The sequence below is a fragment of the Megalobrama amblycephala genome, linkage group LG6 (assembly GCF_018812025.1).
Source record: "Megalobrama amblycephala isolate DHTTF-2021 linkage group LG6, ASM1881202v1, whole genome shotgun sequence".
Lineage (NCBI taxonomy): Eukaryota > Metazoa > Chordata > Actinopteri > Cypriniformes > Xenocyprididae > Megalobrama > Megalobrama amblycephala.
The window spans coordinates 17,553,442-17,697,620 of NC_063049.1; the positions used below are offsets into that span (position 1 = coordinate 17,553,442).

At 37.2% G+C, this 144,179-nt stretch overlaps 4 protein-coding genes across 9 annotated transcripts in view; 1 reads left to right on the forward strand and 3 right to left on the reverse strand.

Moving 5' to 3' along the window:
• Window positions 1-12,946: 12,946 nt before the first annotated feature.
• Window positions 12,947-89,828, reverse strand: nck2a (NCK adaptor protein 2a). Of its 5 annotated transcripts, none has more exons than XM_048193142.1 (5): window positions 89,583-89,828; window positions 83,813-83,886; window positions 29,181-29,422; window positions 16,593-17,383; window positions 12,947-14,528 (listed from the first exon to the last, which is right to left on the reverse strand). In XM_048193142.1, the coding sequence occupies exons 3-5, from the start codon at window positions 29,404-29,406 to the stop codon at window positions 14,334-14,336; spliced, it is 1,212 nt and encodes a 403-aa protein (XP_048049099.1). In that variant the 5' UTR covers window positions 29,407-29,422; window positions 83,813-83,886; window positions 89,583-89,828; the 3' UTR covers window positions 12,947-14,333. The 5 variants fall into 5 exon arrangements, with proteins under 5 accessions (XP_048049099.1, XP_048049100.1, XP_048049101.1 ...); XM_048193143.1 differs by having other exon boundaries at window positions 83,756-83,886; XM_048193144.1 differs by lacking the exon at window positions 83,813-83,886 and adding an exon at window positions 88,283-88,361.
• Window positions 89,829-114,092: 24,264 nt separating this feature from the next.
• fhl2a (four and a half LIM domains 2a) lies at window positions 114,093-130,417 on the forward strand. 2 transcript variants are annotated; one of them, XM_048193147.1, is made up of 6 exons: window positions 114,093-114,236; window positions 121,857-122,033; window positions 123,203-123,377; window positions 125,460-125,629; window positions 127,509-127,695; window positions 129,852-130,417. In XM_048193147.1, the coding sequence occupies exons 2-6, from the start codon at window positions 121,878-121,880 to the stop codon at window positions 130,001-130,003; spliced, it is 840 nt and encodes a 279-aa protein (XP_048049104.1). In that variant the 5' UTR covers window positions 114,093-114,236; window positions 121,857-121,877; the 3' UTR covers window positions 130,004-130,417. The 2 variants fall into 2 exon arrangements, with proteins under 2 accessions (XP_048049104.1, XP_048049103.1); XM_048193146.1 differs by lacking the exon at window positions 114,093-114,236 and adding an exon at window positions 119,436-119,732.
• Window positions 130,418-133,048: 2,631 nt separating this feature from the next.
• lg6h2orf49 (linkage group 6 C2orf49 homolog) lies at window positions 133,049-137,398 on the reverse strand. Its single transcript, XM_048193148.1, has 4 exons — window positions 137,228-137,398; window positions 136,841-136,998; window positions 133,973-134,327; window positions 133,049-133,854 (listed from the first exon to the last, which is right to left on the reverse strand). The coding sequence occupies exons 1-4, from the start codon at window positions 137,351-137,353 to the stop codon at window positions 133,798-133,800; spliced, it is 696 nt and encodes a 231-aa protein (XP_048049105.1). The 5' UTR covers window positions 137,354-137,398; the 3' UTR covers window positions 133,049-133,797.
• Window positions 137,399-139,619: 2,221 nt separating this feature from the next.
• Window positions 139,620-144,179, reverse strand: part of gpr45 (G protein-coupled receptor 45) — an 8,892-nt gene continuing 4,332 nt past the window's right edge. The window contains exon 3 of the mRNA XM_048193150.1: window positions 139,620-141,015. Coding sequence (XP_048049107.1) covers window positions 139,808-140,935 — 1,128 coding nt within the window. The 5' untranslated portion in view covers window positions 140,936-141,015 and the 3' untranslated portion in view covers window positions 139,620-139,807. The remainder of the gene's footprint in view (window positions 141,016-144,179) is intronic.

Here is a 144,179-nt window from a genome sequence, read left to right on the forward strand (position 1 = left end):
TTGGCGAATTCACATTTACTTAGGTTCAGCGTTAAAGACGCGTTAGCCAAACGTTGAAGGACAAGCTCAAGGGTATGTAAGTGGTCCTCCCACGACATGGAGTACACCACCACGTCATCAAGATACACTTCACAATTCTGTACTCCAGACAATACTGTTCGCATCAATCTTTGGAATGTGGCAGGTGCGTTGCGCATCCCGAAGGCCATTACCGAATATTGCATAAACGCATCAGGTGTCACAAAGGCAGAGATCTCAGATGCGCGCGGTGTCAACGGCACCTGCCAATATCCTTTCAGAAGATCTAGTTTGGTAACATAACGTGAAGAACCCACTCGGTCAACGCAATCTTCTATCCTAGGAAGCGGAAAGGAGTCAGGTTTAGTCAAACTATTTACCTTGCGAAAATCAGTACAGAATCGGAGCGAGCCGTCAGACTTGGGCACAAGTATACAGGGCGAACTCCATGGGCTCTGACTGTCTACAGCAAAACCGTTACGCACCAGATATTCAACTTCATCTTTCATAACTTGGCGTTTGTATGGGTTAACTCGATAAGCGTGCTGTTTAACGGGCGTGCTTTGACCTACATCGATGTCGTGTACCAGCACATTAGTTTGTGAGGGAACATCGTTAAATAATGCTGGGTATTTTCTGATCAGAGCAGTGATATCATCGCGTTGCTCCTCAGACAAGTATGAGAGATGAGACGATAGGGTGGACAGAATGGCAGAATTTAAAAGCCTTCCGCAAGATATTTGAACATGTGTGTCGATCACATCATCTTCAGACACATCACTAGAGGGCAGACTGACAGAAGTTACAACAGACACATCTTTGATCACAGAATTTCTGTTACACTCATCTCTGGCAAAGTATGCTTTGAGCATATTCACATGGCAAACTCTGCTTTTGCGCCGCCGATCAGGAGTTAAAACAGTGTAATTGGTCTCACTAAGTTTCTTTTCTATTTTATATGGACCAGAGAAGCGAGCTTGCAGAGGAGAGTTTGGTACAGGCAGTAACAAGAGTACAGAGTCCCCAGGTTGAAAACTGCGAACGACACTCTTTTTATCATACCTAGTTTTCATTTTAGACTGGGAATCGGACAGGTCGAATTCCTCTAGCGTGGGCGAAGAGTAAATTTAATTAAATCGAACTCCATCTTAAATCCTACACTTCCTTCCCCACCGAAAATTCAAAGCAGCCAAGCAACGTTCCTAATATACGGGAAAAAAACGAGCGGACGAGCCCCCAATTGTCACGATCCGGCCGTCTAGGGCTCGGTCGGACCGGAGACAAAAGTAAAAAAAAACACCTTAAAAAGCCTCAAGCGGGCAACGGTTCCTGGTCTCCTGTCCCAGCTCACAATAACCACAAATTTCTCAAATCACAGTTCTTTTTATTATGATTATTTTGTATGAAACGATAATATTTTCAGGGTTTCATCGGAAGGGGTTACAGGCCAAAACAACAAACAAAAGGAGAGCTAACTAAGGGTTTAGGAAATACTAACTTACCTGACCAAAGAAAACAACAAATAAAATACAAAGAATTTACCCTGGCTCCCTAACTAAACGTAAACAGGAGAAAACTAGATTGCACAAAGTAAAAGTGGCACTCCCCGACCGTAACGTAACCAAATAATGAATAACAAAACTGCTTTTTCAGAACGGATTAAACAAAGGAAAAGCAGCAGAAGGTCTCAACTCGCAATACGGCTCACTCCACCGTCCTTCCCAGATAGCACACGTACGTCGCGGAGACGTCTGTGAAAGATCGTAACGTCTGGTAAACATTGCATTCCATCGACCGTTTTTAGTGGTTAATGAGCCGTCATCCTTACCTCTATACGACGTCTATACGACGAATCTTCAATATTTGAAATCCGTCTTCCATCTTCCGTTTTTAGTGGTTAATGAGCCGTCGTCCTTACCTCTATACGATGAATCTTCAATATTTGAAATTACGTGCAGCCATGCAGCGCCGGATCAGCAGATCAGCAGCTCGCTCGATTAAGTTGTCTGCTGTGAATACCTATGTACATGAGATTTTTAATTTTTTATTTTTAATATATTTGCAAAGATTTCAAACAAACTTCTTTCACATTGTCATGGTGGGGTATTGTTTGTACAATTGAGGAAAATAATTAATTTAATCACTTTTGGAATAAGGCTGTAACACAAAATGTGGAAAAAGTGAAGCGCTGTGAAGACTTTCTGGATGCACTGTAAGTCGTAATTAGGGATGTCAATTTACACAAATACCCATGACTGATCATCGTTTAAATGAATTGATCGATTAATTGATCGATTAATCATTAGCCTTAATACTGTGATATGCGTTACTGCAGTGGCATATAGCCAACAGCATGACAGGGAGTGCACATGCAGCTTTTTAATCTAAATAAAGGGCTAATAGGATTGTAAAATGAGGTGATGTGATTGATCATTTATTAAATCACTTATTTAATAATCAAATATAACAACTAATACAACGTGTCACGAACGCTGCCTCAGATGCTTGATTGTCAGAATGTGAGCTGAAAACAGCAACTAAAACTCAATGAATTCACAATGATTTATTAAAGGGTTAGTTCACCCAAAAATGAAGTTTCTGTCATCAAGTATTCACCCTCATGTCAGCCGAAACCCATAAGACCTTCGTTCATCTTCAGAACACAAATTAAGATATTGTTGATGAAATCCAATGGTTTCTGAACCACACATAGGCAGCAACATCATTGCACCTTTTGATGTCTGTAGTCAAGGTAGTCAAGACATAGTTAAAATAGTCAACCTGACTGCAGTGGTTCAACCTTAATGTTATGAAGCGATGCGAATACTTTGTGCGCAAAACGAAAATAAAAACAGTACTGGCTGAAGCTGTACACGTGAGCACAACGATGGATGCGTGTGATGCTGGACACAGGATTCGGCCAATACTGAGCTGGTGTTCGGACATAAACATGGAAGACTGCACTACATCAACTCTGTATGACAACAGTTCAAATTGTTAAAGTCACTTTTTGTTTTGGTTTTGCGCACAAAAGGTATTCTTGTCCCTTCATAACATTAAGGTTGAACCACTGTAGTCATATTGACTACAGAATAGGGATGTCTCACGATTTTCGAATATTCAATTCGTTGATTTAATAATAGAATATCGAACAGGTTGTGCGATTTTCATCTTTAAAAAATCCTCGTTTTCAATGGTGACACGTTCATGTAAACAGAGGGTGGCGCGTGGCATGTAACAGAGACGTTAAAATCAATGTTCACACAAGTGCCGTCATTCAGGCTGTTCACAAGGCCTGTTCTGTTATAACGCGTTTAGTCATTAGTTAATCATTATATGGCTTGGGTTAAGACAGCCTATTCCCCAATGAAAGTGCGAACTCTCTCTCTCTCTCTCTCCCTCCCTCTGTGTGTAGTGTATTATAGTAGGCCTACATGCATGTGTGTATGCAGGGGAGGGGTGCGATTTTCGAATAATATTTGAATAATTCCCAGCGATCATCGAATATTATTTTTGCTTGAAATGCCCATCCCTACTACAGAAACCCCCAGATTTCATCAAAAATATCTTAATTTGTGTTGCGAAGATGAACAAAGGACTTACAGGTGTAAATTTCTGGGTGAAGTAACCCTTTAAAGAGGAAAAGATGATCACGTTCTCTCTCACACTTTGCGCTGCCTCTTGAAATGAGGCGCCTGTACAGAGATCTGTCATGCCACATCAAGGAGTGTAAAAATGGACATTTTTGTTTGAATTTTGAGAATGGACAGGGGTACGTTCGGTACACCATGAGAGTATCGCGGTACGTACCGTACCCTAGACCAGACCAAAGCTGCAGGGGGTGCCAGGAATAAATCACACTCAAATATGGACTACAACACATCCCCAGTGTAAAAACTACATTAGAGTCCTTAATGTACTCAGAAAAACCCTGATTTACTGACTGGAGATTGTTGGTAATGCCAGTGTAATAATGAATAAATGAACCATACTGTTATTATAAGAAGTGAACCAAAATCTGTGTTATGCTTTTCTGTTAAAATTTTAGTGTTTGTTAACTTGTGTTGGTAACAAGCAAATCTTACCTGCTCCACCTTTCTCAGCGACACTGGGCATCTCTCAGCCAGACCATCACGGAGCCGGCTATGGTGTTGATCCACTTAACACACAAGGTACAAGAGCATTAATTAGGCCTGAGGAAATCAAACACATTCACAACATTTAAACAATCTAATACTTATAATTACATCTGTTCAATCCATAGAGCACACCTTTTCTGTCCTGAGACCCTCAGGTGGCCACCAAGGAAGAGAACAGAGTATGTTACCTACAAAGTATTTTTGTACATATATTGTTTTATGCCATCATGAAAACTTAAATAAGCTGAGGCTGATGGTTTTTACTTTCCAACTCCCCCATTTTCAGCTCCAGTATGTCTCTTAAAGGGTTAGTTCACCCCAAAATGAGATTTGTCATTAAGTACTCACCCTCATGTTGTTCCACACCAGTAAGACCTTCGTTCAGAACACAAAGTAAGAAATTTTTGATAAAATCTGAGAGATGTCAGTTCCTCCACTGACTGTCTTTGCATCTGACACTTTAACTCTTCAAAACGATAAAAGGCCTGTTTACATCTGGTTACTTCATGCGTTTTTACAGACCGGACGATTTCATTTACACTTGGCCACATAAATGTGTCACCGCAAAACGGATATAAATCCGATCTTCAATTCCCATGCTATATGCAAATTTAATGGATTATACGTCAGTGAAAGAAACAGATATGAGCTGCATTTTATTGATCATCAGCAAGCTAATTTCAGAATCAAAGACCGCAATAGGAGAGAGAGCGGCATCAGCACTGGTAAGATCAATGGTCAAGGTTTACATGCAAGTAAAAACCTAAATTGAATCTGTTCATCATATAAAGCAATCGAGTCTTCAGAAAATTTGGACTGAACTGCTAAATTCATATGGATTAGTTTTCTGATCTCTTTATAAACTTTCTAAAGAGTCAAAGTGTTCATTGCAAAGGCAGTATGAAGGAACTGACAGCCCTCGGATTTCATCAAAAATATCTTAATTTGTGTTCTGAAGATGAACAAAGGTCTTACGGGTTTGGACGTCATGAGGGTGAGTAATTGAGGACATGATTTTCATTTTTGGGTGAACTAACCCTTTAACCAAACCAGGTAAAAGAGTGAAACTAAAAAAAAAAAAAAAAAAAAAAAAAATTATATGAGTGGGGGTCACTTCATGAAAATGTCACATTATTTAGAGTGAAATGTAACCCAGACATGTTCTTGGTAACATCCACCAAGTCAGAGGCACACGTGACAATGAAAACACAAAAACATGTGACAATGTCACAAAACATTGAAAACCTCACAGTAAATTTTTACTTACAGGTACTTCTGGCGTGAGACAGGAAAATCCAGTCTTGCGTCTGGTTCCAAATCAATGTACATGTAAGTTATTTATCAAGTTAAAAAAAACATTTTTTTTTAAATTTGTAAAATGCATTATTTTATTAATCAAAACTACATGCCAAATTAAATGTTCTTCTGTACTGCAGCTGTAGAAAGGGCCATTCTAGAAACACTAGAGAAAATGGACATGAAGATAAACCACCTGACTTCACTGGTCCAGTCTCTAGTGGGAAACAGGCGCTTTTTACCCCCAGTGGCAGAGCAAAATGAGGAGGAAGATGGCATCTTTCCTCTTGCATCCACTGAGGATCTAGACCGGCTGGAGCAAAGTCTGTCAGACAGAGGTTTTATGCAGAGAATGGTAAGAAATGGAATTGTCAACCTACAATTACTAATGAAATGTAGTGTGTATGTTTATATGCTACTTGCCAAAAGTTTGAAATGAAGATTGAAAACATTCAAGGGTTAGTTCACTCAAAAATGAAAATTGTGTCATTGATTACTCTCCCTCATGTCGTTCCACACCCGTAAGACCTTTGTTAATCTTCGGAACACAAATAAAGATATTTTAGTTGAAATCCAATGGCTCAGTGAGGCCTTCATAGCCAGCAATGACACTTCCTCTCTCAAGATCCATTAAAGGGTTAGTTCACCCAAAAATGAAAATTATGTCATTAATGACACACCCTCATGTCGTTCCAAACCCGTAAGACCTCCTTTCATCTTCAGAACACAGTTTAAGATATTTTAGATTTAGTCCGAGAGCTTTCTGTCCCTCCATTGAAAGTGTTTGTATGGTATACTGTCCATGTCCAGAAAGGTAATAAAAACATCATCAAAGTAGTCCATGTGACATCAGTGGGTTAGTTAGAAGTTTTTGAAGCATCGAAAATACATTTTGGTCCAAAAATAACAAAAACTACGACTTTATTCAGCATTGTATTCTCTTCCGGAATCCTTTCCACTGAATTGATTCCACTGAATTGATTCCATTGAATCCTTTCATCTGTCGGCGTTGGTAATGCACTTTTACGTCGTTGTTTTTGGCGATTAGGACATCCGCGACATGCACACTTACGCACAATTTTAAAAAATAGCTTGAATACAGCGTGCGTCTCCCTCATACTGTAAACAAAACTCTGGCGCACCAGATAACACGTCAGCAGCGTCTTACGTCAGCAGTGCGCTGCGGAGTCGTGAACCCGGATTGACAACAGACCCGGAAGAGAATACAATGCTGAATAAAGTCGTAGTTTTTGTTATTTTTGGACCAAAATGTATTTTCAATGCTTCAAAAACTTCTAACTAACCCACTGATGTCACATGGACTACTTTGATGATGTTTTTATTACCTTTCTGGACATGGACAGTCTACCGTACATACACTTTCAATGGAGGGACAGAAAGCTCTCGGACTTAAATCTAAAATATCTTAAACTGTGTTCTGAAGATGAACGGAGGTCTTACGGGTTTGGAACGAGGGTGAGTCATTAATGACATAATTTTCATTTTTGGGTGAACTAACCCTTTAATGTACTAAAAACATATTTAAATCAGTTCATGTGAGTACAGTGGTTCAATATTAATATTATAAAGCGACGAGAATATTTTTGGTGCTGCCAAAAAAACAAAACAAAATAGCGACTTATATAGTGATGGCCGATTTCAAAACACTGCTTCAGGAAGCATTGGAGCATAATGAATCAGTGTGTCGAATCATGATTCGGATCGCGTGTCAAACCGCCAAACTGCTGAAATCACGTGACTTTGGCGCTCCGAACAGCTGATTCAATACTCTGATTCATTTGTGCTCCGAATCTTCCTGAAGCAGTGTTTTGAAATCGACCATCACTAAATAAGTCGTTATTTTGTTTTTTTTGGTGCACCAAAAATATTCTCGTGGCTTTATAATATTAATATTGAACCACTGTACTCACATGAACTGATTTAAATATGTTTTTAGTACATTAATGGATCTTGAGAGAGGAAATGTCATTGCTCCCTATGGAGGTCTCACTGAGCTATCGGATTTCAACTAAAATATCTTAATTTGTGTTCTGAAGATGAATGAAGGTCTTACGAGTTTGGAACGACATGAGGTTGAGTAATGACAGAATTTTCATTTTTGGGTGAACTAACCCTTTAACAGTTAAAGGAACACTCCACTTTTTTTGAAAATAGGCTCATTTTCCAACTCTCCTAGAGTTAAACAGTTGAGTTTTACCATTTTCAAATCCATTTCATGATATTACGCAGCAGCTGTGACCCCGTTTGCACAGGGAGCGTGCCTTGCAACCAGGGAGACATTTGTGAGAGGCGCTGCGTAATATCATCGCTCCTGCTGCACCAACAGTACGGCAGCAAAGTTCCTTGATTATTACGCCAGAATGAGAGTATAGTTCCTAGCTATATCGGCCTAGAAAATCATAGCTTTTCATTTTCCGTCAGTCTTAATACACGATATAACTACAGAAGTGTCAAGTTTTAAATAGGAAAAATATCGAAACTCTTTGGTCATTTTTGAGCGAGATGCTAACGGTCTAATCAGATTCAATGAACTATGCTAAAAGTGGTACCGCCAGACCCGGAGATCGACTGAATTGGTTTGAAAACGGTAAGTTTAGGGGAGTTGGAAAATGAGCCTTTTTTCAAAAAAAGTGTTCCTTTAAATATTATTACTATTTTAAATGATTTTTCTGTTTGAATATATTGTAAATTTCATTTATTCTGATCAAAGCTTGATTTTCACCATCATTACTCCAGTCTTCAGTGTCACATGACATTCTCATAAGTCATTTTTATGCTTGGATATTAGCAATTACTATTGGTGGTCAATTATTGATGATGGTTCTTATTATCCACATTAAAATAGTTTTTTCCACTTCATGTTTGAGAAAACAGTGATTTTTTAGGATTCTTTGATGAACAAAGTTCAAATGAACAGCATTTATTTGAAATGTAAATCTTCTGAAATGTTATAAATGTGTTTGTCATTTTTGATTTTGCTTATTAAAATTTTTACTCACCCTAAACCAGGGGTCTCCAAACTCGGTCCTGGAGGGCCACTGTCCTGCAAAGTTTAGCTCCAGCTTGCCTCAACACACCTGCCTCAAAGTTTCTTGCATGCCTAATTAGACCTTGATGGGCTGGTTCAGGTGTTTAATTGGGGTTTGAGCTAAACTCTGTAGGACAGTGGCCCTCCAGGACCAAGTTTGCCCATCCCTGCCCTAAACTTTTGAAAGGTAGTTTATCACAGTTTCCACAAAACTATGAAGCAGCACAACTTTAAACATTAATAATAATCAGAAATGTTTCTTGAGCAGAAAATCAGCATATTAGACTGATTTCTGAAGGATCATGTGCTGCTGAAAATTCAGCTTTGTAAAGCAAGAATTGCTTTTCAAAATAGAAAACAGTTCATATGAATATTAACAAAAAATGTTTGCTGTTGGATTAAATTTTGTATCAAATCAATGCAATCGGTGAACATGAACAGACTTTCAAAAACATTACAAAAGATTAATTCCAAACATTTGACAGGTACTAGTGTTTAGTATAGTACAGAAGAGGTCCATTTCTTTGCTAAAACGTATTTTAATGTACCTGTTGAAGGTGAACAGATTATCCATCAGCGGCGGGCCAAATATGAAGAAGACCGTCTGGAGAATCTGCTCCAAGGTGTTCAGCACCAACGTCGCCCGCCAACTTAACTGGTGTGGGAGAGGAGACAAGCGGGGGATAAGAAAATCGAATATCGGGTCTCTACTAACCGGTAAGTTCAAAAGTTGTACATGCATTAGATCCAATGGCGGGAAGTTACAGCGTTAAATTAAATAAGTACTTGGCTAACATGTTCATGAGTCAAACATAATCAAACATGTGGTAAAACTAACAGCAAAGTGCCATTTTAAAAAATAGTTAGCAAATATAATGGCTTTGTTTAACGAACCTTGGGTTAACCGATCAGTTGCCCAACCACAGAAACGGTCACAACTCGCTCGTTAGTAGCTAACTAAGGTGATTATCATGATCAACCTAATCAACATAACGTCATTTCAAGGTTATTGTATAATCGATCACAGACACCACACATAATTAGTATTAAAATATAACGTTATTTGTTTTATACTTACCCTAAGCACATTTTCCCTCACAACTCGTCAGGACACGTGTCTTCTCCACGCAGCATCAGCGTAGACTCGCGCAGGAAGAAAACTCGCTGATAGGCTGTCTTTGACAAATTTATTCGTTTTAAAAAATAAAGTGTTTTTGTTTGTTTGTTTGTTTTTTTACATGCAGCTTCAGCCATGAGGAATCCCGTCCTGCCGTCACCAACGGAAGCAGAGGCGGAGAAATATATCAAAGATTTCCTCCGCTTGGCCCCAGGGAGGGTGTAATTGTTTATTTAATTTTAATCTTAATTTATTTAATTGTTTTGTTTGAATATGGCGTTATGTTAATATATATATTTTTTAATTTTAATCTTAATTTATTTAATTGTTTGTTGTTTTGTTTGAATATGGCGTTATGTTAATATAGATTTTTATAATTAATTAAAAGTTGTAATCAATATAATGAATTAGAAATACGTTTTTGCCTAATAAATATTTTTAAAACCATCAACAAATGCGTGTTTTATTGTGGTTATTTAATCATGTGAAGATGTGGCTGGATTTTATGGGGGTTCAATTTTATTAATGGGAGGAATCATATCTTAAAACGATGTCTGGGCTACATAAATCAGATGTCTTGCAGACGTATAAACATCTGATAAACGTCTGTAAAAGAGCGGATTGCCGACGTTCTAAATTATTAACGTCTTATAGACATCGCCTAGACGTCGTTCTAACAGCTGGAAGGGACGTCTCGGCGACGTATTGCAGATGAGCAAACGCTCTAAAATATACGTCTTCCAGACGAAAATGACGACGTCGCACAGATGTCTGCACGACGTACGTGTGCTATCTGGGTTGTTTGCTGCCTTTAAGCGCTCCCGCTCTTCCACCTGACTCGCAACACCTGGTCCCAATCAAGCGGCGCTACCAGAGAGCGAGAGAGAGAGGGGAGAGAGAGAAAGAGAGAAAGACAAAGCAACAGCGTGCACAGTTACAAGATCACATTCTACATTACAATAGGCTAATGTATACACTTATACAGACGTAACATTTATAAAGCAAGAAAGAAAAAATAAACATAATTATTTGTAGAAAATCAAAAACAAGATATTTAAGGAATACCTGGAATAAATGAATGATAAAATACATTTCTTTCAAGGATTCAGCAAAGAAACACTCAGTCATGACTGAAATACCATAGGAAATGAATACGGGTCATTTTTGACCCATGTGTGTAAAATTGATGTAGACAAACAAAAACTGTGTTTGTTTATAAAGTAAGAAAGAAAAAATGAACATAATGATTTTTTACAATCAAAAACAAGATATTTAAGGAATACCTGGAATAAATGAATGATAAAATACATTTCTTTTAAAGATTCAGCAAAGAAACACTCAACCGTTATTGAAATTACATAGGAAATGAATACTGGTCATTTTTGACCCATGTTGTGCATTAGAAGGGTAGCGATACAAAAATGATTTTTATTAAAAAAGTAAGAAAGAAAAAATGAAAATGAGGATTTGTGATGATCAAAAACAAGTTAATTGAGGAATACCTACTGAATGATGAAATTAATTTCTTGCAAAGATATAGAAAATAAAAACTCAGCCGGGTCATTTTTGACCCATGTTGTGCATCAAAGGGTTAAACAAAATTGGCTAATTTACTTATTTTAGAGATATTAATGACATACATTTCTCTGTCTTTGTTAAGTAATAATGGCAATTTTGCCATCATTCCATGAATTGTATTAATGGTCATTAAGAAAATACATCTTTACATTATATATATATATATATATATATATATATATATATATATATATATATATATATATATATATATATGTCCTCAATACAGAATACAGTACCATAATGCTGGATCTAAATGATTCATATATGCACCATATTTTTTTTTTTTTTTTTTTTTTTTTTGTTATATGTACGTAATCCGGCCATCTGCTCTGAAGGATCAAGGTTAAGGGGTCATTCCTTGTATTCTGTGTCTTTTGACTATTATAAAATATAGGAAATCTAACTCATTTTTTAAAAGAAATTTTTGTGTAGTCATGATAGGGTGATGTAAAAGATTAGAAAAATGATTTTGGTCAAGCTCTGCAAAATTAATTTAACCATTAATTAAACAAAATAAATGAAATGGAAGATCAAAAATGTCCACCCTGTTAGGGACAAATGAAAAAGAGTTTCAAATACATATGATTCTAATTCATGGGCACATTTTAGACAACTCTTTGTCCCTTTAAAAGCATATCAGTTAATAAATTATAAGAAAATATAAATATTGTGTATGAATGACCTACTTTCTCACAAACACATCATTTTACATTTTTCGATTTCAGATAGAAATGCCTAAAAGGCATTTTTGTTTACTTTTAAAGTACTGTATTATTGATACTACAGTACATTTTCATTGTCACTTAATTATTAGTATGTTTTTTTTTTTTTGATTTTATGAAATTATTCTAAAAAATGCATAACAGGGTGGGCAAGTGGCATAAAGGATGGATGATTTCCTGTCTCTTAAATACAGCCAGTTATATTGTTACTTTTATTTGAACTGGATTTAGATGGGAAACAATATGTAATACAATGCCAAAGAACTTTAAATACAGTAGTTTGTCAACTTTAAACATACATTACTTTAACAATAACTGTGTCCACTCTTAGTGTCCACTCTGTTAGTTTTTCTGACTTAACAGAGTGGACATTCTGACCTAAAGTTGTAATTTTAAAACTATGATTTTTCCCTCAACAGGGTGGATATACTAAGGTTGACCACATCAAATTTAAGATAAAATTGGTAAAAATAGACAATTATTTTGAATCAATTTCCCAAGTTGTTTTCCTTCTTAAGATGACAGCTTTATGATATGATATTAATCTGTCAATTATTTTTTCTAACTTTCATTTAAAGGGTAAGTAGTGAAAAATAACAGGGTGGACAATAAATTAAGGGACAAATTAAAAACCTTTTATAATTGCTAAATTAAATTTAATAATTTAAAAAGGGGGGTGGGGATCACATATAGTAAATGCTTTATTTATCATGAAATTGGGATTGACAGGCATGTGGACATTGGGAAAATGGATATATATGGTGGTGCAAAATGCTGTAAAATGTCCCAAATTATTATTATTTTTCAACTTCATATATATGGTCTGAAAAGACTGGCAAGGAGCATTGTGTTAGTTTTCTGCTTTACTCTGCTTTCTGATAGTGACATCCACTGGTAAACTGTACACATGACATGCAGATTTTTAAACCGTGAATTTATTATAATTTATTATTGATACATTCTCTGCACCATAAAAATCAGTATTGCTGGGAAAATGAGAAAAAGCACAGGCAACCGCTGAACATCCTTTTACGTTATTCTGCAAAACTTTTATTGAACAAAAGTATTTCAATTCTCACCACACTGTCCTCAATACAGTACCATAATGCTGGATCTAAACGATTCATATATGCACCATATCTTTTTTTTTTTTTTTTTATATATATATATGTACATACAGTGGAAAGAGGAATTAAATAACATTGCTCAATAACATTCAGACAAATAGATTTTTTTAAAAAAAAATCTGAAAACCCCTTGACCAACACACTTATTGGTAAACATAGTAATTGACAAAAGTACAGAAATAAAATCATATTTTTGTTTTATTACTCTTGAATTAGTGTTCACAATCAACTATGTGTTACTGAGAGCAGAGAAGACATGTTGGTGAGGTGCAATAAGACATCAATAGTAGCAGAACTGGAAGTGGGTGGCACATTTGGTTGAAAGGACACACATTCAAACTCTCTTCTGGTCTACAGAAACTACTCTCTCTTAGAAGCTACAATCTCTTGGTTTATCCCTGTCTCTTTTGACACCTCTTATAACTGCGGCATTTATCTCCCTTTATGAAGAACCCTGATTCTGAAGAAACCCTGAAGTGACTCTGATCCAAGAGAAATACCTGTATGTTCGCATTGTAAGAGCAGAGAAGTCCAAACACTGCCTTCATGAATGCTGGACGGACTGTAGATGCAAAAACAGTGTCTTTAAAGGCTCAGAGGATGGGACAGCACCGCTTTATTTCAGGGTGAAACCTGACATTCGAACTATTGATTTGGATTTGGATTCAACCAGTGTGAACACAAAGAAATGTTACGTGGCCGTTGGATGAGCGCTATGAATGGAGAACCAAATCACACTCCTCATTCTTCACATGGCCATCTGCTCTGAAGGATCAAGGTTAAGACATGCACATGAATGTATTCTCCTCTGCTAATTCAGTACAAGACCTACAATTGTACATACTGTAATGCTTTTTTGGGCAAATAAATGTAAACCAATATAATGTGGGTTGAGGTTGTGAATTAACCAGCAACAGGAAGAGCAGAAGAACAGCTGTCCAAAGGCTGCAAAAGAGTTCTACAGATGTTGCTTAGTGAAGATGGCATTTTGTCTGTCTTTACTAAAACCTCCAAGGTGGCTGTAAATCACTTAAAAAAAAAAAAAAACAGAACACATATCAAGGATGGAATCTCTTTTTAAAAGAATGATAAAGTTGCTACTGCGCCCTACTAGAGTGGAGGCGACGCAGGGCTCTGAAATGTCAAAGAGTCCTTGAAGTTGCTTGGGAAAGGAGCCTATCTTCATCCTCTTTAGTAAAGTCAGTGGAGTGTGCAGGAAGAGAAAAAAAGAAAGACGAGTAGGAAACGGGGGGAGAGGTAATGTCTGTTGAAACAGTGGCAGATTCAGGCAAGGGGCTTGACAAGGTAGAGTTTGTCTCCTTGCTCACTGGTGAAGATGGGCGCTTTCTTGTAGTGCTCTACAAGCTCATCCATACTGCTAAAACGCCGCTGACCGATGCAGTACACTGCGTCCAGCAGCTGCACCTTAAAGTGCTTGTTCTTCCCAACAGCCTTCAGAGAAATGGAGAAATCACTGGGCTGGAAAACAACAGAGAGATAAATTGGTGGGATTAATGTTGCCGCTGCTTTCCCATGCATAAACACCAGATGGCAGCATTGATTAAAATGAAATAAGGCCACATCACTGCTGAAATAGAACAGGCAAGAGAACTTGATTCAAGATCTCTTTAATGAAATAAAAATAAATAACAGAGGGACATTTTGCTATACTATGGCATGATTTTAAAAATCCAACATGCAGAAAACTATGGCATATAGTGAAAATTGTTGCAGAAACAGCTTTGTTAATTATAATTGGAGTGATTAAGTTTTTCTTGTTGCTACGATCCCCTCACATCTGGTTGCCAAGAAATATTGTAACTTGAAGCATGAGTATTGAATTCAAATGACATTCGAATGACAAAGGCCACAGGTGTGTGTAATACAGTTGCAATCAACATTATTCAACCCCCTTAACCTGCAAGACATTTTGCTGCTGAGAACAAAATTTTATGAAAACAATTCATCAAAGTCATCAGTAAACTATTATACAAAGTTTTTAATACACATTTGAGTGATTCCAAGAATGTAAAGTTGATGAAAAATAAAAAATAAAATAAACTGGCTCTAAACTTGCGTGTACAAAATTATTCAACCACCAAAAGACAAATTTTGTGCAGAATCTTTTATTCTTTATAACCTCCAATAAACACTGCCTGTGCTTAGAAGCTTCTTTCATCTCTCTACTGCAATATTGGACCATTCCTCGCTTGAAAAAGCTTCCAGATCACTGATAGTCTTTGGTTTCCATGTTACCACTGATTTCTACAAATTCCACCAAATATTTTCAATAAGATTTCAATCTAAAGACTGTACAGGCAGGCCACTAAAGAACATGATCCCTGAACCAAGCTTAAGTAGATTTGGATGTATACTTTGGGACGGATGTCCTGCAGGAAAGTCCATTAATCATCAAGCTTCAGTTTCTACACGGAAGGCATCACCATCTTTGCCAAAATGGCTTGATACTTCAAAGAATTCATGATGTCCTTCATACAGTCAAGATTTCTACTTCCTGCAACAGAGCCCCCATAACAAGACTGGAGCACCTCCATGTTTGACCATGGAGATGGAGATCTTCTGCTCATAAGCGTTGCTTTTTTTGCACCAGATGTACCGCTGATCCATGGGTCCCAACAGTTCCAGTTTGCTCACATCCAGCATTAAAACATTCTTCCACAACTCCAGTTATATATTCCAATGAATTTAAGCATATTCAAGTCAGCCTTTTATGTTCTTCTTGGTCAAGAGTGGCATTCGGCAAAACTGCAAAGCTTATGAGTGAGGTTATAAAGAATAAAAGATTCTGCACAAATTTGACTTTTGGGAGGGCGAATAATTTTGTGTACGCAAGTTTAGAGCCAGTTTGATTTTTTTCATTTTTCATCAACTTTACATTCTCAGAACTACTCAAATGTGTATTGATAAATTTTGTATAATAGTTTACTGATGCCTTTGATGATGCAACTGTGTATATATATATATATATATATATATATATCTTTTCACAAAAAGTTTCAAAGAAAAAAATACAAGATTAGATTACCAGATACCAGATTATCAAACAGGGTATGCAATATTGTATAAACAGTTTTGGAATGAATTTTTAGCTAAAAATATGTGTAATATGTACAATTAATATATTGTATTACATTATATATACTGTATGTAATATGTGATATGACATTTGTGCAAGATTTTGGTCATACTGTCTAAACCTACACAATTTGTCTATGGTAAATGAAAGTCTCGATGGAATTCAAATAAGTTGCGCAAGTTTCATGGTTTATTCAGCACTGTCCAAATTGGTCTGGCGTCACACAATACAGTCAGTGGGATGTGGGAATAAACTGATTCACTATCCTGTGGGTCGACAAATAATTGGTTCACACTGTGCGGTTCAGTTGGCTAGAGTCTTTTTTTACTTTGGTTTCCCATAAATTACAAAACTAAAAAATAAGGCTGCATTACTATGAAAGGTTGTTCCATCAGGTAGTTTGGCATTCAGATGTGAGCGAACTGTTCAAAATCGGTTGAACTTACCGATGACTCGCTGTCCCGTATCAGAAAGTCCCCTTCCGCTCCTCTCTCATTAAGCGCACACTCTGCTTGGTGCCGTGTCACGTTACCATAGTACCAATCCTTTCCAGCAAATTTGCCTGTGCGTGAGGGCACTGTGTGACTGATGTGAGGCGAGCCATGACTTGACCCTAAGCTCTTTGCTACTGGTCCATCACTGAGCACTACCACATAGTTCTTGGGCACAAGGCCGACCATGCCGCGGCTGTTTTTACACCTCCACCACTCTGGGTCATTCTCTGGCTTTTCCAAAACCTCCATAGTCTCACCCTTCTCAAAGTTTAGTTCCTCCTCTGTAACTGAGCTGAAGGGGTACAGAGTCTGGACCACATGCAGAACGGAGCTCCCGGAGCCTCCTGGCCGGCCGTTGGCCATCGCCGCCCCTTGGCCCACCTTCAAAGACCGGAAGCCCCCCAACGTGTCACTAAAGACCCCGTCATGGTCTGCGTATCCCACCTCCTCTTGGACATAGTTGGATGGAAACCAACCAACACGGCCGGCATGGCTGCCCCTCCACCAGCCGTCACTGCACTTCTCCATGACGACCACCCTCTCCCCTTTAATGAGGTTGAGTTCATCTTCACGCTCAGCTGCGTAAGAGAACTTCACCAGTGCGGGAATGTTCAGGTCATAGATCCGCTCGGCCCCGCCCCCTCCACCTCCTCCTGCGCTGCCATTGGATGGGTATTCTGCCTCTGTGCTGGGTGTGGGAGATGGATCACGAGCACTGGTCTTCCTTTTCGTTTTTCCCAGGCCTGAGAGGAATAGAAAGAGGCAGAACAGTAAGGAAGTGAAAATCTTGAAGAAAGCTGTCAAAACTAGGGGTGTAACGGTACACGTATTCGTACCGAACCCTTTCGGTACGGTGCACGTGTGTACCGAAGCATTACATTGCAACATTGTAGCCTAACCACTAATAATCGCAATAAGCTCTGTGTTTTGTTACTTTCGATAAGAAGAAACAAAGTGTCTTCCTTCAAATTCTGTACACAAAATTACGAAATTCAAAGTGAACGCGATCATCTCTTCCTTACAGAATAAACATGAAAGAACATCTGAAGGTATTGTTGAAAGATACAGTACAACTTACTGAAATGGTCATATCTCTTGTAATTGCTCAATCAGTTTCAACAGCGGAAAGACATTAATGAAAACTTGTAAACAATATGTCATGTAGCATTTACTTCAGAAAAGCCATTCAGTGTCCGCAGTTTGTTAGTTCACTAGAGAAATGAAATCTTTGGCTAAATACATGTACTGTTTTATTTTACTTAACCTTTTAGTGATGGTTTGATTGAAAACCGTACCGAACCTTGACTTAAAAACCAAGGTACGTACCGTTACACCCCTATTCAAAACAGAAAAAAACCAAGGTGATTCATTTGAGTCTAGGCAGATCATTGATATGATGATAAACATATGATATGCCTTTCTATTGCAATGTACTTGCTGGTTGCAAACACAACAATAAACATTTAGTGTGACCAGAAAGACACTTAGTGAATGGTTCTTTTGAATGAATCGGTCACAAAGACAAAAAGAAAATTTATTGGTTGCCAAATGGGAGAAAAATTATTTGCCAATATGTTGGTGAAGCGAGTGGTGCAGAAATCACAGACTTCTTTAAATTCCTTACGATTTCCATTCCTACTCTCCAATGAACCGCAGACTGCCAAGTACCTTTAAGTTCCCTGATGTCTTAAAGCATTACATTTTCTCCTACTATAGAAAAATGCCACCACTTCAGGGCAAATAGAAGCTGATCTACTCAAGACTAGGGATCTGACAGAGAAGGCTGTGTTAAAGGCCACGGAAGAAAGTAAACACTTGAGTCCTTAGGGGTGCATTGGGAACCATGGAAGAAAAGAGAGATTAAGGATTACAGACATTCAAATTCAGCTTTAAAGAGAAATGGGATTACTGTGATCTGGTTATCTAACATAGGAACCTAAGAAACAGACAATGGTTTGAGCACAGATCATAAAGACATACACGTACACCACTATCACAAAAAAATAAATAAATAAAATAAAATAATACAAAATAAAATAAAAGTGAAATCTTGTACAGATTATGCTTAATAACTAGAGATAAATTGGTATGAAAATTTCATATCGATTATAGTGACCAAAATGATCATGGTTATTGATATTATCACGGTATTTTTAAAATATGCTGGAAATATTCAAAAAGTACTGATACACACACTGGAACATATTTCAAATATGGTTTTAATGACAATTAAAATATGAAATGGTAATACTAAATGTCGGGAATTTTATTGTGGTTTATCGTCAAACCGGTAACCGTTTCATCCCTATTAATAATCAATGTGCAAGATTAAAATCTGTTGTTCTTTTATATAGGATAGAGTTGTCAAATGTACTGACTTCGGTTCCAATCGGTTCTGAAATTTTAAAAAATGTGAAGCTTTGAGCGCTGTTGAGCGGCTTGGTAAACACCTCTGATATGTCATCGGATATGTCTGTAATTGGCTACAATGATCAATTCACAGGAGCGTTTGAAAGAGCAAGGAAGTGTTTGAATTTAAAAGAGTTTTGAAAGCGGGAACATTTGACATTTCAAAGCAGGCGTCTATCAGCGGACTAGTCCACGACAGACGCCTGCTATCAGACGCTCCCATGTGTATCTGTGTAAGCGCTTGGCGAAGAGCATCATTGATGACTATTTACAATGATTTTGAAGCGTTGATCATTGAAGCCAATCACAGACATATCCGATGAGCGCGTCAATACAATGGCCAATCAGAGGTTTTTACGAATCCGTGCTCAAAGCATCACATTTTTTAAATTCCGGTACCGATGTGGTACCGAAGTCAGTACTTCTGACAAATCTAATATAGGACAGGTCAAAAACTGTTCTAGCAAAACCAGATACACACATAGGTATTTGCCCATTTTCCAATTTTGCTCTGCATATAAACACAATAACCAGGATTCTTGCTGCCTATTCAATGTGTGCATGTCTTGTGCATGTTTTGGTGACAAAACTGGAGAAAAGCCTTAAGATTTAAAAATCTTGTTGTTTGGTTTTTTTAATGAGCTGATTTTTGTCCGTTATCAGTATTTCGCTGTACATGTCAATACATTTATTCTCTAAAAATGCCACTGAAACAGACAGGTACCCTGCTGTATCCCAAGTAGGGCCCTGGTTTGCATCTGAGTGTCCTGACAAGGCAGCCAAAAATAAGCCTTCTCGCTTGTTTCCAGGTAACAGAGGAGATCTGCCACCGTCTCCTCTACTGATCCCTTGTGGACACGTACAACACATAATCAAAATCTTCATGTGTGTGCATGACATGTGCACGTTCAGTACATAGTGTAGTGAGGTGTGGATATTTTGAGCTGAGGCCTGGTAACTCCTTGCATATTCCTAACCCTAGCTGTCTGTGAGCAACTCAGTCGCAATGGGCCTCCCAAGCAACCGGGGCAGTATGCTGGAGCTGCTATGTACTGATAAGACTGGGAAAGGTGCAAGGAGAAGACACAAAAAAACCACAACCACCCTATAATGATAAAAATCCACCCACTCCTCATTTTTTAATCCCCATAAATTATAAGCAGTGTCTCAGAACAAGCCATTTGCATATTCTGGGCAAAGTGACGACACTTTGCACAGGCCCCACCCACGACTGCTGGCGGACTCTGCCGTATCCACATAGACCTCTACCTGAGCAAGTTGTACACTGTCTGCCATTTTCTCCAGTCCGGAGCAGCTGTAGCAACAACAATGTCTAGTAAGCAACTCAGGTGTTTTGTTGTTGGATGTAAGAGTGAACATAAGTCTTCTTGTACTCCCAGAGCCGCTGAAGACGCAGTGGATTTGTTTTGTTTTTGAAGAGAATGCGCCCCCACCAGTGTTGGGCACGTTACTTTAAAAAAGTAATTAGTTATAGTTACTAATTACTTCTCACAAATAGTAACGGCGTTAGTAACTGAGTTACATCATTTTAAAAGTAACTAATTACCAGGGAAAGTAACTATTGCGTTACTTTTTTTTTAAATATGTCAAATAACTTGAATGCCCCCAATATTAAATTTAAGTCTAAGAATAAGTTATTCTTGATCCGACTCGTGACGATGAGCTCTTGCTTATGAAATTTCTCTGTAGGCCTACTCTACAATAGGTGTTGGTAGCCATTAAAGAAAATGTAGTTTCATATTTATGTTTAAATAGTCCTATGTTATGTTTTAAATTAATTTACTTGATTATGAAAAGTGAATAGCATGAGTGAAATGCATCATAAGATGCGCAATTGAATCCAATCATGGAATGGGTCAGACATGATTTTAAACACATCATTAGGTTCTGTTTTGTAGAAAGCCTTTCTTTAAAGTGGATTTCGTTTTGTAAAAATTGTATCTTAATTTTAATCAATGTTTCATCAACCAATTGCCTGGATTTAATAAATAAGAAGCAAATATAGCAGACAATATAATCATGGCAGGCGCGGACGCGATCACTGGCGCGTGAACTGGAGCGCGACTTATAGGCTAAATAAACCGAAACTCAGCGGCTGCTTGCCTCACATACATGAGAAATACATCTATAGAAAGCTTGAAATATCTAAAAACGAAAAGAAATAGGCTACTCTGATTATGTAGACTAAACCGAAAGAAATGTGCATTCTCTCTCAAGGCGCGCCCACAATGAGCAGATAACGAGAGTCAGCAATGTCAACTTCATCTTCACAGCCGACACTGATTAAGAAAACATTACTTTATTAATAAACAATTAAAATGTCTCCTTGCTGTTTTGGTCACATTCATAATTATTACTTTTGCCGTGTTTTTATGGCAAGCTTTATGCGTGCGCTTGAGTTCTATATAGCCTATATTACATAAACGCATTATTATGGTTTATTCGCTCCAGTATTTAAGAAATTAAATTAATATAAATGTGATTAGTCAACTAACGGCTTAAATTAATAACTACTAGTCGACTAGAAAACTTATTTCACATATAGGTATCCTGCATGTTCACAAAGGGTATTCTGGCTTGAGCTCGCGTTCCGCTCGAATGCTCACAGACACATACACACAGAGCAACGTTTATTATTATCAGTTTAAAATTATATTTGTGTATGGCTATCCGCAGCACACCCCAGAGAAAAAACTTTGCAGGTCCTATGGCTGCAGAGCCTACTCGGATGAAAACCGCTTCAGTGAGCTCAATTATAGTAACGCGGCATTTTTTTTTGCCAGTAACGGTAACGGCGTTATAACGGGAGAAAAAGTAATTCGTTTGATTACTCGTTACTGAAAAAAGTAACGGCGTTAGTAACGCCGTTTATTTATAACGCCGTTATTCCCATCACTGGCCCCCACATACCAAAATTCTTTTGTGTCCGTGCAAATCATTTTGCACCTGACTGCTTTGTGAACGAGGGTCAATACAAAGGGACGACAGAAAACAGGTTCTGCTAAAAAGTTGTTACTAAGGATGGATCAGAACCAATTGTTCGTGATCCAGCTTATAGTCTCCGGATACTGGTTACGACAGTAATGAAAGGTAGAGCGAGCACTTTATAACATTTCATCTGAGTTGTTTTATGGATAAAAAGTTTATCAGTTTATTAAGCGGCCCCGGAAAAGGCATAAGGTCTGTATATATTTGTTTACTGTTAGTTGTAACGAGTGTTTTTGTGTAATTCGTTGTGTATGTTGATGATAATGCAAGGGAGAGAGAGAGTTTATGGATAAGACTTTAATGCGCACTTCTTGTACTGTGTTTTATTCAGCTCTTACTGTGATTTTCTAGAGTGAAAACAGATGCTTCATCTTTTGTGTGAAGTACAATAAATGTCATAAAACAAAAGTTTTGGCCATCATTCGGACAGGGGCTGCTACAACAGGCTTGTACTAATAGTGGATAAAAGCAAGATGACAACATAATTTATAACCGTAATTAAACTAAACTATACCTGTTCTATCTCCATGCAGCATATATTCTCTTGCTCTGTAGGCATCATTGTCCGACTCCGGTTCGAACTGAACACTGCTAAACACCGCAGTGCATGAAATTGTCCTGTTTATTTGTTTGTTGCATGAGCTCTTGAAGCCCCACCCTCCTCTTGAAAGGGGGCATTTGCATTAAAAAGGACACACACAAAAACAGCGTCTTTTTGCAAGTGATGCACAGAATAACAGAACATTTGATATCTGTCACAATTCTCTAGGAGCCTATCAAATGAACTGCAAAGCTTTCACACATGCATCCATGTGTGCTTGCACACGCATACACACAAACATCTCTTGCACATGAGTCATATGTGTGAAGACAACAAAAGAAAGAAGCAGCCCCATTTTCCATTAGTCCTCAACTCCTGGGTCCTTGACCACTGAAGTACACTTAACAGGTAATTCCCCTAGGGATGTCAGTCTCACACCACACTGCACATTTACCTGGAAATACCTCTGCCAAAGGCTTTCTGAGGTGAGAATTAACTGGAAACAATTCCTAACTTTAAAGTAAGATATATCAACCCTTTGCAGTCTGGAATAGGGATGGGCTTAAGTACCTAACTACTCTGAAGTGAATACAATAATCAATCATGATATGAAGTTATTCATGTGAATTAAAATTTGAGCAAATGTAGTTGTTCTTACTGATACTATACATGTTTATTTGGGAATGAGGGTTACACAGAACTTTCAGACCCTGTTTACACCTGGTTTAAAGATGTGTTTTGGGCAATCAGATCACAAGTAGACAAGGGAGACACATTCCCATTTACACCTTTAACCCATCTCTTTTGTCCATCTTCAACCACTTCTGTCCTGATTTCTTTGAGGGGAGGGTCTATACCATTTGCGTGTTACAAATCAGGAATGGTGAGAGAACATTGTGCTTGGTACATTTTTCATCTTCAAACCAAACTTGGGTCTTCAGTCGACAAAGTGTAAATCCCGTCTGGCTAGCATGCTTCCCATCATGCATTAGGTCAGTAGGTGGAGAGTAGGCGGTCTTTTGTGACGGTCTGAACCCAATCAACCACATGAGCATCTACACTATGAAAGCAATCTGGTCGAATGAGTTTTCGACTACCTCTGGAAGTGGTTGAAAGTGGACAAGCTCAAAACGTTTTAAACCCCGTTTACACCTGCATGTAGCATTGTCCACTTGTGATCCGATCGACCAAAACACATCTCCAGGTGTAAACAGGGCCCCAGCTCCTTGTGTCACTTTTATACATGCCCTGGCATTGACAATATTCTTAGATAATGTCAGGAAAAGTCTGTTTAAACTATCCAAACGCTCATCTGATAATATAATGGAATGGAAATAGTTGCTAAGATAGGATTGGTCAGTAACGTTTTTATCGCGGGGCCTAACATTAGTGCTCTAAACAGTGACTTTCAGTTTGTAGTAGTAACAGCGTTCAAATCTCTATGATGGGGGAGTGACCTGGACTGCAAACAAGAACAGTTAGAAGTTAATCTTCCAGTTCAAAGGGAGTACAAACTTTTTCCCTATACTGGAACTCTGAGACTGTGTTGGCTGATAGTGGTATGAACTTCTGAGGCTCGTGCTGACAGGGAATGAATGCTGCAACACAAACAGAACAAAGACCTTTTGGGAAATCTCGAAATAGAAGCACGTCCCACCACCAGTGACAAATACGTGAGAGGAACGCCTGAGAAGGTGTAAAAAAGGAGGAGAAAGAAGACAGAAAAATCTATGAAAAGTCTTTGAGGTGAAAATGTGAAACCTCTTTTCAAAAGTCCCAGAGAAGTATGAAGCTGTTGATTTGAGCAGAGGAGATTTAAAGAGCTGATCTGGTCCATCTCAAATGACAAAAACATGGCACACCAAACTACTGCAAGTAATACAATAACAAAAACTCCCTCATGGCCGTTCCAACACATTCATTTTAACAGAGCCAGACAGGCATATTCATACCCCATTCCACAAAGGTACTCACACAACTGTACACACACAAAGCCCTGATTTCTGCTTTTCCCATCTTTATTTACAAGTTGGCAAAATAATCACCCATTAACTCACATTTCCAGAAATCAATCACTCCTTTCTCCTTAACCTTTACACCTTCGGTTTATTGTACATCTACTGTCCAATATAAAATTGACTTCTTAGCAGGCAAAATCATCCAACCATCAAAGCTGCAATAATGGTGCTCCCCCTACCATTATGCTGTCCATTAAGCTCCATACCACAATACTACCCAAATATCTCTTCATTAAATTAACTCTCCATCTATGTGATTAGCTTGGAACTTAACCCACAGTAAACCTGCAGACTCCATTCACTGAGTCCTGCCTCTATTAGGGAAATAAAATGTTGCAGATGAAGAATGTTTTTAGACAGGGGGACTGTTCCTATCTTAGCACATCTCAACATCCACATAGTGCAGTATTGATATTTTAGAAGGTGATAGAATCCCCAAAAGTGACAGAAAAAGGAATAAGCTAAAATAAATGCAGGGAAAATAAAAATGGCAAGACTTTTGTCAAAAGTACTAGTAAGTCAATACTAAAGTTAGTGCATGTATGAGTATTCATGCTGTGCTATAATGTGCGTGTGAACAATCAAATGCATTTTTTGGTCAAAATGCCTGTCCTAATGTGGTTTTAATGTAAACACAGTGGGTTGCTCAAATGCTGAACTTAACTCTTTGAAGTCTACGAGACCCTAGGGCAGGGCTATTCAACTGGCGGCCTGCCAATCATCTTTATCCGGCCCGAGGGCACCCCAACCTACCTCCTCCTCCTTTCCTGGCAGTGCGGCTAAATTTGGTTAGATACTGCAGTGGCGCCTGCAGCTGTATGGCTATATACACACACTGTTCGTACCATGCACGTTCATCCGACTGACCTGAGAAACGTTTTCCGTGCAAATATTTCAGCAGTTATTATGTGTGTCCCATATTTCTGTCGACTGAACCAGTGGCAGTGATACCAATCATTTGTGAATTATTCATTCTTTTGGTTCGATTCTTTCTTTTCCGTGAATTGGCCAAACATGCTTGCATAACTATCTGAAACGATTTGGATTTGTTCGGACCGCTCTGTCACTGAATCATCTGAAGTGGTTTCTTGGTCAGTAACAACAAATACAGAACAAATAGCACTGTTTTCAGGTGTTTCACTAGTTACATAATATTTGGTATATAATACTGGTAATATTTTCATTTAAGCCTATAATAATTCTTACTAATAAGAACCCCCCACATCTTTCAAAGCATATTTATCTATTAACAGCCACTTACAGTAAAGGTAGCTGTATGCACCAGTCAAGCAACTTCAATCGAAATGATAGACCTTTTCGGTTACGCAAATGTTGCTGGATTGGGCTAGTTTGGGATACCCAAACAAATGGAGATATTAGCACCACAGAGCTACATTCTTTGCACTTTTTTGTTCTCTTCATGGAATGATTTATTAGGAGATGCCAATTCAGAGCACAACTCTCAGGAGATGCAAGTGGAATGATGGTAAGTGTGTGTGAGTTCTGGAACTCAGAGGTGCCAAGAGGAAGTGTGTGTGAGTGTACGCTGACAGTTCTTTAGCGAGATCCTCTGATCTTCAAAGAGTGACAGGTTTTGAGTTCAACAGGATGGAGGGAGGGTTTGAGTGCAGGTATCCGTGACAACCACCAATCAGAGGTCCCATGTGGCCTCTCAGTGGGAATTAATTCCCAATGCAGTATTAACTTAGAAGGTCACTGCCGCATATTCATGACCTTCCTCTTGGTATACAAGTAAATGGTCCCCTGTTATCTTTGTTTCACAGATTATGGGGGAATACTAATGTAATCATAACATTTCACAAATTAAAACAAAAAATAAAATTAAGTCACTCCCACTGTGCTGATCCATGTCTACTGTTCATTATCGCAAGCTGAATGTTTTGCTGTGGATAAACAGTTTAAATCTGAATGAGGAGTCTCATTTCAACACTTGCCTAACCTGCTTTAACAATTCTCCACTGAACCTACCTGGAATTCACACGCATTCACTCATACACAATAGAACACAATGGAAAGGAAGCAGGTAAAATGTAACACTGTTTTCATGAAAACTGAATGATGGCCTACTCCAGTTTCATTGGCTGTCACAGGGATCCGCATGGGGAAAATGCATTGCGTTTAACAACTTCAGTAGCTATTAAACCTCTCCACGTCTCTACCCCCCGCAGCAAAGGAGGCATTATCGATTCACTGCTTCCCGTTGTTCAAAGCTCATTAACAAAATAACAAAATGTTATTTAGAGCTCATTAACTCTTGGTAATCACATATGGGATGAACAAAAGCATAGACGGGCATAAGCATGCTCTAATGGAAAGATTTCAGGGAAAGATTTTTTTTTAAATCTTTCAGGAAAGATTTAAAAAACAACAACAACAACAACAAAAAAAACATAAAAATACAATGGTCAGTGCAGTGTGGATGGTAGGGCTGGGCGATGTATCGAATGCTTTTGTCACGCGCATTTCTTCAGTAAAGCCGGTTCCCTGATTACCGCTAAATCGCCATCACCTGCTTTCAAATGGAGCGGCATTTAATAGACAGAGTCGTAGATCACTGATAAGCCACGCAATATCGCGTTCAATATCGATATGTATCGCCGATTTAGCGGTAATCAGGGAACCGGCTTTACTGAAGAAATGCGCGTGACAAAAGCATTCGATACATCGCCCAGCCCTAGTGGATGGTATCTTAAAGGGTTAGTTCATCCAAAAATGAAATTTCTGTTATTAAGTACTCACCCTCATGTCGTTCCACACTTGTAAGTCCTTTGTTCATTTTCGGAACACAAATTAAGATATTTTTGATGAAATCCGAGGGCATCTGATCCACACATTGGCAGCAACGTCGTTGCACCTTTTGACGTCCATGAATATATATAAAAACAAACAAAACTAAACTAAAGAGACAGGATATGATAGGGATCATACAAATTGGTGAGGACCTTTATTAGATTCCTATGGGACGGTTTAATTTATGATCAATTAAAATTTGTCTGGATGCTCCGACAGACTGGCACCCCTTGGTACACACTAAATCATCATGAATGAAGGTCTTACGGGTGTGGAACGACACAAGGATGAGTACTTAATGACAGAAATTTCATTTTTGGGTGAACTACCCGTTTAAATAAAACAGAATGCAAGATCTTTTAAAGTTTTCCATATTCTCTTCTCCAAACTTTCCAGGTTACATTCTCAACCAGTACCCCTGAATTCATTTTCCCCATCTGCAGTATATGGAAATGGGAACACTCTGGCCTAGAACTCGGGCGTTTCTTGAGCAGGGCAGAAATTGGGATGTACTGCAGCAAGAAATCCATTAATCCTCACACACCTGTAGTGTCTTACCTAAATGTAGGTCCTGAGACAGCCCATGGGAGAACTGATGGAAAACTTGCACTTTTGAAAAAATATTGACCAGTTATGGCGAATATGAAATAAAACTAAGCAAGAGAATACAATATATAAAAAGCATCTCTGAATATTTCCAAATAAAGAAAGTGCTATATATCAATCTTTGAGGTCTAAACTGTATAGTGTAACTGAGTACTGGGGATTTTGCTAATGGACAGCAGGGGGCTCCTGACTTCCAGTGTCAGCCTCTAGGGCCACGCTAATCTTAAACATGAGATACATCTTTAAACAGTGATAATTTTCAATTACATCATTTTCATGGCTCCTATCTTTAAAAAAACCCATAACAAATCATCAAAAACTTCAGGCAAGTGATTGTGCAGATGCTTCACTTGCTTTTGGTGTTGTGACACATTAAGATGTTTGATTAGAATGAATGAAGGCCCTGCACACTGATTTTAGATCAAAGTACCTAAACAATAAATTAAATCATTTTTATAAAGCATAGCACATGCAATCAAGGGCACTCCACTGGTTCAGTTGCTTCCTAAATCCCAGTGTTTGTTTTGTGTTGTTGGCTCGTGCACAACTCGCTGCAAAAAAACGTCAGTCCCAAGAGTCTTCCTTAGTGCCTAGAGATAACAGATTGAGCGTTAAAGGCATGAAGCTCCGGAGGCGTATGGGGGAAGTAGGGCATGGCAACTGTGAGGGTGTTTCATACACGTCATCTCCTACTGAAAGAGTACGAGGTCTAGAACTGCACAAGCTCTTTAGTATGACATTTAGATCAAAGCAACACAATTTAGCTAATGAGCTAACCAATCATAAGCAGAACCTTAAATCTGACTGGTCTCCTTTACAAAAAATGAGGATGTTAGCCATGAAAATGCCTGCTGTTAAATTCAAAACGGAACCAAAAAAAAAAAAAAAAGAAGGTAAGCAAACCTTGCAATTGTCAGATTTTGCTGATTTGGCATGTTGTGGACACGTAAACTTGGGAAACAGTTCTGGACATTTTCTGTTTTCTCCCTACTTGAGTAGATATTCTACTTGCCTAAATAAAAAATAGCTTCCTCAGGGTGTTGCCAAGATGGCTGCCGAATGAACCAATTTGCATTAAAGGGACTTTGCTAGTTCGGCAGGACTGTGAACTGGTAAAGTGCTTCACTGAACTGTGAGATGTCTTACCAAGCGTATCCTTCAGGTTCTTCACAAGTGAGGTTTTCTTTAGACTGTTCTTGCGCTCCACGTAATTAGAGGGGACGTAGCCGGTGCGGTTGGATGCGTTGCGAACTCTCCACCAGGTCTTGGAATCATCCAGCAACCACAGGCGCTCGTTCTTCCGGATGTCCAGTTCCTGGTCTTGCTGAGCTGTGTAGTCCCACTTGGCTATAACAATCACCTCCTCTGTCATCTTTCATCGAGTCCCACTGCCAAGAGAGAGAGAGAGAAAGAAATAAAATATGGCAGAAGAGCTAACTCCATATACTGACCAAATATAACATTCATTAAGTTCCAAGGAAAATGTACAGATAAGATTGAAAACCCTTACATAGGTCTGGACAATCTCTTGCAGCAAGACAGTAAGTCAAGCCTCTATGACAAATGCATGACTCAGACAAGAGACAGACATGATTACATATGCTCTATTTAACACATCTTAATCGGCAGGTGAGCTCACACTCCCTCCAGCCAACCCATATACCAGAGGGAGGGAGGGCGGGAAGAGCAGGAGAAAAGACATGACAGACTGGAGGAGTCAAGAATCAAAAGGGAGTTTGGATGATACAGAAATACTTTAGTTTAACAGAAAATGACACAAATAGCAAGTCATTTACAGGTTCATTTCCCTGAAAAGTGTAAACACTTTGGCTTTGTGGTGCAATCAAAACATTGCTCTGTTTGAGAATCCCAAACAGTGTTTCCCATACAATGATGTAACTCGCCAAAGTACAATTAATTGTTGGAGAAATTAACTAGCTAGTCACAACCGTTTCCTGAAATTGTAGTAACTTCGAACCATCTGTTCAAATCACGTTCACTTCTTTCATTCTCTTGACAAACTAAGTCACAGAATGAAATGTATATATATAAAATGAAAGTATTTGTGTATTTAAGTCCATTTATAAGCACAGGTCAAGAACTGTAGTTCCAACCACATGACTTTGTGATGCTATTTTCAAATATTAATATAAAAAAAAAAAAGGTAGAATTGCTGAACTATGTTGCTAATGATGGAACTTGTGACCATAGTTGGCCAACAATGCTTTTGCCAGCTTGATACACCAACAGAAGCTAGCAGACAAGGTAAACTTGTTTGATAACATTATTTTTTATAATTTTTATTCAAATTTATTGACATTAGCGGAAAAAAATGACACATCACCTCAAGTTTAGATGCGATAAATCGTGATAAACTGATTGACAATATTAAGATCAGAAAACAATAACCATACATGCTTGGATATTTGGCTCCCTTTGACTAACAAGGTACAAATTCTTACTTTGGTGAATATAATTCTTCATTTGATTCCAACAGTAACATGTATGCATTATATCACATTATGGCATTATATCAGACAGCATGTTCTGTTCTGTTCTGTTCAGTCTTGACCATTAAAAACCCATATTGGTTGACCGCTAAAAATGATATGCATGCTCATTCCATTAAACAGTGAGACCGGATATATCTAAATATACTGTAGCTAACAACAGCACTGACAAGCCTAAAAAACAAAGCAAACAATGAATCTGAAAAGAGAGTGTGAGTACTAAAAGCAAGTGATAAAGGGAAAGCGATATAGGCAGAAAAGGGTTTTTTTCTCTCAGAGTCGCAAAGGTTAAGCCACTTAATCCATGCCATTGGTCTCATTAAATAAAGAGCTAAACCTTCAAACAGAAAAGCCATTAAAAATGACTGAGACTGTCAAAGGCTGAGCAGAAGTTTTCAAAATACATGGAGTGTTCTTGTTCCTCTGAGCAAAATGACAGAAATGATAGTAGGCAATTGCTAAACCCATAAATGAATAAGTAGGCGGGTTTATTGGCATGGCCAATTTTAAACGGCTTGCCTGAGACGTGAGAGAGAGAGTTGCCGAAGGATTAAATATGCACTGAATAGTAATGGTCTGATTAAGTATTGATGGTGTTTCAGGAAAGCGCACTTAAAGCTCTGTGCTCCTACTGAGAGAGGCTTCAGGCACGGCCAGTCAAATGCACAACCATTAGAAGGAAAGGGCAGACCCAGTGAGTTTGAGAGTGTATGCGCATGTGGGTGTGTATGTGTGAGCAACAGCTTTCATTTCACGCTTTGCCTACAATGCACAAGTGATGCAGATCCCATAAGCAAAGCTTTCTGGTTTCTAACTGCTGTTGTGAGTCTATTCTTTTCTACACTTTTACCAAACTACCTAGTTAGTCCTTTAGTGTTTGTTTACAAATGTTATTCTCCTGGTACACTTACAGGGTTATCATGAAAGCAATAAGACCCTAGACTGAGCCTCAGGCAGCACACCAACTGACCACCCACACAACGTCCACTGACCGTCTGATGCATATTGCATACAAAACTTGCAAGTACTGCACAATTGTTCAAACTGCACATAAAAACAAAACAAATTGTGGTTCAGGTGGTCTCTTTCCATCTAAATGGGAGGTTCTTGGCAAGAATAAGCTGCAATGTGGACCAGACCTTATGCCCAAGTCTGGCTACACAAGACTAATTTGAACTGTGAATTATGGGCTTAAAACTCAAATGCAGATAAACACACCATGCTCTGAGGGTTCAGTTTACCATGTCATTTGATAAAAAAAAAATAAAAAATAAAAAACTATTGTCATATCATATACATACAGAAACTCAAAGGTCTTCACTACAACCTGTCAAAATCGAAGTTAGGTTTAACTTAAAGAAATTGTGACAGAAACACAGTAGAATGTTTTTAATAATAATAATAATAATAATAATAATAATAAAATTATTAAATTGTTAATTTTTTTGCCTTCAATAGATTACCATCTTTTTTGATAATAAATTTGTATCAAATCATAAATCTAGAAGAAGAAAAACAACAAAATTCTGAAAAAAATTCATAGGGTCTTATTATTTAAAAATAAATAAATAATTAAATTGTTGATGTTTTATGAATTCAATTGATTAGACATGATATTTAATTAAAAATTTTATTAAACCATTAAAACAGAATCAAGAAAATGCTAAACTGAAAACATAAAACAAAAATAAAACAATTTGGGAAAAAAATAAAATGGATTTCACAGAGCCCTAAAAATTTATTTTTTCTTTTCGTTAAACTTTTTATAAATTATTTTGTATATTTTTTTTGTGATTTCAATTAATTAGACTTTTTTTTAAATTACTAACATTTAATTTAAACATTAAAACAGATTACACAAAAATAAAAATAAAAAATAAAAAAAATTCACAAGGCCCTATTCTACCTTTGTTTTATTTCTTTAATGAGGCGGCAATTCTAATATTAACACCCATCACACCTCATCACATAACTCTAAGTGACGCCTTCCACACACAATTATGCCACATAAAGGATTTCATTACCTCTGGTGAGATGAGTATCCGTGCTGGCTGTATTTCATAAATGCAAATATGGCAGCTCAAAGGCAGAGCTCGTTTTCTTTAAAAGTGGTCGTTAAATGACAGTTCAATTAGGAAAGAGGCTGGCTAAGACAGCGCAGCAGCTGGATAGAAATGTCCCCACGCTTTAAATCAGTCATTCCATTTTGCTGGCTCCGAGCTTCAGGTTCAGAAGGTTACCAGAAGTGTGACCTCACTCGTCATGTTTCAGTACAGGGTGGGAAAGAGAGCCACGGGGTACGAGGAGCTGCTAAACGAGATTCTCTATCATGCAAACAGAGGGGAGGAAAGGAGATAAAGGCGGGAAGAGCAGGCCAAAGCTTGTCACTGAACATGGTCAAAGAATGCAGACAGGTAGAGAGGGAAAGATGGAATTGACATTGTCAATTGAATTGCCAATACTAAAATGAGTATAAATGATTTGGTAACGTTAGGGCTGTGACGGTCGGCATGACAACCGTGAAGTTGCCACCGCGGTCGTGGAGTGTCACCAGCGGTAGTGTGACGTATATAAATGTGACCCGCTCTGGCGAAATGTTGCAGAAGTCGCAACGTTCTATTTTAAGATATGGGCCGATAATGTGGAAAAACGATGAAAAAATGTTTTTTTTTTTTTTTAAAGCTAATTTCAAAGAACAGATCATTGAGTAAAGGTATTTAAATGGCTATTAAATTTGACATGGTTTTACTAAATTCGCTGGAAATGAACTTCTCAACTCCTCTCATCACTTACGCTGCATTCACACGGGGCGCCGGCGTTAACGCTTCTCATTTACTTTGAATGGGTGACGTCATGCGTTGCCGAACTGAATTGTGGGTTCCGTCGCGTTGCTTCGCTCACGTTGCAAGCGGCAGAAGTTGAAGATCAACTTTTCAACTTCTCAACTTTTAAAGCGCCAATGCAGGCGTCATCCAATTAGATGGCCCTATGCAAATTCCCTAGAACAGTCGCTAGCCAACTGCGTTCGTGCAATCACCGGAAAGTAATGTGAGTGGCTGTAATCACTATAACGGTCGCATCAACACAAGCTTCAGACACGCCCTCCGTCAAGCGTTGACACTGACGCCCCGTGTAAATGCAGCGTTATTTCCCGGTATCCCCTGAAACGTCACTATCTCTGCTCTCCACATATGGTGTTACACGTTGTATAGAACCAATCAAAAAGCTTAGAAATGTAAACACACTGACATAAACGCTGATTTTATCAATGGGAAGCCCCGTTACGACTGACAGACACACGATTGGTCCAGCCATCCTCCTGTCAGACTAGCGCACGCTGGTATCTCCGTTATGAATTTGTTACACTGTTATTGTCAACTAGCCTACACAAAGATATGATTGCATAGGCTAGCATTATTTGTTCTCTCTTAGCTTCTCTCTCTCTCTCTCTCTCACACACACACACACACACACACACACACACACACACACACACACACACACACACACACACACACACACACACACACACACACACACACAATCTTTCTGATTTTAGTAAATCTTTGCAAAAGTGCCTTATAAAATATTAATTCAAATAAATACTTTAAAATAATTTGAGCTTCAGCCTGGTTTAATAGCATTTATATATATAAAAATGTTTATTTTAAATATTTGGTCAAATTAAGCTGTAAAATAAATAGTTTATCCCTTTAAATGCAATGGATTTTGAAAGATATCAACAAAAAAAAAATGGGCAAAAAAAATTTAAAAGCGATTTTCTCAGGTTTTCAATTGGAAAAAGAGGGCAGACGACCATAATTAAAATGGGTATATCTTTAAAAACATTTAAGGTATGACTAAAGCTTATTGTCTCATCTTTCCATTGATACCAAAATCTCATTTTTGAAATTTGGGTCACTGTGACTCATTTTGCTGGATCAGGTCACATATATATAATCTCAAAGGTCGCGTTACAGGTGCAAAACACTTCTGATTGGAATCTGGTGGACAGCCTTATTAGTCGACTGATTTTGTTAAACCTCTCATCTGAATTTGACTGATAGATAAATGTACAGATTAAGTTATTTAACAAATTATGTGTTAAAAAAAAACCTTTTTACCACTTTATGCCTGAAATGCCAGCTGCATTTAACATAAGCACTTTATCATCCAGGTCAGATACCAGCATTTGCAATGGTTTTATCACCAGCACAACTCATAACCCAGCATAACAAGAAAATACTAAATAATAATAAGAAGAATAAATGGCGCTGCATTGAGAACAGATATCAGAACAACTGCCACATTCTTCAAAACAGCACAGAAATGGAGAAATTAAGCACAGTGAATGATAACAATGATAATGTTTGCTCTACCATCTGCTGAGATAACAAAATCAACACTGTTTGAAAAAAAGCTTGTTTGTAGAAAATAAAATGCGTGACAGATTTATGTATATCAGCTTCTGATTTAATCGTACATCTACTAATTAAATACTGCACTGCTAACATCATGTATTGTTTCTACGAATCATGACAGAATCATGGTTATCATGTTGGAGGACGCTGTTAAAGGTCACCGTCCATCTCTTTTCCCTCTCTCCTCTTCAGAGAACTGAGGACGTCTCTGTCCCGGCAACGCGGTGATAGATGACACTCATTTCACTAATCGGAGCCCCACCCCCTGTAATATCCACACAGCTTAGCCCACCTCCTTCATAATCAAGGCTGTTAAGAAGAACGATGGCTCTGCCGCGGGAAAGCAGATCAATCCTCATGGCTCAGCGTTCACTCAGACGCCGGAAAGCTGCTTGGTAATGATCAATCTTACCCCGCTCAATGTCAGCTTACGCTCACTTACACAGACACACAGGAGAAGCCTTTTAACCAAGAAGAGACAATTAGCCGGGTTATAAACATTTCTCACCACAAGCAGAAAAACAGTCATACTCCAATTCAGACCTGCAAAGTGAGTCTGTCTTGCATCCGGCAGCCATGACGTCTAGTGTACAATGTCCAAGAACAGAAGGAAGGCCACTCTCTGACCTTGAATTGATCTATCCTCGGCCAAGATGTGTTCCCATAGTCCAGACGCACTTAGCACTCTGAGCCCTGCTCTCGTGGGACCGAAAGCATTTAATACGACTAATACATCCGCTAGGCAAACGTCCAGCTAACATTCTCTTAACCCAGCTAAACATCGCTCACACGCAAAGCAGTTGTCAAATATCTGCCTAAAGTATATTCACTGCATTTTTAAAAAAAAATAAAGCTTCTAAAAAGGTGATTTTGTGTCTTAGTGTGAAGAATATTTCCCCTCTATAATAAACCTTTTGTCCAATGTAAATGTTCCAAACATATCAATAAAGATAGATAGATACCAATAAAGAACCTGTATGCTCAATATCTAACCAAATAAAATAAAATGAATGGAAGATTTAAATTCTATTATAATAATGGTGAAGGACTAGTTTAAAAGAAGCCAGATTTGTACTCATTTTTAGTAATTGACTAATCCGACCTGTGCTTTGGATTTTAATTATGCTTTGTATTGGGACATTAAAGACAAAATTGGCTCTGTTTCCTGTGGAGTCAAGAAATATGCAAACATGATTAAAACATGAATTGAGCCGAAAGTACAGAATGTCACATTTTATTATTGGCCGTTTCAACACATACATGTTTTACTAACTAAGAAGAACAGCACTTTTGTTTCATCCATCTAATGTGAGCATAAGTATTGCGACAATTTAACTTAAAGCAAATGTACAAGTTTAAAAGCTAGTATTAGTTGCAAATCCCTTGCATGCATTCACAGCAGTGAGTCTACGACCCATAGAACCATCACCAGACTCTTGGATTCATCCTTTGAAATGCTTTTCCAAGCCTTTAATGCCACCATTTTCAACTGTTGTTTATTTTGGAGAGTTTCTGCCATTAGTTTACTCTTCAGCTGGTGAAATGCATGTTCAGTAGGTTTTAAATCTGGAGATTGGTTTGGCCAATCTAAGACTTTTTCTTTCCCCCCAACTCCTTGACTGAGTTGGCAGAGTATTTTGGATCACTGTCCTTCCAATATGAAACACTTCCCAGTGAGTCTGGTGGCATTTTCTTGAACATTGGTAGCCAAGATTGTTTTGTACACTTCTGAATTCATTCGGTTGCTGCCACAGTTCATTAAGTCATCAATAAAGATGAGTGAGCCTGTTACAGAGGCAGCCATGCATGCCCATGCCATGACATACTTCCTCCATGCTTTAACGATGAAGTTGTATGCTGTGGATCATTTGCAGTTACCTTTTTCTTCTCCACACTTTTGCGTTCCCATCACTTTGATAAAAGGTTAATCTTTTTCTCGTCTGTCCATAAAACTCTGTTCCATCTTGCTGTGTGGCCTCTGTAATTCTGCTGTTGAAGTCTACTGTGAACAGTAGATTGAGAGACATCACCCCAACTTTCTAGAAGTTTCACAGCTTTTATGATTTGTTTGTCATCAACTGCTGTTGTTCTCAGCTGACCTAGTCAATGTCGGTTGCTGAACTCGACAGTGATTTCTTCCTTTTTCAGTATATCTCAAACTGTTGATTGGGCTATGCCCAATGTTTGTGCTATAGCTCTAACCGAGTTCCTCTTTTCTTTTAGCATACAAATTGCTTGCTTTTCTCTGAAAATCAGCTCCTTCATCTTCATCCTGGCTTATGTATGTTGTCACCAAACACAAGACTCAGAATGCAGAAGCAATGTAATATGAATGATACTACAAATTCCCTGCCTTTAATATGTGAATAATTAATGCAACAGGACACAACTGATCATTTAGAAACACCTGTGAGCCAATTGTCCCAATATTTATCACATTAGATAGAGGGATGCAACTCTTCTTATTTGGTAAAACATGTATATACTTTTGCCTCATATTTTAATCAGAGAAATTTTGTCTTACTGTCCCAATACTATGGAGGGCACTGTGTGTGTTTTCGTGATTTATGAGGACACAAATTTTTATAATGATATGGGTATTACACTGGTATTACCATGTAAACATGAAATATGAGGACATTTCACGAGTCCTCATTTTTAAAACAGCTTTAAAAACATACTAAACAATGTTTTATTAAAAATGTAAAAATGCAGAATGTTTTCTGTGATGGGTTTAGGGGTAGGGGTAATGTAGGAGGATAGAATGTACAGTTTGTACAGTATAAAAACCATTACGCCTATGGAATGTCCTCACTTTGATAGCAAAACATTTCTTTTAGAGAAAAGCCTATCTAGGCACCAGAGATGCTGCTATAATCTGCTAAAAACATGCTAGCAGCATGCTAAGGGTGTTAGCAACATGCTAATCATGTTAACATCTTGCTAAAAACATCCTAGCAGGACGGTAATTATATTAGCATCATGCTAATCAAGAGTGCCGAGTTTTGCCACTGCAAGCACCATTCACATTTTCTTCAGGAAATGTACATTCTAGTCTCTATGCACAATGCATATTTTTTTTGTTTATTTTGAAATCATGCTTTTTGTACTGCCAAATAAAAGAAAGTCAAAGTCAAGTCATTCTCTTTAATGTCTTAATTGTCTGTACTAGAAAGCGATAAGATGACAAAAATGGTTAACAAATGGAAAACTTTGCTTCAGTTTCCTGCTGAGAAAAGAAAGAAAGAAAGAATAAGAACAAGGAGAAAGAGAGCACAAGAGGATGCAAGAAAGAGGATGTTATAGATGTAGCCTTACTTTCCCAAAATCCAGCTGGCCTGGCCTTCCCCCTCAAGTGGGAATTTTGAGTGAGAATTAAAGAAAGGGCTCTGTCCAGCTGAATCAGCACTCTATATAGACTCTCTCGAGCTCTTTACACAGCATAAAACACTGGGAAGAGTGGAAAAGAGGGAGCACAAGGAAAAAGAGGGGGAAAAAAGAAGGCCCACCAAGTACAGAGGTTAAGAATGAATCTACCAGTCATCTATTTTACGCTTTCCTGACCTCTTTTGGATTCCTGTCATGTCTGTAGCAACAGTGGACTGCCTCATTCATCTTCCCTTCAGCAAACATCTCTGGCACTAATACAGCCGCATTCAGAACCGTCCAAACAGGCTCAAGAATTAAGCTAATGTGGTGGAGTTTGGAGAAGGGGGCCGAGTAAATTTGGCCTGGTATGAAAGAGTTAAAAACTTTAAAAGGCAAGGATGTGTGTTTTCCCATTGCTGGTGTTAATGATTAGTCTGAACCAGCAGTAAACTCAACGCACACCTCTACCAGCGAATGAACTTTCACGCACACCGACCGGGCTGTTCTGATCTCACTAACACAAGAAATTACATCATACAACAGTGAGAAATGGACAAGCAGCTTAAAATAGAAAGTGGCGAGAAGGAATCAAGTTTGACAGTGACATGGTTTTCAAACCGGTTATTTGTGAAAATGAGAGACTAGGAAGATGATGAAACGGCAGTAGACTGTTAACAGTAGTTATGCTAAAGCATGACTTGAGATATTTTACACATAGACAAAGCAACTACTTCAATCTGCTCCCTGATGCATTCCAATATCTCCCAATATCTCCCAATATGAAAGCTATCTCAGGCTGTGCTGTGTAGTTGTAACCATCTCTTAGCTCTGTATCATGCTTGAAGGAAATTTTAGTCTTTATTTGCACTTTGGATATTGAGAGAGTACTTTGATTATGGTTGCACTTATTGTTTGCACTTAATAAGACTAAGAGAAAACAGTGTTATTCATTTTATTCATAATGTTTTAATTTCTATGATCAGTTTGTGGAAAGGAGTTCAGTCAGGAGGTCAAAAGTTGTAGAAGCTCATAAATCAGTACAGTTCCTAAGGTCTGAAAGAGACTCATGAAATCACGCAGGAGAGAAGCCAGTTGAGTTTGTTGCAAAACCTTTTACAGTGCTTGAGTATTATTGGCTTTTCCTGCATATGATAATTCAGAAAGCAGAACTGAAACGATATTCATTACTAGATGATTAGTTAAAACATTTCAAATGCACCTGCAGACTATTTCGTCATTGAGGATTTCTTAAAAATACTGTGTAAAAATCTCATCTCATTCTCATGAACGCAATCTCGTGTCTCGTCTCATGAGCTAACTGTCTCGTCACAGCCCTACCAACAGTTTGTAGGTTTGTACGCAGACCCTACAAAAACATACAAATTCAAATTAATTCGCAACCAATTCTAGAAAATGTAAAAGTCACAAATTGTCATGAGAGTGTGTTTATCTTACAGTATCAGCAAATCTGAGTTAAAATACTATTTATTGATATATGATACTGTTCTAAAATTTTGATTGGTGTCCCACTCAGAGATAGGCACTTGAGTTAGAGACTCGGACTCGAGTCGCACTCGAGCTGCATTTTAACAGACTTCAGACTCGGACTCGGACTCGACCTGAAATGACTTCAGACTTGACTTGACTCGGCACAAAAGACTCTAAATATTTTAAAAAGTCTTTTACCCTTAACTACTAATATAATAAATAAAGAATTTGTGTGGTGTTAAAATAGTTTTATTATATCTGCGTCACATATATTTCCCTATCTGTTGTGGTAGATCAGACTCTTGTCATAGAATTTGATTACGTATGTCCGTGTATTGTGCGTAAACTCCGAAATGTCATAATAAGAGTCCCATGAAACATGACGGGAGCCACCGTGCCATATGTTCTTTTGTTTGAATTTATTATCACGTCAGATCGGCTAGACACACAGAATGTGGGAAAACAATTAAAGACACCGGACCAACATTATCAAATTTTATGAGACATCGCATCTACAAAGGTTAGTCACATTAACTCGCACAACTTGCTGTTTTACTGTGGTGTAGCTGCATGGCTCATTTGAATTGAATCTAGACTTTAAACCTAGCACTACATTTTATCAATCTTTTCGTATTATATGTAGCTTTTCTATTTCTTAATGTGTGTCCATAAGAGAGAGAGATAGAAAGAGATGTTTATCCATTTATTACTTAAAGCTCATATTTTAACGTATCACAATAAGCATGTGTAGAGTTTTCAATTGACATTCTTAAACATTCCAAAGTTTGATATTTTCTGATAATGACTGTCGTCACCAATAACGAAGCTGTATAACAAACTTCTGTATAACAAACCGTGACTCACTGGCGCCATCTTGTGTCCGCTCAGCGACTGTATTGAAAATGACTCCTCGTGTTGCCAGGACGACTGTTTTGTACATTGTAATTAGGGCTGCACGATTTGGGGAAAATGTCATATTGCGATTATTGAGGTCAATATTGCGATTGCGATTTGCGATAGCGATATAATAAACAAATAGTATCATGAGTCATCTTGCTTGGTTCTCAATGAAAATACACACACAGATTACTGATAATGCTGAAATGTGTATTTCTCAACTCAAACTAGCAACAACAGCAAACAAATGCACAGCGTTTTCAAATTAAAATATTTTTATGAAATTAAATAACATCTTTGCATTACTGCAAACTTGTTATAATCCCATTTAAGATATTTGTTTCTTTACTAATCTGTAGTGGTTCAATGGATCACAAAACTCACGGTTCGGATCACATCACGGTTATGATGTCACAGATCGGATCATACTTCGGATCAGCACAAAAAAAAAAAAAAAATTTGATGGGGGTAACTTAACTTTGCATTTATTACTTAGCCCACTAAGTAACTATTCTGATACCATAGCATAAACTGCTAGCCTAAATAATACATTATTAAAGGCAAGTGAACAGACTGTAATAAGAACAAATACTGTACACCAATTACAACAAGCATAGATAAATACTACATAAAGACTAGCTAAGGTCTAACTGTAGTATTAATTTTCATGCACAGAAATGTAATACTTAAATGTAAAATGACACTGTTCATTGTATAAATTTAATATAGATTAATCTTTGTTAAAGCTGTGTTTTGTTGTTTGATTTACATGACAGACAACAGCAGGTATTTATAGGTTGCTGTCACTTTAAGAGTAAGACATGCACGCACACATCGGACAGATATACATCCGAATTCTCACCTCGTTCAATTAAGACATAACTGAATGTGTTTACATGAATACTTGCTGAGAGGGGTATTTTGACTGACATAATGCGTGTATGTGACCATCCAAGTGCACTGAGGACGCGAAAGAGAAATCAATTTGGAGTTCGCGAGCTATAACGCGCCTCTCTCTCTCTCTGTGCGCGCGAGCCTTGTATGTATGTGCGTCATGTGCGCACCGATAACAGCGCTGCGTGCGATACCGAATTAAATCCTCTTTCCTCTTCAACCACTACTAATCTGGGTTTATAATCTTATAGCCAAAATATCGCCATATAACAAAGGTAGCGTTTTTTCTTGCCACCAGTTCAGTGACAGTTTGCTCCGCATCCATCTTTACCCGTTCTCTGCGCTGCACACCGGAAAAGTCATGACCATGCGCGCCACACATGCCACTGCCTAAACTGAAACTGACTGGTCTTCTTTTTATTAGAGGTGTATAAAATGGGCAAACAGCTCTCAGATAATGGGTTGTTGTGTCCACACATTTATTTTTTTATTTATTTATTAACTTATTATTTTATTTCATAAAATCGCAGCATTTTGCGTCATATAATCGCACAAGCTTGACATCGCGATTGCGATTGCGATATGATTAATCGTGCAGCTCTAATTGTAATGGATTATAAAATAACAAACTGGATGTACATTATCCCTTACATCATAGGACCTTATTACTTTGTCTATATAATACAACTAGGATTTGATTATGATAATTTTTTTTTATTATTTTTTTTTTTAATGACTCGAGACTCGACTCGGACTCGTGACAAAAGACTCCAGACTTGACTCAGACTCCAGTGATAAAGACTTCAGACTTGATTCGGACTCCAGCTTAAAGACTCATGAACATCTCTGTTCCAGTATCAGCAAATCTGAGTTAAAATACTATTTATTGATATATGATACTGATCTAAAATTTTGATTGGTGTACCACTAATTCAATTCAATAAATTCAATTCAATTTTATTTATAAAACACATTTAAAATCAGCCTGAGCTGGCCAAAGTGCTGTACATAGAGTTAAAAAGAAAAGGAAAAAGAAGAACATAAATACAAAAGAACACATACAAATTACCAAGAATTAAAAGCACAGGAAAAAATATGTGTTTTTAACATAGATTTAAATTCGGCAAACGTAGAAGCAGTTCTGACTGGTAGTGGCAAGCTATTCCACAGCTTAGGGCCCGCTACTGTGAAAATTCGGTCTCCCCTGCGTCGCAGACGAGATCGTGTTGCCAGCAAAAGATGACCATTTTGGGATCTAAGTGATCTGGAAGGATTGTACATAATCAAATCTGATAGATTTTTGGGAACTAAATTATTGAGAGCTTTGTAAACGAATAACAAGATTTTGTTATTCGTTTACAAAGCTCTCAATAATTTAGCTCCCAAATATCTGTCCGATTTGATACTAATATTTATGACTCACCAGTTCTGTTACAAGTTTATCACATTTGTTGTTTCAGCTGATATCCAAAGCAAATAAAAAGCATCCTAATGTCCAAACTCCAGTACAGTGGGCTGTGTTTGCGTTGACACACGCTGTGATGTCTCTGATGAGGTTAGCGGTTGCTCCTCTTCAGTAAGCAATAAAAGAAAATTAATGACTGTTTGACTGCTTGGTGACGTCATCCATGAAGCTTTCACGCAAAAAGCATAAAGCTAATGGTGAACAGATTTCCACTGAGGTCCCACTCTCCTTACAAACATTTTATCACAATGGAAAAATGAAATTTCAGTGACTGACTGAACCACATTACTGAGCAAAACCTTTAGAAAAAGCTACAGCACATTTCTTTCAGCATGTTTCAAGATGATGTGATTGCATGCAACACTTTTCTTACAAATAGCAACCTTGTTTGTGTCACAACCAAATCAGGACCGTTTCTGTCATCACTTTGCATAATGAGAATGATCTGAATTAAGACTCTGAGTGCAGTGAAAAAGCATGGAGAGCTAGTTTGTCTTTGATGTCATTCCTCTACATTATTCCAGCAATGCTTTTTTCCACAAATGAATTCAGCATTGTTCAGCAAACAATCTTTCCATTGTTCAACATGCGTCTCAGACCTCTGAGTAATAATCTAAAGAACCCGCTGATCCTGAAATGACCCCTGAACCCTGACATATAAAGAAAAAACCCACACAAATATGCACCAGTCATAAAAACATCTTGACTTGCATTTGAATACTATTGAAGTTCTAAAAACCATCAAAGATCATCTAATTTATTCAAAATCTATGAATAAATATTATGCATTGTAGGCATGTGCAAAATTACCTAAAGAAGTTGATTCTCAACTGGTTTGGATGTGGAACCCACATTTTCTCATGGTAATTAAGCCGTGACCCAAATTAGTAACATCCCACTTCACTTAACATATACAGTACAGTCCAAAAGTTTGGAACCACTAAGATTTTTAATGTTTTTAAAAGAAGTTTCGTCTGCTCACCAAGGCTACATTTATTTAATTAAAAATACAGTAAAAAACAGTAATATTGTGAAATATTATTACAATTTAAAATAACTGTGTACTATTTAAATATATTTGACAAAGTAATTTATTCCTGTGATGCAAAGCTGAATTTTCAGCATTGTTACTCCAGTCTTCAGTGTCACATGATCCTTCAGAAATCATTCTAATATGCTGATTTGCTGCTCAATAAACATTTATGATTATTTTCAATATTGAAAACAGTTGTGTACTTTTTTTTTCAGGATTCCTTGATGAATAGAAAGTTCAAAAGAACAGCATTTATCTGAAATACAAAGCTTCTGTAGCATTATACACTACCGTTCAAAAGTTTGGGGTCAGTAAGAATTTTTATTTTTATTTTTTGAAAAGAAATTAAAGAAATGAATACTTTTATTCAGCAAGGATGCATTAAATCAATCAAAAGTGGCAGTAAAGACATTTATAATGTTACAAAAGATTAGATTTCAGATAAACACTGTTCTTTTGAACTTTCTATTCATCAAATAATCCTGAAAAAAAATATTGTACACAAATATCATGTGACACTGAAGACTGGAGTAATGATGCTGAAAATTCAGCTTTGCCATCACAGGAATAAATTACTTTGTGAAATATATTCAAATAGAAAACAGTTATTTTAAATTGTAATAATATTTCACAATATTACTGTTTTTTTACTGTATTTTTAATTAAATAAATGTAGCCTTGGTGAGCAGACGAAACTTCTTTTAAAAACATAAAAAATCTTAGTGGTTCCAAACTTTTGGACTGTACTGTATATAAATTGTAAGAATATCACTAATACGGATGAACAAACAGTATTTTAAGGTAAGGCTATTAAATAGCAGTCCCAGATTCGTTTATCTCATCTGACCGCAGATAATTGGTCAACATGTTTTATCCTCAGAGCTTAACGCATGTCTTTAAAAAATAAATGTCTCCTATCAGAAAGAAATTTGGTATTTCATTTTTTGTTGTGGTTGATTCTTTGACTGCACACTCGCAATCCTCATATCGGTCATGTGACCCACTTTTGGGTCGCAACTCACCAGTTGAGAAACACTGACGTAAAGAAACTCAACATTTAGGCTGGTTTTGAGTTCACCTGACCTAGATGAGACAAGTTTCTTATGAGTGTTTATCAGGGGAGGAACAGAATGTCTTGACACACGTTTTTAACAGTCAAATAATTTTTAATTTGACAAGGCATTTAAAATATGCAAGATGCATCAAAAAACAATGCTAATCAAGGCCACACCTCCAAAAAATCTAAAACTAACCACCTTTAAAAATCGACTAGTCAGTTTTTTGGATGACATGTTGACCAGCTTGACCCATCCCTTATGCATTTATTTAAAAAAATGTTCACCAGACTACTAATGACACCAATTCTGTGCTTGTATGACCATGCAGAAAATGTAGGACTATAAAACAAAAACATATAAAGGCCCCATGAAACTGATTAATAAAGGTGGGGTCAGATTAGCAAAATTTCACTAGCAAAAAAGCTCCATGTCTACTGTTAACAGTGTGTGTACACAGAAGCCACTTTTAAAGGGATAGTTCACCCAAAAATGAAAATTTGATGTTTATCTGCTTACCCCCAGTGCATCCAAGATGTAGGTGTCTTGGTTTCTTCAGTAGAACACAAATTATGATTTTTAACTCCAACCGTTGCTGTCTGTCAGTCAAATAATGCTAGTGGATGGGAACTTCTACAATAACAGTAAATAAAACTTGCTTAGACAAGTCCAAATTAAACCCTGCGGCTTGAGACGACACATTGATGTCCTAAGACAAGAAACGATCGGTTTGTGCGAGAAACCGAACAGTATTTATATCATTTTTTACCTCTAATACACCACTATGTCCAACGGCATTCATCACTCGATTTGTTTGGTCTGATCGCGCTCTGACAGCGGCAGTGATGTCTCGCTCTCATTGAAGTATATGCGCGAGACATCACTGCCGCTGTCAGAGTGCCATTAGACCAAACGAATCGAGTGATGAATGCCGTTGGACATAGTGGTGTATTAGAGGTAAAAAATGATATAAATACTGTTCGGTTTCTCGCACAAACTGATCATTTCGTGTCTTAAGACATCAATGTGTTGTCACGAGCCGCAGGGTTTAATTTGGATTTGTCTGTCGTGTTTTATTTACTCTTATAGTCCAAGTTCCCGCTGACTTGCATTATACCACTGACAGACGGCAGCGGTTGCAGTTAAAAATCATCATTTGTGTTCTACTGAAGAAACAAAGACACCTACATCTTGGATGCGCTGGGGGTAAGCAGATAAACATCACATTTTCATTTTTGGGTGAACTATACCTTTAAACCAAGCAGCTTTCTGTTGGTCAACACGGCAAATTAGCGTGAAATCTGTGTGGGGAAATCTTTCGCCCTCACTTGAAATTCCAGATTGTGTGATTTGAAATGCCTGGAAATTGTCCATGAAAATTTACCAAACAACAGTAAATGTGACCACACCTTAAGAGAGAAATTTGTCAAGGTTAAGATAACAATTAAACATCAGTCACTTGTTTCCTGGGATACAACATTTCTTACACCACACAGGGATGTGGGTAACCTCCATCTATGTCATAGGTCTGACAGCTCTCACGCTCATCTAGCCTGGACAGATAACCGTGCAACACGGATCTCCTTTCCCGCGCTAAGCATTCTCACTCAGCTTTTTTATTTCTTTCTCCTCTCCTTCCTAAGAGTATGGGCTATTGTTTGCAGGTTTCCATGGTTGCAGTGGCCAAACCCTCTCTGTGGCCAGGGACAGACAGGCGGACGGGTGTCTGGAGCTGAACAGAGAGAGAAGACTGAGCCCACACAAACTGAAACAAAAGCGTTTGCCATGCCCAGCACACAAGAGATGCACTGAACAGGTGGTCCTGAATGGCAAATCGCATAGTTTGGAGTCCTTTTCCAGAACGCTTGCTCGCTCTCCAAAAATCAGGAATACAGTTAATCATTTATTTTCTTATCAGTGCTGTGAAAAACGAGGGATCATATTTAGGGGTGGGTGTTATAAGCATATATATATATATAATGATATGAGTAATTTCAAATGACAGTTATGGCACGATATATCAGTTCATTCTGCTGGAAATTCAATGGAGAAAAAAAAAGATACCATTCAAAAGTTTGTCATCATCAGCTGGATTATTTGAAAAAAGTACCTTGTGCTCACCAAGGCTGCATTTATTTGAACAAAAGTACAGTAAAATTACCATTATTTACAATATTATTCGAATTTAAAATAACACTTTCCTATTTTATTTTATAACGTAATTTTCCAGTAATGGCATAGCTGAATTTTCAGCATCGGTCTTCAGTGTCACATGTCCCTCCAAAAATCATATGATCTAATATGCTGATTTCACACATTTCTTATCAAGTTATGTTGCTTAATATTTTTGTAGAAACGGTAACCATTTTTTTCCCAAGATTCTTTGTTAAATAGAAAGTTAAGGTGAGACACCCCAGGTGAATAGGGTAAAAAAATTAACTAGTAGATATCACCATACTTCCTCAGCTAATTGATTACATTAAAAATTGCAAACATTTTTTGTATTACAAGTTTTCTAAAATTTAATGTTTAAATATGCAAATGAGGCGTTATCTAATTAAATATGTGCTAATTTGCGGAATATTGGATGACGTCAGGTTCACAGTTCTCGTTTAATTTTTTGGACGTATTAAATTCAAAGGTTTTTACAGAGGGAATTTTGGATATCTCTTTTTATCACTCCACAAATCAGCCAGAAAAACAAAACTATTTTCACCATTTTTTTAGGAATAAAATGCTGTATAAAATCAGGCAAATTACATATCAACAAATCCCTCTGTAAAAACCTTCAGAAAATAGATAGGAATAAAACTATAAAGTTTGGTGTATGTAAGTTCTGCTGAAGTGGAGATTTCTGACTCAGAGCAGGAGAAAAAACTCATTTTGAGAAAACGGCCTTTAAAAATATTTACTGTAATTGAAATCTATAGATGCAAATAGATACAGTGCTATAAAATATACACTTAAAAGTGTATTTTGGATGTTTTCTTTCCACCAGTCTGAAAAAAACACTTTATGAAAAGCCAAAAAGTGCAAAATCTCAAAATTGACAGGTGCCTGAAAAAACAGTGTTTTTGCCTGTATTGTCTCCCCTTAAAAAGAACACCATTTATTTGAAATACAAATCTTTTGTAACATTATAAAATGTCCATAATAAATGTCCATAATTTTGAACATGAATAGTGTATATATGATACCATACTTTAAAACAAGACAACAAGATGACACTCACTTTCCCTTATTCTTCTTCTTGCCTCTTGGTTTTGCTCTTCTGGGATTGCTGCACTTCCTTCAAACGACTCATAATTCCCTCTCATGCTGCTTGTTTGGTTGGTTGCTCCTCAGAGTGAGGTTATTTCTTTTCTTTTCCTGTTTGTGAGCTCAACAATATTCCCACTACATGCACTAACAAACCGGAAAGAAGTGATACACTGAGAATAAAAGCTTTGAAGTGTTACCCACTTATGATGTCTGTCTTCTCCCTATAGAAACAATATTGTATGGTTTATTCACAGAAAATGTCACAGTGAGGTCAAAGCCCACATTTGTGGGAACACTTGCTCTACGGCATGTTATCTCTTTCAGCTCCACTATTGGGGTCACATATCACACAACAGGCAGGATATTGTCTAAGGTCTACAAGCCCATCCTGTTCTACAACCCAGCGCTGACATGCACTACAACTGATTCCTTATCTGGTACAATTAAACACTCCACAGTTCGAAAAACAGTCCACAAATGTGCTACTGTCAACTTCAACCGATCTAGAAAACCAACTGCGCTCAAGCTACATTAAACATCCTTTTTCAGAAGAGCATTTGGTATGTATTGCAAATTTAGCTCAGAGATTCTTCCCTCCCTGTGGTGTTTATTTCCTCAGTAGTTTAAAGTCGCTAATCAAATCATCCCGATGCATCGCCCCAGGGTGTTTTCCATGTGAATCTGAATGGAATCCATCAGTCTGAGTACTGTTGCCTTCGACAAAGATGAGGTTGAACACAGACATTTCACAAAGGTTAAGAAACAACATGCTGCCTTTAAATCTGTTTTACATACAAAGCTAAGGGCGCCTACACACTAGTTTACACTGCATCAAAGAATGCTAAGAATCCATTGATTTCAAAGGGGATGGTGTGTTTCAACGACATTGAGGAAGAACAAAGGTTTGCAACCAAACATTGAGGAAATTTTAACTTTGCTGCAACATTTAGTGACATAAGCATACATTAACCACTAAGAGGCAGGTCCAACCTTAAAGGGGTCATGACATGAGAAATCAAATTTGCCTTGATCTTTTGACATATAAACAGGTATTTGTACATCCTTCAGGTTAGCTTAAAATGTTGTCGTCATTATAAATAAAGCATTTATTTAAAGGCTTAGTTCACCCAAAAAAGAAAATTCTATCATTAATTATTCACCCTCATGTTGTTCCACACCTGCAAGATCTTCGTTCATCTTCGGAACACAAATTAAGATATTTTTGTTGAAATCCGAGAGGTATATGACTCATCCATAGACAGCAATATAATCAACACTTTCAAGCTCCAGAAAGGTACTAAAGACATTGTTAAAACAGTCGACGTGACTACAGTGATTCAACTTTCATCAATTTTATGAAGCGACGAGAATAATTTTTGTGCGCAAAAACAAAACAACAGATTTCATCAAAAATATCTTCATTTGTGTTCCGAAGATGAATGAAGGTCTTACGGGTGTGGAACGACATTAGGGTGAGTAATTAATGACAAAATATTCATTTTTGGGTAAATCAAGATCCAATAAAAGGCTTGTTTGATATTGCGGGATCTGTGGTGTCACACAGGCAAATACATTTGCATATTGATATACATCACTCCACAGGCCCCGCCCACTGGCGTTCAGCCGCTTAACGGCTGACATTTGCCTACACTGGATATAAGTGTCACTTCGTATCAAAAGCAAAACAGAGCTCATTATAATCACTGACGCTGTCTACACTGGATACAGTATATAGATGTGCGTTCAGTTTCTGACACTTGAGTCTGCCGACAAAATGGAAGAGTGAAAGAACGTTCGCTTTGATGCGTCCATTTTAAATGGCTTGTTTGCATCTCTGTACAGACTTCAGAAGGATCCTTGTTGGAAACATGCGAATGGTTTATTTTAATGGAGTCTCAGATCAGACAATATGTTTGTTCGGAGCATTTTGTTTTGTAAACGAGGCACAGTGTAATGGAGAGTTCGCAAATAAACTTTTGTTTATAGATGAAGCAGTCATCTGTAATCGATCTGACAGCAGCTGCATCACAAACCGCGAGTAAACGATTTCATAATGCTTTGTCTGGTTTTATATTATATATATCACATAGCACCAATTTCACATTTTTTTCCCCGCTTCTACTGAATAGACAACCAGGTTTTATTAAAAACCCATCTTGGCAGTGGTGAATTACCCCTTTAATCATACAATGACAAACTGGATGTAGGTCAACTATGCTTTAAGAAATCCAGTACGCAGTTTTCCTGCCCTTCCAAATCAAATCAAATCATATACATTATTTATAGTAAAATACTCTGTAAGAGTTTTATCTAGTGTGTAACAATCACACGCAAGGGTTGATGGTTTCATTCAGAGAATGAACATCCTTCAGCATTTACAGTCAGGGAGGTCTTATGTTCACCGTAGGCCTGCAGTAAATCAGATCATACCAAACTGAAGTGCTGCAAATCTTCACGATACAATCTCCAAGTATTCCTGCTGTGATCAAAAGGACATTTGGGGAACCAAGCATGCCAGCAATGCCCTGCAGCAACGCATGCATAATAAACAGACATGTCGAACAGCCCATGTAAAAAAAACATACCATTAACTCACCCCACAGTGTCATCACAAAACAGGTACGGACAAAAATACAAAAGGCCCTTCAGCAGAGAGAGCCATTTACAGAAAGGGCAGGATGTCACAGGTTTCTGGTGTCTCATTACCTGCTCATCTCCCTTGTGCAAGGGTTTGACCTTGCCTCCGCTACAGGGCAGGCCTCTGACAAGCGCTCTTCGTGACTTCCACAGCGCCAGAGGCAAACAGAGGCTAACCAGCGTTCACTAACCCGCATGGCTCTCAGCTACAGTTACACTGCGCACAAATGCAGCGCTACAGAAGGGGCTTTGGCACCTGTCAAAACAAACATGCCCAGCACACATGTCCGCTGAGTCAAACCAGAAGAGATCTCAGTCAAGCCGCACAATGAATTCATTTACGAGATATCCAAGCCTGCCCACAAAATTAGCCCACTTTACCCCTCACAAATGCTTGGCTTGGCATAGTGTCCTACATAAGCAATTATGATAATATATATAGTAAGATAAGTATTATGTCAAAAAAATTTGAGCTGAATGAGAAATTACTAAAAATGTGCATATGGGCTGGGGAAAATTGACAAAAAAACACCATAAAAGTATCATAAAATGGTCCTTATGACATATGTACTATATTTTAAGTATTCTGAAGCTATACAACGGCATTGTGTGAAGAACAGATTGAAAGTTCAGTTGTTAGCCGCCAAAAAAAAAAAAAAAAAAAAAAAAAAAGACCTTCACACCCGTAAGACCTTCGTTCATCTTCGGAACACAAATTAAGATATTTTTGATAAAATCCAATGGCTCAGTGTGGCCTCCATTGCCAGCAAGATAATTAACACTTTCAATGCCCAGAAAGCTACTAAAGACATATTTAAAACAGTTCATGTATCTACACTGGTTCAACCTTAATATTATAAAGTGACGAGAATACTGTTTGTGCGCCAAAAAACAAACAAAAAAAAAAAATAGCGACTTTATTCAACAATATCTAGTGATGGGCGATTTCAAAACACTGCTTCATGAAGCTTCGAAGCATTACAGATCTTTTGTTTCGAATCAGCGGTTCGGAGCACTTATCAAACTGCCAAAGTCACGCCCCCCAGTGGTGAACCATTGAAATTTTGAAACACTTATGACGTAACGAAGCCTCATTTACTGAAATCATGTGACTTTGGCAGTTTGATACACTCTCTGAACCACTGATTCAAAACAAAAGATTCATAAAGCTTTGAAGCTTTACGAATTAAAAGTGTTAATTACCTTGCTGCAATGGAGGCCTCACTGAGCCATCGGATTTCATCAAAAATATCTTAACTTATTCTGAAATTCTGAAAATGAACGAAGGTCTTACAGGTGTGGAACGACATGAGGGTGAGTAATTAATGACAGAATTTTCATTTTTGGGTGAACTAACCCTTTAACAGAAGTAGAAATTCATGAAAAAAATCATTTTAAATTTTAGTCAAAGTTGTTGTGTGTTTTTGACTCTTTTTTTAAATGTCTATATCAAGTTGTAGTTTTTGGTTTTAGTTATTTTAATATTTCAACAAACTAAAAATTAAAATGAGAAATACTGCCTTGGAAACTTGCTGAAATAGAATAAATGCATGTTATTTAACATTTAATTTCAGTTAATGTTTATTTTATTTCAAGTAATGATTTTTTCCCTTAAAAAAAAAAAAAAGTTTTAGGTTTAGTTAACAACAATATCCCTAGGTCATTCTATCTTAATGTCTGTTCCAATTCCAACATCAACCGACATCAATAGATAGCTGAAGTTTCTATATTTCATGAATTTGGATTTTTCATTTTCAAATATTAGATTAGAAGGGAGGGAGAGAGATTTCTACATCTTATTTGTGAGTGAATTGCAAATATCTGCATTATGAGTCACAATTAGGGATGGGCGATATGGCCTAAAAAAATTATCACGATAATTTCAGGTATTTATTGCGATAACGATACCAATGACGATAATTATATATATATATATATATATATATATATATATATATATATATATATATATATATATATATATATACACCATAAACTTGATAGTCATTAGTCAGCAAGAAAAATAAGAAAACAAACCATTTAAAACAAAATGAACTGGATTAGAAACTGAATTATTTAAGTATAAGTATCATAACTTTATTATCATAAATATACCTAAACTGTGTGCTTGTAATCAAACGCATCATTTTATTCTGGAGACTGAACTCGCGCTCTGCTGCCACACTGGAGCGCGCTCACCACCTACTGGGCAGGGGCGGGAATTACATTTACAAGCTACATCAGCCTCAGTAATCTGACGGACGGCCTTCATATTTTTCATTGCTAAAAAACAAAAACAGTTAACGCAACCTCATATATATATATATATATATATATATATATATATATATATATATTTATTTATTTATTAATTAATTAATTAATTATATATAATGTCGCGCGATTGTCATGCCGACCGTAACAGCCCTAACTGTATCAAAAAGTAACAATCCCAACTATGTCTTCAGATAGTTTACAAAATATATCTGACGCAGCTCTCCGTGTACGCGCTTCGGATGAGTACACATAAATCTCCTCACAGCGCGCGCAAGTTCTCTTTTGCGTCTTACAGTTGAATGTTTAAAGTGGCAACTGGCAAGGTTTAAATGAGTTAGTTTAAACAATAGCAACGTGAGATGTTCAGGTCTCACCTGCACTCGCGCGCTATCAAAACCCGGGTGATGATGGCGTGAATGACATACGGCTCATTCATTGAACATTTGTTTATAGTGATTACCGTAGTTTGCTCCACATCTGATTTTCTATAACCAAACCAGTTCCAAATTGTGAAGGGAACTCTTCGCTTAACAACAAGCTGCTCCTCAGCCTCACGTCTTTCGTCATGCTTGTTTTAACTCCACACATGAACAGTGAATCGGTCGCGCACGAAATAAGTCAACAACTAGACTTATCGTAATTATCGCGAGGAGACAAATTTTTATCATGAGGAGAATTTTCAACGGTATTTATCGCAAACGATAATATCGCCCATCCCTAGTCACAATGTTCTCTAGACATCAATATTAGTGTCGGCCATTAAAAATCCTATAGTGGTCGACCACGAATCAACTTCCTAAAACAAACCCAAATCAAATCATGAGGTGCCTAAAATATCACATAAATGAGGGCCAAAAATAGGCTATCATAGAGCTTATTGGAGAAGTGTTTCTCTCTGAAGCTTTAGAAACCACGAATCTCAGAATTTCCTCACAACCTTTGGCACTAGGCTGCAATTTTTGCAACTTGGGATTACATGTATGAATTCCAAACTAAGACTTCTACAGACACAAATGAGATGCAAATGAATGTAACTGTATGGCAGCCCTAACTAGACTGTCCTGAAAACATACTTCAGGCTCTCCGTGTGTGTGTGTGTGTGTGTGTGTGTGTGAAATCCAGCTGCTTCCACGGGGACAACTAATGACTCACTCTTTGCCCCAGCGGCGATGTATTCACTGCATACTTCCATACGGCTCTCACGGATACACAGATTATATATGCTCCCACACACACGCTAAAACAAACATATATCTCTCACAGCTCTAAATCAGAACAGACACACATCTTCCCACACACACAGTAAAAAGCCTGTGGTTTATTATACATACATGAGTACATAAAAAAATAGGATACCTGCGGTCCAAAGTCGGAGCATGAACAAACATTCAAAGCGACACATGCCTACAGATCCCGTCTCATTTCTCTGTGTGCATATGATACAAGCGGGGAGATGGCAGCTAAACAGACAGCAGTGATCAAACATGGGGCTTCAAAATCGAGCACAAGATTACGAGCACACGCTCTGGGGATGGAGACGAACGAGAGCCCACATCTGTGAGAGCCAGAGAAGAATTCATTCACGAAGATTGAAGGCATAGCTCTCTCCGACTGAGGTAATGAAAAAGGGCTTGTGAACATGAGGCTTCTGGCTGGGAGAAAGGGGCTTGTCAGGAATGAGAGAGGAGAGGATGTTTTCCGGAGCATGGCGTGATCATGGCGGTGCTGTAATAGGCCTACAGCCATAAATCTCAATCTATATCTAAAAGCAGCACTACACACACACACACACACACACGCACATTCACACACACAGTTACATCTTTATTACGCTACACTGTGACTCTTGGGGAAGCAAGACACTATAAAAAGAAAGAAATGGACCACTTGTATTAAAATGAATGGGAGTAATCACAACACTTAAAGAGACAGTTCACCCAAAAATGAATGAAAATTACTCACCCTCATGTCGTTCCAAAGAGATTGTAAAACTAATCCATATGAATGCAGCGGTTTAGTCTAAATTTTCACTTTATATGATGAACAGATTTAATTTAGGATTTTATTCACATATAAACACTGATCAGCGAACATAAACAGAAGCTCAACTGAACCTGCTTGACGCGCGAGAACAAACCTCTTGCTGAAGCTCAAAACGTGCCGCGTAACACGAGAATGAACCTCATTGGTTCTCGCATGCGTTAGGAAGCAAACATGCTTGAGCTTCCGTTTACCACAACTGATGTGTGAGCTGATGAATGTTTATGTGAATAAAAGCCTAAATTCAATCTGTTACAATCTGTAAAATGTAATTACATTTTAAAATATAATAATATAATAATAAAATTTAATGATATTTCACAATATTACTGTTTGTACTATATATTTGATCAAATAAATACAGCCTTGGTGAGCATAAGAGATCTGACCAACCCCAAACTTTGAATGGTAACATGTACTTTCATTTGTAAAGAATTTAAAGGGGACACATCATAAAAATCTGAATTTTTCCGTGTTTAAAGGTGCTAAAGAGGATCTTTTCGTCGACTGAGAAACCAAAGACATGTTAGTGAGTTTTTGAAATGAGCGCATGCGTAAGAACAACCCCCCTCCATCACAGCTCATTTCGAGGGAACGCCTCCCAAAACTCGTGCACGAGTATTGGAACACGAGTGTTTACCACCGGCATTCGCTGTGTCGTGTTAGTGGATTCATTATGTCAGACTCACCGCTGGTACGATTGGCTGATGTTTTTAAGGCCCTAGCTCGTGCACAGATGATGTATATTAATATTATTCCTTTCGGTGCACCTAATAAATAGTATTTTATCAGTTAGTAAAGACAGTTTCAAGTAATATTGCAAAAATGTATAAAACAAAACATCCTCTTTAGCACCTTTAAGTGCTATAATCAGGTCCCCGGTGCATTCACCAACCCAGAAAACGTGAAAAGGACAACCCAGTAACTTTATTTTGGCAAGCCTTTCTCTGCAAGCATGTGAAAAATACAAGCCGCTCAGATTTTGCTCCCCTTGTGACGTAGGAAGGGGATCTTATTATAATATTACCGCCCCTTAATCGGCACATTTCCACCCACGGCGCCGTCAATTTGTTTTCGCAAACAGAAACGTTGTACCAGTTCTAATATCATGACAAAAGTTCGAGCAAAGCATGATAACTGTTCTGTCATTGGCTGCACAGACGAGCACAGAGCACTATTTAGAGTCTCGTTAGCTTGGATAGCCTGCAAGTTGACCCTGGCAAGCACGATTGCTAAAAAGGAGTGTTTTTGTCCGAGCAATATTTTGGAAAAAATATCAGACCATTCACAGCATTTGATAGCAATCATAAACTTTAGCCTGGTGTGTATGGCTCTGTTTGGCATATGGGATTTGCACAAAAGATTAACATGACGGCACATGCTAGTCGATGAGTTGAATCAACACCACAGTCAACAACTACATAAATTTATCCTCTAACCATTCAAAAAATGTCCAGTTGCATTCTGAAAGTCTCTCCATCAGTGTCCGACTGTGGTTTGAACAATGCAAGGCTGAACACTGTTACTGATATTAATTTTGGGTGTGTGAGATTCTCCAGCTTTGTTGTTGTTGAGCAACCAAAGCGCGAGCTGTTAAAGCTCCATCTTCTGGAAAACGGGCAGGGAGCAGCAGCTCATTTGCATTTAAAGGGACACACACAAAAATGGCATGTTTCTGCTCACACCCAAATAGGTACAAATTTGGCAAGCTATAATAAATGACACAATCTGGGGACACCAGAGACTTATATTACATTTTGTGAAAAGGGGCATGATAGGTCCCCTTTAATTCATTGGCTTATTGAAAAATAAGCACATGGTTATGGAATAGCTAACATTTTTTAGATTGAAATTCCAGCAAAAATAACTATATTTTACATGCTGAAAACAGCTACAAGATTTTCATACCACCCACCCCTCTGGAAACCTATTAAACTCAGAGTAAATAAAGCTTAACTAGAATTGGTGTGAAATTCAGAGGCGTCGAGGAATCCCTTCAGATCAACAACTTCCAAGATAAAGCACTCAGTCGTGAACTTTCTGATGACTCGTATGTGGTGTACCGCAGCTGCTCTGTTTGGCCTCTGCCCAATTAAACCCCTGTGTGATATGATCAGTGGTACCATAAACCCCCTTGAACTGGTGAGTTTGGCTCTCTCTTCATCTTCGCTCCATATGCAGGTCTCTCGTGGCACATGGTGCGGACAGCAGTACATATCTGCTCATTTCATTCCATCACAGTCCCTCTGAGACATCCATATGGAGGGTCTCTCACCGTCTTCCTCTCTTCCTCATTACTACATGTACGGCACACCCCAGTTGGAGCGTGTCGGGCATAATCCGAGGCTGTAATCAGACATGTGGGTAATTTCTTTAATAGGTTAGCCTGGGTTCTACATCTCCCTCTCTCTCATAGAGTAATCCAGAGAGAGCTTCGACAATAACCCTCAAATATCATCAGTATGCATAGAGACTGAACCAGAGGACGATGGAATATTCATGTTTTCCTAATAACCAGATGGGAAGAATTAATCAAATCACTCTATAATTTATTAATGCGATCACTTTAAGGCGGGTTATTGGCTAGAAAAAATGCATGCGATGTAAATGTATGCGATGTATGTTCAACCTCAGGGGGTTTTGGGACTCTCTGGTGACTATCTTGCTCATAAAATTATATTTTTTTGCTCATAAAACTTTCTCTTTGGTACCAAGTTGATACTTAAAATATATATCTATGTATTACGATACTGGAGAAAGACTATAAGTCATCTGGCATGATTTTTATGGGGATTATTCTTTACATAAGACATGTCCTGTATTTACATAAATACAGCTAGATGGAATTTTCTATTGTCACACACACACACACACACACACACTACCGTTAAAAAATTTGGGGTCGGTAAGATTTTTAAAATGTTTTTGAAAAAAGTATCTAATGCCCATTAAGGCTGAAATTTTTTGATAGAAAAAATACAGTAAAAATAAATATTACTACTATTTAAAATTAGAGGATTAGGGCCAAGCAAGCAATAATAAAAAAATAAAACCATCTCGAGATTAAAGTTGTTAAATTTATTAATAATAATAACTTACTATAATAATAACTTAATAACTAAATAAACTCAAATTACGAGAAAAAAACTTGTTAAATTTCAAGAAAAAAGTCGAGATAAAATGTTGAGAATAAACTCGTTAAATTACGAGAAAAAAGTTGTTAGATTATGAGAACAAATTCGTTAAATTATGAGAAAAAAGTCGTTAAATTTCGAGAAAAAAAGTCGAGATAAAATGTTGAGAATAAAGTCATTAAATTACGAGAAAAAAAGTTGTTAAATTATGAGAACAAATTCGTAATTTAACGAATTTGTTCTCGTAATTTAACAATTTTTTTTTTCATAATTTAATGAGTATATGAGAACAAATTCGTAATTTAACAAATTTGTTCTCGTAATTTAACGACTTTTTTCTCATAATTTAATGAATATATTTGAAAATGTAATTTATTCCTGTAATGACAATAGAAAGTTCAGCATTTATTTGAAATAGAAATCATTCGTAACATTATAAATGTATTTACTGTCACTTTTGATTAATGCGTCCATGCTGAAAAGTATTAATTTAAATAAATAAATACATCTGAATGGTAGTGTAGATGCACAAACAAGTAACTGCTTTCCAGCACTATTTCACTTGATTTAGTTTGAAAAATGCAAATTGTTTTTTGCTCTGGTATCAAATATTGAGGATTGTGAAATTGTGCTGGTGCTGGTATCAACTACCAAAGTTTTGATATTGCAAGGGAAAAGACACTAACTTTAATAAGTAAAGAAAGTAAAGAAGGTTGATTGGTATTCTGAAAAGAAAAAACTTCACAGATGGAAGATGTCAACATCTCAAAAAGAGAAACCGTACATAACCACAGGACCGTTCTTGTAGATACAGTAGACTGTCAATAGTGTAAGGCTCTTTTATGCAAACACAACTCTCTACAGATGTGCATATGGAGCAGACGTTAATGAGCCGTCCGATGAGAAGTGCTGTTTACCCACACTGAATGTGTCCTTCACCTTCCCTTTGTACTATAGAGTTCCCTCTCTGTTCACTGCTGAATTATTCCCTTTGATGCACCTAAACACACACACGCATACACATATATAGAGTGTGCAGACCTGTCACAGGCCCCTCTGCTCTTTTCGCAGTTAGACCTCAGGCTCTGCATCTCTGAATCATGTGTTCATGTTCATGCGTTCATCAGTGCATGATCAGATCACTTGACCATGAATAATGTTTATCAAGCCTTCAAGTGCATTTACAATCGAAGTGCATTTTTAGATTCGTCTCCTGTGCACAACATGCTTTCTAAAATCACAATAGGTAAGCAAATAGCTTTAAAGTGGAAACTTGTATATAGTATATAGTATTTACGACTCTTTTCAGCCTTTAGCCACTGCCTACAATGTGCTGGATCCTTCACTGGAAACCGTAAGTAACTCACTTCTGTTAAACGTTTGAATTCTTGCACCCAAGAACAATACAAGTTGACACCATTATGACTAAAAGTTTACTTAGAAGTATTTCCTACTAGGGGTGTAACAGTACGCGTATTCGTACCGAACGGTTCACGAGGCAAATTCCAAAGTAAGTGATCATCCCTATGTGAACAGGGCACGCGTGTGCCCTATGTAGCCGTTTGGAATGCACTTGGCCAAGGGAGTGGCGTAATTTCCTCATTATCTTCAGCTGACTGCAGACTGGAAGTGGCCTTGGACAGCAACATGCCCAAGACAGCAACATAGTTCAACACTTCTGTTTGTTTGAGTATCCATTATCATTAAAGGGTTAGTTCACCCAAAAATGAAAATTCTGTCATTTATTACTCACCCTCATGCCGTTCCACACCCGTAAGACCTTCGTTCATCTTTGGAACACAAATTAAGATACTTTAGTTGAAATCCGATGGCTCTGTGAGGCTTGCATAGGGAGCAATAACATTTCCTCTCTCAAGATCCATTAATGTACTAAAAACATATTTAATTAACATATTTAAACATATTTAATTCATGTGAGTACTAGGGCTGTAACGATATGCGATATGAAACCGAAACCGCGATACGCAGGTCCACGAACCTGTATCGCGATGTGAGAATGCAGAATCGCGACACACCCCTTCCAACTCCCAGAGTTATCCTTCCTGTCCAGATCCAATGCTACCACATTTTTAAATTACTATAAGTATTAGGGGTGTAACGATTTATCGTAGATGGTGTGTCTCAATCAGCTCTCTAGTTCAGTAAGTGTTTCGGGCACACATTGAATCTTGCAAGCAGGTTTAAACGTTTCTCATGTCAGTCTCTTGCATGGTCGCGTGAGAAAAGTCGTGGCTTTCTTTCACCGCAGTGCACAGCAACAGCTGTGCTCACAGAAAAGCAAAAGACGCTTGCGATGCTTTGCTTTAAGTTAGGGGCCGTTCACATATTGCGTCTTTTCCGCGTGCAAGTCAGTTATTATTTTCAAATGTAGCCGGGCGGCAGGCGCGCTCATAATGGGATCAACGCGGTCGCGACGCGCATGCAATTCTCAACTTCTCAGAATGCCGCAAGTGCACCGCAGGTCGTGTGACAAGAATCAACCGATCAGCTATGGCCTTTCCGTAACAAAACATCAAAAGCTCAGCCGAACAGCTGATCATAGCTGTTCATGGTGGTTTTTATATCTTATCTCCATCAATATATCTCGTAGTAAAACTAATGCAAGGGCTAGAAATCATTTATCCTTTGCAGAAGCATCCTGATCCTCTTGGAGAGCTCAGTTCATGGTTGCATAGCAACGACCGACGCCACAGGAGCGCAAGCGCTTTGGAAAGAAGGAGAAGCGGTGTGGCCGCGCCTTCCACGCATTTTTAGACGCGATATGTGAACGGCCCCTATTCATAATTCTAAGTTCATGTTAAATTTAACATTTTTTTTCAGTGACAGACAGCCCTATTCAACTGTTAATTTGAATACAGAAGGTTTTTATTAAAATTTTATATTTATTTATTTTATTGAAATCTGAGATCTTGTATGTACAACAAGGAAAATTATTGAAATTTGTTCATGTTTTTTTAATAAATCTTGTTTGAATTTCAGTTTCATTTTGTTCAAAATATCGTGATACGTATTGTATCGTGAACTCTGTATCGAGATACGTACCGTATCGTGACCTAAGCGTATCGTTACACCCCTAGTGAGTACAGTGGTTCAATATTAATATTATTATAATGTGACGAGAATATTTTTGGTACGCCAAAAAAATAAAAAATAACGACTTATATAGTGATGGCCGATTTCAAAACACTGCTTCAGGAAGCTTCGGAGCATAATGAATCAGTGTGTTGAATCAGCGGTTCAGAGTGCCAAAGTCACATGATTTCAGCAGTTTGGTGGTTTGACACGCGATCCGAATCATGATTTGACACAGAAGAATCATAAAACTCCAAAGCAGTGTTTTGAAATCGGCTATCACTAAATAAGTTGGTGCACCAAAAATATTCTCATCGCTTTATAATAGGGCTGCAACAAACGATTATTTTGATAATCGATTAATCTATCGATTATTAGAACGATTAATCGACTAATCATCGATTGTTGCACTGATTAATCAGTAAGCTTTGCTAAATATGTTTTTAGTACCTTTATGGATCTTGAGAGAGGCCTCACTGAGCTATTGGATTTCAACAAAAATATCTTAATTTGCGTTCCAAAGATTAACAAAGGACTTCCGGGTGTGGAACTGCATGAGGGTGAGTAATAAATGACATTATTTTCATTTTTGTGTAAACTAATCCTAACCAATAGTCTTTAGCTATCTGTATTTGACCAATGGCAGATGAGAGGAGTGTTCAGGAAAAGTATTTTTCATATGATACAAATTAAACATATTAAACTTATTAAAAGTTAATTTTTATAGTATCACATTAATGTTTTTTATTTAAATATTGTTTATGCAATTGATAAATAAGAATGGCAGGGTGGTTCTGTTAAGTTAATTTACTGAAAAATTCTGTCATCAATAACCTACCCTCGATTTTCAAACGTGTATGACTTTCTTTTGTGTAACAAGGATTTAAACTGACAGCCTCAGTGACCTTCAGTTTCAGTGCATCTTTTATCAGCATAATGAAAGCGAACGGTGACTAAAGCTGTCACTCTGCTAAACATCTCCTTTTGTGTTCCATGAAAGAAAGAAAGTCATGGGTTTAGATAAGTTGAGGGAGAGTATGATGACACAATCTTCTGTTTTTGACTGAACTTTACCATCAAGTCCTTTCCACATGACTTCATCAGGGTTCTACCCAACATTTCAACACAATCATCATGCAAATAGTCATGCAAATGGAAGGGTGACACGCTTTCGACGTTGTGCTGTGCAATGATAGTATTAATGATAATCACATAAAAAGCTAAAATTGCTTGAAATTTGAATATGCAGTGGCATCGAGAAGAATGATGTGAAAGAGTCTTTAGTCTCCTCCAAAGCAGCCTAGATTCATCTCATGAAAATTCAGGCACACAGTCCTCCATTTACACATCAGCTACATGACAGCTCCACTTTAAAACGGAATAGAGTTTTTCCCCTTCATTTTTCCTTGATTGAGCAAATCACAGGGGAAGTAGGCTCTGAAAACTCACTCACCCTGTGAAACTACAACTCGTGAACAAATGACTGGCATTCACAAGCCTTTTAAAAGCGAACCCCTCCTCACCTGCCCAACGTATCTCTTCTCAGCTACCTCCACTACAATACGACCCTCATCCAAAAATAGAACATTTTTACAAGAACTAGGATGACAGCACGCTGCGACGGGAATGAGGCAATTAGATCTAAAACAAGAGAAGGTGTGCTTAAAGACATGTTTAAATACTCAGAACCAAAGAGACACGAATGAAAGAACACAGTGATATATTTAGAAACCAAAGTGCCGTGAAGTTATCACAGAGACAAACAGTCTCAAATAAAATCGGTTTCTAAGCTCCGCTGTGACAATGAAGATAGGACTTCAAAAAGCACAGCTGAGATATGTGCACTTGTCAGAGCAGAGATGCCGTTAAGTGAATATTACAGCACTTACCCTGTAGCTATCAGTGAGAAGCATTCATGGAGACAGATGCAGCGCGTCTGTCCAAAGTATATATAGACATCACTTGGTTGAGAGCCAAAGTTCAGATGATAAAATGTACCTAAGGATTATGGCTGCATCTAAAGTTTGTACTATTCTGATAAGAATCTATTACGATGATTATTAGAACAATTTGTTTATTTGATGCAAGGAATAAATCAACAGCTCTTAAAGCACTTTAAAGCATCTTTCACATTTAAATTACTATCACACACTCAGCAGATGACTGAGGAACCATCTCACCCAGCACATAACTGATTTCAGATGCTCTCCTCAGGCACCTGGGATCACTAACAGCTAAAACTTCCTGATTAAAGCACAGTTTCTTCTAAACAGCTGTTAGGCGGCTCAAGTTTATTTGATTGTATTTATTGTATTTTATATCCAACTGTTCAACTATCCAGCTTTTGACTTGAGATCAAGGTTTTATTTTAGGTTCTAAATAGTACATAATAGTGTTGTCATGACACTGGAATTTCCAATTTCGATACGATACCTTGAAAAATATCGATATTCAATAACATTTTTGATAGCATGGGGAAAACTGACATATATACCGCCATACAAATAATTTGTTATTATCTCATATTTTTTTTGATAATTTGGGTAACTTGGTTGTAATAGCTTACACACAGCACAGGGAGGCTTTATTTGAATTGCTGAACTATATTTACAAAAAATAAAAAATAAATACAAGTAAACAGTCAGTAATAAAATGAGAATAAATTACAAATGATGGAAGGTTGTGCTGTTTAATATTTTTTATAACCTGTGATACTTTTTTTTTCAGGATTCTTTGATGAATTCAAATTTAAAGAACAGCATTTATTTAAAATAGAAATCTTTTTTAACAATATACACTACCGTTCAAAATTTTGGGGTCAGTAATTTTGTTTTCTTTCTTTTTAAAAAAAAAAAAAAATAAATACTTTTATTCAGCAAGGATGTGTGAAATTGACAAAAAGTGATATTAAAGTGATAGTTCTATTTTTAATAGAAAATGTATTAAAAACATTTCTATTTTTAATAATTTCTGTTCTTTTTAACTTTTTATTCATAAATGAATCCTGAAAAAAAAAAAAAAGTATTACAGGTTCCAAAAAAATATTAAGCAGCACAACTGTTTCCAACATTGATAATAACGGAGTATCAAATCAGCATATTAGAATGATTTCTGAAGGATCATGTGACACTGAAATAAATAACATAATTGCTGCAATAAAATATATTTATTTTACATATTTACTAAATTAGAATTAATTGAACGCTAAATAAATAACTTATTTCATGTTATGACCAAACAAAAATATCTATATTTATGTTTTTATATGATACATTTTATATAAATATTATAAATTTATATAAGTTTCCCAAAATTTCCAATTAATTCCCATAAATTCTCATAAATTCCCATAAATTCCTGTTAGGTTTCCAAATTGGAATATTTTCAAAATTCCCCAGGTTAAGTTCCCATGGAAAGTTTCCGGAAATTTTTTCCGCAACCCTACTGCTACTTCACAGTAGGGTCTAAATCAGCACTATAGGAGCTATCAGTGACGTGAGTGTACTTTGATTGGTTAAACGCATGTCAAACACAGGCACAGGGCATTTTTTAAAAAGCCGTGTAAACATATTTACTTCACGACCGAGGAAAACAGCGATAACGGCATTCACCTGTTGTCTGCATGGTTGCGTGTTCTTTTCTCCGCCTCGATACTGAAAGTTGCCATAGGAGATTTCGTCTCATAGCCCCAATTTTTGCTCTTTCAGTCGCGTAAATTATGCGTTTACATTCCATCTCTGTTAACACGAAAACCCATCCACCAGTTTTTACCATTAAGGAAAAATTAGTTCCTGGGGAACTATCCAAGTGGCTAGTTCCTAGAACTATTCAGTGCGAAAGCCCTTATAGATCAGTGGTGCACACATTTTTGGTGTGAGCGCAAAACCTGTGGGAATGACTAAAATTATGCTCAATAAAAGGACTATTCAACCAGAGCGAATGAGACGAGTGAGTGAGAAGAGGTGGGTGTGTGTCAATTCGTCGAGAAGAGAGAGTGAGAACACGCAGCTGGAATCAGTGTATCAATACTGCAGAAAAGGAGTATTTGGAACCATTTCAGATATTTCAGTATCGATACATATCAAAATATCAATATTTTTGTATATAATATATAATATAATAATATTTAAATACTAATAGTAAGGAATAGCTTGGCTTTAGAAAAATTATGCTTTTTATCATTTTCAAAACTAAACAAAAAAGCCCCTGTAAAAACTATTCAACTAAAATTATGTATAAATTGTTTATTATTTTTATTGTTGACACTGTCAACTATTCATTTTGGCCATACAGAGCACTACACTTTAAGATCACAAGCGTTTGATGTTACAGAAGTGCCATTTTTGGTAAATTAGTACGCCTTTTCCCTTCCTACGGCTGAATATGGAAAAATGATGGGGCTTTTAGGGCGAAGGGCAAAGGTTAATGATTTCGCCTAGCTGATGCTTGAAGGTCAGCGCATTGGCAGAGCATCTAGCGCAGTGGCAGAGAAAAGGCTAAGTCACAGATTCTGGCAGGGGACTACCGCATCCCACAATGCAACAGTGCGTTTGTGTCACTCTGGCCCTTCCATGCTGCCTGACGGGGGACGAGCTTAAAGGGGTGTGGGGTCATTACGTAACCTCTATCTGTTATCGTGACAGAGCAGGCAGTTTTGGAGAGCGAGGTTAGGGTCCAGAGGAAAGACAGGAAGTTTTGTTGCTTAGAGCAGATCGTGTTCTGGGCTCCTGAAGGGCAGAGCCTGGCAGCGTGTCCATGCACAGCATATGTCATGCCGAGTCAAAACAGCACTTACGGCTGAGACGGCAAAAAAAACACATCCTGCACCTCCCTCTACCTCCACCTATCCATCTACCTTTCCATCAATCACTCAAAAACCAGAACAGGGCTGCAAACTAAAATAAATGACTAGGGAGCCACCAGCTTCTACAACGCAACATTTTTTTTATCTGCCAGCAGGGCTTGACATTAACTTTTTTGCTCATCATCCACTGTGGCTAGTGGTTTTCCAAAGTTACTAGCCACAATTTTGACATTGATACCATGGGGAAAAAACTGAAATAGGCTAATAAAAAGATTACAATTGAAAAATGTATACATTATATAAAATTCAACCCACCAAAGTGGCTAGTAGTAGTAACTGCTTTCCACGCCACTGCTGAAATCCACCCGCATTTGGCGGGTGTTAAGGTCAAGCCCTGTCTGCCAGTATAATCTCTCGATAAAGTTGGCTGTTCGCAAGTGATTCAGTGCAAAGCTTCTTATTTCAACCCTTTAATAACAGTCACTGCTGCTGCGATGAATGAACAATTCAAATCAAGATACAGAATACACATTTGAAATTTGAAACAATTGAAATAGTTTTTCTAGTTATCTGGTTCTACTAAAGTTAGTAGGGGTGGAACAATGCAACAACATAATCAATGACGTTGATGCATCACGCAGTTTATGTTCATCCCCAATGATGGCAGCTTTGGATCTCAGGCATGCTGAAAGTGAGGTTTTATCCCAAAAAATCTCGAACTTTTGTGCTTTACAACAGAATTTTGTTTTTTTATAAGCATGACAACTGCATTCTATAACTTAACCGAAACCTGAAAATGTTTTAGGACTCACAACTGCATTCTCAGCAACCCCATGCTGTTAAAACGCCAAAAGATTAATAGCAGAAGTCATGGTTATTGTTTATTGGTAAGTTAACCAAAGGATTAATTGACTAATCAAAAATAATTAAAAGATTTAAAAAAAAAAAAAGATAGACTAATCAAGAAAAATCAATAGATTAATCAATTGAAAAAATAATCGGCCTTAAAAATTAGGTATAATATGTCTTGCTTTATTTTCTAAAGCAAACATATACCGGGAAAATGACTCATGGTACCGACAGCTGTGAACTCAGTAACAGCTCTGAATGTTTCATAATAGTCATTTGTTTACAAATCAAATGACTCGCACTGTGTTCATTGAACATGAAAGATGCAGAATATTGGTGAAGGAAACATGGATACACACTCTAAAGATCAACTAGTGTAACTAAACAACTTTTAGCACTACCTCTGAAAATGTTTTCCCAACATCATCATGTAAATGAGATGGGGGATGCACCAATATTAAAATTCTGGACTTACATCAACAGGATGACAATTACTTGTTTTGGTTGATAAACGATAAATACTATTTTGTCTAAAGTTAAAAATACAACCCTAAACTAAAATCAAACATTTTAAATGCTACACGTGAACTTAGGCATCATAAGATTTATAAAGTACAGTATGAATAATGGATATTCATTTTGAGATTTGCTTACATTTAACAGTGTTAATAGTAATTAATAGTGTTTAAAAGAGTAACTTTGCGTTGTGATAAGACGACAGTAAAAGATCATCTGAATGTAAAAATAGAAGAAATGATTTCAATAAATGAAATTTATATCCTATGGTACTACTGATATATCACACATCAGTAATCAATAGAGACAAATTGTTGTCACCGTCTATTGGCGCTTATGCTACCATTTTCGTTGCAGTCTAGAGCCCGGCAGAGACATTCATCCAAACTCATCCCTCGCTATCTCAGTCTATCAATATGTACTACTGAGAGTCTGTCCTTGGCTTATGTTGGCTCTCCTTCTGGGTCTCAATTTCCATCTTTATCTTCCCGCAGATGATGTCATTGTAAAGCCATGTGCCAACTAAACAAGGGCTGGCAAGGGACAGGATTGTGGGATTTTGGAGCACAGAGCACTAATAAGTATTCTCACATCCCTCTGTTCACTGCATGTCCTCTTCTGTTGACATCAACTCAGCACAGCAATGGCTTAGGCAATGAAACAGAACTTCAATTACACACTCATCTGGTTTGGCCCGAGAGGTTTTAGGGCAGAGAGGACACTCACTCTATGATTGTTCGCTGTGTCCCCCTCAAAATTTCCCGCTTAGCTTGGGGGAGCATTGCAGCTGTCACAGGCCTCTATTCCCATTGCCTAATAAGCCAGTAATGCAAAAATCTCTATATAAAAAACCCTTTGCCAACCAAATGTCTGTGATGGTTGAGGGAGTCTTTTTATTAGAAGCAGCACCCAATAATTACCATTCCACTTCACTGAGTACCGGCCCAAGCAATTAATGTGTCATCCAATTAGCCCACCAGGAGATCCATAAAGAGCCCACCATTGTTAGCGTGCAGATGACTCAAACCCAGGTGACGCTCAACATTTGCAAGCTCAGTTAGCCTACAACTTAATGTATGCGTTTCAGTTTATTAACTTAACACAAAACACTCATTCAGGGTGCTTTCAATAAAGTTAGAACCACCTCTTCAGTTTTAAAACATTACAATTAGCACCCAAAAGATTTTTGCCTCCACACATAGTGAGTGAACTAGGAAATTTTACCAGCCATGAAACTGTATTTTGCATTTTTATTTAAAGGTGCCCAAGAATGCTTTTTCACAAGAAGTAATATAAGTCTAAGGTGTCCCCTGAATGTGTCTGTGAAGTTTCAGCTCAAAATACCCCCTAGATTTTTTTAAATACATTTTTTAACTGCCTATTTTGGGGCATCATTAACTATGCACTGATTTTTTCAGCGCGCCGCCCCTTTAATTCGCGTGCTCCCTGCCACACCAGCTCTCGATTATATTACAGCACATTTACAAAGTTCACACAGCTAATATAACCCTCAAATGGATCTTTACAAGATGTTCATCATGCATGCTGTATGCATGCTTCGAATTATGTGAGTAAAGTATTTATTTTGATGTTTATATTTGATTCTCTATGAGTTTGAGGCTGTGCTCCGTGGCTAATGGCTAATGCTACACTGTTGGAGAGATTTATAAAGAATGAAGTTGTGTTTATGAATTATACAGACTGCAAGTGTTTAAAAATGAAAATAGCGATGGCTCTTGTCTCCGTGAATTCAGTAAGAAATTATGGTAACTTTAACCTCATTTAACAGTACATTAGCAACATGCTAACGAAACATTTAGATAGACAATTTACAAATATCACTAAAAATATCATGCTATCATGGATCATGTCAGTTATTATTGCTCCATCTGCCATTTTCGCTGTTGTTCTTGCTTACCTAGTCTGATGATTCGGCTGTGCACAGATCCAGACGTTACTGGCTGCCCTTGTCTAATGCCTTTCATAATGTTGGGAACATGGGCTGGCATATGCAAATATTGGTGCGTACACCCCGACTGTTACGTAACAGTATTTTGTTGAGATCCACGTGTTTTCCGGAAGTCTTTTAAACAAATGAGATTTACATAAGAAAGAGAAAGCAATGGAGTTTGAAACTCAATGTATGTCTTTTCCATGTACTGAACTCTTGTTATTCAACTATGCCAAGGTAAATTCAAATTTTGAATCTAGGGCACCTTTAAATAAATGAAATTTTAAAATGATTTTTGAAGAAATAATACTTTTATTCACCAATGACAGATCAAATTGAAAAAAAAAAAGTGACCGTAAAGACATTTATAATGTTACAAATGATAACATTTTGAACTTTCTGTTCATCAATGATTCATGAAAGAAATTTATCACCATGAAAATATATTAGGAACCACAACTGTTTTCAACATTGATAATACGAAATGTTTCTTGAGCTGCAAATCAGTATGTTAGAATTATTTCTGAAGGATCATGTGACACTAGCTATGTTTCCATCCAAAGTTGCAAATTTAACTTATGCGCAAAATTGGAATATCGCATAAAACATTCGCGAATAAAGCACCTGTGGGATTCCATCCATCCCACAAAATCGTCACTTCCTGGGAAAGTGGCACAAAATACAGTATCTGTAATAAAAATGTGAGGTCATGCAATCGGGGTTCAAACTGTGGCTCTTTTTTCGAACATACCTTCTGATGTTCATTCATGTTAATTTCAGTAAAGCGGAAGAGATGATCAGTTCGTGTGCGCTTGAAGCTGCCGCTTCGCTTGAACTCAGGAGCTACAGTGATCTGTCACGCCACATTAAAGAGTGCCAAAACAGTATTTATTGTTTGAATTTTCGTAGTAAAACTGACAGAATTTGAAAACTGAGGCTTTGTTTCATATCAGAAGTAACAAAGTACAAAACTTATTGTGATTTATTGAATAGGAGGTACCCTTAATTGTTCATTCATCAACTGAAACAGCATAGACTAAAAGATTGATTCTTGGGATTTAATAATTGATATAGATTCTTCAAAATGATTAAAATCTAGAAATTGGTATTTTTAACACAGCTCTAATTATGAGACATGATACATTTCAGTAAGTGGCACTGTTTCTTTCCATCCCATGTGTTTAAGAGAACAAAAACGTCACTTCCTGGGAAACTGGTACAAAATATCTGTAATAAAAAAGTGAGTTCCTGCAGTCGGGGTTGAAACTGTGGCTCTTTTTTTTTCCTACATCATAAAAGACACACAGACAAAACAATATACGCAGTCATGCCTGGTGTTTGTAAATGCAAACATGTGAGATGCCTCTGGAAGGGAATAAAACCAAATCATTCTGATGACAGACTTTGGCTCAGGGATATATAAAACAACATTTGAGATGCTGTGCAATGAAATTGGTCAGTCCAGTTATCCAGTCACATCCACTGAGGCAAAGTCACAAGAGTTTTTTGTTGCACATCAAGCAATATATTCGAATGTGATATCCCAAAATGTGCATAAAAATAGATGGATGGAAACATGGCTACTTAAGAATTGAGTAACGGCTGCTGAAAATTCAGCTTTGCCATTAAGTAGTGTAATAAAAATGTATAATTCAGATTTTGATCTCCATATCCATATACATATATTATATATATCTTCCAAGGGGTTTTTTCCCTCCTAGGACTTTTTTCCCAGTGTTAGCACGCTGGGTTTTTCCCCTAGGGGGTTTTTTCCACCCCTGGGAGTCAGCCGACATTGGCTTAATGTAGCACCATCTTGTATATGTTACATATTACCACGCTTGCTTGTACAGCTTATTTTTAACCACTTCTCTTTTTTCTGTGCTTCTAATATGTAAAGCTGCTTTGAAACAATTACCAATTGTAAAAAGCGCTATATAAATAAATTTGACTAGTTTAGTGTATTGTAGTACTTTTTGACAATTTAATTGTTTTGCCCTTTTTTCCTTGTATATGTGTCAAAAAGTGCAGCTCACCGAGTCATAGCATCATATGCAAGCTAGTCTCAGTTTATTCTCAGTCTCTCTGTTAGAAAACATTCAATTCATTACAGATGTTTTTCAGTTGATGGTTTGTATGTCTTTGATTTTAATCACTTGAGGATCAGACTATAAGCAATAATTGAGATCATTTTGACAGTTCCATGTAAAGTATGAATTATGTTGCACTTCCTAATAAAGTTACCTTTTATTTTATTTACCTGCCAAAGCATTTATTTGCATCTGCAGTTCTGCTGTTCATTTTGGACTCACTCTGAAAACAGCATAATGCAAAAAAAAAAAAAAAAAAAAAAGGAAAGAGCTGGGGAAATAATAACAGCACGCACTCACACTGCCAAATCCAGCACAGGAATGTGACACTCAACCAAATGGACAAACATGCTCTTGTACAGGAAATGGTTGGGTCAGAGTGCACATCATTTCCTCTGTAAACCGAGGGATGCATTTCAGAAATGGCTTATAGAATGCGATTGAAAAAAGAAAGTTTGCGAAATGCAAAGAGGATTCTTTCCTGCAAACAAGTTTAATGATGCAGCCTGAAAATCAGTTCAGTTTCTTTCTCAATCATATCGCAGTACAAACTATTTCACCTCCGGGAACCAAACTGGCTCTCCATCTGCTTCATGAAGTTTTCACTCAAAATAAACAAAAGGTCAATGGTCTCCAAATTATAGGATGAAATATTGAAATGTTCTTATAAACTCTTCTTAATTGGCAGTTTATGGAGTAAAATTTATGGAGTAGTGTGTAATGTTGCTTTTTGAACATAAACAACATCTGCAAAGTTACGACACTCAAAGTTCAATGTAAAGGGAGATATTTTCTTTTAAACAATTCACTATTTAAGGGCGACAACAAACGGCTGGTAGGGACTACAACGAGCTTTTCACGGGTTAGTGAAATCACTAACCCTAAAATTTACATAAACCCTGGCTCCGGGAACATGCAACAAAGGGGGCAAGGCGATGTTGGGCTGCTTTAGAGAAGAGGAAGAGTTGTTGTAGTAGATCGTTGTTATCATGCCGTCATTTTACGCCAGACTGCTTCACAAATGAGGTTCAATTCAATGCTGGATTTGCACAAAAGATTAACATGACGGCACCTGCTAGTCGATGAGTTGAATCAACTCCACAGAAACTACATAAATGTATCCACTAACCATTCAGAAACATCCAGTTGCATTCTAAAAGTTGTAACTTCTGTCCATCAGTTTCCGATTCCGGTTTGAACAATGTATGGCTGAACACCATTACTGACAATCATCGTTTTGGGTTTGTAAGATTCTTCAGCTTTGTCGTTGTTGAGCAACCGAAGCGTGAGCTGATAAAGCTCCGCCCTCTTTTGGAAAGTGAGACAGGAGCAACAGCTCATTTGCATTTAAAGTGAAACACACAAAAACTGTGTGTTTTTCCTCACACCCAAATAGGGGCAAATTTGACAAGCTATAATAAATGATCTGTGGGGTATTTTGAGCTGAAACTTCAGACACATTCTGGGGACACCAGAGACTTATCTTGTAAAAAGGTGAATTACATGTGACATGATAGGAACTTCAGTAAGTTCTACTGTATCTTTCAACATACCTTCTGATGTTCATTCATGTTCATTTCATGCTGTAACTAATAGTAAAGCAGAAGAGATGATCAGTTCATGTGCGCACCACGCTGCCGCTTCGCTTGAACTGAGGCGCTACAGCAATCTGTCACGCCACATTAAAGACTCCGCCAAAATAGTATTTATTGTTTAAATTTTGTAGTAAAATTGACAGAATTTGAAAGCTGAGGCTTTGTTTCATATCAGAAGTAACAAAGCAAAAAAAAAAAACTTCTTGTGATTTATTGGATGGGAGGTACCCTAAATAGTTTAGTCTATGAAGTTTAGAGGAGATTCGCTAGCAGAAGGCTCGTCCACTCCTGACAGCAAAATGGAAATATTTGTATGACTTTCTAACATTTACAGATGGAGAATATCCCGGTAAAATGTAAGTTATGTGCTGAGGAAAACACCACATCACAAACGCATTAAACAGCACAAGTATCTGTCAGCACACGTATCTGTCAGACTCAGAGCATCTGACAGGGCAAGCCGCTGTAAACTATATCTTAATCTTATGAGTTAGGCTGTCTCATGTTTAGGACAAACTGTATTATGCATTTACCCGCAGCAGCACTCTGCAACATCCTCGTATAAAACTACTGCATATTGATATAAATGGTATGCCTCATTCCATATCGTATACAAAAAATATATCGATATATCGTACAAACTCGATATACCGCCCAGCCCTAGTTCATCGAAACAAAGATTGATTAAAATCAAGAAAATCAATATTATCAACCCAGCCTAGCATCCACACAGCTGAAATGTTTTCCTGTTGTAGCTTATCCACATTGTGTGCACGAAATATGTAAGCTATGTTGCATGAATATGCAATGGTATGCATGAATGTTGTCTCAAAATTTCCTGTAGATGGTGCGAACAATGCATTATCATGGTTAGTGGTTGGCTAAATGTCTGAAAGGTTAGATTAGAAAAGGAAGTCTCTTCCAAACTAAAAAGCTAATACAAAAGCCAAGCCCTTCTAATAATAATGACAGTATGACTGAGTGTGCATGGGCCATAAAAGCTTTACTCATTAACCCGTGCTTGTCCACACCCTTAACACAATGCTAATAGTTATAAGGAAGTAATTTGATCAAGTTTGTTTTATTAAGCTCTTACGTTTGTAACCGTGTATGTGTGAGCACATGTACAAATAAATAATATGCTAACATACCACGCCGCCCAGGCTCCAGTCACACAAAACAAACAGGAGAGTTGGCAACAGCCCAAGACTCTCGTCTCCGCAGTGCAAGTTCAGGTCAGGTCGTTCCTGACGCTTGTCTCTCTGCCATTCATACTCATTTTTTCCATTCTCATTTATACTTACTGCATTGAGGTTCACAGAGATTAACCCCTCGGCATCCAATCTGTTACATCCATCAAAGCTGAGGCCCATACTCCCATTCACAGCCGAACAGTTCCAGGTTTGCCAACTGATGCTGTGGTGTTTAATCTCCAAGGCTAGAACTGCAATTCAAAGCTGTCTGAAAACACATCTAAAAACACCATAGGAAAACTTCTCATCATAAATCTAAAAAAAAAAAAAAAAAAAAAAAAAAAATACATGCACTGATGCATGTATTTTTCCCCCTTGTAGAAAATCAAGGAAAATTCCCACCAACAACGACACAAGCTGGATTCTCCATTTGAGGCAGAAGGCCAGGCCAGAGTGTGAGGCAATTATGGATGTGCAAAACTACAAGGTCAACGACACACAAGAGTGTCCATGATAAAGAAAAGGAAAAATCTTTTTATTTCAGTGAATCTGTACAAAAGTGGTCCTTTGAAGGCTTTCAGAGTGTTTTATACCATGCTAACTGTCTAAAAGCAAAAGACTCAAATCTCTTTTATCGTCGACCGGTTGATGGACGACGACTAGTTGACTACCCTGACCCATGCCTAGAGGCAATGGCCCAAGCACCAGTGGCATTGGCCCAACAAACACACACCATAGCTTCATCAGCAAATACCTTAATGTGCTTCCATGAAAGAGTGAGAGGCAAAGCATGTGTGTTTCTCTCACGTTTTGCACAGTCAGCCGACATGCAATTCACACTGCGGCATAACCAGGGCAGGGCCAGTGGACTCAGTGCAGGGGTACTAACACAAAGCGGTAGGCTCATGGGATCCACAAATGGGACATGAACAAAGGGGTGTCTTAACAGTTTAACTTAGATCCGACACACACATCTCCAGACATTCTACAGCACACTTACGGACCGCACACAGTTCATTGCCTGACCGTTTGATGCATATTGCAGACAAAAATGGCAGGAACTGCCTGAATTACTACAATCTAGTATCTAATCCCTGTCTAGCAGGGCTTCTGTGGAAAAACAAGGCAACATTTGACAACCTTTGCAAGGTTAAATCATTAATAATCAGAGTTTGTTTGACAAATCTCTGAAATGTACAGAGAAAAAAAGGCACCTGTGGATGCCAGAACTTTACAGTAAAAAATATGGTAGCAACATTTTAGGTTTTACAGATTGAACTTAAATTGAAAGTAAATTTATAATATAATATATAATATAATGACAACCACAATAAAACATGTGGTAATGAAAAAGCCACATGATGAATCCAAGATCATCACAAGTTGCTTTTCAACAATCTGACGCAAATACTAAAATATAGAAGATGCATACAGCGTCACGCACACAAATACAAAACACAGTCATGGTAACACGCATGACACTAAAATTATGCAATAAACATTGATTTAATAACATAAGATGTAACATAAACCCCTAATGTACATAAGTGATAAGAAAAAAACTAAGATTAAACAATTATTTAAATGAAGAAAAAAAAAACATCAACTGTGTAGTGTCACACAGGAAATTCTGGGAATGTCAGTTTAAGGCCTTTCACTGAAAATTATAAGATTCATTTCCAAAAAAAAAAAAAAAAACCTGTACATTTTACAGTCTTTTTACTGTTAAATTACATTAAATGTCCCATTAGATTCATTAGTTTTTCACTGTATATAGTCAGGAAACACTGTTCACCAATTAATAGGTTTTTACTGTAGCATTTTTAAAGTCTTTAAACATTAAAATTATGATCATTTTTTACAGTGCAGATTTTCCCATTTCATATAAAGAGCACATAAAGTCAAAGGCAACTGTGTATGGTTTGAGTCTAAATTGGTGATTTGCAGAATAAGCTGCAAAGTGTACCGGACTTCATGCCAATAGACAAAGCCTGACTACACGGGTCATGTACCCGGATTTTTTTTTTTAATTAAAAGCAGTCAACTAAACATAATAGAGGCATCGAAAAGCATTGAAAATGTACATCTAAATTCTACTGCTGGGGTCACAATGTTAAGCTTTAAAAAGCACCGTCTCTTACCACGAGTGACCTCGCAGATTATTACTCCCAGAAGAAAAAGAAAAGGGGGGAACTGTGGAGAAAAAAAAACTAAAGAAAAGAGAAAGTAAGATAAAAGAAGAGATAATGGGATTGTCTATCAGGCTCCGTCACAGTTTCTAAGAAATTGGGTAAGAGTTCAAGCTGTATTGTCTTACAAAAGAACTACTGGAGGAGAAATTTCACAGAAACTATGGCACTGCAGAAGTACAACCTCACCCATGTTCAAAGTTCACTTACGAGAGAGAACAGGTCCGGAGATGGAAAATAGCTATAGGATCACGTAACTCTTGATGTAAATACAGCTTAACGCGTCCTACTCTACATCCGTTCTCTGAAATAAAAGAAAAGGGAAGATAAGGAAAGACTCCGGATATCAAATTCACATTATGGTGTATATATGTCTGCCTTCCAAGAAGGGATTCAGGTATCCTCAGAAAGTTTGCTATGGTTTTCTTAATATGCATGAGTGTGTTTATTCTATAGGGAACAGGACTGAGCTACAGCAGATATTAGATATTAATGATATATTCATTGTTTGTAATGATTTTTAATAAGCTTTTTATTTGGTCATTATTAACCCTCTGGAGTCTGAGGCTGATTTGGGGCCTGGAGACATTTTGACATGCCCTGACATTTGTGCTTTTTTCAGTTGTTCATAAACATATTAATGACACAAGTCTCATTACACTGTATTCAGCACAAACTAGGCCACCATAATATATGAGGAACATGTATGTACAGGTTTGTGTTTTTGAAGGAATAAAGTTTATGCGTGGTTATTGAAAAAACAAAAAACTTAAGTCACTGAAATAAGGCCAAAAAATATAATAAATCTGTGTTCACAAGACTTCTGGGTATTGGAGGTTGTAGACTAGAGTTTTTGCTTCAAAATGATGTAAAAATTATCCTGCCTACTTGTTCATATAAAACAATATATTGATTTAGTTTTTGTAAGACACTTTTTGTCAAGAAACACAGTATGTGTGGAGGCGTGAATCATCATGAATAATGGGCCATTTACACCTGAGAAGACAAAATAATCGCATAATGACCTGTGATGACTTGCATATTAATGAGCTCTTTCAGTCAGGTAGGCTGTGAAAAAACCCTCTGTGATCATGTCTCAAGCTCATGTATATCAAACATACAGAAAAAACAGCAATACTGTGAAATATTATTACAATTTAAAATAATGGTATTCTATTATATACTTTAAAATATAATCAATTTCTGTGATGCAAAGAGTCTGAATATAGGCTTTTAGTTTAAAAGCATGCACATTTGGAGAAATATTGATGGATTCTCATATGTTTATGTCAATTTTCTATACATTAGTAATAGTAATATTTATTTAATATTCATTGTCATCACTATGATCGCTGGTGTTTTCAATTATATAATACTTGCAGCCGGAGGGCGCTCTGTGCACATTTAGTCCACAAATTCATCTAAAGAAAACAGGATATTCCAGGAATGGTGTTTTCAATTCATACTTGCAGCCGGAGGGCACTCTGTGCACATTTAGTCCACAAATTATTCTAAAAGAGAACAGGACATTTCAGGAACTAACGGCATGTCTTCCCGGTCACAAACCATGACTTTTACATACAGATAAGCACTTTTCAAGACAATAAATACATGATTGAGATGATGCATTTATTGCCTCATAATTTGCATCCGAATAGCGCTGGCTCCGTGGGCGTGGCCACATTAGCGGATAATGAGCTGAATCACGTACTTCTGACGTGTTTATTTTCATACATATTACATAAACACAGAATTTTTGTGTACGATTTGACTTACACGATTTAAAACCTGACATTTCAATGTTTCTTTAGACATAAGTCTAATTTTTTTGTGATTAGTATTCACTAAGTTGCAGTTCATTTTCTGAGAACTATCAGATTAAACTTTGTTCAGAGGGAGACGACAGATCATGCATCATGTTAGTTTTCTTTATTTTGCAAAAAGCACAACATTTTGTTTTTACTCTGAGTGTACACAAATAAAAGAAGATATTCTATAGTTTCAATTGATATATTACTTATGTCTCTATGACAAAAAATGACGGAGTATTTTAAGTCTGTTTTGCTGCAATGTGAAAAAATGAGAGTTAATAATGCCTTTTCTAAAACCTGTATAGATGGGCAAGTTCCACGCCTGCTTCTTTGCTCATAATTTATGAGCATGAAAGTGCCATAAAGGAAATAATTTTCTTTTCTTTCAGGCAATTAATAGACTTAAAGATATTTTAAAAAGTAACAGTAAAGGCATTTACAATGTTTAAAAAGTCTTCTATTTTAAGTAAATGCTGTTGTTTTGAACTTTCTATACAAACCAAAACCTGAAAAATGTATCAAGGTTTCCACAAAAATATTAAGCAGCACAACCTTGCAACATTGATAATAAAAAATGTTTCCTGAGCAGAAAATCAGCATATTAGAATGATATCTGATGGATCATGTCATAGTCGCCAATCGGCCGAGCTTCCAAGGGAAAACATGAGAGATACTCTCCGTTAATTTTAACTAATCAAAAATTTGATTGAGATTTGGGAAACTCTGATTGGTGGATCTCACATCAGGTCCCAGGGAGTCATAAAATATGCAATTCTACCTTTATATTTAGCGCCTAACAAAAAAAAAAAAAAAATGGGGATTGAGTGCCTATGAATTATGTGACACTGAAGACCAGTGTAATGGCTGCAGAAAATTCAGGTTTACCATCACAGGAAAAATGTGTTTAAAACTTTCATTTTCAATTGTAATACTATTTAATGAAATAAATGCAGTCTTGGTGCGCCAAAAAGGCTTGCCAACCCTAAAAAGACCTAACAGGACCTCAGCAACAACACCATGAAAAACACAACTGTTTATTAGGAGATGCCAAACACTTAGACACAATTGGATTCAAACAAGCAGAAAATCAAGTTAATTAAATTAACTGGAGCAACAGCCACCAACACTGCTCCAAACAAACCCTCTGACAAAACAAAGCAGCAAACATTGAACAAACAGAATCAGACTTTACAGTGAAAACACATAAAGCTCAACTTCCCACTGGTACATCTTTGTTTTGTGTGTGAGTTTCTCATGTGAACTTCCCTGCTTCCTCTCTCTTTTTTCCTCCTTTCCTTCTATCTCTCACCCTCCCTCTAGCTCAATCTCCTGTCTCTTCTTCTATGTGGTTGACAGCACAAATTTGTGGTCATGACCTTTATCTCAGAGGCTGACTGTGAATGCTCAGGCCTTGGGCTGTGGAGCTCTGAAGCAGTCACAGATATCCCCACACAGTGCCTGGTCACCTACTCACAGAAAATTAACCTCACTGTCTCCAACATCTGGCAATGGTCAACATTTATTTCAACACATCTCTCCATGTTCTGGCTGCTAAAACACGTGATATACAAGAATTTCTGCTGCTTAAAGGATTAGTTGACTTTCAAATGAAAGTCCAAGCTTTACTCACCCTCAAGCCATCCTAGGTGTATGTGACTTTCTTCTTTCTGATGAACACAATCAGAAGAAAATCCGAGCTTTATAATGACAGTGAGTGGGATCAACGGGTATGAGCTGAAGAAAGTGCTTCCATCCACATCCATCCATCATAAACATATTACACAAGGCTCCAGGGGGTTAATAAAGGCCTTCTGAAGCGAAGCGATACGTTTATGCACAAAAATATCCATATTTAACAAGTTATGAAGTAAAATATCTAGCTTCCACCAGACCGCCTTCCGTATTCTTCAAAAAGCTTACGCTGTTTGTCCTACACTTTCCCTATTCAACTTACGGAAAAAACGGAACTGGCGCAGCGTTCGTTCTGTAATTAGAATAGGGAAGGTGTCCAGCATAAGCTTTTTGAAGAATACGGAAGGCGGTCTGGCGGAAGCACTTGCAAGGCAATCATTTGTATTTATATTATATAATAATATAATATAATATATAATTTTTTTTTTTTTTTTTTGGAAAATGACAGATCGTTTCTCTAGATAAAACCCTTATTCCTCGTCTGGTATCATTTAAAGTAGGGCTGTGCGATATGACGGTATATATCGTTACCACGGAAAAAAAAATTCTATCGTTAAATTTCTATTGATTTTGCTATATTGTATATATTGTAGTATGTAAATATATTGGACTATTTACACTTCAGAGTGATGAAATGCATGAATGAGAATATAAAGAGTGGGACATGCTTGATGTTAAAAGAGTTATAAGCGGAATATATCCTGAAAAGGAACTCGGTGCAGCACTCATGCTGACTGACACGCATGAAACCTGCCTCTCTCAGAAGGCAATCGCAAATTAGAGACGTGCTCGATGTTAAAGTGTATTAAGCACAATAATTAGGGGTGGGCGATATACTGGTAGACACAATTAGCCGGTAGAAATTTGTCAACTGGTAGAGATTTTGGATGATCGTCTCTGTCACGTGAGGTTGCTATGCTGCGCAGTCACGAAAGCTTATAATTTGCGTGAGTTTTTAAGCATTGCGGTTTAAAAACAAGTGATTTTAAACAGTTTAAGTGCAATTAGCAGCGAAAGACAACTCGTTTCAGCATATGTACACGCTCTCTGAAGAGACTGTTTCTCAGTGCTGTCTGAGAGATGCGCGACATGAAGCCACTGCTCATAGAGCACGCAAGGACTGAACTAAGTGCTTTCTGATGCCTAATTGGGCTTGAACGGTTAAATACACATACCTATGTGTCAAAGCGACCACGTATTTGCAAATAACAGAGCCATTTATGTTTTATGTGAAGGTACATTTGAGAAGGCTCGAGTTAATGGATCGGTGCAGTCAGTCTTAAAGGGACAGGATCCAAATTTACCTGCTAATCAATCAAAAAAAGAGAGAAAATCTCTCACTGCTTGCTTTTGTAACTTTAATAAGAATAAAAGTATATTTAAATTACACAGTAAAGATTATACATTGTTTTTTATACCTTTGATTGCTTTATACATTTTCTAGCTCTTGAAGTTTTTTCATGTAGGTCTATATCGTGTCTTTGTTCTGTTCTGTAGTTTGTTTTCTTTGCTCTTTCTTTATCACAGTTTATGTCTTCAGTAAGCTTGAGAGTTTTTAAAAATTTTTTAATTATATTGAAATTGATGATAATTATGAAATTTCAATGAAATTAAAAATTTTAATATCATAATCTTATTTAAAGGTGCCATTGTTTTTTGCCAACGTTTTTTTACAAGATGTAATATAAGTCTAAGGTGTCCCCTGAATGTGTCTGAAGTTTCAGCTCAAAATACCCCATAGATTTTTTTAAATTAATTTTTTTAACTGCCTATTTTGAGGCATAATTAGAAATGCACCGATTCAGGCTGCGGCCCCTTTAATTGCTCGCGCTCTCCGCCCCCTTCCCGAGCTCTCGACTCTATCACTGCATAAACAAAGTTCACACAGCTAATATAACCCTCAAATGGATCTTTACAAAGTGTTCGTCATGCAGCATGTCTAATCGCGTAAGTGCAGTGTTTATTTTGATGTTTACATTGATTCTGAATGAGTTTGAGGCTATGCTCTGTGGCTAACGGCTAATGCTACACTGTTAGAGAGATTTATAAAGAATGAAGATGCGTTTATGAATTATACAGACTGCAAGTGTTTAATAATGAAAATAGCGACGGCTCTTGTCTCCGTGAATACAGTAAGAAACGATGGTAACTTTAACCACATTTAACAGTACATTAGCAACATGCTAACGAAACATTTAGAAAGACAGTTTACAAATATCACTAAAAATATCATGTTATCATGGATCATGTCAATTATTATTGCTCCATCTGCCATTTTTCGCTGTTGTCCTTGCTTGCTTACCTAGTCCTAGTCCACCTTTAAAGCAAAAATAACTATATTGTAATATATATCGTTATTATCGTGATATAAAATTACTCATATCTTGATATAAGATTTTGGTCATATCACCCAGCCCTAGTTTAAAGCCCTTTGAAGCTGCACTGAAACTGTAATTTTGACCTTCAACCGTTTGGAGGCCATTGAAGTCCACTATTAGGAGAATAATCCTGGAATGTTTTCATCAAAAACCTTCATTTCTTTTCGAATGAAGAAAGAAGGACATGGACATCTTGGATGACATGGGAGTGAGTAAATTAGCAGGAAAATTTTAATTTGAAAGTAAACTAATCCTTTAAAAGAATTTAATGTGAATTTGAATATGAATTTGAACCGTCATTTAACGTTAGTACCTTGTTCTACTTTATTTTCTATTGCCATATCTGACCGAACTACAAACGTTCCACCGATGTTTGTGAAAAAGGGATGTGCACTTGACAAGCTCCCTATGCCACTGCACGCTCAATCCACTCACTGTGTTTCGCATCAGCTCGTGCAATCGATGCATCGTGAATCGAGAAATGATTCTGGATCGATTCTGATTTTTTCTAAATGTATCACCATTCTCTCTGAATCACCATAGGTGCATCCCTATTTAAAATACATACAGGTCAGCCATCAGACAAAGGAACTCAAATTCCCATGACTTCTAGTTACACCTTAGCCTGCGTTCTGCTCTTCTGCACAGTCCTGTCTGAGTGAGGGGGAGGGCAGGAGAAGGCTCTGAATCAGCAGGGGAGAGGGGCAAGCAGGGCCCAAATCTGCTGCTCACTCTGAGCTGCAATGAAGCACTTAGAGGTGGTGTTGAATTTCACACTCCTGCCCTGTCCACTGCAGAATGGCCATTTCACTGAGGAAATTCAAAACCAGCCATGCAGTTAAGAGCAGGCGACCCTTAATTACAGCCCAAGAAGCCCTTCACATGGTGTTTATGACTGGAAAATGAATTAATGATCAGTTCAGTCTGCATGGCAATAGGGTGCTAAAGAGAAGGGCTGAATCTGTTGTGTCAGATCAATCATGCTCTTCCCAAGCAGAAGGAATCCATCTGTGTACTTTCAAGAAGACGAGTGTGAGTGTGTATGTGTGTGTGTGCGAGAGAGAGCGCATATATATTACCTGATGACTGAAGGAAGATTAGGTCTGATATCTGCTAGTATGAGAATACACAATCACCTTGCTGGAGCAGCTGATGGAGTGACATGATAGAGGTGCATCCTTATGTCCACGGACCGCCCGGACTCAGTTCCCTGGTCAACCAGATGCATATTGTTCAGAAAACTGGAAAGCACCGACAACGATCTCAGGAGGATCCAATCAGATTGGCTGAGAAGTTATCAATCTGCTAGGTAACAAAACTTCGTCATTGATAAAATGCTGACTTTTTTTAAAATACTTTTTAAAATTAATTAAATTAATTCTATTAATTTATTTATTACAATTATTTGAATACCTATTCTATAATGTGTATGTTTTTCATTTAAAAAAAATAAATATTTATTTTTAATTATTTTTTGGGGGACATAATATCAAATATGTCAGGGTTAAACAACTCTCCTGATAACACAATGAAGAAAAAAAAATTAAAAACAAAAAATATTAATTAAGTAGTTTGGCATTATACTTTATTATTATTTAAATATACTACAAAGTTTTATACTACAAATATTTCAAAACTTTTGTCTGTCAAATCAAAGTCATGTGGTGCAACCAACATGCAAAAAATTACAGGAAATTATATCATAGACCCTGACTGTGTGTCAAGGTCATTAAGTTACTTAAAAATATCAAAGGTTATGGCAAGGTTAATTCAGTTTGGAATGTCACATGGTGCAACCTGCCAAAACACTTCTTAAGATTAATAATTGTTAATAATTAATAAACATTAAAACTAGGGCTGCAAGATACTGGGAGAAAAAAAAAAAAAAAAAAAAAAAAAACTGGCATTGCGATATTTTGTTTTGCTGCGTTATATACTGTGATATGAAAACAGTTTCACCGGATGATTGAATAGCTCTATTTAGATAGAATTAATCTTTCTAGAATGATTGGGGTAATTTTGTAGGGGAGTGAATCTGCATAGAAAATAAACAAATTACAAGCACAGTCAACAGTGCTTTATGTTTTTCAGTTAAGTCTAACAGCATTCAGGAATAGAAATTTAATAATCAGATGTAAAATAACACTGCATAGTCTTCACTGTATAAATTAAATATAATTAATCTTTGTTTAAGCTAAAAAAAAAAGCATTTCTCTTTGTATTTTGTTGTTTGATAAACATTAATGACACAGACAGCAGCAGGTATATTAGGCTGCTGTCACTTTAAGAGCTAATGCACTGATCCAAAATAATGAAACACATCACTTTTCTTTCTCTATTGTTTACATTCACGTAAGCCATAACCGACTGCGTTTACGATGATACTTGCCGAGACGGCCATGACAAGACCTAAAAAAAAAACATTCAAATGATAAACTTCGCAATTACTCTGTGAATCATGTGCATTACGAACCATGGTGTCGGCCCGATCAACTAAAATCTCTATACTTGACATCGCACATCACGATATAGATGCTAAAATGATATATCGTGCAGCCATAATTAAAACAAAAGAGCGACTGGCAAACTTAATGCTGGCAAGTCATAATTCTGGATAGAGGAAGTCTGAAAAAAAAAAAAAAAAAAAAAAAACAGTCATAAGAGGATAGATGGAAGAAGCAGCCAGGACTGTAATCCAGCAAAGACAGAACAAAGCCACAAAGAGAAAGATGCTCTATGCCGCTATAGAAGTCTGAGATAGTCCCTGGAAAGCTTGTGAAAGGAAGAAGTTCAGCCAAAGGACAAAGTCTAGTTCAATTTTCCAGTGAGTTTTCACACGATGTACAGCTCCTCAGTAAAATCTCCTTAACTGCTAATAGTTACTCATGAGAACATTCCCCATGGTCAACAAACATCGTTCCCTTAATGAAAACACAATTAACCAAACAATGCCCTTGTTAAATAAATTGCCCTGTCTAAATGGACGCCACCGCAACAGCACTGAACACCCAGAATGCAACCCACACAAACTAAGTATGCATGGAAAACAAAGCTAAAAGAGGCTTGAATGCTTGAAGCTGAGCAATCACCTTTGTCTTTTGCGAGACTTTTGTCAAAGATACACGCCTACAAGCCAGCAAACACAATTTAAATGCTCTAAAATCATCTAACACAATCTAATGGGAATTCATGACTATTTTACATTTTGGGGAATTGGTGGCTAATTCATATTAATTTGTACAATCTTACTCATAAAATTTGCTTATGACTCAGTGATGGTTATGTTTAGGTTATGTTCCTAAATATCTTGTTTTTGTACGATTCACATTGTACAAATTCATACGAAAACACCACTTCGTATAATAGTTATGTTTCCCTGTGAGATTGTTGAAATCATCCCTAGATTAGATCTTCATACGCTGTCATCTTTCATAGTGGCTTTGCATGCACTGAATATTCCATGAGGGAAAAAAAAAAAAAGGATTTTTTTTTGCCGATTTAGAGGAACAGTCTCTGGAATAGTGGTGTATGATCGTTTTCACAGTCAAATCTCTTTAGCCTCCACATATGACCTATAAAAAAACAGTGCTAAAGAAAAAAAAAAAAATCATAAACAGCCTTTCAATCCCATTCAACCAGAGGAGCGACACATTGTAGGAGCAGTGTGTGATGCGCAGAATAAATCCTCTTTCTTACCAGAGACACGCCAACCAATTCAGTTCCATCATTGCTAAATCAGCTGCATGCATAATGGCCGCTTGAGATTACAAATGATTATGGTAAAAATAACAAAACTCCAGCCTGACCTTTAACCGTCATCTGTGCGCTCTATTAGAGATGGGAAGTCTGTCTCTGGGGCCGGCAATCTGGGCCTTCTCTCTCTTTTATGAAGGCTCTTATTTTGGGAAAGATTAAAATTTGCTGTAGAACGGCACGTCACAAAAAAGCAATTTCCAGCTCCAAACCACAAACTCTGCTGTGATGTGATGTTACAGATGTGAGCCTTTCCCTCCCGACATAACCTAAATTTATGGATCTGAGACAATGACACGTGGGGGTTTTATTCATACCATCCAGATCCATTCCACAGCTTTAGATAGCGGGTTTAAAATAGGGTCATTTCACAAAAACATGAACATTTACTATACAAACTGACAACATTTTAGCGGACATCCACCCAGCCAGGGAAAACGGGTAGCCTTAACCACCAGTATGTGATAAATCAATACATTTACAAAATACTACACCGCAAACTATCCGCGGCTACACCGAATACTTGCAAGACTCGGCCAAATCCATAAACACTATAATTACAGCCTTTTATAGAAAGTTAAAGTACATTTAGGTCAAAGTTCTGAGGGAGCCAGTTGCGGAGACGTTGGCGTAAGCCAGCTGAAAGACGCAGAAAACACTTGCCTTGCAAGATTTCTAAGCCGGACGCAATTACCAACAAGCGAAAACTATAATTTCAAACAAATCATGTCTGGAACTCCAAAACCAAACATGTCTCTAATTGACTGATTCATCTGCAAATCACACATACAGCATTTCTGAACAAGGGCTGACAGCACTAATAGATTTATTATCTCTTGCCTTAACAGACTGTAACTTAATAACAGGCAAAAAAAAAAAATGGTGGACACAATAATTTGGAGACTGTGGTGGACATGCACATCACTTACACCAAAAGCATGGCAAAGCTCAGATGGAGGGAAACGCTTTGACTGAACAGTCTTTTGTTTGGAGACTGGTGGCTGGTACTGACAGAGTACCGTGTGCACAGCACATTCCAGAGCCTCGGTCCAGAAAACAGCACATTTGTAAATGAGATCAGTAAAAAGAGAGCTTGGGATATTTTTAGACCGTTTCAGCACTAAAAGACAGATTCAGATCCCCCCCTTTGGTCACAGAGATAAAAGAAAGAGAACACCGTGATGACAGCATTGTATTTAAATTTTAAATAGAAAAGTTCCCAAACTATATAAGCAATGAATTTCCAAGCCTTTTACATTCAAATCATTTTATAAACAATCATTTCTATCTCTAGAAATCTATACATTTCAATACCTTTTTTCATTCCTGAAAATTACAGTTTCAAAATTTCCGAACATTTTTGGGTTTTCCTTGCCTTTAGGATCCTAATTATGACAGAATATGCCTGGTGCATTACGTAAGCTCTATTATGTTGTCTTTCATTGCGCAATGACAGACACTGCGTGACACTTACATGAGTTTTGTAATAGAAAACGCAACCAGAGTTGTTACCGCGTTCAGTCGTCATGCCTAAGATTCCACATACCTGTCACTGCAAGGCAACACACTGCAGATCACGACTCGTGAAAGAAACGTCAGTAGTGGGTGTGATCAGAGTGAAACTTCAAACCGGTTGAAACCGAAAATCTCCATATCATGCATTCAAATCGATATAACTCAGACAAGAAATCCTACATATGTTGAAACACAGATGGTTTTGGTATTTTGTGAATGTGATGGGAATATCACACAAGTATAAGCAGCTTTTTCAATCCTCTAAGGATGTTTCTTCTTGAGAAACTATAAAAATAGGATTATTGTCTTCAGAGTAGTCCAGTATTTGAGCCACTTACAGCATGTAAGCCGAGCAGGAGAAATCCTGGTGTAAAATTCAATTATCATAATGCTGGGAAGTATGCAAGTACCGAGAGTCTGTGAAAGGGAGATGGAAAGGGATACAGTGTCAAGAACCTTACCATAAATGTAGAAAATCCAAAACATCTGTAAATCACACGATGCTTCATGTTTACTTTATGCAAAGAAACAATTTTAAACTAACTCCAGCAACCAGACAGTGTATTAAATTAACTCTTTCTTTGGGGCCAACATTTTCAAACAATCTTTAACTGTGTCGTAAAATCAACTATTTACGCATTTTCATTTGCCATTATAGTTTTTTTTAAGCGATGCCGAGACCGAAACCCAGCTATTACTGAACTTTAACCCCATCTGCTAGCCTATATGTCTCAAAGCAGAAATGTGACTGTTATTAAATTCATTAATACGGTTTCTGTTTTGGGTCAGTTTGACTCAGCAAAAACATATTGTATACGATTTCAACCCTAAACAGAAATAATGTCAACTTTTTTTTTTCATTTAGGATGTTTAATGTTTGAATTTTTGTTTACAGTTCTCATGAGATTAGGAAAAAAAGTCATGAAGTAAATGTTAAGTATGTTTGCGCTATTAAAACAGATCACGAGGATTAAATACCATTGAATCCAATCACACATCACATCAAGATCCAAGTTTCATTCACTTCCAAAGAAGCGCTTCTTGCCATGCTAATTCATTCAAAGCACTCTCGCCTCAGTGAATTACATCATGTATATATAAACCATAAACAACGATATAGATAATTGTCCCTTAAGGCACTGGACATATGAGTCAGGGAAAGCTGTTGTTTTACAATGTGGAATGACTCCATGGCGCGTGCACACAACATGTAGAGAATGACAATGGACATTCCCAGCAGCCAGCCATCATTTCATTCTTTCTCTAATATGACGCCTCAAAACAAACATTAACCAAAGGCGACATTTAAACTGTAGCTACTATCAATCAACAGATGATCCTCACTCTTACACGAATGTGTCAAATCCAGCAACTTTAAGGAGACGGTTGGGATCTCTATTGTGGCAACAGAGCTGGTAGAGACAAAAGACGAGCGCGAGAAAGACAATCACTCAAAGTGCTCCTGTTTCTTTCTCATTTTGCACTGCAACATATAGGCTACACTGTTCCTCTCGATATAGACGCAATATTCATAAAGACGCGTTACTGATCACAGTTTTTGCCAGGAAAGCACACCAAGGCAACTTTAAGCGAGCCTTTATTACTCTAGTTGACATTTTAGTGTGTTCTTCTTCTTACCTTGCAGTAACTCCTGACAGATCGGGCTTTAGGACAGGCAGAAAACACGCTCTCTTTGCAGACTTGGTTTGGTAGGACGATACGTGGCGAATGTAAATCCGTTTCGGCGAGTTTTTGTCCGTGGGCCCAGGCTGCTGCTCTCTCTAACCCTCGGTCTGTTCAACCTCTCGCTCTCAGCCAGCGCGAGTCAATGCACGGGTGACGTCACTGCTGCCATGGCACAGCGCGAGCGAGGAGGGAGGCGCGAGAGCTCTGGGGGTGCTGCTGATGATGATGATGGTGGTGGTGGTGATGGAGGGGCTGCTCGAATATTGAAACACTTTACAGTAGCCTATATCAAACAATAATAAAGTATGGGAAAGTTTAGAAGCCCGTGGAAGTTAATACGAAAGCAGTGCCCTCATGTAATACATTGCAATACATTTGAATTGAAAGTGAAAGATGCATGGGCCAACTAAACGTACAATTATATTTTACAATAAATAAAAAAGTATCAGTAATATAGCTGAAGGTTTAAATTATCTGGTGGTATGACTTGCATTATCTTAACTACATAAATAAATTATCTAGGGGCTCTCCAAAAAGGAATGCAAAAGGGGTCCCCCAGTTATTTTTATATTTTTATAGTTTCCCTGAACATTTTATATGTATATTTCCCTGATCCTGAATATATATATATATAATCGGCCAATAATCGTATCAGCCAATAAAAGCTCATTTTCATGCAATATCGACTATTGGCTGATATTTACAACCAATAGTCAGGGCCGATATATCCTGATGTTAATCAAAAGAGGGCAGGAAACTGCACTGAATTTGGGCTTTGTGTAAAGAAAATGCTAAGAAACCAGTTTGAAGTTCAATATTAAAGGTGCCCTAGATTATGTTTTTAAAAGATGTAATATAAGTCTAAGGTGTTCCCTGAATGTGTCTGTGAAGTTTCAGCTCAAAATACCCCATAGATTTTTTTTAATTAATTTTTTTAACTGCCTATTTTGGGGCATCATTATAAATGTGCCGATTTTATGCTGCGGCCCCTTTAAATCCCGTGCTCTCCGCCCACAGAGCTTGCGCTTGCCTTAAACAGTGCATAAACAAAGTTTAGCTAATATAACCCTCAAAATGGATCTTTAGAAAGTGTTCGTCATGCATACGGCATGCATGCGTCGGATTATGTTAGTATTGTATACTGTTATATTGTTTACTTCTGATTTTGAATGAGTTTGATAGTGCTCCGTGGCTAATGGCTAATGCTACACTGTTGGAGAGATTTATAAAGAATGAAGTTGTGTTTATGAATTATACAGACTGCAAGTGTTTAAAAATGAAAATAGCGACGGCTCTCTTGTCTCCGTGAATACAGTAATAACCGATGGTAACTTTAACCACATTTAACAGTACATTAGCAACATGCTAACAAAACATTTAGAAAGACAGTTTACAAATATCACTAAAAATATCATGTTATCATGAATCATGTCAGTTATAATTGCTCCATCTGCCATTTTTTGCTGTTGTCCTTGCTTGCTTACCTAGTCTGATGATTTGGTTGTGCACATCCAGACGTTAATATAGTAATTTTATGAATTAATAACATTCAGAAAGTTAAGAAATATTAATTTAATCTTCAGAATTTAGTTAATGCGTGTTAATATTAATTTGAGTAATGTGTTTATGCTCATAACTGATAACTTCGGTAAAGTTGGTTTTATATTCGCACATTCGGACATTCGTATTCAATAGCCTTGTTAATCACACTACATTGGACATTTAGTGGACATTCACAAGTAAATATGCCATTAAAACAATACTTGCCTATTTTGATCGACTGTGAAAAATGTTGTAAGTTGACAATCGTTGGTTGTCAATATCATGTCGCTGCTTAAAATTCGCAAATATTAATTTATTGCACATTTATTGGAAAGTCTGAATTTATCAGAAGTCCGAATGTGCGAATATAAAACCAACTTTACCGAAGTTAACTGATACCAGTTAGGCTACTGAAACAAGTTGATGAAATGGAGAGAATAAAGTTTTTATTTGCATTTCTTTCAAAATATAATGCTTAAAAATATAATGATTAATTATTAATTATAATGAAAAAAGTCATTAATTTAAAAGAAGGTATAGAACCCCCAAACTATCGGTATATCGGCAGATATCACTCTGAATAATCGGCTATCGGTGGAGAAATTTCGTATCGGTGCATCTCTAATATATATATATATCATGCTAGTGATCACATAGTGATGCCATAGAAGAACCAAAGCGAAAGAACATTTTAATAATCTAAAAAAAAAAAAAAAAAAAAAAAAAATCCACTATAAAGCGTGTACTCTACCAAAACAGAGAAAAGGATACGTGGATGCTTCACAGACTTGTAAAAAAAAAAAAAAATGTTGTCATTTGACATTGACATTCATTCTACTCTTTCTCTTCAAGCTTTTAGTGAATGCTGTAAATGTTTTCAGCACTGTATCATTGCACAGAACATTTTTACTCACTAGAACTATCGTATCTGCTGCCAAAACTTGACGGGAACTGCAGACTACACTGTAGTAAAATGTCATCCCCTCGTTGTCACATGAAAGAATGAGTAAGTCTGATTCACCACTGAGATTTTTATAGTTTCAGGAGATGGGGAAAAACACATATTTATTGGATTTTGATGAGAGATTTCTCTCAGGCTGGAGAACGGTGTTTTATTGGCTCAATAAGTGACTGCAATGCAATGAGTGTTTTCATCTGAGTGGTTATCTACAGAGTACTGTGGCAGTTTAATCATGCTTCTTTCCTTTAGTTTGATTAAATCATGAATAAAACAAGTGTTCATTGTGAAAATTTAAGATTAATGATGCTTATTATTATAAACTGTGCAAAGGATGGGCAGTTTAGGGAACTACCTAAAACTAGTAATGTAATATCCAGCAACTAATACTAGAGACACACAATGTCAGCTTGAGTCACTTGAGTCACTCACAAATGAATCACTTATGCAAAATTACCTGCCGCTTAGTTGAATCGAGTCAAATTAAGTAGATGCCAACATGGACAAATCACTGGATATGTCTACAAAACATAATATGATTATCTAAACTAATGTATTTATACAGCATCTGTGTCTCTGTATCCCCGTGAGCTGAGCCAGTCTGCTGTGTTGTGCATTCGGGAATCATGCCTAATCCTGTGTTTGAAGAACATCCTCGTGATCCTCTGCATGTTACAGACTGAAAACATGGAGAACGGCATTTGTGTCTGGAACGTTCTTATTAAATCTGATTTGTTTCTTACCTGTTTTATTTATGTATGACTGACAAATATGCATCATATTAAGTTTATTAGTTTGTTGGTCCCACTTTATATTAGGTGTCTTTAACTAAAAAATGACCGTGATTTTAACAGTAAAAGACTGTAAAAATGCTGCGGTGAAAAACTGTCAATTGGTTTACAGAAAGTTTCCGTACTATATACGGTGAATAACTGTAATAGATCTAACGGTACATTTAATGTAATTTTACGGTAAAATACCGTTAAATTCACAGTTTTTGGAAGTGAAAAATAACAATTCATTGTAAAATTTACAGTGAAAAACCGTAAATTGACATTCCCACAATTCCCTGCGTGACACTTCACATTTGATATATTTTCGTTGAAATAACTCTGTTTCTTCTTAGTTTTTCTCATTTTTTTCTAATCAGTTATGTACATTAGGGTTTTATGTTACATCTAATGTTGTTAAATTAATATTTATTGCATTTTTAAAATTCATGCATGTTACCATGATGGTGTTTAGTGTGTGTGTGAATGACACTGTGTGCACCTTCTATATATTAGTATTGTCCTTCTCAGCTTGTGGAAAAGCTGCTTGTGATGAACTTTGATTCATCATGTGACTCTTATCACCACTGTGTTTGGTGACTGTCAGTGTATTATAAAGGTACAAAACAGATATTAGTACTTCATTAGGTTGGTAAATTAACATTATATCAGTTAATGAAATACGTTATTTTATCGTAAATTTTACTGGGATTTTTTTTTACAGTGTGTAACAATGATGTTAATATCACTGAAATCCAATGTTAAATATACATATTTAAAATGTAAAATTCACATGTAACTCCGTAAGTATGTTTACGGTTTGATGTCATTTTTACAGTATTGTTCTGGTAACCACAGCTGCCGGTATTTTTCCGTAGAAACAACGGGATTTTTTTTACAGTGTACTGTCTACTAACATTTAAATTAATCATTTGGTACAATTCACTTATTGTTTACATACATGTTTTTACATTGTACTTATTTAAAAAATTACCTGCATGTAATTACAGCTGTAATTAATTTCTGTAATTACATCTATGATTATATTGTTGACCTTCCTTACACTTAACCCACCCTTAAACCCATACTACCAAACCTGTTTCTAACCATACCTGTATCCTACCTCAATAACAGCAAACCCCGTTCAAAAGTATGTGAACCATTGGTTCTTAATACTGTGTGTGGTTACCTGGATGATCCACGACTGTTTTTATGTTTTGTTTTGTGATGGTTGTTCATGAGTCCCTTGTTTGTCCTGAGAGTCCCAGGTCCTGCAGGTTCTTCAGTTCTCAAGGATTTTTTGCATATTTGAACCCTTTCCAGCAAAGACTGAATGATTTTGAGATCCATATTTTCACACTGAGGACAACTGCGGGACTCAAACACAACTATTAAAAAAGGTTCAAACATTCACTGATGCTCCAGAAGGAAACATGATGCATTTTGAATTTGATTATCAAGGTAAATTGTACTTAATTTGTCTCAGGGAAACATGCAGGTATCTTCTGTTGCTTCCAAAGGGCAGTACTAAATGAAAAAAATAAAATTATATTTAAACAAAATAAGAAAAATTTGGACATCTTCATCCTGTTCAAAAGTTTTCACCCCCTGACTCTTAATGCGTCGTGTTTCCTTCTGGAGCATCAGTGAATGTTTGAACCTTTTTTAATAGTTGAGTTTGAGTCCCTCAATTGTCCTCAGTGTGAAAAGACAGATCTCAAAATCATACAGTCACTGCTGGAAAGAGTTCAAATATGAAATAAATGCTTGAAAACTGAAGAATCTGCAGGACCTGGATAATTTTTCTGAAGAACAGAGCTCAGTTTAACTGCTCAAGACAAACAAGGGACTCATGAACAACTGTCATAAACCAAAAGAACAGTCATAGATCATCCAGGTAATCACACACAGTATTGAGAATCAATGGTTCACATACTTTTGAACGTCCCGAATATTTGAATAAATTCTGCTTTTTTTTTTTCTTGTCCACTATATATAAACATCTTTTATGTAAAATATCTTACTCAGAACAGTACTAAATAAAAAATAACATGCATTTTGTATGATCTCTCTTATTTTGTTAAAATATTCACATTTTCACAGATTCTGCAAGTGGTTCACATACTTTTTCTTGCAACTGTATATATACACACACACATGGCATGGACTCTGCAAGACCCCTGAAGATGTCCTGTGGTATCTGGCACCAAGACGTTAGCAACAGATCCTTCAAGTCCTGTAGGTTGTGAGGTGGATCCAGCAATTGGCCTGAGATGTGGGGAATTTGGAGACCAGGGCAACACCTTGAACTCTTCATCAGGTATGTGGCACGTGTCAAATTGATGTCCACATGAATGGCCAGAGAGTTTACCAGCAGAACATTGCATCACACTCCCTCCACCGGCTTGTCATCGTCCCACAGTGCATCCTGGTGCTATCACTTCCCCAGGTAAACAGTGCACACTTACTTGGCTGTCCATGTTATGTAAAAGAAAACGTGACTCATTAGAACAGGCGACCTTCTTCCACAGGTCCAGTTCTGATACTCACGTACCCATTGTTGGCGCTTTCGACGGTGGACAGGGGTCATCACAGGCACTCTGATCGGTCTGCGGCTACGAAGCCCCACACGTGGCAGTGTGTGACGCACTGTGTTGTGACACATTCCTCCCATTACCATTAAAATTTTGTGTGACTTGTGCCACAATAGACCTTCTGTTGGCTCGTACCAGACGGGATAGCCTTCCTTGCTCTCATGCATTAATGAGCCTTGGGCACCCAACACCCTGTCACCAGTTTTTGTTTTGTAAATTCTCGCCACTGCTGACCAGGAGAAATACTCTGACCTAGTCACCTTGCCATAACAATTTGACCCTTGTCAAAGTTGCTCAGATCTTTATTCCTGCCCATTTCTCCTACATCCAACACAACTCACAAATCATGTGAGGCCATGTTGCCTTTTTTAAACAATTATTGCTGTATACCTAGTAACTATTTTAAAAAGGAAATAGTATGCAGTATGCAGTGTATGTGCAGTATTCAGTAAGTAGTGAGCTAATATTCCATTCTGAACACAGGCTATGAATATTACCCTGCTTCATCAGCAGGCCACAGCTGCATCTGAGCTACTACAGCCTTGTGCGTCATATTTATTACTCTAGCCTGCATAAACAGGTTACTGTATGTGCTGTTTCAGCAAACATTGGTGAGCCCCCTAAGAACACTGATGGCAAGCTGAATATAATAACTACTCGATTTTACTGAAACTGCTAAGAAAAAAGATAATGAAGGCCCTGTCATGTCACAGTCACAGCATGCATGATTAATTCTGCTTACAATCTTAATACAGTAACATTTACTGCTATGAAGTATATATATATATAGGCTCTGCAGTGTTTTCAAGTCTGTTTGATGGCCTTTTTAATGATAGTGTAACAGCTTAAGTTTACCAACAAAGAATGACAATGGCTCGACCTCAAATAGAAAATCAATTTCAATAATAGAAGTGGTTTGGATGTTGTCGTTCCTCTAATGGGAAGACAACAAAGTAATTGAGGTCAATTATCCAGTGTTTTCTCTGTGTGATGAATTATTGGGCTGTGCAGAAGCAAAGTAATTCAAGTGACAAAGTAAACTGATTAATGGGATCATTTGCAGATTTGGAAAGAGGGCATTTCTCAAAATTAAGACCCATTAAATGCAGTCACGGTTAATTGTTTTGAATGAACTTCCCTTTAAATGCTACTTTTGTTTGTTAACATCTACAGGTGGTATAATGACTGTTTAAGCAGTTTTATATGCTTAAGTGTAGGTCTTCTACAAAATGCATCCCTGTTCATGGAAAGGAAAGGTGACAGGATTAGATACACTTGCTCTGCATCCACACAAAATTCATTTTCATCATAACGACTGTTTCCATTAGTCACGAACTCGGTGTGCGAAAAGCTGCTCTCAGGCAGCAGGGGATTATGGGAATTGGGGAGAATATTAAGGGAGATTGGTGTCCAGTGAACATTAACTGAGAAGTCAACAAGACGAACACCATTGTGGAGAATAAGACTAGAGATTAGATTTTTATGTTGTTGAAAGCAACATCTTTCATTTCGTTATATGCGCAAGGAAATAAAAAGATACAACTCGCTGAAAAATATCGATGTATAATATCAACGTACCCCTCTGTTGATATGACATGGGCGAGTTTTTTTATGTTTTAGCGCCCCTAAGTGATTCAAGATGGTATTACAGCATGCAATTGCACCAACAGAGGGAGCTTTTAGTTGTGACCACAGACACAACTAAATTTAACCTCTTCTTTGAAGGGGGAAATATGTGCTTTATTTTATTTGCATAATGGCAGATAATGTGTCTTTGTTGTGTGAGATTTGGTTAAGCTGTGCTGTAGTCTTATAAATAGACTGGAGCTGGACTGACTGAAACAAAACCAGCCTTGACTGTAACAGCTGACAAAGACTGTGTTCCTCTCCAATTTGGACAAAGCCATAGAATTAAATTATGTGTTTTAGAACATAATGATGAAGAATTAAGACCAAAAAAATAATGCCAGTGTTTTTAATTCATGAACTCACATATGCTTCTTGTTTTCCTGGGGTAATGCCACAGTCAAATTATTGATAGGAAATCATTTAGGTACTTTCCTTGTCCAGCCTCTGGACTCTTGAAAACAACAACAACAACAACCCTTGAACAGTAATGCTACTGACTGTGGCACATTCTGATAATTAAAAATTATTTTGAATGTCAGTATTTTATTTACAAACCCGATTCCAAAAAAGTTGGGACATTGTACAAATTGTGAATAAAAACAGAATGCAATGATGTGGAAGGTTAAAATTTCAATATTTTATTCAGAATACAACATAAATGACATATCAAATGTTTAAACTGAGAAAATATCATTTTAAGGAAAAAATAAGTTGATTTTAATCTTCATGGCATCAACACATCTAAAAAAAGTTGGGGCAAGGCCATGTTTACCACTGTGTGGCATCACCTCTTCTTTTTATAACAGTCTGTAAACGTCTGGGGACTGAGGAGACAAGTTTCTCAAGTTTAGGAATAAGAATGTTGTTCCATTCTTGTCTAATACAGGCTTCTAGTTGCTCAACTGTCTTAGGTCTTCTTCGTCACATCTTCCTCTTTATAATGCACCAAATGTTTTCTATGGGTGAAAGATCTGGACTGCAGACTGGCCATTTCAGTACCCGGATCCTTCTTCTACACAGCCATGATGTTGTAATTGACGCAGTATGTGGTCTGGCATTGTCATGTTGGAAAATGCAAGGTCTTCCCTGAAAGAGACGACGTCTGGATGGGAGCATATGTTGTTCTAAAACTTGGATATACCTTTCACCATTGATGGTGCCTTTCCAGATGTGTAAGCTGCCCATTCCACACGCACTCATGTAACCCCATACCATCAGAGATGCAGGCTTCTGAACTGAGCACTGATAACAACTTGGTTTGTCCTTGTCCTCTTTAGTCCGGATGACATGGCGTCCCAGTTTTCCAAAAAGAACTTCAAATTTTGATTCGTCTGACCACAGAACAGTTTTCCACTTTGCCACAGTCCATTTTAAATGAGCCTTGGCCCAGAGAAAACAGCTGCGCTTCTGGATCATGTTTAGATATGGCTTCTTTTTTGACCTATAGAGTTTTAGCCGGAAACGGCGAATGGCACGGTGGATTGTGTTCACTGACAATGTTTACTGGAAGTATTCCTGAGCCCATGTTGTGATTTCCATTACAGTAGCATTCCTGTATGTGATGCAGTGCCGTCTAAGGGCCCCAAGATCATGGGCATCCAGTATGGTTTTCCGGCCTTGACCCTTACGCACAGAGATTGTTCCAGATTCTCTGAATCTTTGGATGATATTATGCACTGTAGATGATGATAACTTCAAACTCTTTGCAATTTTTCTCTGAGAAACTCCTTTCTGATATTGCTCCACTATTTTTGCCGCAGCATTGGGGGAATTGGTGATCCTCTGCCCATCTTGACTTCTGAGAGACACTGCCACTCTGAGAGGCTCTTTTTATACCCAATCATGTTGCCAATTGACCTAATAAGTTGCAAATTGGTCCTCCAGCTGTTCCTTATATGTACATTTAACTTTCCCGGCCTCTTATTGCTACCTGTCCCAACTTTTTTGGAATGTGTAGCTCTCATGAAATCCAAAATGAGCCAATATTTGGCATGACATTTCAAAATGTCTCACTTTCAACATTTGATATGTTATCTATATTCTATTGTGAATAAAATATAAGTTTATGAGATTTGTAAATTATTGCATTCCTTTTTGATTCACAATTTGTACAGTGTCCCAACTTTTTTGGAATCGGGTTTGTATTTATTTGTTTGTATTTTGGTCTTCTGAATGCCGCAATATAGGTAAAATCATCAGTTATACTGCCCAAAACCTGCTGCTTGCTGTTCTTTTGAGCTGATTGTCTGGCCAAAGTCAATTTTCGTCCCAAAGTTTTTTTCCCTGGATGGACCTGAGCCAATGTCTATTCTTGTGAACTTTAATATAATTTTAAACAGCTATTGCATTAATATACCTCTTTGAAAGCCTTAAATTGTTCTTTAAAAAGGCTAAAAGAGAATCACAAGGATTCATAAAGACAGAGCACCATATTGTTATCCTTTAATCACCAGCACACCATTCATGATTCATGTACCTGATTGTCTCTCCACATTGTCTGTAAGAACTGACAGGATGGTGTCAGTCACATATTTCTTAAGAGACTTGCTCAAACTACCAGTCAAGTTTTTCTCTTCTGCTGGGATCCACCTGTTTCTGCTGCATTTATGGGTAAAGGGAGAATTAAAAACAGGGACACTTTGCACCCTGGGAGACAGCTGAATGGGGTTGTTCAACAAAGCCCAGACAAGGAGAAGTGAAGTCAATGTAATTTCTGTCTCCATGGCAGTCACTTTGTTAACACTGTACAAAAAAAAAAAAAAAAAAACACTATTGAACTAGTGAACTATTGTTTCAAGCTAGCTGATGCATAATTACTGTAGTAAAAGTATCTGTGCAAAAAAACATGACAAATACTGTATAATTAATTATGAAATAATATTAAATAGAGGGATATAAGATTTAAAAAAAAAAAAAATATTGCTAAATGCATTTGAGTGGATGCAACCAGTGTTGGTGAAAGTTACTTTTAAAAGTCCCACGCAAAAATCCCCGCAAAAATCCCGCGCATGCAGCTCATGTGATCAGCCTCAGCCAATAGTGAGCTGGCGTTCAGACGTAAACACGGAAGCTCTGCACTGCCTTCACTGTGCCAACTGCGTAGGAGACTGAACTGACAGGGAAGAGGAAAAATTGTTGAATAAAGTAGTTATTTTTGTTTTGTTTTTGCGCACAAAAAGTATTCTCATTGCTTTGTAACATTAAGGTTGAACCACTGTAGTCGCATGGACTATTTTAACTGTCTTTACTACTTTTCTGGACCTTGAGTGTGGTAATTTTGTTGCTAGGGGAGATAAAAAAACAAACAAACTTGGATTTCATCAAAAATATCTTAATTTCTGTTCAGAAGATGAATGAAGGTCTTATGGGTGTGGAACAACATGAGGGTGAGTAATTAATGACAGACATTTCATTTTTGGGTGAACTAACCCTTTAAAGGTGCTATTATGTAGAATTCAGAAACCCTTATTAGCGACACCGGTGGCAGTTAAGTGAACTGCAGCCAGCAACTTATTGCTCACGCTTGTAATCGTGCACAGCATATTATTGAACCTACAATAGACTGATAGACTGTTAACAAACATCCAGACGCCGTCATATGCTGCTGAGTGTGACGTTTATATGAATATGTAAATGCTTCACGATTTTCCTCTCAAAGACAAACAAACAAAACACAGCAAAAATGACAGCGGTGAGAAAGCAGCAGTTAAAAAAGCATCTGATCATAGTGATGTGGATGTTTGCACCAGCTCTGCAATTCACCGGCATCATGTCAACAGATGAAGATTTGCAAAAACGTCCTTCTTCACATAAAAATAAGTCTACACAGGCTTTCATAGACAGGAAGTCGGGGAAGGTCTCGTTACAATCTGTTCACATTAGCAAAAAAGCAATTAATACATGAAAATTCTTACACAATTGTGACACTTTACATTAAGGTGTCATTTTAACACAAGTTAACATTAGTTAACATTAGTTATCATTAACAATGAACAATTCTTCTACAACATTTATTAATCTTAGTTAATGATGGGCATAATTTTAGCATTTACTAATACATTTTTAAAAGAAAAACATTGGTAAAATAATAAATGCACTCTGAACTAAAATGGACATGGCCATTTTTATTAACTAACATTAACATAGGCTAATAAAGGCTGTAATTGTATTGATCATTTATGTTAGTTACTGCATTAACTAATATTATCAAATAAGACCTTATTGTAAAGTATTACTGGACAAATTAACTGAATAGCCATAATCTTTCTGCATAGCTCTTCTGTAAAATAGAAAAAAGTGTCAGTATTCATTGAATAAAATAATTAAAATAGTGAGAGCAGATGCTATGACAAATATGGCAATCTCCATCCGCAGTCATCTGACTTCTGTGAGATTGAAGTATGAGATCAGTACTCAGTCAATCTATACATTAGAGTGTAGCATCTGGAAGTCCAAACATGTACATTTACTGTGAAGCTTTTTCAAACAAGTGCACGCAATGCATTATTTGTATACTTTTTGTCACATATTGAAAATAAAAATATCATCATTATTCCCTCAAGGTTTGTCAAAGTATGTATGGGCTGTGCAATGGTAGTTAGACACTGGTCCATTACTGATACTGATACTCCCTGTGGGTCGTGCATATAGGCAGTGGTTTCGTATTGTGTAACAGACAGTAATTATGATGACGTTGGTACTGCTGATGATGATATGATGGATGATGCATTTTCAAAACATACAAGTCAAGATGATGACAAAGAGTAATTATGTCTGCCAAAATACATGTCCAGAATTAGAGCTTATTCCAAAGTAATTCCAAAAATGTAAAATGGTATGCTGATCTTCTCTAATTGAGGATTTTTTTAAATAAATAAATTAATAAATTAAAATGTATATAATACTGCTACTGCTACTACTACTACTACTACTACTACTAATAATAATAATAATAAGTACCAATAAAGTACTAAAATCAATGTTTTAATAGCACAGCAGCTTCTTAAATTTATATTCACAGTCATCTCTAACAGTTGTTTAAAATAAATACACATTTTTAGAATAATAATAATAATCGAGTGCCAATAAAGTCCAAAATATCAATGTTTTATCAGCATTGTATACTAAGTATTTTGTGAAAGACAACTTCTTACATGTACATGCATATGATGAGTAAATAATTTTCAAAATCATTGCATCAGCAGAGACTATGAGTAATTATATAAAAGCTTGTTCCACAAAGTCAGCATTTCTGAATTCCGTCCAGCAGCCGCTAGTTTTAGTGATGGAACTGGTGGGTGAGTTTGACAGGAACGACAGAGCAATGAACTCTTTTGATATCTGGAGCAGTTGGCTTTTCCCCCTCAGTCTCTAATCATAGTGGAGGGTTTTGCGGGAATCCTTGTCCATGGTCCAGGCCCCTTTGTGTTTAAATGCTCAGCCCCAGCTGTCTCCACCTCAGCAGTGCTAGATAAACACTAGAGAGACAGACTAACCCCCCTGCACTATTAATAAAGAAGATCAAATCGCTCCGGTGAGACTGGATGAAAGAAGACAGCTTTGTTCCAAAAACCTAGTCTGTCTAATGCCTAGATATGCTGCTTTTTACGACAGCATCATAGCTGGCCATTTGTTGCTAATTTATGGCTAAGTGTTTTGGTTGAATCTTAAAATAATCTCAAGGTCATTGTTCATTTGACACAAAAACATCCTGGACATTTCCATGGATGAAGTGAACTACAGAACCCTGGAGGAGAGCCTGAGTGAAATCAGTGTATCCTAAAGCCTACTCCCTAAAATAACCATCTCTGCTAGGATACCAGGCAGCACAAACATGCAGCAAATATCCACTGGGCTTTAGAGGCCTGGGCACAATGCATGGCCAAGGGAATCCAGATTTTACTTTCGTCAAAGTGAAGAAACATGAGCTTCTGCATGGTCACGCAAGTTGAACTGCATTTTACAAACTTATGAATCGGGCGCCCTTTTGAAAACCCACTAAGAATCAGAGTTACATTGTCTGCAGCAATAACAGCAAAGGCTATATGCAAATTTAATTCATTCAATTACCGAAATAAAATCAAATATGAGTCATGACCTATAAACTTTAAGGTTAGTGATGCTGATGATTTTACAGTACAGTTTATAACATTAGGCTGATAAAGAACAGCACCTCCCAAATTTAATTTCAGAACAATGCATGCACTGAAAAACTAAGCTCTGAATGGGTCAGGACAGCAGACTCTATTATTTTGTACAGTGTTCTAACAAAACAACAAAAAAAGACATACGTGTTACAAAGTATCCAATTGTCATACTTAAGTAAAAGTAAAATACCTTTATGGAAACTGACTCATGTAAAGGTAAAGGAGCTCAATAGAAGAATACTTAAGTAGATGTTTTAAAGTAGCTACACTCTAAAAAAAAAAAAAAAAAAAAAAAAATGCTGGGTTAAAAACAACCCAATTTGGGTTGAAAATGGACAAACCCAGCAGTTGGGTTAAATGTTTGCCTGCAATGTGCTGGGCAGTTTGATTTAACCCACATATTGTTTATATTCATTAAACATATTAATAAATGCTCATTTCTAACATACTTTGGGTTCATTTTAAGCAAGCAATACAGTCACTATGGTTGAGTTAAATAAAACTACCCAGCAGGTTGGGCAAACTTTTAACCCAACCGCTGAGTTTAAACAACCCAGTTGCTGAGTTTGTCCATTTTCAACCCAACGTGGGTTGTTTTTAACCCAACATTTTTTAGAGTATAGTGGTGGTAATTTTAAAACTACTTGAATATCAAAAGTACATGTAAATTTTATAAAAATTGTTTGTATTAGTGGCAGCCTGGCTGAGTGGTGGGTTGACAGAATTGTCGTCTTTTACCCATCTTCATTCCTGAATTCCTGTTTGAACAGGAAGTCCACACAGGAAAGAAAAATCACATTCAGGAAACCATTTAATTTTGTAAAACACAGCCTGAAGTAACTCATTACTTTTGTAAAATGGAAATAAGTTTTGTAAAAAAAAAAAAAAACAACAACAACAACAAAACTTAGGACTAAAGGAACATTTACCAACAAATTTCTGACAATGATATGTGTGTCTGTGCGTAGTCAATCTCATAATTTGGCAAATCTGAGATAATTCATATGTGTTTTTGATGTCATACTTGTGTCTTTTATTAACATTAAATGCATTGTTTACATGAGGAAGTAAAAGTATATCATTATACATCTTCAATATAAACAAAAAACGGCTGTAGAGCACTGTACCATAGTGCAGTGAGAGTTGTTACGGCAGTAGATGGAGACAAGTGACTGTCTTTATGAGTGAGTCATTGAATCATTCACTCATCAGATTCTTTTCACAATGTTCCTGTCACAATCAGAAGAGGACAGACGAGGTAAGTGATAATAAACAGTTCTTTATTTGCAGGTAAACGTGAGCAGAGAAGGAACACAACAGGTAGGGATGTTAGAAGCAGGATAGTTTGACTTTAGACTTTCTGATGCAGGTGGCGTGGTGGTGAAGCAGGCAGACAAACAGGGAACAGGATGACGAAGACAAGGATCAGGATCAGGATCAGGATGTAAGCACTCAGGTGAGTATGTGTGAGTCTGTAGTCAGGTGACAAGACCAGACACTGAAGTGAAGGGAGTGGTCACTTATAAAGGGTGACTTGATGATAGTGAACAGGTGATCAGAATTCCAGGGATACTGAACGAGTGGGCGGATCTGGTGCTGATAGCTGGGTAGATGGTGTTGATGACTCCGTGACAGTTCCATTGTACCATGACTTTTTGTAATTTTTTGGTTCCTTCAAGTCCTTAAAGTAGTCCTGTCAGCGTTGTGCATAGCACAATGTTGCTGAATTCGTATTTACATGCTGCATTTGCAGTTAATTGATATATATTGATTGACAGTAGATATGCTTCAATACAAGCCTGTTGGGTTGGAGGTTCCAATGAGCAACAGATTCATATTAGCTGTCTAACGCCAAGATTTAGCTTTGTTGAGTCTGTTTGTGCTGGCGTACTGAGGAGAGGAGCAGTCTTTTGTAATGTTACCTTCAGGCTGGTAAGCCTGTCTTAACCCTGCCATGGAATGAGACGCTATGAATAGACTCATCAGTGCTGGAGGCAAGATTGGGAGATAGAGTGAGGCCCGGTCTGGAGGAGACTCATTGGAAAGGGTTGTTGATCTCTTGTTATGCAGAGGAGGTTTATATGAAATATGTGTTTGTTAGGAATGAAATGTAGAGGGGTTTGCCTAATGGAAAGAGATGTCATTAGAGGATAGCTTGTTGATTCAGTGGCTTGGGTATGCCAGATTTATGGATGAAGTCAGAAAGATGAGATGATTAGGAAGAAGAAACAACAACCCAGTATGGCTTCCCTGTAAGCTTACTCTCTGCACTTACAATTTCAAAGACAATACACTCTTTGTAATATGAAATGTAAAACACTATAAAAAGTAGAAACCCGCTATTGATAACTTAAACAACTATTTATACGCGATTAAACCGATTTATCCAGGGCAAAACTACTTTTGAAATGCACCCTGCAAAGTCTCAGCTCTGCACAACTACAAGTACAAGGTGGTAGTGTTTTTGATAAAAAAATAAACCATTGTTCCTTCAAGATAAAAGTTGATTTGTGTAAAATATGGCTTCCTTCTTCTAAGGTTTTCTAAGGTTTTAGCATGAGAAGAATAAAGAAGGGTAAAAGAAAAGTAAATTAGATCAGACAAACACAGGACTCTCTTTTCCTACTGAGTCTATGAAACAACCTAGTGAAGAATGCTGAATTAAGGACAACCATCTGACTTAAATTTCCTGCCCTTCCAAACAGTTCAGTGTGATGTGGTTACCTTACACAGCCTCTCCTCAAATGACATCTTCCTTGAAATCATACACAAACATCTACTTTTGACTAATTCGCTCTACTACCTTGGTTATATTGCTCCATACGATTGAATTCACTATTCTCTACATTAGTCCACTAATATAGTTTACTTGATGGAGTGATTGAAAACAAGTGAGCAAATTCGAACACCGAGTGTGCTGGAAGGGCTGCCACTTTTGCATAGGTATGCTTGCTGTTTAATAATTATTTGAAACGTGGCTGCTCCAATAGTAAGATGAAAAGATTTATCTTGAACTCTGTTATGGAAACTATGCTTGAACCTTAAAGGTCCCGTTCTTCGTGATCCCATGTTTCAAACTTTAGTTAGTGTGTAATGTTGTTGTTAGAGTATAAATAAAATCTGTAAAATTTTAAAGCTCAAAGTTCAATGCCAAGCGAGATATTTTATTTAACAGAAGTCGCCTACATCGAATGGCCAGTTTGGACTACATCCCTCTACTTCCTTCTTTAATGACGTCACTAAAACAGTTTTTTGACTAACCTCCGCCCACAGGAATACACAAGAGTTGCGTTTGTAGAGTGTGTTTGTCGCCATGTCGTCAAAACGCTGTTATTTTCATCCCGCAGTCCAATCACCGGGTCTGATTCCGGCTCAAATTGATAGTGTTATTGTAAACATGTCTTTAATTTTACCCTGAGCGCATGCATCTCCACGTTATGGTAAGAGGCGTGACCTTTCCGGGCAAGGAGCGCTAAGCTGCTGTCGAATCACAACACAGGAACCGCTGGCACAGTCAGAACTCGTTACGTATTTCTGAAGGAGGGACTTCATAGAACAAGGAAGTCATCAGCCCGTTTTTATGACAGTGGAAACAGCGGTATACAGATAAGTAAATTATGTGAAAAATACTGTGTTTTTTTACATGCGAAACATGAACACATGTTATATTGCACACTATAAACACAATCAAAGCTTCAAAAAACCACGAAAAACGGGACCTTTAATTAAACAATTTAATAATCAACTAAAAAGAAATTGATACATGTATGACACACTGTAACCACATTGGACAGGCAGTTTGGAAAATGGATGGATGATTCATCTGTGGGCGGCATCTTCAAGGTCAGATGCGGGAATCTATTCAGTGCGTGACTCTCACATTGCATAATGGGTATTCTCTAGCTGCTGAGCGTACATCAGTTGTACACTCATTATTGTGGTGCACTGTGGGATTGAATGAGTTCACTCGATAATGTCCACATATTTCTATGTCAAGTGGGTGCTAGTGAGTTGTGGAACTTCATTCACTGTCTGTGCTGCAGAAGAAAACATGACTAGCCCCACTCTGGACCCAGAGTCCAGCCAGCCATCAACAATAGCCGCTTTTCCACTGTCGGGCCAGTGCGAGCCAAGGCTAACAGTGTGCCGGGCTGGGCCTATGGCCGCAGACCTTAGGCACCGAGGCCAAAATCAAGTTGCGTTTCCACTGTCGGTCCGCTAGCTCTGCAGCGCTGATCTAAAAACCGCCCTTAAACACACCTCCCTTGATCAAACGTCACACAACCCAACCCATTTCAGCGTGTAGACTATCACCTGACTACGATTAGCTCCGCCTTTCACCTCGACCACGCCTCAAGCCCCAGCTGGCCCGCTTTGGACCAAGGTTTTCGGCGGGTCGAAAAACCCGTGCCTTTGGCACCGAGGAAGCACCGAAGAGGCACGATCAAGCCCCGGAAGTGACAGTGGAAACGCGACCGGCCCTGGCATGCACTAGCACGCCCGCCTTTGGCCCGGCAGTGGAAACGCAGCTAATGTGCCATGCGAGGCCAATAGCCTTGGACCTCAGGCACCGAGGCCAAAATCAAGTTGCATTTCCGCTGTCGGGCCAGTAGCCCCGCAGCGCTACCCTAAAACCTGCCCTTAACACGCCTCCACAGAACAATGTCACATGACCTCACTATTTCACCAGCTGACTGAAAACAAGCTAGATTGCAAACTGAACATGACAGATGCAAATGTTTGGTCTTTAAGATTCTTTTGACCAATGTTTTACAATAAAAAAAAAATGTTACAGTGACAGTAATTTATTAATTTGTGTCAGAAGTGCACTGGTATTTACCATTTCATACAAAAAAGAGAACACATACAGCACACTCTTAAAAATACTGGGTTAAAAACAACCCAAGTTGGGTTGAAAATGGACAAACCCAGCGATTGGGTTGTTTTAACCCAGCGGTTGGGTTAAATGTTTGCCCAACCTGCTGGGTAGTTTTATTTAAACCAACTAAAAATTGCTATATGGCTAGCTTAAAATGAACCCAAAATAGTTGGGAAATCAAAAACCAGATGCAATTAGAGGCAACAATAATAGACAAAAGGTGAATGTTTATTAATAAGCTTTAATATTTTATTAATATAAATTTAATAGTTTAATAGTTTATTAATATAAATGTATTAATAAGCAATTTAATAAATGTGTATTGTTTAATAATTATTCATTGAACATTAATAAATGTTCATTTCCAACATACTTTGGGTTAATTTTAATTAAGCAATACAGTAATTTTTAAACAATAGTTGAGTTAAATAAAACTACCCAGCAGGTTGGGCAAACATTTAACCCTACCGCTGTTTTAAAACAACCCAATTGCTGGGTTTGTCCATTTTCAACCCAACTTGGGTTGTTTTTAACCCAGCATTTTTTAGAGTGTACCTATTCATTTTCACCTGCTTCCATTTATTTACGATCACAGGAATACACAAAACAACTCCATTAAGGCTTTTAAAACAAAAGGCTTACACATTTAGAAAAATATTGAAAAAATATCATATGTTTACGTAAATTATGTGATGATTGTGACCTGAGGAGGTTTGGGCGATCTCTCCCATCTCAATACAGTACACTGTTATCTTTTCAGCAAGAGCAACGGAGGGAGCTCATGAGAAGAAAACAGGAGTTATGAGTTATACGAGTTAGCCAGAGTGTGTGACAGATATGCGGATGCATTAGTCCGGTATCAACAAAGGCACAGGGAAGAGACAGATAAAACATTAAACCAAATAAATGATTATGAACATATATGACTTGTCCACGTTCCTCAAGCAGTCTGTGGTATTTTCCATAAATGTGTGTATTTATTATCGCAGTGATTAGCATAAGTATATTTCTGCCTCATACTGTGATCAGAATATCCATCGCATCGCAAGGAAGTTATTTCAAACACTTGCTGGTGTCTAAAAGCGAGTATTGAGATGATTTTTTTTTTAAAGTCTTAATTGTTTAAGTTAGCTGGTAGCCTGGGAAATGAGCAGCGGTGTTGACCATTTGCTGACTCAGGTAAACTCCACCTCTGTTCATGGTCACTCCTTAAGCCCCAGTTGGCCCGTTTTGGACCAAGGTATTCAGCGGGCCAATAAACCCTGGCTGCTGGCCTGAGGAAGCCCTGACGAGGCCCGATCAAGCCCCTGGAAGTGGAAACGCGACTGGCCCTGGCATGCACTAGCATGCTTGCCTTTGGCCCGACAGTGGAAACCCAGCTCTAAGTCTCCTTCATCACATCCTTTCAATAAATTCAAATCACTGATGGTCCCACTTAGCCTCCCTCTCCTGCCTCCTTTGGTTCCTCCCCTGTTTACTCCATTCTGTTGCGTGGATCCACCTCAGGTCTTCCGATCTCCAGCTCCATCTTGGTAAGTGGATCCCCTGGCTGCCCCCTCAGACTGCCAAACCCGTAACTCCACTTCAGCCCGTCTTCCTTACGACTCCACTGGGCTCCCTCATCCCTCCCGCTCCAGCAGGCTCCTTTATCCCTCCGGCTCCACCTTGGTCAGTCGTCGCTCTGCCTACACCACGGATTTCCAGGCCTTCAGCTGCATCTCATCCATCCACCCCTTCGCTTAGTTGGGCTTCTCTTTCCTTCTGGCTTCGCCTTGGTTCTTGGCCCCACCGGCTGCTCCTCAGATCTCCGGCACCCAGGCACCACCTCGGCCATTTGTCACTGTGGCTTCGCCTTGGCCTCCAGGACCTCTGGTGTCGCCCGGTCTCATATAAACATATTAATCAGTTTTTCAGCCACAGAGAAAGATAACATGGGGCGCAGTGCAATGTTTCTGAGATGAAAAACTGTATTCTAGACATAAGAATCAAATGGTAAATTTGTATCAAATATCACACCCAGATTTTTCAATTTTGTTTGAAATTCCAGAGCAGAGCCATTCACATTTACGGTTAAAGAACTAGCTTATCTGAAAAGGTGAATGTTAAACATTAATGCCAGGGAATATAACCACTCTGCATATGAAACACAAGCTGGATGGCTGGTAATAGCTTAAGCTTTGAGATGACAGATGTGTAGGGTCTTTGCTGTCATTAGTCCATCTGTTGCTGTGATGATGAGATGACTTCCCAAACTCCACACTTGCATCCTATTGAATATCATCCGCAATCATTTTTTTTTTCTACAAGAGAGGGAGTCCCCAGCTGATACATCTTATATTTTATCAGTATTAAATATCAAAGCTACTAATAAATCAACTCAACAGGGTGTCTGACAAATCAGACGTATAGATTTCTAAAATAATGTACAGTAGCAGAGCTGGAAGGGATCCAAAGTTCCATGGATCAGGATCACTCCATAACCGAAAGAGAAAGATAAGGAGGGGGATGGGGTGGGGGTAGGAGGTGGAGGGGGTGCATGATTAGAAAGCAGATAGGTGAAGAGTGAGAGATGGAAAGGTGCAGAAAATAGCTCCACAATATTCTCAGAAACCAAACAGAGGGTCTGTTATCAGGACTCATGGAAAACATCCTCAACACAATCCCCTAAAGTGACAGAGAGGGAGAGAGGGACAGAGGGCAAGATTTAGGATGAAAGTGTATGGTATTAAGTGGAATTAGAGATATTTCTTGAAAGAACACTTTCCATTGAATATATAGAGTGGGCCCAAAAAGCCACACTTAAATAAGTATAAATTGTATTGTAAGTGGAATCGGCAAACAAATAATGCTGTTTTTGCATTTGCATTTGCAGCTAACCAACTGCATCTAGTATGCTAATTCAATGGAATGTGTGAAGTCAGTTCTCCATAAGTTCAGAGTAACCACAGATGTAGTTCATCACATTACTTAGAAACACGGCCCACTAATGACTGCCAACCAAAATTCCAAATACTTAATTTTAAAATATATATTGTTTTGAAATTATACATTTCAAACAATTTATTTTTAATATTTTTTTTGTTTACTCAAATTGTAATTTTTCATGTTTTTGTTTGTTTGTTTGTTTGTTTGAAATGATGTTTTATTGTGAAGTTTAATTGAGAAGTGATTGTGCTGATCATACATTTTTGTAAAAGGGACGGTTCACCCAAAACTAAAAATTCTGTCATCATACTCACCCTCATGACATTCCATAAGATTTTTTTTTCTTCTGTGGAACATAAATTGTTTAATTACTAGAGTTGCTAAAATCCATGGTAATGGATTTGACAATGTTGATATGTTTGGTCTTGGCAGAATAGATCAGCTACACGACACGCTGCTGTGAGCAAGTAAGACATGCTGCTGCTATACAATATAGCTACATGAATTACCCATACAGATCTATACAAGTGGAGTGCACTGCAACTGCTACAGCAAATACTGACTAAGTATTTAAAGGCTGGGCAGCGAACTCATTGACTACTGATACAGCAGGAACCAATCAGCTGTGCCCTACAGAGAAGATGTGATTGCAGACCTATCAGCCTGTGCCATCTAGAGTTTCATGACAGAACTTTGTATTTTATTATTACTATTATTATTTCATAATATTTTATTATTATTATTATTATTATTATTATGATTATTATTTTTCATAAGAAACTCAATTAGGTTAATAATATTTATTAAAACATTTACCAAACGTTAACATGAACTGAGGAAAACTGAGAGCTTAAATACACAAGAAAATATCATTAATGAGACAAGGAACAGGTGAGGAATAATCAGAAACCCTGACATCTATAATGATGAACTAGAACACAGGCAAGACAGTGACAACCAGGAATTAAACATGACATGACTGTGACATAGTGTCCAAATACTTTTTGGGGCTACTGTATATACAGTATATGTGTAGTTGTATCCTGACTACTCTACTGAAAGTACATCTTGCATTCTTTTTGAATTTCATAATAATAATAAAACATGCACTTAAGTTGGCATGAACTCCACAAGATCCATTAAGTCCTAATATGATTTAAGAATGTCCCAAAGAGCGTCTTGTGCTTCATTGTAAGCAAAAAAGGAGGGAAAAAAGTCCTTGTACAAATGAGGTTAAATGTCAAGTTTCACAAATTTGTTTGCATTTGATAAGAGACCAGGGTAACACTTTAGCATAGGGAACACATATTCACTATTAACTATGACTTTCCCCTCAATAAACTCCTAATTTACTGCTTATTAATAGTTCTACATCCTTTAATAGGATTAAGGGATGTAAAATATGGTCATGCTGAATAATGTGCTTTATAAGTAGTAATAAACCACCAATATGCAGGCTAATAAAGGTAAAGGTAGTTGTTGTAGTGGTTAGCCTGCACATTGGCTGTTTATAAAGCACATATTAATGCCTTATTAAGAATGACCATATTCTACATCCTTTTATCCTACTCAATACCTGAACTTAACCAGTACAACAACTACCTTTACTATAAGGCATTAATATGTGCTTTATAAGTAGTAATAAACAGCCAGTATTCAGGCTAATAAGCAGCTAGTTAAAAGTGATAACTATTCCCCATACTGAAGTGTTACAGAGACCAGATTTAAGTCAAATGGTTTAAAAATACATTCCACAAGCACTTACTTTTAAATGGGCTTTAAACATGTGAATAAACCTTTCATCAGACTTCTTTTAAAATCTGATTTAAAGAATCATAACCGAAGGCGGTTACACTTAATTTCAATGGTCCACTTTGGCGCAACTTTAGCAAATGCTACTATGGGTCATATTTCATGCATTAAAATGAAAGTGTCCCATTGTCGATAGGGGCTCAACTTTAGTAAACGCTACTTTAGGTTGTATTTCAGGGAAGTGACAATCGACCTATATGGGCATATTGTTTGGAGGACATGTTGGTTACGCAGCATGTTTGATCTTCCAGAAAATGTTCTGTTTGTTCGCTGATCAATGTTTATATGTGAATAATGAATATCTGTTCATTATATAAAGCGATTGGGTCTCTTCAGAAAATTTAGACTAGACTGCTCAAATCATATGGATTAGTTTTACGATCTTTTAATGAACTTTTAATGAAGCGTCAAAGTGGTAGTTGCATACCTGTCTATAAAGCTCTCAGATTTCATCAAAAAGATCTTCGTTTGCATTCTGAAGATGAACAAAAATCTTACGGGTTTGGAACGACATGACGGTGAGTAATTAATAACAGAAGTTTAATTTTTTGGGTTGCCTTTAAAGGCAACTAAAACACATAAGAATGTGCTTTGTCATATGAAAACAGTTTCACTAACAATAGCAGAAAAAAAGAGCTAGTGCAAGAGAGGAGGTCTGTAAACATACCCCAATATGTTTGTTTGCTCTGGCTCCCTTCTCTCTCACAAATGCTTGAGGGGAAGAAATGAAGTGAGGGAATAACAGGCATGAAGAGCAGTCGCTTTTTACATCCTAAATCATAAACTAAATTCAGTTTATTGTACTAAGCAAAACACATTTTTGTGAAGTCTATGCTTAAAGAAATTGACAACAGAGTAAGAAAATTACATTTAATTCAAGATATATTAACTGAAAATGAGTCTTAATATCATCATACAATTTTGCTTTTCAACCATGCTTCAGGGATAGATTTTTTTTTTTTTTTTAATATTATGGAAAACAAGACAAAATATCAATTAGTTATGCATATTTTTAATAGAATTATATATTTTTAAATGTATTTCAACATGAATGTTATTATCAAAAAATAAAATGAGGCCTTAAAAGGACACAGGACTGAAGAAGTAAGAGGGAACGTATATGTGTGTGTGACTGCATACAGAGATGGGTTTTATCTTCTGTAGTGGTGCTTTCGGAGTCGCTGTGTTGTATTTATAGCTCTTCTTGATAGAAAAAGCCTGCCTAAACCCCACCACTCCAATTAGTCACCCCATAGGTGGAGTAATTTAATAGAACATACAGCCCCAGCCGAGAGACACCAAGCTCAGTCTGGCCAGACTCTTCACACAGACAGACAGCTTTTCTCTTGAGGTAAGAGCCACAGACGCTTGTGTCTATGCATGAGATTACTAACACCAAACCTCACTGCTACTCTCCATCACTTTATTCCATTTACTTTTTAACACTTTATTGTTAAATGATCCATTAGACATTCTACCAACTATACGTACATTTGCAACAATGTCAATGTCACAACGTACAATGTCAACTAACTCTCATTAGAGTATTAGTAAACTGTCTGCTTAATGTCTGCTAACACCTTATTTTGATGGTCCCCCTACAGACATTCTACTGACTATAAGTAACTTTGCAACTACATGTCAACTTATTCTACTTACCTAAACCCTAACACTTAACCCAAACCTAACTAATACTCTAATGAGAGTTAGTTAATATGTAGTTGACAAGTTACGTATAGTGAATGTCTAATGTGGGCCATTGAAATAAAGTGTAACCCAAATAATATAATATATGTCTCTATGTCTGCGCTCATGTCTTATTCTTTATGATTTTTGTAACTGTTAAGTGAATATGTTGCTCCTCTAGACTAAAATATGCATTATTTCTAAAATGCACAGGACACTTTATTTTAAGGTGTCTTTGTTACAGTGTAATTATACATAAGGTAATGAGTAATATTACTGAGCTACATGTATTTACTATAGGGTTAGGTTTAGGGTTAGATGCATATAATTTTGCATAATATATAATTACATTTAACAAGCATTGTAAAGTGTTACCTTTCTCGTATGCTTACCAAGGCTGCATTTATTTGATTAAAAATACAGTAAAAGCAGTAATATTGTGAAATATTATTACGGTTCAAAACATCTGTTTTCAGTATGAATATATTTTAAAATGTAATTTATTCATGTGATTGCAAAGCTAAATTTCAGCAGCCATTACTCCAGTCTTTAGTGTCACATAATTGAAAACAGTTGAGCTGCTTAATATTTTTGTTTTAAGACGAACAGAAAGTTCAAAAGAACACCATTTATTTAAAATATACATTTTTTGTAATGTTATAAATGTCTTTACTGTCCATTTTCATCAATTTAATGCATCCTTGATTGATAAAAGTATTATTTTCTTCCAAAAAAATAAAAGCAAAATAAAATAATAATAATATGCATGTACTCACCACAATTTTTTTAAAAATCTACTATCAAACGTCTGTAACAGTTAAGAATTCGTCTCACAGTGGCTTGGTGTTGTGTTAACAGGTTACCATAGCTATTGTATATGACACCCTATAAAGTCTATGACAGCTATAAGTCCCTCTTAAAGCATTTATAGAGAAGATAAAAGGCATTTATAGAGTCATGATGGGTGGTCAGAATCTTTCCATGGATATGGATAGTGCTGGAGCAGGAATGGGGGTGTGAAGGTTGTGAGTGTGGAACGTGAACACAAGGTCTAAGTCTCAGTAGGGTTAGTCTTCCATCCACCTGTCTGCAATCTCTTTTTAGTGTTGTCTGAAAGCATTCCATCTATCTTTCAGACCTCCGCTATACTTTTAATTAGCATTGCGTGTGATATGTTTGTATGATGGCACTTGGAAATGTCTCCAAACACAGCTGAGGATTATAAAAAGAAAGATTAGACAAATACCAAATCATGCCCAAGAGAGGAGACCTTGTTAGAGGAGATCAGTTTCAAGTGTGCTGGTGACAACATTTCAAAAAACAAAAGCTTATTAGCTTAAAAGAGGGTTTTATGATATATCAAGAATGACTCAGTTGACATACAGGATGACTTAGACATTTATAAGCTTTAACATACTTAAAGGGATAGTTCAACCCAAAAATGAAAATTCTGTCATCATTTACTCCCCCTCAAGTTGTTCCAAACCTGCATACGTTTCTTTGTTCTGCTGTACACAAATGAATATATTTGGAAGAATGTTTGTAACCAAGCAGATCTCGCTCCCATTAACTACTATTGTGTTTTTTTCCCATATGGTGGGCGAGATCTGTTTGGTTACAAACATTCTTCTAAATATCTTCCTTTGCGTACAGCAGAACAAAGAAATTCTCATACAGGTTTGGAACAACTTGAGGGGGAGTAAATGATGACAGAATTTTCATTTTTGGGTGAACTATCCCTTCAAGCTTAATTCTTGAATTGAATTATTACAATGTTACCACCAAACTCAAATGTAGATTTAATAGGGTAGGTGCAGGAAATCACAGTGAGGATTCTTGATGTGAACTATACAGAGAAGATTTGAGAGGAGGGGAAAGTGGGCCCAGTCCTGAGACGGTTTTAATAGGGTCAATAAAGACAAATAAGATTAGAATAACAAGATTTCCTTTGACAATGTAAGAGGAAACTGTAGTAGATGAAAATGTAATTATTTAGAGCTACTGCATGATATCTTATGAATAAAAAATCTTTCTCTCCAAACAATGTTTTCTTTTGTTGGCTATAGCACATCAGTGTCGTTGCACATTAGTGGGATCATGACATTCCAAATCAAGAATTATTGAATCACATAAACCTTAATTATCTTTTTTTCTAAACCCTTTTTTGGTTGTTAGACAACCTTTTTGCTTCACCCATCTGGTTACACTTTAATTTTCGATAGTCCACTTCAGACATTCTACTATCTATAAGTAACTTTGCAACTACATGTCAATTAACTCATTAATTTGCAAATGGATGTCAACTAACTCTCACTAGTATTAGTAGACTACTAGGTTAGGGTTATATAAGTTGATGTACTTGCAAAGTTACTTATTGTCAGTATATTGTCTGTTGGGGGAGCATCAATATAGTGTCAAAAAGAGTGTTAGCAGATATTAAGCAGACAGTCAACTAACAATACTCTAATGACTAGTAGTTGACATGTAGTTGCAAAGTTACTTCTAGTTACTTCTACTTCTAGAAATGTCTAAAGTGGACCATCAAAATAAAGTGTTACCCTATATTTTAGATAAGTCTAAGGCAAAAGTGTCAGTGCATTTCCAAAAATAGCCCTGGATTAGACAGCTTACAGAAGTGCCTTAAATGACTTGAAATTATTTATTGAAATGAAAATAAGATCTAGAGTTCCCACAGTCTTGGGGAAGTTGGTTGTATGTGGTAGCCTAATTTTAAAAGTGTGATTTGTAGACCTGGAAATGTCATGTAAAATAAGAAAATCTTAAAACACCACTGGTATTTTTATAATGAATGTACCTTTTACCACGCTTTAAAATTTCGAATTATAGATTATATAATTGTATATGTATAAGAGTTAAAAATATTCCTTAAAGTCACCATGAAATAAAATGGCATTTTTTTAATTTCTTTTTTTAATGTAATATTGCAGTAGCCTATTTATTATGAATGATTTATCCATGCATTATATATACAGTACAGTCCAAAAGTTTGGAACCACTAAGATTTTTAATGTTTTTAAAACAAGTTTCGTCTGCTCACCAAGGCTACATTTATTTAATTAAAAATACAGTAAAAAACAGTAATATTGTAAAATATTATTATAATTTAAAATAACTGTGTACTATTTAAATATATTTGACAAAGTAATTTATTCCTGTGATGCAAAGCTGAATTTTCAGCATCGTTACTCCAGTCTTCAGTGTCACATGATCCTTCAGAAATCATTCTAATATGCTGATTTGCTGCTCAATAAACATTTATGATTATTTTCAATGTTGAAAACAGTTGTGTACTTTTTTTTTCAGGATTCCTTGATGAATAGAAAGTTCAAAAGAGCAGCATTTATCTGAAATACAAAGCTTCTGTAGCATTATACACTACCGTTCAAAAGTTTGGGGTCAGTAAGAATTTTTATTTTTATTTTTTTTTAAAAGAAATTAAAGAAATGAATACTTTTATTCAGCAAGGATGCATTAAATCAATCAAAAGTGGCAGTAAAGACATTTATAATGTTACAAAAGATTAGATTTCAGATAAACACTGTTCTTTTGAACTTTCTATTCATCAAATAATCCTGAAAAAAAATATTGTACACAAATATTTTGTACAATTGTACACATTAAATGTTTCTTGAGCAGCAGATCAGCATATTAGAATGATTTCTGAAGGATCATGTGACACTGAAGACTGGAGTAATGATGCTGAAAATTCAGCTTTGCCATCACAGGAATAAATTACTTTGTGAAATATATTCAAATAGAAAACAGTTATTTTAAATTGTAATAATATTTCACAATATTACTGTTTTTTACTGTATTTTTAATTAAATAAATGTAGCCTTGGTGAGCAGACGAAACTTCTTTTAAAAACATTAAAAATCTTAGTTGTTCCAAACTTTTGGACTGTACTGTATATGCATTACATATATATGCATTACACACACACACACATATATATATATATATATATATATATATATATATATATATATATATATATATATATATTTTTAATGTGCCCTCATAATCTTTAATCAAAATCTTCTCCTCCTTCTTGCATCAACATCTCTTCTCTTCTCTGATGACATGTTTACTGGCTTGAGGGCGGGACAACCTGTCACTCACATGACATCACAGCAATAGCAAACCACAACCATCCAATCAGTTCCCCTTGGATAAAATCAAGTCCCACCCTACATTTTTTTCTTGTTTGAGAAGCTGTTACACTCAGATTGAAACGGTTTCTCGAGAACGAGAAAAATTTAGGGTGGGACTCGAGTATCGCACACTCTAAAAAAATGCTGGGTTGTTTAAGTTTTTTAGTTACATTTTTAACTCAATTCTTGGGTTTGTCTATATTTGACCCAAACATGGGTTGAAACAACCCAGCATTTTTTAGAGAGCACCTTCCATTTCATGCTGACTTTAAAAACCATAAAAACCAAAAAAGCATTTCAACAAACTTTGCCTAAACACTACAAAACAGTGATATTTTAGTTTATGTATGGTCTGTATCAAAAGTAAAATGTTTATATTAAGTAAAAAAGCAATATAAGCATTAAGTGACAATATTCAACAGAATATTATTGTAAAAATGTCTTGACCAGTCACTGTCAAGCTCATGCTTAGAGCCTCAGACAACTAATTTCCTCAAGAAAATATGGTCAGAATAACCTGCATGCTATTTTGATAGTGTGAAAAGACGTAGAAGGAACCTAATGGAAAGAATTGAGATGGCTTGCCAGTTGGATGGAGAAAGGGAGAAAGCCTGAAGAAGTGAGACAGCAGAAAAGGGCAAGACAAACAGGAAGCAGAGGAGGGGGGAGTGAAGGACTGACTGTGCAAGTCAAAGAATTTTCTTAGAAGGATTTTAAGCAAGAGAGCGTGCTTCTCCTGGTTTCCATCTGCTGCCTTTTATGGTAAAACTGTTGAGGGGGATTTGGTGTGGTAGTGAAGCCCTGGCCGGACGTGGGCTCACACACTCACAACGGGATAGCAGGGGGCTGAGAAGCAGGGAGACAGCGTGCGCAGGACACTAGGGACCCCTGAGGCAGTGGCACAGAGTGAGGCGGCACGCAGCATCACAGGGCTCATGGGAACAATACGCAGAGAGGGTTAACAGGTCCAGGACTCTGACAGCTGCGTGAGTAGATGGCATTCTGTTATCAAGAATAATTTAATCATAATCATAATCTCTCTGTCATAAAAACTCTTCAAAGATACATTCTGGAAACCAAAGGTACTTTGAACGGTTGGCTTTTAGATCAGTTTTAAAATCAGACTTATCTGGCCTATTACAGGAAAGATGGATTATTCTCAGAAAAACTCCAATCATAGTAATGTTTATAGGTAATCACATCCATGCCAGCACAGACACATTTACACACGCACACACTAATACATGCTGATACACAATATAATTGCTGAAAGCTGGAGGTGAGATAACAGGCTGGTTACGATGGTATGATGTAGTACACTGTGGAATTCCAGTGTGTTCCATCCAACACAACTGATGCCTTACTGTTGCCCATGCAGTGAGTCTTTCTTTCTTTCTTTCTTTCTACCTTCCTTCCTTCCTTTTCAAATATGTCTTTCTGAATTTTTGTAAGAACATGAATCATATAAATTTATGTGGGCTACAAAAGTCGGAGATCACTAATAAAATTGGCTATAATATTGTAAATTATCAATTACTTTATCGTCATAACAAATTGGAGTAAGAATTTGAATTGGAAAAATAACATTTATTTATTTATTTTCTTTAATGGATGGTTTTTATCATTAACTAAAACTAAAACCTTTAAAAAACATTTCTAATAATTAACTGAAATAAAATAAATTAAAATAATTACCCTTAAACTTATTTTAGCTAATTGCCAAGGCAAAATTTCTCATTTTCGTTTAGTTGAAGTACTAAAATAAATAAAACTAAAAACTAAACCTTACTAAAAACTCTATAGATACACTGTCAGAAAAAAGGTACGGTGCTGTCACTGGGGCTGTACCCTAAGGTACAAAGGTAAAAAGGTACTAATATGTACCTTTAAGGTACAAATATGCACTTTTAAAGTACTAATATGTACCTTTAAGGTACTAATATGCACCATTTAGGGGTAAGTAAGGTACAAAGATGTACCTTTTCACTTTTGTACCTTAGGGTACAGCCCCAGTGACAGCGCCGTACCTTTTTTCTGACAGTGTATATTACAAAAATATTATAAAAATGCCAAAAACACAACAAAATCACTAAAACTTTACCTAAAGGCAAAATGAAAACAGAAAATAAAAAATAAAATCTAATTAAAAATATTAACCAAAATACCTGGATGTAGGTAATTATATGTGGCGACCAGGGCGGGCGAGAGCTGTGAGGGAACGGCGCGAGGCCGGTGGCGCGAGAGTTAATGAGCATAAAAGGAGGAGTGATGACAGTGAAGGGCGAGAGAGGACCAGGCCTGGACTTTATTTTATGTTTAATTATGTTTGCGTCCGCGAGGGTCTGCCGGCATTACTTTCGTTTTGTATTTGTTTATTTTTCAATTAAAGTTATGTTGAATGTTCGCCGGTTCCCGCCTCCTTCTTCCCGTATATACGAACTGTGTTACATTATAGCTGTAATTAATTTCATTAATTACATCTACAATTACACTGTTGAGCCTTCGCTTTACACCTTAACCCTTAAACCACCCTTAAACCTAACCAGACCATCAACCCTTTCCCTAAACCCGTATCCCACCTCAATAGCAGTGAAAGTGTTTTGTAATATAACATTAACACAATAAGTACATTGTACCTAACATTTTTTAAATGTAAGAACATAGTAGTTAAAGACATAATATAAAGAGTGTGACCAATGATTCAAAAATAACACTGCTTTAATGTTTCATGAATTCCACAAGTAAATCCTGATGATCATGTTCTCCAGCATGATTTGAGAATGATCCAAAGAGCATTTCGTGCTTCAGTGGAAGCAAGAACATCTGGAAATGATTTACTCACTTTATTAGTGACCTAAAAATAGCGCAGAATCCAATATACTTGTACATCTTAGTCATAATATTTATTTGTTGTAAATATATCAAAAAACTGAAAAATGTATTTACAGGTTTCCATTTTCAAGGTGGCTTCTATATTAACTCTGAATATCTCACAGCACAATAGTTTATAATAGTTTGAACCAAATAAATATTATGTCAACACAGATTACAATCATCTTATCAGAAGGTCTAGCATTTTCTCACATCTCCTCAAACTCTCTCCATCACAGGATTGAAAGGCTGAAGTAAAGATGACTGAGCGATATGACTGCCACTACTGTAAGGAGTCTCTGTTTGGGAAGAAGTATGTTCTTCGTGAGGAAAACCCATACTGTGTGAAGTGCTATGAGAGCCTGTACTCCAATACCTGTGAGGAGTGCAAGAAACCCATCGGCTGCAACAGCAGGGTAACATTAATTAAAGTACCATATATGAAGTTGCACAAAACCAGCCAATCAGATTAGAGCTTGCAGATCTAGAAAATGCTTTCCAGTGTTGTCATCAAATGTGGGAGGTCCATACGACCCAGTGTTAGGAGCGAGGCATTATAAGTAACTGAGCTATGTAATCAGATTACTTTTCAAGTAACTAGTAAACGTAACGCATTACTTTTGAATTTACAACAAATTATCTGAGATACTTTTTTCAAATAAGTAATGCTAGTTACTTTGTTAATCCATTTATTGACTGACAGCTCTCCTGTCCCCATGTTGAGAGAAATCGGCATTGTGTGCGCTGTGCAAACATGATGCTTATTGTAAAGGCCCGTTCACACCAAGAACGATAACTATATTTACGATAACAGTCTGTTTATTCTAAGCTCACGTGCTGCAGTTTCAAAATGTCTACAACATGTTTTTGCTGTTTTTGTTGCATTTACACGGCTTTAACCAGCAGATGTCCTCAGCGTGCAATGTTTTGAGTGAATAGCTAGTGTAATCGATCTAATCTAACAGTGAATTTAGCTGACGAAGTCGATATAGTGGAATAAAAACAACGCCTAGTCTTTTTCACTGCAGCTTCAAACAGTGTTGTCGAAACTAGCGCTGGATACCTGAGGTAATTTTATGTTACACTGTTTGCTAGCCTGGCATTATGATCTCATCATTAATACTTCACACCATTTATTCTGAGGGTATGACTGATTGTTTTCCATATATCAGTATCCATGAAAAAGGGGTTTTATTTGTCAAACAGTGGTGGATTTTTCTGGACCTCTGTGATTAACTTCTCCGCAATGGCGTCTGTCATTTTAAATGTGCAAACCTTTAAATTAGAATGGATTCTGATTGGCTGACAGTGTTTTATTGTTCAGCTGGAAAAAAAAAAAAATTCTGAAAGTGATCCCAACATTTCTCTTTATCGTCATTGTTATAGTTGTGGTGTGAACAGTGCTATTCTTTTATTTATTTTATCTTTTCTTGGTGTAAACGGGCCTCAATTCTAGACTAAATGTGAGCAGGCATTTACTCACTTGCACAAAAACAGATTCAGTATAGTGAAATGCAAACACTGGTACAACCATATCTCTATTTCAACCAGAATTGTCATCAAAGTGCGTCTTTTGCTGCTTTAGGATCTGTCCTACAAGGACCGTCACTGGCATGAGGACTGTTTCCACTGCTTCCAGTGCAAGCGCTCACTGGTAGACAAGCCCTTCTCCACTAAAGATGAGCAGCTGCTGTGCACCGAGTGCTATTCTAATGAGTACTCCTCCAAATGCCATGAATGCAAGAAGACCATTATGCCTGGTAAGAGATTCTTCACCATGGGAGGAACGTTCAAGTATTACCTCATATCAGTAGATGTTTTCTTTTATACTCAGCACTGCCATAAAATCATATTTCATTCAGCACCACATTCTTTCCATTGAAGCAAATAAAAACTGCTTCCTTTCACACAGAGTCGATCTTTGCCTAGATCTTGTGAAGAAAGAATAACTGTCATAATACAGATTTATTACAGACCCATCATGACGTCAAAGCAATAGATTAAGTGATCTGCACACTGGTAATAAATATCCATTGATAAATCCTCAAAGACAGGTCCTCATGATCATGTAAAAGTCTTGCACTCTCATTAACCCATTATGTTTTATGATCAACCACCTCTTTTATCATATTGAGCAGTCAAAATGAATAGATGGAACCAAGGATAGATTGAGTATATGTGTAGATTAAAGCTATTTTTGGTGTTTAATTAGTGTACATTCCTGTGGAATGATCCAGCTCTCACTGAGTGAAACTTAATATTGTAAGTGTGGAGCACATGGATTTAAAAGATACAAGCCAGACTCTTTAAAACAATGAAACTCTGTGCTGTCTCTGTTTACACTGCACCACTGCTGGTATTTATTGAGCTTTCATGTGTTGAAAGAGATTTATGCTTCATCTCAAGCCTTTTTAACAGCTCAACTTTGCTGTTATGTTACAGTTGAAATGGCTGTAGTAATGTAATCCTGATAATAATTCAATATCCATTATCTGTGTTTGATATCTGAATCCAATAAGAATATACAGTATATAGGCTACTCTATATATATTATCATATATACTGTAGATCAAATCAATGTTTTTTTTTTGTTGTTGTTTGTTTGTTTTTTTACTTTATATAGAATTTGTTTATGTAGAATTTGGCATTAAATCTACTTTTTCATATTTGTAATTTTACTGTATTCAAGAAAAATAATAAAATAAAAAAATAGGCCATAAGCCATTTAAATGTGACCAAATGCCCACTTATGCAAACAAGCAGAACAGATAAAGAAAAAATAAATAAGCAAATAAATAAATTGATATTAAGTTCACGTTTGAATGAATTCATAAATACTCATTTACATTTACCCATATAAAATGGCTTAAACTTATATTTGTCTACACATACACTACTTCAAAAATTTTTTTTTTAAAGTAACACTTTTATTAAAGAGATAGTTCATCCGAAAATGAAAATTTTGTCATCATATACTCACTCTGAAGCTGTTTCAAACTGGTATACATTTCTTTGTTCTGCTGTACACAAAGGAAGACATTTGGAAAAATGTTTCCCAGCCAGCAACATAGTGTCGGCCCAGATGTGGATTACACATGGACCAGATGTGGGCCGGATCTGGGCAGACACTATGTTGCTGTCAGGGTAACCAAGTAGATCTTACCACCCAATGATTACCATAGTAGGAACAAGAAAAAAATAAAAATAAATAAATAAATACTATGGCAGTCAGTGGGAAGTGAGATTTGCTATTCTTCCAAATATCTTCCTTTGTGTACAGCAGAACAAAAAAATATATACTGATATGCAACAACTTAAAGGGGAATTTTCATTTTTGGTTTACTTATCCCTTTAAAGAAAGATTAATTAAACTGACAAAAATGACAGTCAAGACATTTATAATGTAAATACTTCTCTCTTAAACCTCCTATTCATCAAAGATTAAAACATTAAGCCGTTTTCAACATTTCTAATAATAACAATAAATGTTTCTTAAGCACACAATCAGTGTATTAGAATGATTTCTGAAGGATCATGTGACACTGAAGACTGGAGTAATGATGCTGAAAATTCAGCTTTACTGAATTTACAATTTTACTGTTTTTACTACTTTTGACTTACAATTAAATGCAGCCCACTCAAACGGAAAACGGTGGTGTACGTTACAAAATACCTGGTTTAGATAATTGCATGTAATTATGAGGGCATAGAAAGTATCTGATTATCTACAACATGACCTGATATTTGGACAAGAACTTACATCTACAAACTTCCTCCATCCTCTCTTCATAAACAGAATGTTGTTGTATTGGAGATAAGATGGCTCTCTTCCTCTCCCTCAGGCTCCAGGAAGATGGAGCATAAAGGAAACAGCTGGCATGAGACCTGCTTTACCTGCCAGCGCTGCCAGCAGCCAATTGGCACCAAGAGCTTCATCCCCAAAGACAACCATAACTATTGCGTGCCCTGCTATGAAAAGCAGTTTGCCATGCAATGTGTTCACTGCAAGAAGGTAGATTCCACAGTTGAAGGAAAACTAAAACAAGCTTTTAAATGTTTTACTAGGCTACAAGAAGTTCATATACGCTTGCATTAAACTTTTTAAGACTCCAGAAACTCTTTAAGCATAAAGGGCTGCTCAGAATTTTTATATTAGTTCACTACTTACTGAATAGTGTGCACTACATTCTATACATCGACCACTTTTTATTGTGAGATACAATATTTCAGGCATGTTAGCTGTACAGGTGCTGGTCATATAATTAGAATATTGTGAAAAAGTTCATTTTTTATTGTAAATTATTTTAAAAAATGAAACTTTCATTTATACTAGATTCCCTACATGTAAAGTAAAACATTTCAAAAGTTTTTTTTTTTTTAATTTGTTGATTAGTGCGTACAGCTCATGAAAGTCCAAAATCTAGTATCTCAAAATATTAGAATATTTACATTTGAGTTTAATTAAATGACCATCCCTACAGTATAAATTCCGGGTATCTCTTGTTCTTTGAAACCACTGAAGACTGCTGACTTGGCAATGGTCCAGGAGACAATCATTGACACCCTCCACAAAGACAGTAAGTCACAGAAGGTCATTACTGAATGTGGTGGCTGTTTACAGAGTGATGTATCAAAGCATATTAAATGCAAAGTTGACTAGAAGGAAGAAATTGGGTAGGCAAAGGTGCACAAGCAACAGGGATGACCACAAGCTTGAGAATACTGTCAAGTAAAGCCGATTCAAACACTTGGGAGAGCTTCACAATGAGTCAAATGAAGCCGGAGTCAGCGCATCAAGAGTCACCACACTCAGACATCTTCAGGAAAAGGACTACCAAGCCACTTCTGAAACAGAAACAACGTCAGAAGCATCTTACCTGGGCTAAGGAGAAAAAGAACTGGACAGTGAACAGTGGTTGAAAGTCCTCTTTTCAGATAAAAGTAAATTTTGCATTTCATGTTGAAATCATGGTCCCAGAGTCTGAAGGAAGACTGGAGAGGCACAGAATCCAAGCTGCTTGAAGTCTAGTGGGAAGTTTCTGAAGTTAGTAATGATTTGGGGGGCCGTGACGTCTGCCGGTGTTGGTCCATTGTGTTTTATCAAGTGCAAAGTCAATGCAGCCATCTTCCAGGAGATTTTGGAGGACTTTATGCTTCCATCTGCTGACAAGCTTTATGGAGATGCTGATTTCCTTTTCCAGCAGGACTTTAGTACCTGCCCACAGTGCAAAAACCACTTCCAAGTGGTTTGCTGACCATGATATTACTGTGTTTTATTGGCCAGCCAACATGCCTGACCCCTGAATCTATGGGATATTTTCAAGAGAAAGATGAGAAACAGTCGATCCAACAATATACAGATGATCTGAAGGCTCAATAGTGCTTCAGCAGTGCCACAATCTGATCACTTCCATGCCACACTTCACTGATGCTGTAATTTGTGCTAGGAGCAAGTCATTTGCTGTAATATGTGCTGCCGACCAAGTATTGAGTGTACAAATGAACATACTTTAAAGAACGTGAACATTTCTGTTTTGAAAATCCATTTTTTTATTGATTTTAGGAAATATTCTAATATTTTGAGATACTAGATTTTGGATTTTCATGAGCTGTACGCTCTAATCATCAAAATTAAAAAAAAAAAAAAAAAAAAAAAAAACGTTTGAAATGTTTTACTTTACATGTAGGGAATCTAGAATATATGAAAGTTTCATTTTTAAAAATAATTTACAATAAAAAAATGAACTTTTTCACGATATTCTAATTATATAACCAGCACCTGTATATTGCACTTTTGAGTTTCAGTATTCTATGCATACAGATAATCTGCATACTGTATACTGCAGAAAAGGGGTAGTATGCTATTCCGATCAGATTCCTTCTCTGTCTAGCCCATCACCACTGGCGGTGTGACGTACCATGACCAGCCCTGGCATAAGGACTGTTTCCTGTGCACTGGCTGTAAGCAGCAGCTGTCTGGCCAGCGCTTCACCTCTCGTGATGACTTTGCCTACTGCCTCAACTGCTTCTGCAACTTGTATGCCAAGAAATGTGCCTCCTGCACCACCCCCATCAGTGGTATGTACAAATACGCTGTGTCCGAAATCAAATACTTCCCTACTATATAGTATGCGAAAATGGTACACCAAAAGAGCGGTATGTCCAAATACATAGTATTCGAAAAACAGTAGGCGAAAAGTCCCCGAATGACCTACTACTTCTGGCGAGATTCTGAAGTGTGCATACAATGGACACTTTACTGTCCCATGAGGCCATGGGAGTGGATTTATCAACCTGATGCTGGTAGGTCACATGACAGTGACAACATGGCGGATGTAGTACGTCTGGATTTCATTCATACTACCCATTCATACTATATAGAATGTACTTTTTTAACGACCACAAAGTAAATTCAAATTCAAATGTAGTACATTCTCAGACAGTACTTGATTTTGGATGCAGCAATAGTCATATGCAAAATATATTTTTTACACCTACAATATCCAAACAAGCCATTTTTGGAGCTAGATTAAATAAATGCTTTGTTTACAATGCATTACATGTCAAAAGATCAAGGAAATTTTGATTTCTCATGTCATGACCCATTTAAAAATTAAAAACTAGAAATGTTGCCTTGATACTAAGGCCCTGTTCACACCTGGTATTAGGGATGCGTTTTGGTCGATCGGATCACAAGTAGATGAGGGAGACACATACCAGTTTACACCTGGTGTTTTAGTCTGTCTCTTTTGTCCACTTTCAACCACTTCTGTCCTGATTTCTTCGAGACAAGGGTCTATATGGCGGGTAACTGTGTGGGTTTTTTCAGATCATTCGATCTAACGGACAAAATGGCATGCGCAGTTTCTCTAACAATACACAGATCCAATACACTGATCTGATATTCTCCAAACTGTTTATGTTCTTTCCTTCCTGTGACAGAAGATACAGTAGTTTACTATGAATTAAATAGAAATTAAATTAAATATAGTTTATTGTGTAGCTAAACAAAATAACAATAATGACCAGGAAAAAATAATAATTATAAACCATACCGAAATACACCGTGACTTATTCTGAAATGTCTGCAGCCTGCACTGTAGCCTATTGTAGTAGCAGGCTACTCATGAGGGAGATAAAATATGCATTCTTACAACTGTTTAAAACATATTACCATATAAACATTGTGTAGTAAACATTGTCACAATTCATCAATATTAGTTCATAAGCAATCGATTGGCATAAATGTACGCTATTCATTAATTGCGAAGCAGTCTGAAGTGCTGTTGCACTAGCCTGTAGAGCGCGCAACAACGCCGCTTTTCCCGCGGTTAGGTCAGCACGTTACACTTCAAATGTGCATATCTTCCACACAGGACAGCAGTCCTGACTGGATATCTTCCCAAATTGTCCCTCTCTATCATTTTCGTCTCATTTTTATTCGTTGACGAAAATTTGAGTATATTCTAGTCATAGTTTTAGTCTTTCAAAACGCATTTTTATTTAGTTATCGTCTCGTTTTCATCCATGAAAAAATGTAGTTGACGAAAATTATGACGAAAATTATTCGTCAACGAAATTAACACTGGTGTGTGTGTTAGAAATCAGGAATGGTGAGAGAACATTGTGCTTGGTACATTTTTCGTCTTCAAACGAAACTTCAAAGTTTAAATCCCGTATGGCAAGCGCACTTCCCATCATGTTTACGAATTAAGTCTGTAGGCGGTCTTTTGTGGCTGTTCGAACGCATGAGCAACTACACTACGAAAGCAATCTGGTCTAATGCGTTTTTGACTACCTATGGATGTGGTTGAAAGTGGACAAGTTAAAAAATTTGAGACCCCATTTACATCTGTATTTAGCATTGTCCACTTGTGATTTGATCGACCAAAACACATCTTAATACCAGGTGTAAACAGGGCCCAAACAAGCTAAATAAAACCATTTACAAAAATGAATAAAATGGCAAAAGTACATAATGAACTGGACCAGAATGTTCCCTAAAGTTGCAAAACTCGCCAAAAATTCCTCACCTTGTTCTTCCAATTCAACATCCTGTGGCACATGGCCAATTCAGATTCTACAAAACTGAATTGAAGAAACTTCTTAAATTCTGAATTTTGCTCAACCCTGTTTCAAAGAGCTCAAATCTACCAGCTTTCCATTAACTTCTATGGAACACAACTACATCTGCTTGTTGCTAGTACTCATAACATGTTTGTCATCGCACACAGGACTTGGAGGAAGCAAGTACATCTCCTTTGAGGAACGCCAGTGGCACAACGACTGTTTCAACTGCAAGAAGTGCTCTGTGTCTCTGGTGGGCAGAGGTTTCCTCACCGAGAGAGATGACATCCTATGTCCCGAGTGTGGCAAAGACATCTGAAAGCATGGCTGGAAAAAAATCAAGCATGCACAATGCTTAAAATGTTTAAAACCAAAGCATTGGAAAAGCATGAAACAGTGTGCACAATGAATATATTTAGGTACTATAAGATTATAATAGTTTATGAGTAGCAAGAGGCAGATTTTGTTTATTTCAAGAGAGTTATTTGAGCTTGCTTTAACTTGAAGACTGAAGAAAGAATTGGTTCTAGAGATTAAGCTGTAAATGAAAATACACATCATTATCTCTTTTCAATGTCTGACTGGCTTTCGGATGTGTTGCGTAACCCATGTCTTAACTTGCAAAAAATGATGTTGGCCTGTTTATGCATCTAACAGTTATACATGAAATCTAAACAGTAATGCAAAACCAATAAAGCTTACTACAAAAAAATAAAAAATATATATAAAAAGATTTGTTTTTCTCATGAATGAAGTAGACTATTTGCACTAGCAAGCACTCAATACATAAACAATAATATAAGACAATAGGGCCACCTAGTGTTGAACAATGCAAACCAACATGAACCGTCTTTTATATGTTATATTCAGTTTGTCAGTCATGGTGTGAAGCTTTTTATGTAAAGGTTTATGATTAAATGCTTGAATTAATTTTGCAGTCAAATGCATAATGTCTAGTTATGAATTTCTTGGTGTTTGAGTAGATAGTGAAGGAAATGCAGTCAACTTAGTGTCCAGTATACATGGAAACTCCTTCAACTTCTAATATAAATGCAGTGTAAAAGCATCCCAGGGTGCACCGCATGAGTAAATGTCCAGAAAGAGTACAGATGGAATCAAGAAAAGGGTGATCCAGAAGCCATTAATTCATACATTTGTATCCTTTTATAGTTCTGATGACATCACTATTTTTTAACATCTTAGAATAAAAGTAAAAACATAAGAAGACATGTACAAACTTTTGACAGGTAGTGCATTTTGTAATGGTGGGATTTGTTTATAGGAATTCAGGAAAACTCTCAAACAGTGGGAAGGAGATAAGTTAAGCTTTCAATGTCTGCACCGTAGTGATGATTGAGAGAATGAGTGAGCTGATCGAGCGAGTGTGTGCTGACAAGAGTGAAAGAACAAAGTAGAAGTTCTCTGATATCTGACTGGAGATAAACTACAAAGAATGAGACAATGGTGAAAAGGTCATTTTAACCATTGCTGTCTCCATAGTCATTGTTTCCTTCTGTCTAAGCCTGGATCAAGAACAACTAGGACTGTGCACCACTCAGAATCAGAACATTTTTTATATTAAATTCATTCTAATGTAATTGTCATTCAAAATAATACCATGATTCAAAAGTTTGGAGTCAATAAGATTTATTTAAAGAAACTTCTCAGGTTAATCTTGTAAAACCATGGTTCCCTCCCCACAGCGCCCTCTGGGGGACGCAGCGCGAGTTCACATTCGAAAGGAAACTAAAACTTTTACTTAGCAAGGCCGCATTAAATTGATCAAAAGTGACGGTAAAGACATTTATAATATTAAAAAAGATTTCTATTTCAAATCAATGCTGTTATTTTAAACTTTCTATTCATCCAAAAAAATCCAGAAAAAAAGTATAATGGTTTCTACAAACATATAAACTGTTTTCAACATAGATAATAATAAAAACAAAAGTATCTTTAGATAACTGCAGTGAACTTGCATGCCGATTTTCTTTAACCCTTCTCATCAGAAGACGCTCCTGTCGAGGTGTTAACTTCCGTGGACGACCTGGACGTCTCTGTGAGATGGTTGCAGTTCCATCTTTTCTGCTACAGTATTCTGACTGATAAGTAAAGCTTTGCTGTTCTTCTTGTAGCCTTCACCTTTCTGGTGTAAAGAAATTATTTTCTTTCTCAGGTCTTGTGACATTTCTCTTCCATGTGGTGCCATTGCTGACAGCATGAAATGGGAAGGGGTTTTAACACCCTTTTATATTCAACTGTCTGCTGGACACCTGTGTAATGAATAATTAGACACACCTGTGGTTGAATTCTTGTTAAATTAGACATTTGTAGTCTAAAATTTAGCTTTGCTCCAGAGACTTTCAGTGGGGTGTACTCATTTTTGCATCACCCTAATTTGAGTAAAACTGAAAAACATGACATTTTTCTGTGTGTCCCTTTAAATGCAAATGAGCTGCTGCTCCCGCCGCTTTCCAAAAGAGGGCGGAGCTTTCAGTTTCTCAACAACAACAAAGCTGGAGAATCTTACATTGTTCATACCGGAGTCAGACACTGATGGAGAGACTCAGGAAGAAGTTACAACTTTTAGAATACAACTGGACATTTCTGAATGGTTAGTGGATAAATTTATGTAGTTGCTGTGGAGTTGATTCAACTCATCGACTAGCATGTGCCGTCATGTTAATCTTTTGTACAAAACCAGTGTCGAATTGACCCTCATTTGTGAAGCAGTCCAGTGTAAAATGACGGCATGGCAAAAACACTCTACTACACGTGTCAAACTTCACTCCTGGAGGGCCACTGTCCTGCAGAGTTTTGCTCCAACCAGCCTGGAAGTTTCTAGTAATCGTGAAGACCTTGATTAGCTGCTTCAGGTGGGTTAATTAGGGTTAGAGCTAAACTCTGGCCCTCCAGGACCTAAGTTTGACACCCCTGCTCTACTACAACTGTTGTTTTGTGATGTCAACAACCCGGGAAGAAGCTTGTTGTAGTTGTAGTCCTTATAAAGTGATTTCTGTAAAAGAAAATATCTCCCTTTGCATTGAACTTTGAGTGTCATCACTTTGCAGATGCTGTTTATGCTCAAACAGCAACATTACACACTAAATGAAGTTAAAAAAGTGAAATCCTAATGAACAACCCCTTTAAATGTTAAATTGTAATATTTCACATATTTTTGACCAAATAAAAATATACAGACCCCAACTTTCAACAGTAGTGTACCTGTAACTAAGTATGAATGGAACGAAATTCAATCATCATATATAGTTAATAAATTAACTTTTATATTATAGACTACCACAGTGTACTTAAGTTTAACTTAAGTATTAATAAACTTCAAAAAAGAACCACAAACACCATGATCAATCATCTCAGCCGTTTATTTCATCAGGCTGGTTGTCAGTGAGAAACATTCCATGCAGTTCAATAAAAACTCAATTCATAATGCCTAGAAAAACCTTCACTAAAACACTGACATGTGAAACACCCTTCACTTTGCTTCTTACTTAAATACATAGTGCATGATGCAACACACATCACAACTGCATTATGGGGGCTATAAATACAAAATTATCAAGGGATTTACCTGACATTGGCCAAACCACTTGGAAGGGCCTATTCCGATCCAAATCACAGATCAACTTGCAAACACTTTATTGGAGAAAGGAGTGATTTCTTCAGTTACTCAGTATATTCCTATGTCAGTAAAACACAGCAGACATCTCTAAAACACATCAAGAGCATGTCCATCTATTTCCTCTAGGTGGGTTTGATTTATCAACATGATTCACGTGCACTGAAAAGTTTATTAATTGCAAGAAAGATTTCTAAAGGGAAACTCTTATCAGTCCAACATAAAACTGCTAGGAATGTGTCAGTTCCTTCACCACTACACCAAGCCTAAAGCCAAAGCATTTCCTGGTTGTGAAATGAACAGGAGGGTCACACTGCACACGTCACTTTTCCTGAGGCTGGTAAGTAAAGGTGAGAGTGACAACTTGAGGCGTGATAAGAACCAATCTTGTCTCATCATGAGTGTCTTTCTTGGCCAACACAGAGACCCAGCAGATGACGTCAATGGCGTTATTCATCTGTCCTTGATGACATCAGAGATTATGGCCATGTGATATGTTGAATCTTTTTCTTTGCATCAGGTGACTTAATGTCCTTCTGCCATGAAAAAAAAAAATGAAATTAATCAGAAAATTTAAATTCACATTTACTGACAAAACTCTCACACCTATTAAGGAAAATAAACAGATTTCCATGGTGTTAGTGTCATACTCACAGCAGTGTCATGTTCTCCATCGCTGGGGGACGTGCGCTTTAGCTTAGACGTGGTATTGTTTGAATGTGGCGAGGAGTTGGCAGTGTTCGAGTGATTACAGGGGCTTTTGGGACTGGCCCCCGGCGATGACACTGGGGTCCTGTTAGAGGAATTTGAGGAAGAGCAGTTTGTAGAGGTCCCAGAGAGCTTGCGTATGGGGTTTGTGAGACTGATACTAGAAACTGGGGGCTTTATTCGGTCTGTGGCGACAGGTGCTGCTGAAGTATCAGGTTTCTTCAGCTTCACACTGCCAGTTTTAGTAGAGCTGCCGTCAAAGACAATCAACGGCCTCTTCCTGCCACTATCAGTGCTTGAACTAAAATAAAACAGAGTTATAATATAAGAGAAAACACTTTGGAAATTTTCATGCAGTTACATAACAGCCTTATGACTACTTTCTGTGAACAGAACAAAATTTGTAGTATTATTATTATTATTCACAAAAAAAAAAAACTTCCCTTCTTCCCTTAAGAGTTTGTATTAAATCTAGTTAAAACACACTGAACAAGTTGCCATCAAAAGTCATCAAACCTGGTGTGAAGCACTTTTGAATCTGAACACAGGCGACAGTGAGATTTGAAAAAGTTGTGATAGTCTTTCCTTCCCTATTGTAGTGTATATTCATGTGAAACAGCTTCTCGAGCAAGAAAAACTGTAGGGCGGGACTTTAACGGTAACACTTTACAATAAGGTTCATTAGTTAATGTATTAACTAACCATGAACTAATACATTTGTTACTGTATTTGTTAATCTTTGTTAATGTTGGTTAATAAAAAAACAGTTGTTCATTGTTTGTTGATGTTACTTCACAGTGCATTAACTAATGTTAAAGGGTTAGTTCACCCAAAAATGAAAAAAAAATGTAATTAATTACTCACCCTCATGCCGTTCCACACCCGTAAGACCTTCGTTCATCTTCGGAACATAAATTAAGGTATTTTTATTGAAATCCGATGGCTCAGTGACGCCTCCATAGCCAGTAATGACATTTCCTCTCTCAAGATCCATTAATGTACTAAAAACATATTTAACCCTTAAATGCATGACTGTTTTGCCAATCATTCTTACATATTCGGGTCTTTATCGACCCGGATCTATATCTAACATGGAAGGATCTCTACCTGTCACGATAATATAAAACTCCTCTGATATTAGAGTAACAATTACAGAAGAATAAAATAAATCATATTTTGTTACCTTCTGGAGCTTGAAAGGGCTCCATTTGAGCAGATGTTTTATACCATCATCACTGTCCTCGTCAGAGCTCATTTCCCAGTAAATTCAGCAAATAATAGGCTAGTTTTATGTTTGAGGTCACGAATATGAAGCCCATTCGCGATCTCAAACATATTCTCAAAACCATATAATTTTCAACATCTTCAAAATCAATATTTCGATTGTTAACAGCTTCACCAGATCCATCCAGTAACAATTACAGTCATATTTGATTGCGTTCAGTACTTGCTCTGCAGTAAATTGCTGAGCCATTTCATTTTTCTTTTTATATTCTTTATAATGAATTGATTGAGGAATACCAAGAAGCTTCATGAATCTTTTGTGTCGAATCATGATTCGGATCGCATGGCAAACTGCCAAACTGCTGAAATCATGTGACTTTGGTGCTCCAAACCGCTGATTCAACACAAAAAATTCATTATGCTCCGAAGCTTCACGAAGCAGTGTTTTGAAATCGGCCATCACTATATATGTCGTTATTTAGTTTTTTTGGCGCACCAAAATATTCTCGTCGCTTTATAATATTAATATTGAACCACTGTACTCATATGAACTGATTTAAATATGTTTTTAATACATTAATGGATCTTGAGAGAGGAAATGTCATTGCTTGCTATGGAGGCCTCACTGAGCCATCAGATTTCAACAAAAATACCTTAATTTTTATTCCGAAGATGAACAAAGGTCTTACGGGTGTGGAACAGCATGAGGGTGAGTAATAAGTCAAGACAAGTCACCTTTATTTATTTAGCGCTTTTTACAATGCAAATTGTGTCAAAGCAGCTTTACAGTGATAACTGGTATATAATTTTGCCTGCACAGCAGCTCTAAAAGAATAGTGTCAATGCAGGCAGATCAAAGCACTGTTGAATATCAAATGTCAACTCAAATGTCAAGTGTCCCCAACTAAGCAAGCCAAAGGCGACGTCTAATAAATGACATTATTTTCATTTTTGGGTGAACTAACCCTTTAACAAGATCTTAATAATGCATTTGTAAATGTTGAAATTAACATTAACAAAGATTAATAAATGCAGTATAAGTGCAGTTCATTATTAGTTCATGTTAACTTATGTAGTTAACTAATGTTAACTAATGAACAAGCACCACTTTAATTTACAGCCCGTAATGTCATATTTACCCTGTAACTACATGAAATAAGAGGGTAACAAGCACCACTTTAATTTACGGCCCATAATGTCATACTTACCCTGTAACTACATGAAACTAAAGCATATTTCCCCATGTATTAAAAAAGATTGCAATAGTTTTTTCTACTTGCCTTGAAACAACTTAATCAGAGCACTTTCTCGCTAAATTGCTCCCAAATGTAAGATTGTTGTCTATCATAATAGTATAAGTACCCCTTAGTTCTAAAATACTTACAGTATAAATAATATGTTATTTTCCTGGTTGTTACCCCTTTATTCCCAATACTTTACATATTGTTCCCCTATACTTACACGTACTTACTGTATAGTTACACTATAATTATCGAAAGTTACGCTGTAAATTCTTTGTAATTACGCAGTACTTTCCGGGCTGTAATCTACTCCTTTAAGCTCAGCATCAAAACCTGTGTGAGAGTGTACCTGTGCGCGCTCGTGCAGCTCTGCCGCGCGCTGCTCCTCTCCATCCTCTTCCCCCAGCGGCTGCTGGGCAGATCTCTCTGCGGGAGAGGGAGGACATGCCGCAGGTACAGACCTGTCAGTTGGTCACGGTCCTCATGATTACCCACTGCTATCTTCCTCTAAAACACAACACAGGCGTGATTCATTTGCTGCTGTTCAGTGAATGTTGATTTATTCGTACTACAGGTTTTAGGTATATTTAATATCTGATAAATGTATACTATACAGAAAAGCCTGAACTGACCAAAAATAAGCAAACTATTAATACTATTTTCGTATAAGGAACATGCACGTTATGCGATGTAGCTTACAGTAACCCGACTGATTTCATGTTGCTCCGAATCTCACCTCATGTAACATGAGCTGAATGAACTCTTGAGAAAGGAGCTCTGGGTGAAGCAGAAGGTCGATTTTGGAAACATCTCCAGCATTTGATGTGAGGTTTTTCGTTCTGTCTCCCCTGTGCGACGCCATATTTCTCAGTCCATTTCCTGGGATCGCAGGAAAAAGCGCTCTTATTCTTCGCTTATGTTAGAGACGTTTAACATCACATGACCATTACTGCCACCTACAGTACAATGTGTGCTATGGCAGAAAGAAACATAAGCTAAGTAAAGAACGAGTCAATTTCACTTCATTTCAAACAGAATTGACAGACTTTGACTTACCTGACGAAGTTATATCATATTTTCACATGCATTAGCACATAGATTTACTACTGTGAAAGAAATTAAATCAATATTACTGACTGGCCAGACCATTAAAGGTGATTGGTGTTCAGATGTAAACACGGAAGCTCTGCACTGCGTTCACTACGTCAACAGCGCAGGAGACTGACGGGAGAGAAGAAATTGTTGAATAAAGTTGTTCTTTTTGTTTTGTTTTTGCACATAAAAAGTATTCTTGTCATTTCATAACATTAAGGTTGAACCACTGTAGTCACATGGACTATTTTAACGACGTCTTTAATACTTTTTAGGACCTCAAATTGTGCAATGACGTAGCTGTCTATGTGTGCTTCAGAAACCCTTGGATTTCTTACAGGGTGAGGGTGAGTACTTAATGACAGAAATTTCATTTTTAGGTGAACTAAGCCTTTAACAGGTCAATATTTGGCCATTTACAAATTATTAGTACTGGCTGGTAACAATGTCCACTTGTTAGAATAAACATTTTATTTACTCATTGTGTGAAATAAGAGTTTGTTTCACTTCAATAATCTTGTGAAAATCTCATTTGCTACCGGCCAGGTATATGTTATTACATTGTATCAGCCATCCGCAACTCTGCACTTTTGACATTGATATCAGCCTTGGGCACCGGAAGACACATATCAGTCAGCACCTTTTTTCTTTTTTAATATTGGCAGATTTGAGTATTGGCTTTTATATAGGGATATTTACAAAATGGCTGATAAAGAAACCCAATTGAAATGGACAATCTACAGTTCTTGCTTAACTGACAATGCCACATTTTTAAAAAATAATGCAGTCCAAATAACAAATTTCAGGAATGGTGAAATATTACATGAGAGTGTCTATGATGGTAGTTTAATGCAATTTGCATAAGCAAAATTCTTCAGTCAAACTTGATATAGGCAAACTGCAAAAGCAAAATTCTTCAGTCATACTGGTAAAACAACTGATCTTAGCTTGTTTAAGTAAGTTGGATGTAGCTTTAAGCTGGTCTCCCAGCCAGGCCATCTAAAAAAAATGGCCAAAACCCCTTTAAAACAAGCCTTCTAAACCAGCTATGACCAGGCTGGAAGACCAGCCAAAACCAGCCAATCAGCTTAGTCTGATTTTAGTTGTTTTGTTTTGTTTTGTTTCAGCAGGGATGCAGTTCAACTCCCACCAGTCCTGCAGTATCACTTTGGGCACTAAAAATGTGAATGTAAATAATGAACAAAAACAAAACTCCCTCCCCTAATCATGAATAATTCTATCAAACATTTTCAGTAAATCACCAGTTTAGTTACTTTATTTGACAACTTCCATGTTTTACAAAATTGCAGAACATGTGAAATCTTTCCAAGTGAAATCAAAGAAATTCAGTTCAGGACCCAGTTCAGGAATATATGAATATTGCTTTGATGAATTTGAATGCTTTTTCCTTCATCACTGCAGACTATAACAGGAGGAGGTATTTGTCAAGTATTCAATTCATAAGCGTTCTCCATGGGATTTCAAGAACAGAGTCCCTTGAAACCATGACTTAAAGGTGCAGTATGTAATAATTTTGTCCGCTAGAGGTCGCTAGAGGCCTATTCAAAACAATGGCGTAGCTTGATGACACAGAGTTTGAGAGCGGAATCTTGGGACTTGTGGTCTTCACCTCAACGACCGGTGCAAAGGAATAGGGATTGGACTCGGGAAGCTGTTGTGGGAGCTGAACGAGGCCGCGGGAGCGACTGCGCAACACACACCTCACGAGCAGCAGAACTTTTATTATGCCACAGTCGCTGGCGCCGCTTCCGCTTTTTCCGGTCATGTGTATGAGGTAACACAGCTCTGTTTATCATATTAGATACATTTGAGACTGTTGAAAATGATGTTAAAACGTTACTCTGTGCAGTTGTTCCCTTGTCTATTAAAACATGTAATATATTAAAGCGTCTTTGGTGTTTCTATAGTTTCTACAAAATAAAACCGGAAACCGAGGGTTAACGCGGGTATGATGCAGTTGACAGGCGACTCCTCACATGTCCCGGAGCCTTGGTTAAAATAGCAATTTTCTCACGATTTAAAAATAGTTGGAAACATTTGGGATATTGTAAGTACTCAAGTGAACAAAATATATAACACTGGCCTAGTGGTTTTTGGATATTTTACTGCAAAAGTATTACATATTGCACCTTTAAGTGTGTCATATCTAAACAGCATCTTTCATTCTTGGCTCGTCAATAATAAACATACTTTGGCGCCAATCCTAGACTGAAGACTGGGTCTCACTGCTGCACACATAAATGTTGCTGGGTCTTATACGCCTGCGACTTCTCCCGGGAATCTTGGGACACAGATGACACGTCTTGGGCATAAACTCCAGACAGGCCTCACGAAACTTTCGGATTCTCCAGCAATATATCACAGGGTTGAAAACCGCTTTTAGGTAACTCAACCACAGCGCCCCGATGCTGACCGGGTAAAACGCTGGGCTGAGGTAGAAGCGTCTACTGAACACCGCCAGCAGGCTCACCACCGTATGTGGCAACCAACACACAGAGAAGCCAATGAAAAGGATGAGGATGGTGGTGAAGGCCCTGGTTTTGAAACTCATGTCCACATTGACTTGGGGTCGCTGTAGACCGGTTAAACCCAACTTGCTGACATGGTTGATGGCGACGCTGCCTTCGCTGGTGTGATTGTGGATGCGCAGCGCGTTGCGTCGCACCGTGTTGAGAATACACAGGTAGGAATACAACATCACACCGAATGGCACAAAAAACACCGCAACTGCAAGCAGAACTGTGTAACCCCGGTCCGCCAGCGATTCGCTGTATCCCAGAATGCATTGTGGCACTTGCGCACCAATCCCAGCCGTCCTCCAGCCGACCACGGACGGTAGGGACACGCAGAGCGACAGAGCCCATGACGCGGCAATGAGAATTTTTGCCCGATGTGGGGTCAGTTTGTCCTGCCGCTGAACTATAATGAGGAAGCGATCGACGCTGATGATCAGAAGGATGGACACACCTTCCAGAACAAACAGCCAGTACAGCATGACGGACACGCGGCAGAATCCCACTCCGAAGCTCCAGTCCGTAGTTGCGAGAGTGACGGCGGTGAATGGCATGCATAGCAACGACAGCATGATGTCAGAGAAGGCCAGTGTGGCCAGGAGTAGATTAATCGCTGAACGCATGGCTGGTTTCTGATACACTATCAGACACACAATGGCATTGCCGAGGAAACCAATGGTGATCATGAAGATCATGATGGCAGCCAATGCCACCCTGAGAGTGGTGGGCATGAGGGCAGTATCAGACTCTTGCATCTCAGTTTCCATTGGTTCAAGAAGGCCACACCCCTCCAATGAGCTGCCATTACAGGAAAACATGGCAGCTGTTACCAGGAAAGTCAATGTGAGCTCCCATTAAGAGAAACACTCTCCACAATGAAGACGTTGTAAAACATTACCTGCAACAGAAAAGACCAAAAGTGTGAGGTATATTAATAACAATGCATATCTAAACTTACACTACCGTTAAAAGGTTTTGGGTCAGTCGGTTTTTTTGTTTGTTTGTTTGGTTTTTAAAAAATAAATGAATTAGTACTGTAAAATTCTTGTTGTGAATTGGCCTTAATAGTATTAATTTTAGATTAATCGCATCTAACATAAAAGTTGTAATATATATATATATATATATATATATATATATACACAACAGTTCATTCTGGTTCTCGAATCTGATTGGCTGATAGGTCTTTCCAGCCTTGTAATATTCTACCAGTATCGCCACGGGAACCGTTTCACCGTTTGAATCACTCCGATGTCAGCATTCTCATGGCAGACAAGCAAACCCACCATATTTTTATAGATACTACTGTTATTTTGTAACAGAATGTTGTTTTAAGAGTTTTTATTTAGGCGAGAATGTAGTTGTTTAGACCTCAGATATGTGATTTATACCGTCAGCTTCATCAATTTGCCACTGGCTCTTGTGTAGATTCGTTTTCAGTATATCAATCTTTAGTCTTATTAATCTATTACTTGTTCCAGAGCTAATAGATTTGGCTTAAGGGCTATATTAAGTTTCATAACTTTATATTTACATTGAAATTAAATCCTGTACTAACTAGAGCACTGCTTTTGAATGTTTGACTGAACTGTTTGCTTGTGTTTATGTCCTATTTGACTTCTTATACTGTCTTATAATAGCTATTTTTGTTCATTTACATATTATTTTTGTAATAAATAATATTTATATAAATAACATGCCATATTTGTTGGTATTGAGAGAGTCTGTGATTTCAACTTCAGTGAAAGTTTCATTAATACGCCATTAGATGGCGGCAAAGACTGTCTTTATGAGTGAGTGAGTCAGTCAGTCAGTCAGTCACAAAGACTTTTAATTTGAAATGGACTGAAACAAGGAAACAAGGACATTGTTTTTACTTTAAACAACATCTTATGAGATGCAACTGACAAATGCATTGACTATCGCTGTCATGGGAAATCCTCTTAAATGTTAAAAGGACAAAGACAAAGATATTGCTTTCCTCAGAGGACATTCAAACTGATTTTGTGATTAAGAATATAAGACTGACCTGAAGAATATCAGCTAGATGCAGGTAATGCACTCACTTAGTCGATCTCTCTCTCATAATACTCTAGTTCTTCATTACTAGTTCTAAAGTGACATTTTAGCTCAACTGTTAAACTGTCAACTTGAGATTTGAATCTGTGGCGGAAGGAAGTATTTCCTCACAAAAGAGGGTTTTTAAAGACTCTCCGTTGTTGTTTCTTATTCATTTACACACTTGTGCTGTCAAACTGTTGTATAAATGCAATATCACACTCGTAGCCGTGCGATATGGCTGTATATCAGCACAGCTGTGATTACCTACGTATACAGCCATACCGCACGGCTACGAGTGTGATTATATATATATATACACACACATATACAGGTGGTGGTCATATAATTAGAATATCATCAAAAAGTTGATTTATTTCACTAATTCCATTCAAAAAGTGAAACTTGTATATTATATTCATTCATTACACACAGACTGATATATTTCAAATGTTTATTTCTTTTAATTTTGATGATTATAACTGACAACTAAGGAAAATCCCAAATTCAGTATCTCAGAAAATTAGAATATTACTTAAGACCAATACAAAGAAAGGATTTTTAGAAATCTTGGCCAACTGAAAAGTATGAACATGAAAAGTATGAGCATGTACAGCACTCAGTACTTAGTTGGGGCTCCTTTTGCCTGAATTACTGCAGCAATGCGGTGCGGCATGGAGTCGATAAGTCTGTGGCACTGCTCAGGTGTTATGAGAGCCCAGGTTGCTCTGATAGTGGCCTTCAGCTCTTCTGCATTGTTGGGTCTGGCATATCGCATCTTCCTCTTCACAATACCCCATAGATTTTCTATGGGGTTAAGGTCAGGCGTTTTTTCTGGCCAGTTAAGAACAGGGATACCATGGTCCTTAAACCAGGTACTGGTAGCTTTGGCACTGTGTGCAGGTGCCAAGTCCTTTTGGAAAATGAAATCTGCATCTCCATAAAGTTGGCCAGCAGCAGGAAGCATGAAGTGCTCTAAAACTTCCTGGTATACTGCTGCGTTGACCTTGGACCTCAGAAAACACAGTGGACCAACACCAGCGGATGACATGGCACCCCAAACCATCACTGACTGTGGAAACTTTACACTGGACCTCAAGCAACGTGGATTGTGTGCCTCTCCTCTCTTCCTCCAGACTCTGGGACCCTGATTTCCAAAAGAAATGCAAAATTTACTTTCATCAGAGAACATAACTTTGGACCACTCAGCAGCAGTCCAGTCCTTTTTGTCTTTAGCCCAGGCGAGACGCTTCTGACGCTGTCTGTTGTTCAAGAGTGGCTTGACACAAGGAATGTAACAGATGAAATCCATGTCTTGCATACGTCTGTGCGTAGTGGTTCTTGAAGCACTGACTCCAGCTGCAGTCCACTCTTTGTGAATCTCCCCCACATTTTTGAATGGGTTTTGTTTCACAATCCTCTCCAGGGTGTGGTTATCCCTATTGCTTGTACACTTTTTTCTACCACATCTTTTCCTTCCCTTTGCCTCTCTATTAATGTACTTGTACACAGAGCTCTGTGAACAGCCAGCCTCTTTTGCAATGACCTTTTGTGTCTTGCCCTCCTTGTGCAAGGTATCAGTGGTCATCTTTTGGACAACTGTCAAGTCAGCAGTCTTCCCCATGATTGTGTAGCCTACAGAACTAGACTGAGAGACCATTTAAATGCATTTGCAGGTGTTTTGAGTTAATTAGCTGATTAGAGTGTGGCACCAGGTGTCTTCAATATTGAACCTTTTATGACCAGCACCTGTATACACACGCTTTATATATGTACAAACTTTAATGCGATTAATTGATTTGACAGCAGTAAAATTAATACTTTTAAGACCCATTTACACCAAGAATGATAATTATAAATATAACTATATAACATATAATATAATATAATATAATATAATATAATATAATATAATATAATATAATATAATATAATATAATATAACAATGCTGTAACTTGGTTGTGTGGAGATAACAAATGATGAACATAAAGCGTAACAGTCTT

What these genes read in the sequence shown, in the direction of transcription:
- lg6h2orf49 (XM_048193148.1), bottom strand. Translation starts at nt 137,353, where the DNA reads ATGGCGTCGCACAGGGGAGACAGAACGAAAAACCTCACATCAAATGCT. An exon ending in TTCAGCTCATGTTACATGAG is followed by an intron (nt 136,999 to 137,227) that starts GTGAGATTCGGA and finishes GTTGTGTTTTAG; the next exon opens with AGGAAGATAGCAGTGGGTAA. An exon ending in AGCTGCACGAGCGCGCACAG is followed by an intron (nt 134,328 to 136,840) that starts GTACACTCTCAC and finishes GTTTTATTTTAG; the next exon opens with TTCAAGCACTGATAGTGGCA.
- nck2a (XM_048193142.1), bottom strand. Translation starts at nt 29,406, where the DNA reads ATGACAGAGGAGGTGATTGTTATAGCCAAGTGGGACTACACAGCTCAG. An exon ending in GAACCTGAAGGATACGCTTG is followed by an intron (nt 17,384 to 29,180) that starts GTAAGACATCTC and finishes TATTCCTCTCAG; the next exon opens with GCCTGGGAAAAACGAAAAGG. An exon ending in TACGGGACAGCGAGTCATCG is followed by an intron (nt 14,529 to 16,592) that starts GTAAGTTCAACC and finishes GTTGTTTTCCAG; the next exon opens with CCCAGTGATTTCTCCATTTC.
- fhl2a (XM_048193147.1), top strand. Translation starts at nt 121,878, where the DNA reads ATGACTGAGCGATATGACTGCCACTACTGTAAGGAGTCTCTGTTTGGG. An exon ending in CAAGAAGACCATTATGCCTG is followed by an intron (nt 123,378 to 125,459) that starts GTAAGAGATTCT and finishes CCTCTCCCTCAG; the next exon opens with GCTCCAGGAAGATGGAGCAT. An exon ending in CTGCACCACCCCCATCAGTG is followed by an intron (nt 127,696 to 129,851) that starts GTATGTACAAAT and finishes CATCGCACACAG; the next exon opens with GACTTGGAGGAAGCAAGTAC.